This window comes from Mastigoproctus giganteus, chromosome 11 (genome assembly GCF_048544385.1).
Source record: "Mastigoproctus giganteus isolate SK-2022 chromosome 11, ASM4854438v1, whole genome shotgun sequence".
Classification (NCBI taxonomy): Eukaryota; Metazoa; Arthropoda; class Arachnida; order Uropygi; family Thelyphonidae; genus Mastigoproctus; species Mastigoproctus giganteus.
Window position 1 is genome coordinate 35,762,983 of NC_143585.1, and position 121,896 is coordinate 35,884,878.

A 121,896-nucleotide genomic window follows, 5' to 3' on the forward strand; every position below is an offset into this window, starting at 1 on the left:
CGGCCCAGGCCCAGAAAAAGACCCGAATTCCAGTCCCGTGGATGACGGGAGAAATGTTTATGGACATTTTTCACAACGTGGCTGAGTTAGTCGGTCTCAGGAGAAATTAGCATGATTTTTATCTCCCAGAAACTCGGATTTTTCATCCAGCAAACAGAAAATCGATCTCAGAACACACGCAATTTATAGATACTGCACACGGAGCGATATGGCCTTAGTCGCTGATGCTTCTAAAACCCATCAACAACAACAAGCCTGAGATTGTGCCACAGTTACTACCACAACCAAAAAAGAATCGACTTGAATATTACATTCGCATTGCATTGGCCATAGCAACAGATGAATCTAACTCACAGAAAGAAAATTTTAAGCTTATTCATTCCAACATGAATCTGTTTATAATATGTCCTCAAACGTTGACTAATAAAAATAGGAATCATTCTTTGAAAAATAATGATCATGTTTTTTAAATTATTTACGCTTTATAAATCACCTTGGTTACTATTTCATTTAAGACCAGCGTAAATGCATTTGCTAGCGTATTTGCATTTTATAATAAATAATAATAAATAAATAAACAATATATATTATAAAAATATATATAAATGTATAATATATATTATTTATTTATTTATTATTATTTATGGTAAAATGCAAATACGTCATTATATATATAGTTCTACAAAAATATTTGGAAGATTATTTTTTATTATTATTTATGATTATTTTTTTTTTGGAAAGATTTTATTTAGGGAATATGGACATTCATTAAAAGTGTGGAATCTATTTTAAGCTAATTTTAATCCTTAGTAAAAAAAAAACATGGAGGCGACAGCGGAAACACAGATGTGATCTGAGGTGCCACTAGCCCTTCGCCTCGGTGAGAACGCCCCTAGCTGCAAGATCTTTCGCATTAGGAAGGGTGGAGTAAACGAGGAGTATGCGAGGTGTAGCGAGGAGTGTTTATATTAATGAGAAAGAAAGAAAGAGGCAGGAAAGATCAATATAACTAAGCAGTTATTAAGCAGACTAGTCATCTCACGCTTAGCTAGATGTGGTGTGTAAAACATACACACCTTCCGAACCAACCATCCTTATCTCTTCTTTTTTTCCAGTATCCGCCCTCTCTGCCGTCATCATCGCAAATCTACCCTTTACCTTACCTTCGCCGCCCGAACAATGAGACCAAAGTTGCTTCCCGTGTATATTATCTCCTTGCGGAAGTGGACTAAGAAACCTCTACTGCACTCTCATCAAGGCATCACTTAAGACAGGGAGCAATGTCCTTATTACTAGTAACGTCGTTATACCCTTAACTCAGCATAGCTCAATTGAGAGAGCAATACGTAGTTCAATAATAGTCAAAATAAACAAGAAATCGGTTGTAATTACAGAAGGATCCATACAACTTTCGGAAGGCGCCATTTTGGGCCAAAAATGTGTAAACAGATAAAATACAGTGGCCGACAAAAAAACTGCATCACTTGTGAATTTTGCAAAAATAATGTGTTTTGCGCTGAATTGTGGGTTGCAGAAATGTTCGAAATGCATTTGTTAGATGGGATATATATCTTTGTGAGTGAAATACAATAAAAAGACTCCACCTGATATACCTAATTTCCATAATTATCTTCCCAAAGGGTAAATTAATGGAAATATGAGAAATCATGCAAATGGAAATCGTGTCAACCAAACATACATTTTATTTACGTGTACAAACTGAAATGACAAGTTAACATAATAGTATTATGTACTGTAAATCAGCAAAATCAGTCCTCAATAATTTGTTGTTCCTCCTCGAGCTGCAATTACAGCCTTGCAATGATCTGGCATAGAGTTTAATCAACTTTTGGATATACAGTTGCCCAGTTTCGTGGTACCACACCCTTACAGTGCTCTACTGCAGCTGAATCTTACTTGTTGGCTTCTTCTGAGCAATTTTAGACGACTTTATGTACCAGCAATTTTCAATAGGGTTCAAATAGGGACTGTTTCCGGGCCAGTCCAACACTGTAATGGCAGCATTTTTGAGGTATGACTGCAACATTAGTGTATGTTTTAAGCTTTTGAGACAAGAAGACAAACTCATCATTAAATCTAAATAGCATGCTTACAAGTTAGTGCAAATGCATCAGATCTTCTCGCAGCTAACTACTAAATAGTTATAAGATTGGCATCATTTTGCACTTGTAAGCATATTAACCCACTATGCAACTCGAGGCATTTGCCCTAAAATGCCACGTAATCTAAATAGCATAAAACTTACCAATTTTACTGTGTGGCAAGATGCTGAGTCCTGTTGAAAAATGCAGTTTTAAGACGTCTGTGTGGTGATCCCTAATAACGAGTTTCAAAATTTTGAAATTAAGTTTATTAAAATTGAAAATTTTAATAAACTTCATTCGCCCCACCCCTTTGCTTGTTATGCATCCCCAGATCATCTGACCGGCGGGAGGGGGAACCTTACAGTCGGTGTTATGCAGTCAGGATGGTATGCCTCTGATTTTCGTCTTCTGACATATCGCTTCCCATCCGAGCCATGCAGGTTGAATTTCGATTCGTCAGAAAAGATAACGGTGTCCCATTGCTAGTTTGTCCATGAAACATGCGTTTTAGCCCAAGCAAGTCGCTTCTTCCTCATTTCTTGGGCCTATAGGCATGCAGACTAGATTCCGAAAGCCGTCTTTGGATAGTTCGTGCACTTGTTTCAACACCAGAGGCCATCTCAAAGTCCAGTTTTAGATCAGGAGCACTAGCATGGCGATTACGAAGGCATGGCCTTTTCAAATATCGATCTTGGGAAGGCGTAGACACTCTCTTAAGGATCCAGGTCTCCTCACATCACCGATTTCACGCTTTAATTTGAGCACCCGGAATACTGTTCACTGGTGACAGCCTATTTTATCAGCACGCGTAGAAAGCCCTTCCTGGGACAGAGCAACAGCTACACTTTTTTTTCTTGGTGTCAACTGAACTATGGAGCCATGCTTACGCCTCAGCAAAACAGGATACTAATGAGCGTGTATACCCTTCCAACGACGTATTTATAGAAACGGCTGATGCAATACCTTGCAATTATTGTCTGATGCAATATACGCGTTATCTGGCGCAATACCTTTGCTTTGCGACAAACAAAATGACTGATCAAACAATATCTTATACTTTTCACTACAAATGTTACTGTTTTTTTAAGGCGATGCAGTTTTTTGTCCGCCACTGTATAGTTAATAAGCACACTAAGAAAAGCTAACTGCCTGGTCACTTTATTAGGACCTCGTTCACTAGTCTTTGACCACCCGAGAAGTGTAGCCGCTGTCTTTGCTCTGTATCTGCTAAATAGGACCGACAGTCGTACCTCATCGGAAGTCCGTGAAATGCTATCCGTTCCCTATTACCGGTGAACTTATTTGGTTACTAGTCAGGTCACACAGATTTATTAGCATTTTCCTACAGAATTCACATACCATGTGACCTCTGCGATCTACATATTTTTGCACAAATTATTGCATATAGTCGAAACCCCATGGTTGTAATAAAGAGGCCAGGGAGTGTATTACAATATAAAATAAATAGTTCGATATATAACATTGAGAATGGCTAAAAATTATGCAAGTTTATTAGAAAATCCTTTGATGAAACAGTAGAGGGGTATGAAACGCCTATATGTGAATTGTTAACTAATAAGTATACAACTAGTAAGGATACAACACAATCGTGGTAAGAGACGTTTAAACTCCAGTAAGAAACACAAAGGGCAGAGAAGTGAATGAATCTATTCGGGAATTAATCACGTTGTATAAAAATAGCAGCCCATGCTTCTGTCTTTTTATATCAACTGGATGAGTATCTCTAGCAATGAAAAGGGATACGTTGAAAGCGAATGAATTTGACTTCTATAGACTTCAACCTAAATGAAAGAATCTTTTGATGTGGTTACCAAATGACGCTGCAGTACTCCAGTATGGAGAGTACCAACCGTTTATAAAATTGGACAATGACGACTCTACAAGATTTTAACATGTGGGCAAACTTTTAGCATTAGCATTAGTAGAGGCACATGATGTTGCAATTTTAGTTGTTTCAAGTCTCCTCCGCTCGCAATAGGCTTCTGTGTCTGTGGACAAACTGCACTCCTCTCCTGTTCCAGAGAGCCTTCTACAACTTGCCTGCTCTCCCACACCGTGCTTCGAAGGATGCTGAATTTATTTAGAAAATTTATCCTGAATATTGTCTTAGCCTGCTGTAATAAATTTGTGCTGTATCCTTTATATTAATGTATATATTGTTAATCTGTTATTGTTATGTTTATGCTCCTAGCAAATGTGTGCTATATAGGGGTAGATGTAACTTCTCCTCTTCCTTTACTTGAATAAATAATAATAATGATGATGCAAGATAGCATCATTCAAAAAAAAAAAAAAAAAAACTATTCCCAATTCACTGATCCATTCATTCCAAATGTTTGTTTAGTTCTGCCTTGAATTTATTTAAGATTTAAGCTATCAACTTCCACAACAACAGATGGAAGTTTGTCCCAGCATTCAACTACCCGCTGGCTAAAGGCAAACTTCCGCATATCTATTGTACACCTGTCTTTCCTCAGTTTGATTCTGTTCCCCCTCAGGTTTGTAATATGAGCAAGATGAAGAATCCCATCAGCATAAAGCTGCTCAATCCATTCAAGGCCTTATACACCTCAATCAGATCGCCTGGCAGATCTAGTCTCCAGAAGCTGCAATTTGCAAACTTAAGCCTTTCTTCATAAGAGCACCCCTTTGTTCCCTTCACCAGTCTTGTTGCTCTTCTCTGTACTCGTTCTAGCAACTCCACATCCTTCCTAAAATGAGGCTTCCAGACCTGTACACAGTACTCAAGGCGTGGCCTGACCATTGCCTTATACAAGAGGATAATCACCTCCTTATCCCTGCTCGCAAAATTCCTGTATATCATTGACAATACTCCATAACCTACTCTGGCAGCCTGTCTGCACTGCTCAGAAAACTTCATATCTGAATGCACAATTTCTTTTTCTTTCTCTTTCATTCTCCACTACCCTGAGTATAACACCGCATAATTGGTACATTTCTCTTGGGTTACTGCTACCCACATGCAGTACTTTTCATTTGTCAATGTTAAACTTCAGCTGCCACTTCTCAGCCCATCTACCCAACTTTTCCAGATCCTGTTGCAGCAGCATACTGTCATTACTGTCGTTAACAACCCTGCCAACCTTTGTATCCTTTGCAAACTTTGACATTAAGCTCGATATACCTTCATCAATATCATTGATAAATATACAAAAGAACAATGGACCCAACACCGAACCCTTAGGGACACCACTAATAACATTAGTCCACGTAGAGCAGTACCCATTGACCACCACTCTCTGTCTTCTCCCATTCAATCATCCTTTTATCCATTGTAGCAACTTGCCTTTAATGCCATACCGCCCCAATTTATACAGTAGTCTTCCATGTGCACCAGGTATGAAATCCAAGTATATGATATCAAAATTATTTTTTGCATCCAGTTCCTTTGTGAGCAAATCATTGTATCCAATCAAATTGGTCAGATAAGACTTCCCCTTGACAGACCCATGCTGTGTCTGAATTATTGCTGCAGTGTTGTCTAAATGATCCTGAAATGCTTCTTTAACCAGTAACTCCATTATTTTCCCTGGAACAGAAGTCAAATTAATAGGTATGTAATTACTTGTGTCACCATTCGATCAACCTTTGTGAATTGGGGATACATTTGCATATCTCCAATTCGTGGGGCCTTCCCCCAAGTCCAAGGATACTCTCATAATTATGGCTAAGGGTTTGCTTACTTCCTTTAGTGCCTCTTTAATATAACTGGATAGATCCCATCCATCCCAGGTGCCTTTCGTATGTTTAACTTCAACAGTTTCTCCTCCACTTTGCTCTCAGTTATTACAAAATCATTGAACTGCCTGTTAGAGTTTGATAAACATCTGGCCCCCGCCTCCTTGAATAACTCATCACGTGTGAATGAAATGGAAAATACTCGTTTAGTTCGGCAGCTATCTGAGAATGATCATGTACAGTCAAACCATTGATATCAAGTGGACCAATCTGATTCATTCCCTTCCTTTTAGAGTTTATATAAGTAAAGAAGTCTTTGCTGTTTTTGTTTGCATCCTTTACCAAAGATTTTTCTTAATTTGATTTGGCTTGCCTAACCTCCTTTGTGACAGGATTACAGACTAGCTTATATCTACCATAGGCTTCAGTGTCGCCTGACAATTTATGTGCATCCCATGCATTTTTCTTCTCTGCCACATGTCTCATTAGTTCATCTGACATCTATTTGGGCTTGAACCTAGAGAAGTATTTCTTAGTTGGAACAAAAAGTCTAGTAGCTTATAAGATTACTTCCTTGAATGCTTCCCATTTACAATTTGATGTTGGTAACATCATCAGTTGGTCCCACTGTATAGAATTTAAATACTGTCTCAGACCAACCTAGTCGCCTTTACTAAAGCAAAAACCCTTTCCTTTATCCCTGATGGTAGCTACACCTTTAAGTAAATCCCACATCAGTACACTGTGATGTTTAACTTTTGACGAGTCCTGTAAATTTCATTACACAATGTGAGATATCGTTGACGTTATTGAGAAAGGTGAGGTCACAAGCAAAGAGTACGTCGATTACTTGCAGTCCAGTACAGATATTCACTACTATCGAACATTTTTTGGGCCACCACAACTAGGGTGTCGAGGAAGGGCAAAAGAAAAATTCAAATTATTATTGTAACGGCATAAGAGTTTGTAACTCATGTTCGTTTTTATATGTTTTCCTATACAAGTCTATCTGTGTTGTTTTTTTCTCACCTATAGTTTGAGGTTTTTATTTTTATTTTATTTATTGTTATTATTATTTATATTATTTTATTTATTTATTTATTATTTTTTTTTGCTGGTACTCAAGTTTGGGCACCCTGAGTACGGGATTGCTGGCATCCACTGGCATAGCACACTCGCCGATGGATGCGGGACTTTGTGCTATAGCACAGACTACTGAAACTTCTACTCCAATTGCGGCCAGATGGGCACCAGGAATCGGCTGTCCAGGAGACAGTTGCTCCCTGATGGCAAAGTGGCCTGGCATGAACAACACACACTAATACTTACACAAACATACATTAATACTATGTCAGGCCCATTTTACAGAAGTTCTGTATTCCTTCACAAAGATATTAGGTGGAGACAGGCATCTGCCTAGGGGCCACCATAGATAAGGAACTCATACACATATACAACTGTTCACAGGCCAATTTTAAGTTGTGAGGGATGAAAAACGGATTTATCCACAGGGAACCCTAATCTTTCACCCAAATCGTTTAACTGCAGTCTCGATTGAAGAGGACTAAAAATTAGCATTAGTATTAGAAGGGGCAAATGATACAAGGGAGAAAGCTTATACAGCATCGGCAAAAAAAATCACTTATCCGTTCCCTCCAATAGTCTGTCTAGTTCTTCCTTGAATTTAATCAAGCTATCAACTTTTGCAACAGATGGAAGTTTGTCACGGCAATTTCCCCCCCCCCCCATTCATGTGAGTAGTCTGAGCAAGAGGAAGAATCCCATCAGCATTGAGCTTGCTCAATCCATCCAAAGACTTAAACACCACAATCGGATCACCTCGCAGGTGCCTAATCTCCAGACACTGCAATTTGTAGAACTGAATAGTACCCCATTTGTTCCACTCATTCCTCTCGTTGCCCTTCTCTGCACTCGTTCCAGCAGCTCGACATCCTTCCTAAAATGAGGCCTCCAGACCTGTATGCAGTACTGAAGATGTGTCCTGACCATTGCCTTATACAAAAACTGTTACATTAGGGTCACCCCGGAAAGTCAATTCATATACCCAATGTGAATTGTGTCTGTAAATTGCGTGTGTTCTCTGGTCGATTTGCCTGTTTTGCTGGACGAAACCAGCGTAGATAGGAAACCTTGCTATTTACGCCTGAGACCGACTAACTCAGCCACAGAGTGAAAAAAACAAGCAAACATTAAAGTTCCTCGCGTCATCGACGTTTTTCGAACCCGGGCCTTTTCCACCCGGTGTAGGGAGGTCGGTGGCGATACTACTGTATTATCCGCGCAGACATCGTGGAGTAGGCGCATACTTTTTGACAGCTTACCTCTTCTTTTTTCTTTTATAGCAGCACGTAGATTTATGAGCAGGTTGTAATAACGCTTCGCAGTCACAGTACAGCTCTTTTGAAGGGTAATCTGTTAGTATTACACCATGCTGATCCCAAAAAAATCGACAGCATCACCTTGCCAGAACTTGGTTTTTTTTTTTTTTTTGCAGTGGTGGGGAGGGGAGGTATACTTCTTCCATTTGCATCCTGGAGAGTAAAAATAGCAAGATCAGTAGCTGATCAGGTATTTCCTAGAGCAGTGGTTCTCAGACCTTTTCATCAACAGGTCAATTGATGAAAATACGACAACAGAAATTGTGAGTGGACCGTTTATCTAGTTAATGCTGTAGAATCATTACCATCCTTACATAAAAGAATGGGTGGAAAGAGAAGGGCTTGCAAGTGCATCTTGTTATCGCTACTGTGATACACTGCTCGACAAAATTAACAGAACACGTAGGAAACGTGGTGTAACTCGTGTAGCTTGAGATGAAGTGGGACAAAATTTGGTGTGGTGATGTAGCTAAGAATAACAATGAAATGAGGAGACAGCGAGAAACTTCGGACAGGTATAAGGACATTTATAGGGACTGTACTGTAGCGTAGATTGCAAAAACTGTTTTAAAGCCGTACTCTCGAAATACAGTATAAGGAATACTGGAATGTGCCGCGATGCCTACCATACCTCAAAATACTACTGACTCATACTGTATGATAAATGTTTAATTGATCCGACTGTGTACCACTGTCCCCGTTCAACACCACTGAAAAACAGATACATCTGTTCCGCATAGACTGTTTTGCATTATCTGTTTGGCTCAAAGATAATTAATGCAATGAGGGGTCAGTGCATTTTTTTTGTGGATTGTACTTATTCTGTGGTTGGTTTGCATGTGTACTGGACGAAAAACCCCAGTTTTCGAGAGATAAATACCATGAAACCGTCCCCTGAGGCCAGTTACTTCAAGCATGGTGTGGAAGAAAGCAAGTAAAAGCTCCTATCGTCTCGTCTGCTCAAACTTGAACCGCCTTCTGGGTTTTTATTTAAATCAGATTTAGGGGTACACCCTACCCCAGAAGAGCCAGGGGGTTTCTTTCTAACTCACAAGGAGAGTTACATTTACGAAATTATCTAAGGTCAACTGACAAAGAAATTAACAACATTACATACGTGAATATTAGGAACACATAAACAGTCAAACATCCACATGATTATTTAGGAACAACCTTTCGTTTCCCTGTGTCAACCTGGTAGTTGTTTGGCAGGAGGGTGTATATACGATGGAAGATCTTGGTCCGGTAGGGCTTTTCTTCATAGTTTATGTCCAGGGTGAGGAACATTCTTATAGTGTTAGATGGGAACATCCAGTCTAAAGATTTTATGCTGTTCCTGGGGGGCTGGATTGTAGTGTGGCTATGGCGACAGGATCTGTTGGAAGTTGGTGGGATCTGCTGGAAGCCGGAATACTTGGGACTTCTTTTTGTTTGGTGATGAGTTTTGAGAGAGTGGAGATGTTCATTTTGATTAATATGAGTTGATTAATATGAACTGTTGTAGGTTAAAGTGAAGCAAATGTAATACAAAAGAGGAACCCAGTCCAGGTTTTTCTGAAAGATACTTCTAGAGGTGGTAAACGGCTTTCCCAGGTAACCGTTTAGTCACCTCAAAATCCAGTATTCCACAATCAGGAACCTCCGGAGATAATCAGCAGGCGCGGAAGCACATACAGGGCAGGCATATAGGGCAATGGGGGAACACATCGCTCCATATAGCGTGTACGAGGTTAGAACTTCGTATCCCTGTTAGTTCCTGTTTAACACGCCGCAGTGCTCCAAGGGTTTTCTTTCTTGCCTTTGCGAGGTGAGGAACAAAGGTGAGCTTATCATCCCATATCATTCCTAGGTCTTTGTGTTGTTGCACTCTCTGGACAGGATGCCCATTTTGTATTGATATGGGTCCCTCCTATCCAGCATTGAAAGTGTCCACGATTTAAAGCAGCATTATCTTAGAATTTTTGCTGTCATTTTGGAGAAAGACACTCCCGGTCTTGAAACTGTGTAATTTCTCTGGGTTTGTAGCTGGATGCTTGTCTAGTTAATAACAATTGATTATGGATCATTGATACAGTCATCACCGATAACAATTAATTATAGATTCTTGTTAAAGTCATCACCGAAAACAATTGATTATAGATTCTTGTTACAGTTATCACCGAGACACGTATCACCTGCACTATTGATGTTAGTGATGTTTCCATTAAACAGGCACTGACAATCATGCCTTTCAAGAACTTGTTATTGTCATTGGCTTTTCATAGATCAAAAACAAATTTGTATATTCTTCTTATAGATAAGTTAATTTTAATACAATATGCGCTCGCAAACGAAACTATCAGAGTAATAGCAAATTGAGAACCCTGGTTATTGACTATTTTGGTAGGCAGTGTATATATATCAATAAGCGATTCTTTAATTTACCTAAATGCACTCCCATTTCTTGGAAAGAGAAAAAAACTGGCTTTAACAGTGTTAATTTTTATTTTTATTTTGAGAATATTTCAGATTATTCGGAATCTCCAAAATTCAAATTAATAATTTGCATATCCAGTGTGCTCATTGCACTTATACTGTAGAAAAAGTAAAAAAAAAAAAAGTAATTGATAGTAGAAGTCCGTAATTCCAGTCAACTATGCGGACCTTAATCTTATCTTCATTTTGCTTTTGTTATTGCATCTTTCACGTTCACAATGTCCTTGTGTTGTTACTGAATTATAAAAGCATTCATTGAGTTAAAAAAAAAAAAAAAAACAATAACAACAAAAAAAATTGCTTTTAAAGTCCAAGGTTCCAGGATTAACTTTGTATAATTTCCAGCCAACTTCCGTAAAGTTTTATAGGAATTTCCAAATGGATAGTGGGTGTGGTCATGAGGGTTGAGATAAGGTCACAGATCCGCCTGTTTATAGCGGCCTCATCACACCTAGTAACAACCTTTAGTAGAGCGAGGACGTACGTGGCATGCTTGCAGTTCATACACCCCAAAGGTGCCAATGAGCGGTGGAATATGGAAATAACCTTTCTCCCTCATTTACCGAAGGCATAATTAGCATACATTAATGAGTACTTTGTTAATTATTCGTTAATGAACATCTGCTAAATGACTTTGCAATAAGAGCCAAAAATTGATGAAAAATATTTTGTGTGTAAGTAGTTGGTCCATACAATCGCGGAGATAAGTCCATGAAGATAAATCTGAGACAGACAAGATATTTAAATACAGTGCGATATATAAAATATATAAAAAATATATATAAAATACGATACAGTGCGATATATATATACGCAATGTAATGGCTCGCCATTTTGTCATTTGTACACCGAGTAGAAATATAGAGCTCACATGATTCCAGAATTCGTTCGGATATTCGTAAGAGCCATACTTAAAAATTTCTGTGATATTATATATGTCAGATTACCTTTTTAATGTTTATTTTTATTTATTTTTAATAATAATTATTTGTATATTAATAGAGCTTCTCTCATCATGTTCATTAAGAATTATATTAAACATCCGTCTGTTACACTTGACTTCGTCTGTCAGTCTTAATAACGACGCCCTCTTTCATTTATAACATTGATATTAAATATTGCAAATTTTTCAAGAAAATGGATTTAAAGCTTTCTTCTAATTTATGGATATGAAATATTCATATATCTACCGAAATGAAATAAAATATAAAATATAATTGATTTCGCTTATTGAGAGACGTTACCCTTTTATTTATATCTGGTAGTCGATGATGGAGCCCTCTTACAGAAGATACAGATTACTGTACACTGAACAGAAATGTCTACACAAAAATTAGAAAATTTAATGTCATAAAAAAGAATTAAGGGATTAAAGAAATAACACGTAGGTATTATTATTATTATTGTTCTTCTTCTTATATTATTTCTTCCTGATTGGGGGATTCCACTCCGTAACGGGTACTGCTACCAAGTAGACAGGGTGGTTGTAACGTGTGGTATTACTGTTGGTCGAGGAACTCTCTGACTATCCTACAGGTGTTCAGGATTGCGACTTTCTGGAGTTCCTTGTAGGTGTTCTCTGGGAGACCTTTGCTGCTAGGCTGCTATGTAGTCTTTGGCACCATACCAGTGGTTGACACAATGATCGGGATGGTAATTGCTTCTTGCATATGCCACGTCCCCTTGACCTCATGTCTCAGGTTCGTGTACTTCCTAATTTTTTCCTCATGGGTTTTTTGGACATTGCTAGTGTTGGGCACCGCTATTTCAATCAGGCAGGTAGCCTTTTCCATCTGTTCCAAAAGGGTTATGTCCGGTCTGTTGTGCGGGATGGTCTTATCCGTTATTATGACGCTGTCCCAGTACAGTTTATGGGTTGGGGTCTTTAGTGCTGGGGTTCGTACTTGTAGTATGGTTATTATTATTATTGATCTTATATTATTTCTCCCTGATTGGGGGTTCCACCGTGTGACGGGTATTGCTACCAAGTACACAGGCTAGTCGTGTTACTGTTGGTTGAGGAACTCTCTGACTATCCTACAGGTGTTGAGTATTGCGACTTTCTGGAGTTCCTTGTAGGTGTTCGCTGGGAGATCTATTGCTGGTAGGCTGTTATGTAGGGTATTTGGCACCATACCTGTGGTTGACACGATGATCGGGATGGTCGTTACTTGTTGCATATACTATATCCCTTTGATCTCCTGTCTTAGGTTCGTGTACTACCTGATTTTTTCACCATGGGTTTTCTGCAGGTTGCCAGTGTTGGGTACAGCTATGTCAATCAGGTAGGTAACCTTTTCCATCTTGTCCACAAGGGTTATGTCCGATCTGGTCTTAGCCGTTATTATGGCGCGGTCCCAGTGCAGTTTGTGGTTTGGGTCTCTAGTACTGTCTGGGGTTCGTACTTGTAGTACGGTACACTTTCTTCGATCAACTGGTATTTCCTTGCTAGCTTCTGATGTATTATCCTGGCTACCTGGTCGTGTCTATGAGTGTACTCAGTCTGGGTGATCGCGGGATCACCTTGCATCCCGCGGTGATGTGTTGGACCGTTTCTGAGGCTAGGTGGCATCGTCGACGTGTGTCATCGGACACTCCGAGCTCCTTGGCAATGTATTTGCTATAGTTTCTGGTGTCTGCCTGGAGAGCACAATGTTATCGTCACCGTCCTCCCCACACGGGTGAAAAAGGCCGGATTCGAATCCCGTCGATGACGCAAGGAACTTTAATGGGCTTTTTTCACTCCGTGGCTGAGTTAGTCGATCTCAGGCGTAGATAGCAAGGTTTCCCACCCCCCAGAAACTGGGTTTTTTCCTCCAGCAAACCATGCAAATCGGCCAGAGAACACACGCAATTTACAGACATACTATATAAATGGTTATATGGGTGGCCCTAATATAATAATTTGTATTTGTATTTTTTGTATAGTTTCTGATGTTCATTACCTGGTGGTCTTGGATGGCGAGCATGACTCCTTCAGTCTCAGGGAAGAGCGTTTCTCGTGAGCCATGCATTGGAAACAATTTTATCTATGTGATCTTGATGGAGATCATTGAGTAGAGTGTCTTCTCTGCCCATCTTTCTAGCTTCGTTTGTGCCTCCTGGTTGGAAGGGACGCCTCGCTTAGGTTGAGTGGGGTATACCGCTTGTTTATCTTCCTTATGGCCTGCTAGAGTGCTGCTCTGTATTTCTGGATGTAATCCTTCAGATTAACTATCGCTGTCTTCTGTTGCTCAATGAGGTCTATCAAACCCCTTCCTCCTTTTTTCTGAGCAATTGTCAGTCTCTCCACGGCTGACTTCGAGTGGTGTTGGTGACTCTTAGTCATCATTGTCCTTGTCTTTCTCATGATATCCTCCAGCTCGGTGTTAGCCCAATCTATGACCCAGAAGGAGTACGTTAGCACTGGGACTGCATAGGCGTTTATGGCTTTAACTGTGTTCCCTCCTTTCAGCTTTGCTTTCAGCAAACTTCTGAGTCTCTAATGGCATTTTTCGGTCAGGCAGTCCTTAATTTCCTTGTGCTGTAACTGCTGAGCCTGCATCATCCCCAAGTATTTATAGGCCTCTCTCTCTGCCATCGCTTCGATCTCTTTACCATTCTGCAGCTGGTAGTTTCGGTTGAATAATTTTTCCTGATGCAATCCGTGGGTATTGCATTTGTTTTGACCAAATTCCATTCTAATATCATTGCTGAATTCTTAGGTGATCCGGAGTAGTTTCTGGAGTTGCTTCTCGGTTCCCGCGTAGAGCTTGACCCATGGGTTATTACACTGATGTGCGAAATTTAAGGACCAGTTAGGTTTTCACCTGTAGCTTTTCATAGGAGTGGCCTGAATATGGGAAAAACATACCAAAGAACCCTCGTGAGGTACAGAAATATGAAGGAAACGATACCTACACAACAACGGAAACAAAACGATACAAAGGGACTTTATTCAAAAATGGCAACATAGCACTGGCTGCCATGATACAGATGCACCACTGCCAAAGATGGAACAAAGGGAAGAGGTGGTCCTCAATAGAGATATGGCCACCCCTAATGTCGATGCATGCTTTGCACTGCCTGTCCATACTTAGAACAATGTTGTTGCTAAGTTCTTGTGGTAACATCGTCCATTCCTCTGTCAGCGCCATCTTCAGCTGGTGAACATTTTCTGGTGGGTCTGCACATGCCGCTAGGCGTCTCCTCAGAGCGTCCCATACGTGTTCGATGGGATTTAGATCTGCATGGGCAGGCCAATCCATACGAACAATGTCCTCACTTTTCAAAAGCATATCAACAGCTACAGTGCGATGGGGTGTGGCGTTATCATCCATTAACACGACCTCGGGGCCAATGGCATCACAGAATAGACGCACATGGGGAAGGATTACTTCAGTACAGTAGCGTGTACCGCCTTCAATTATCTGGAGTTGTGTACGTCCATCCAAGATAACGCCTCCCCAGACGAGAACACCTCGACCGCCATATCGATCCCTTTCAGGGGTTACTGCTTCCCATATGTAGTACTTTAGATTTGTCAATGTTAAACTTCAGTTGCCACCTCTCAGCCCATCTGTTCAACATTTCTAGATCCTGTTGCAGCAGCGTACTGTCATTAGTGTCATTAACAACCCTGCCGACCATCGTATCGTCTGCAAACTTGGACATTAAGCCTGATATACCATCATCAATATCATTCTTGAATACAGAAACCAACAATGGACTCAACACTGAACCTGGAGTACTCCGCTAATAACATTAGTCCACGACGAGCAGTGTCCATTGATTACCACTCTGTCTTCTCCCCCTCAGCCACCCCTTTACCCACAGCAGCAATTTGCCTCCAGTGCCACACTGCTCCAATTTGTGCAGCAGTCTTCCATGTGCAACAGTATCGAAAGCCTTTCAAAGATCCAAATATATAATATCAAAGTTATTCCCTGCATCCAGTTCCTTTGTGATTACATCTTAGTATCCAATCAAATTAGTCAGACAAAACTTCTCCTTAACAAGCCCATGCTGTGTCCGAGCTATAACTGAAGTCTTGTCTAGATGATCCTGCAGTGCTTCTTTTACCAATGCCTCCATTAATTTCCTTGGAACAGAAGTTAAACTAACAAGTCTGTAATTACCTCGTCTCCTTTTCATCGTCCTTTGTGGATTGGGGTCACATTTGTACATCTGCAGTCCGTGCGGACCTCCCCTGAGTCCAAGGAAGCTCTCATAATTATGGCTTCCTTTGTTGTCTTCTTTAATATAACTGGATAGATTCCATCCACCCCAGATACCTTTCTTATGTTTATCTTCAACAATTTCTCCTCCACTTTACTCTCGGTTATTACAAGATTATCTAGCTTACTGCCACAGTTGAATACACCTCAGGCATTTCCCTCCCTCAATAAATCCTCATGTGTGAATGTCGATGCAAAATATTAATTTAGTCTGTCAGCTACCTAAGCAGGATCATCAACAGTTGTTGTTGTTGTTGTGTTTTTCGATTTTTCTGGTGCAAAGGCTACTTAGGCCATATTGCACCTATCATAGTAGTTAGTACTAATACATAAACAGTTGAACCATCGATATCAAGTGGACCAACCTGATTCATCCCCTTCCTTCTAGAGTTTACATAAGTAAAGAACTCTTTGCTGTTTTTCTTTGCATCCCTTGCCAAACATTTCTCGTAATCTGCCTTCGCCTGCCTAACCTCCTTTGTAACTTGGTTACAGACCAGCTTATAGCTATCATAGACTTCCATGTCACCCGCTAATTTATATGTATCCCATGCATTTTTCTTCTCTGCCATGTCTCCTTAATTCATCTGACATCCATTTAGGCCAAAATCTTGAACAGTATTTCTTAGTTGGTATAAAAGCTTAAATTTCCCACCTCTCCTTGTGAGAAATTTAGTGACATCAGGTGGCATCACTTACGCAACGGGAGTAAACTTGGAAAACTCAAAATGCGAATTATTTTACGTTCTTTTAAGACCAGTAGTTTTTGAAAGAAATCACAGTTGAAGTTGCTTCTGTTTTATTGTAATTTATTTTTGCCGTCTTTGTTTATGTTCAGAATTCTGTTTGTGCGAAACTTGGTTTACAATGATGCACGTAACGTAGTAAAGATTAATATAATTATATTATCGTTTTGCATTTTGTTTAGAACTCTAAACACACTTTTAATTGAAATGACGTTAAAAGAAGCGACGTTATACGGAGCCTAATACTGTTTGGTACCCAAACACGTAGTGAAATTAGCAATTTTGGGTTGAAAAACAAGTGTAATTTAAAAAATTATCTTCTCGTACTTATCGATACAAATCAATAATCTGATCGAGTTAATTGGTAAATCCCCAGTTCTTTTCGTTAATCGAAGTTCCACTGTATATAATTTATTAAAAAACAACAACAAAAAAACATTGTGGATCTCTTTGTTTTTTAATATTCATTCTTATTTGCCAGCAGTCGTTTTCCATCTACAGTTATTTGCATAGGAAGTTGGCGAAGGCCATCCTACTACCAATTTACCTTTTTTTTTATTTTTTTGTATAGGTCGTTACCTGTTTGGATAGTCTTGGTGAACTTTCCAGGTGTAGCCCTAAGAGTCAAATAATGGACCTATTGAACAGGATCGGAACTGGATGCTTGGCCCTTCCACTTGGCACCTGGCGTAGCGCGTGGCCTACGTGTGCATTCATTGTTCCATGAAGACTACGAACAGCTGCAGCTCAGGGACTAAGGATGTGGGGGGGATGTGAGAGGGGAAGAGCAGGAAGAATATGTTAAGAAAGGGAAGCGTGTTTTCCAGGTGAACACGACACTCACCATCCCTCAGACACTTTATTGGACGTTGAAATGGCGGTCGATTTCTTCTTGAATATCGAGCGGGGGAAAATAAATAATAAAAAAAAAAAGAGGGCCGGACGGAAATAGATAGAAAGCAGAAGGGGCCCGTAACTTCGCGGGATGCGTTAAGTTGACAAGCGAATCGGAAACTCCAGCTGACAAATCACCTTTAACAGATGTAAACTCTCGCCGTGCCATGGAACGCTACGGGCACGTGGGTGCCACGGTAGACGCACGCGTCTAATCTTGGCATTTCTTTTTATAAAAGAGCGCGCGTGCTGAAAACATTCAACGTCTTTTGGGTAAAGATGACGTTCTCCTTGGAATTTTTCGCTCAGACGATGATGGAACAGAAGGCAGTTGTATAGCTGGCCCGTAATGAAATCGACAATAGTCTAGACACGTGCCAGGTTTGCCAAGGTCATGGAAAGCAGAAGACAAAAAAAAAAAAAAAAAAGAAAAGATCAATAAATTGTCATTCACATCTGTTTTTAGAAAAAAAGACGAATACTTGGATCGCAACAGACAGGCAAACATTTATAGACAGACAGATAACAAGTAGATAGGATTCAAACATAGCTTTGAGTTCTCGTAAATAAATCACTGATGAACAAGCACGATCACATTCTCTTTGGAATTCCATTAACTTCCCAAATTGGTTTTCTGTCTTCTTGTTACAACCCACTAACCTACCCACACAAGTGTAATTCCTTTCATCCATAATTTTTTTCCAGTTGTTACAATGTCGCTTTGCGCATAATTATTAGAAAAGCTTATCAATTCGAAGCATGTTGAAAACGAATAAATCTGCCATCGTATTTCTCAATTAAATCTTTTCTTGAAGTTGAGGGAATCGCTTTTATTTCGCTGATTTAAAAACAACGAAAAAAAAATTAATATACAATTAATTAAAAACGTAAAAAAAGAAGCAAATGACGAATAGCAAAACAAAGAACAGGTAATAGCAACAAAAAAAAAAAAAAACAGCATATAAACTACGAATAACAAAGAAAAAAGCAAAAAAAAAAAAAAATCGAAGAGCAAATCAAAAAAGCAAACAAACAACCAATAAAATAAGCAAACAAATGACGAATAAAAGCAAAAAAGCAAAAAATAAATATATCGACGAATAGAAAATCAAAAAAAGCAAACAAACGACGAATAAAAACAAAAAAAGCAAACGACAAATACTAAAAAAAAGCAAACGACAAATACTAAAAAAAAGCAAACGACAAATACTAAAAAAAAGCAAACAACAAATACTAAAAAAAAGCAAACGACAAATACTAAAAAAAAGCAAACAACAAATACTAAAAAAAGCAAACGACGAATAGCAACAAAAAACAAAACAGCAAACAAACAACGAATAACAAAGAAAAGAAGCAAAGGAGAAGAGCAAAGAAAAAAAAAGCAAACAAACGACAAATATTTTACCAAATACGAAGGATGCGGAAAGGTCAGGGAATGACCACCGCATATCCCCGTAGCAATATGGCCTTAGTTGCTAATGCTAGGAGCATTAGCAACAACAACAACAACAACAACAACAAATATTTTTAGAAAAGCAAACAAACGAAATAGCATAGAAAAAAAAATTAAACGACAAATACTAAAAAAGGCAAACGACGAATAGCAAGTTAAAAACAGCAGACGACAAAAGGTAAACGAGAAATGATAACGAAATAAAGCAATTTAAGCAAACGACAAACACTACAAAAAGCAAACAAAGGACAAATATTAAAAAAAAACAAAAAAAACAAATGACGAATAGCAACGAAAAATACTAAAAAAAAAAAAAAAAAAATTTAAAAGCAAACAACGAATAGCAAGTCACAAATAATAACGAAAAAAGCAAATGATTTAAATCTGAAAGTTATTATAAAGTGAATCATGCCCTGATTTTAAAAAAAATGCTAAATTTTTACATATTAACGCTGACTTTAAAATTAGGATAAGATCCAATTGAAAATAATTTTTCGGACATGTGCTGTTCACGTATTTATCACAATCTTTTAAACAATAAGTGGACTCATCCATTTTTTGGATATCTGTTTTATGATCTGCGTTGGCACCACAGTACCGAAAAGCCGTTTTTCTCCCTTTTTGAAGTTGAAGGGGAGGGGGGAGGGAAGAATCACGTGGAACTAAATTTTTTAACTGCACTTTTGGATGGAATCCCGTCAACGTTAGGAACACTCCCGTTACAGGAAGTCCACCTTCCTGTAAGGGTGGATCTCAGACAAATTATAGTACTACTGCTAATTTTTTTGAAAGTGGAGAAATAACAGCCTTTTTAAGATTTAATCCTTTTTTGATTTTAAGTATCTAAAATTTCAATATTTTATGCATTAAATATTTAAAGATAAGTTTTAATCGAAAATGTTACTAAATGTGGTTTGAGAGGGTCCATGGAGATTATGAAGATTTAATTGTTGATTATTGTTAGCTGGCAAAGGTCACACCCAACTCTTGCAGAATACTTCTAAAAAATGATACTAAACTTGAAATAATAATAATAATAATAATAATAATAATAACAATATCCCACGCAATTAGCCCAGAACAAAAACTGTAAAAAAAAAATTAACTAAGCCAGGATTGGTCACGATTTTTAATCATGAGTTTCCATCATAAGTTGAAGGTGTGGGGGTCACCACTGTCATAAAATTCGTTAGAAAATCACTATCATTACGGCTGTAAAGCTGAAACATTTCTGAAATATTTTAGAACTCTATTAGTGATTCTTAAAGAATTTTAGATCGCAAAAGATTCCTTTGGATCAAATGATTCTAAAGCAGTGCGTGTTGGAATGCAGACTCTAATGAGGGTAGCTTGTTTATAGATTAAAAGGTGCTAGCCGAAAGTTAGTTTCCAAGCTACGAATAGATATATCTCTTTCTGAGAATAGATTTACGTCTTTGATAGTTTAGAAACCCAGATGACATTACTCTCCTACAAGTGCAAATCACTGAGACGAGCTGAATTCTGTTTACTTGCCGCATTCCAGTGGGTATTTGAGTAAGTCACATGAATACAGATGCGCATTTTTACGATCTCATAAGGTTCCGTTCTGATTTGCCAGTTCAAAAGTCACATCTTGTAGTTTAACCTTACCGTTTGAAGCTTATACCACACCCTCGGTTTTTTCTCTCCCGGTTTTAGTATTACTACAAACTACTCCGGTATCTTTTTGCAGAGGCATCCTAAGGTCCCATTCCAAGGATGCTAACGGAAGTCGTTACCATGACAAATCCGAACTTTGACTCCACAGTAGGGCGCCACTATTGCACTGTCCGGCCTTTGTCAAAAATCGCTTATTGTGAAGGAGATTATTTTCTGAATCCTATCTTATGACAGGGACACCACTGACAGAGCTACACAATAAAACCAGCTACCGGTAGTCCCAGACGATAACCAACCCCTCTTACCCCTCCCCATGCCCACACCTGGTGATGAATTAAGTGTGTAGAATGCTGGTCACGTGTGCCTTTCCTTTTGGTCATTACTTCACTAACGAGTTGGGGGATGTAGTGTGAAGTCTGATTAAAATACGATATTATATTCAAGGCGCGAAACCAAGGGGATTATTCGGACACATAGCTGCGAGAGCCGTTGCTAAAGGTCAAGTGTTAAAAGGAGTTGATGACTGAAACAGGCTTTGATTATTTATTATTTTTTTTTTTCAGTGCCAAACGAGTCTAGAAAATTAAGTCTGATATTGAACTATGATTTAAAAAGAATTTAATTTTAATTTATTAATTTATACGCATTTTATTTTATTATTCAAGTGGTTTATATTTAATTTCTTCTTAACTCAACTTCTTTCTTAACTTCTTCTGCTTCAAAATTCCTTTATTTCCAATATTTTGTACTGCATACAGTAAACTTTCTTTTACGAATCTCGATTTAACGGATTTCGGATTAAACGGAGGAGAAAATATTGACTGGCACCAGAGTACCACTATACAGATCACAGTAAATTATCTTCTACTAATTATATAGAAGATAAATTTAACTAGTTGGTTAATATAATTCACAATATATGAATAGTTTATGTGATATTTATAAAAAATAAAAAAATAAATACTGTATTAATATCTGGATTTCTATTGGTATTACATGCGGACGGACGGCAAAGAAATAATAATTATCGGATTTCTATGCATTCGATTTTAATGAAATTGGAGAGCTCGAAAAATATGTTTACAAGGCCCAACTATAAAATTTCATGAGAATTCGTTGAGTTGTTACATGCGGACGGACGGACAGGGTGAAGGCAATAGGCACATTATGCATATATGCCAACGCACCTAATAAGATATATGAACATAGCTGACTTTATTGGTTGATACTATGCATCAACCAATAATGTCAATGTAAATAAAAGCTTGTTTTTTTATTGTTTAACTTTATTTCGGTGTTTTTAAAACATATATGTGCAGAGTACTTTAAAATTTCAATTATGTGGGGTACAAATGGTCTCGAAAAAATGGTCGATTAAACGGACTATCATCACCAAATGTCCATAAATTTTAGGAACCAAACGACATCATAAATTAAGTGATGCAATTATCTCTGCTCTTCTTAACAATGTTATAATTAAAATTATTATTTAATTTTAATTATAACATTGTTAAGACCGACCTGCTAGCATCCCACTTTTATTCTACCTGCTGTATTGAGGATTGGCAAATAACCTCCTACCATTCCGCTACACTCCATTCAATGCCTCCCATCAAAAGGATGTCAGAAGAGTTTTGAACAGTCTTGATATCAAGAAAGCGCCATGTCCTGATGATATTTTTCCACTTGTTCTCAAAACATGTGCTCCCGAATTTACGATTGTTCCGTGTCGCCTTTTTACATTTACTTATCCCATGGTGTTTTGCCCTCTGCTTGGAAATTTTCTCAAATCCAGCCGGTTCCTAAAAAAAAAAAAGGGTGACAAATCTCTCCCATCCAATTATCATCCCATTGAACTTACTTCTACTCTTTTCAAAGTAATGGAGAAATTCATTACCAGTCAACTATCTAGAAACCTTCTATCTGATCAACGATCGCCAGTATGGATTCCGTTAGAGCGATCCACTAGTGATATTCTTCTTATGTTATCCATCTATGGACAAATTTAATCGAAAAGTATGCCGAAACTCAAGCAGTTGCTTTTAAAATTTCAAAGGCTTTTGATCGCGTTTGGCATAAAGGTCTCCTAAATAAGCTTCCATCTCGTGGTTTGCCAACTGTTTTTTTGTAATTGGGTATCTAGTTTTCTCTCTGACCTCTCACTGTGGTGATTGTAGATGGCTCGCTGTCTTCTAACTTGTCCACTAATGTAGGTCCCCAAGGGCGCCTCCGTAGCCAGTTGGGAAGGAGCAGCCGTGCGTAGCACACGCTTCTTGATTAGACCGGGGTTCGAGCCCGTCACCACCAAATACGGAAGATGCGTAAAGGTCAGGGAATGACCACCGCATATCCCGGAGCAATATGGCCTTAGTTGCTAATGCTCCTATAACAACAACAACAGCTCCCCAAGGTTAAATTTTTTCTCCCACTCTCTTTCTCGTCTATATTAATGACCTCCCATTAAACAGAAATCCTATCCATAGTTTTGCTGTCATCAGCACATTGCATTCCACATTCCAGTTAGAGAAACTTTACCTTGCACAAACAGCTTCAACTTCTCGAATACCCAGTACCAGTTCCTTAAATACTGATCTCCAGGTAATCCTTCAGTAGGGCAAAGATAACTTAGTTGATTTCAATCCTTCTAAAACTCAGTGCTGTCTTACATATTGAAAAAAGTTATTTTCTGCTCCTATTCTTATCTTCGATGACATTTAGATTTCTAGACACGATCATATATTTCTATTAGGGATTACCCAGACTTCTAATCTCACTTGGCATAAGTAGGTCATAAATATTGCTTCCTCTGCATCTAAAAAACTTGGTTTTCTCTTTCGCTCTCGTTACTTTTCTTCCAAACAGCTGCACATTCTGTACAAATCGCAAATCCCCCTACCCGCAAACCCTCTCTCAGGTTTCTAGATTCCATTCAATGGAGGGCAGTGAGGTTAATTAATGACCCACCTCCTCTCTCTCTCTCTCTCTCTCTCTCTCTCTCTCTCTCTCATAGACGTTCTGTTTCTGCTGCATACCTTTTCTATAGGTACTTCCGCGGACAGTGTTCTTCTGAATGGGCTTCTATAATTCTTGCTCTCTCTTTCGAACCAGTCCAAACACGTGCCGCAATCAGTCAGCATCCTTTTACTGTCCAACTTCAAACTCGCAGAACCAACTTTTCTTCCTCCTCATTTATTCCTTCACCTTCTGGAACAACCTCCATTCATATATATTTCCTGAAAATTACAATCTACAGAAATTCAAATCTAATGTCAACAAGTATCTTCTTTTAAATTAGAATTGTTTTTTTAATATTTTAATAATAATTTTTAAAGAATAATTTTAATATTTCAATTGTTTTTTTATTTTAAGTTTAGCTATTTTTTTGTACTCAATTACTTTGGTAAATTAAAGGTATAGATTTGGAGAAAGACTTTATTACTTACCAAAAATATAAAACAGTTCCTTTTAAAGCGGATATCAGATACTGGAAAAAGAGTAATAAAAAGTTCAGCAAAATTCAGTTCACTTTTCTTTTTAACAAATGTCAAGCTCAGAGGTATATCGCTATGAAAGTAGGAAATTTTTCCCAGTGGAATCCTAACAATTTCATGTGTTAAAATATGCCAAAATATTATTATAGAGTTATTTCACTCTTCTGAGGTAATTTTCCACTAGGAGGTCGTTGTAATAATACTTAAACTGTATATTAAATTTGTCATGTGGTCATCATAGTTACAGTCAAAAATAATCCCCGCTGGATATTTTTGATACGCTGTTGAAATCAAATATCCGATGATACTTGGTCAGTTTGCAGGTTGGATACTTTCGTCTTATAACATTTTGAGAGCGCTTTCATGAATTCCTTATTTCTCCATGTAAAAACTACGGGATTGATAACTGAACTGAACTGTGACAAAAAGGATGCCACCACCCTAAGAGTTTGTAGTTGAACATCAACTCCCCGGACAGCTCCCAAGAAGATGATCAGAACAACTGGAAACCAGCAAACTAGAATAACACCCATAACCATGATCATAGTTCTTACGTATTTCCGCTTCCGCAGTACGTTATATAAAGGCAACATTCGAATAGGCAGGTTTGAGTCTGTCATTCGATGATGACGATGGGCCACTATGCAAATTCTGGTATAACAAAAAATTACAACTACTCCAACAAAAATAAAATTTATCACACAGTACAGTAAATATTTATGAGATATGCTTATCATAAGGTCACAGACTTTAGCAGAAGTATTGCCTCGAAACAGGAACACTCCAGCACCGATTAGAATGCTATAAATCCACAAGACAATCACAACTATGAATATTCTATTCCTTGTAACAATCGTGGGATAAGCTAATGGTCGAATTATGGCTAAATAGCGGTCATAAGAAATCGCAAGCACACTATAAATGGATGACATCCACCACGCAAGGACCACAGCATGCTGAAAATCACACGCCAATATTTTGATGATCGATCGCGGACGAAGAATAACTGCTATTACCAAAGGAACACCAAGTCCAGATAAAACGTCCGAAGCGGTCAGACTCATCACAAACAAATTAGGAAAAGTCTGGAGAGCAGGTGATCGAAATACAACTGTTGCTACTAATAAATTGGCAACCAAAATAGCTATCATTAATGTCCCTTCTATGGCCAAAGTCACCCACATTTTCTCCAATAAAAGGCTCGAATAAGGAGGTTGTAAAGGAACAAACGTATTATTAAAACGTTCATAATCGCATCTTGAAGGAAAGTGTGGAAACATTTTTCAGAGTGCCAAAATTCTTTCACAATGAACTTTAAAAAAAGCAGCTAAATGTTGATGCGCTCTTCTTCTCTTTAAAAATCCACAGAACTACTACGTAATAATCGAAATTCACAGTAATATTGGCAAATCCATGTCCTATAACAAACTGTAAGTTGGGCACACTAATGTTGATAATAGTGCTCAAATGATTAACTTGTAGGAACGCTGTGAATTAAATACGATGTCCCCAGATACTAGTCGTATTGAGATTGTCACATTTGAAACATTGCCTTCCATTAAAACTGCGATTAATAGTTTTTGATAATCCATAAATCATTTTAACAGAAAGATCGACCCGCCGACAAAAGTTACTGTGGGATCGACGCCACATGTTTGCTATTGACAGAACAGGAAGTGCGTAAACACGTTCCATCTAGTTGATATTTAGGAAATACGACAGCTCTAACATTGTCAGCTACCTTTCTAGAAATGAGATAATAACATCACTTAATTTACGATGCCAATATCTTGTTTCTAGAAAAGTTTTATATCTAAAATGACATTCATTTCACGTTATTTTTTTTTGGTTGTTTTTATCGCTTGTGGATGTCATTTTTGATATACGATTTAATATAACTTTTATGGATTCCAAGAACATTTCAGATGTTTGTCGCTTCCTTGCTCTATATGGTAATACTAATACCATTAAATATTGAAGAAACATGTGGAAATATCGTGGAGTTCGACAACCTGTTTCACACGCCAGCAATAGTCTAAAATTCAAAATGTTTTATGTACTATATTGCCAAAAGTATTCAGATTTGTTTTTAGGAGCATCAGTGATTTAAATATATTTTGGTATTGTATATTACAGCTGTTCGGGAGCCGATTTGCATGTTGTGTGGGCTGAAAAATCCAGAATAGTTCAAGGGCTAAACCCTGTTCCCTCTGCCTGAGGCTGGCTAACCTCATCCTCGATTGAAAAGGACTTTAGAAAATCCTCCAGCCATCGAGCCCAGACCTCTTAAACGAGACCATATTGTCATGGAGGACAAAAGAATTCAGACATGGATGGAATTTATAAAAAATAAACCATACCCAGATCGGGGTCTCAGGATTTTCTAAAGGAGGAGGCTAAAACAATGTTACAGGGAAACATTAGACTTTAATCATCATGTAGAAGTAAAAAAACAAAAAACAAAATTAATTTGATCATAATGGGGATATAGCCCCTTTAGCCCTTATCTGGGACCACCCCTAACATCCGTCATCCATTTGTTAGGAACAAGTATAAAAGCAATTGCATTCACGCTAGATTTAAGCAGATCAGCAGATCAATATATGGTAGGCAGGTCAAAGTGTTGAGCTTAGAACCTTCCAGTGGGGAGCCACATAAAATGTCATATTAGCAAATCAATCTGTGCCATTGCAGCTAACTGCAACAAACATAGATCAATGGTGACTGATTTAATAGAATTGTCATTGTGCTACAAGGGACAGAAAACGTTCAGATGGAGAGACAGGGTACTCAAAAGTGGTATGTAGACCTGGCCAGTCCTCATAGAACTTGTCTACCATGTTCCCAGAAGAGCTGCAGCACACAAGCTGAACATTGCAGCATGTGATGCACAACATTGAATTGCCGGGTATACTCTACATTGGTTCTTGGAATGATGAAAAGCCGTGTTATAGAGTGAAATCATGGTACATTGTCTGATACCATTTGAGTCTAGTAAATGTGAGAACATTATCGCAGCGTGTGTTGTCCCAACTATTAAATTTTGCAGAGGTGCTGTCAGGGCCATGCAAAAGGGGGGGGAGATGTGATGCACCTGGCCCAAACACAGAAAGGGACCAAAAGTATTTAAATGGCATAACATAGCTATAAAAAAAAGAAAACGGCTCCAAACCAAACACACATGGGCCTCCCAGATACCATTACAAGCTCCTGGGTTCTGTCGTTATCTGGTCTCACTTCTCATGGTTTGGCCCATTGATTTTCATTCTTGAAACAAACGTCAAGTGGTACATTGACATCATGGACAGTTCCAAACTTTGTACTCTGTGGAAACAATATGGGGGGGGGGCCTTTTCTATTTCAGCATGACAGTGTACCATGTCAAACTGCACAGCCCATGACTGGATTTCAAGATGGGCATGCAAAAGTTTCATTGGCCTGCTCAGAATGCTGACCTTAAACTACATTGATTGCCTTTGGGATGAACTGGAATTTCGGCTTTGGGCCAAGACAACATGAGTGCAATCAGTAGTTGAATTGACTACTATGTTGAAGGATTGGATCAATGGACTAATATTATTAATGGAGTCCCTCCCATGGTTGTGTTGGGCCCATTATTGTTTTCAATATTTATTAATGATATTGAATTGATGAAAGCATACCAGGCTTAAAGTCCAAGTTTGCAGATGATACAAAGTTTGTTAGGACAATTAATGACAGTAATTAGGTATGTTACTGCAACAAGATCTAAAAAAAATTAGGCAGATAGGCTAAGTGGCAATTGAATTTTAATATTGACAAATGAAAGGTATTACATATGGATAGCAGGATTCCCAGAATAACATACTAATGGCTTTCCACTACTACATTCATGGTAGCAGAGAACAAAAAAAGACCTGGGCAGGAAATGTGTAGTCAGGCATGAGGTTCTCTAAACAGTGTAGATTCTGCTAGGACAGCTCATGGGATTTTGCCAATGTATATAGTAATTTTGCAATGTCAATGTATGTCAAGTATACAGGAATTTTGCCAGCAGGAATAAGGAGGTGATTATCCCACTGTATAAGGCAATGATCAGGCTTGAGTACTACGGTGAAACCCATGTTTAGTCTCTAGAGCAAAGTTTCCGGCATCCCCCTTCCCCTCATACTTCCCTTCAACCCATGCACGGTACTAAGTACTATAGGTTTTGATACCTTTCGTGTTTGGGGTTTTCATAAAAAAAAACATACAGGTTTGGAAGAGTCATTTCAGGAAGAGGAGTAGAGAAGGGCAACAAGATTAGTGAGGGGAATAAAACAGTACTCTTACCAAGTCTTCTGCAAATTGCAGCACCTGGAAACTGCACCTGCAAGATCTGATTGAGGTGTTTAAGGCCTCAAATGGATTGAGTAAGATAAATTCTGATGGCTTCCTTCCTCTTGCTCAAACTACACCTGAGGGTGGCATAAATTTAAACTGGGGAAGGATGGTTGCAGGGTAGATGTGTGAAAATTTGCTTTCAACCAGTAGACAGTTAATTGAAATTGAATTGATTGTTGGAAGAACCTTTTTTCATGTGATGCTGGAAGTGGGTAATTTGAATAAATTTAAGGAAGAATTAGAAAAATTGCTAGTGGGTCAAACAGGTAACAAGGAAAGTTATGTTTTTGGCTGATACTGTATAATCTTGATTTTTTGCATCATTTGATTGTTATTATTATTACTACTACTAATAATAATAATCCTATTATACACTGGTGTGCAAAACTTAAGGACACTATTTCTAAAGGTTATTTATTTATTTTTTTATTTTTGTGTTTTTGTATGGGCAGCTCCTAGACCAGAAGTTCATCTCTGGCTCGTTGCTCTGTTCAGTTTTTACAGACTCTGTCATGGTAAAACCAGTGTATATGGTGTAAAAAAAAAAAAAAAGAAAAAAAAAAGTTTTTCATCCCGCATGGGAGAAAGTGATAGGAAAGAAAAACCGTGTTTTTTAGCTTATGTGTGTGTTCTGTAGCGTGATGTGCTTTGGCTACCTGGAAGCAGTGATCACCTGGACGACTTTCTAAAGGTTACAACCACAAAATCTTTACTTAAGGTACTCTTTACTGATGAGAGTAGATTCAGTCTCAGCAGCAATTCTGGATGTCAGCTAATCTGGCGAGAGGTTGGCACACGGTATCACCCACAAACATCATTGAGAGGGATCGATATGGCGGTCGAGGTGTTCTCGTCTGGGGGAGGTGTTATCTTGGATGGATGTACACAACTCCAGATATTGGAAGGTGGTACTACTGTACTGAGGCAATCCTTCCCCATGTGCATCTCTTCTGTGGTGCCATTGGCCCCGAGTTCATGTTTATGGATGATAACAACACATCCCATCACTGCAACTCTGGATATGCTTTTGGAAAGTGTGGACATTGTTTGTATGGATTGACCTGCCTGTTCTGCAGATCTAAACCCCATTGAATACATATAGGATGCACTGGGGAGACACCAGCGGCACGTCCACACCCACCAGAAAATGTTCTCCAGCTGAAGATGGCGTTGACAGAGGAACGGATGATGTTACCGCAAGGACTTATCAACATTGTTCTAAGTATGGACATGCAGTGCAAAGCATGCATCTTCCCTTTGTTCCATCTTTGACAGTGATGCATCTGTATCATGGCAGCCAGTACTATGTTGCCATTTTTGAATAAAGTCCCTCTGTACCATTTTGTTTCCGTTGTTGTGTCAGTGTTGTTTCCTTCGTCATTTCTGTACCTCACGAGGTTCCTTTGGTATGCTTTTCCCATATCCAGGGCACTCTTATGAGAAGCTACAGGTGAAAAACCTGTCTGGTCCTTAAATTTTGCACACCAGTGTAGTATATACAGGGTGGCCATAATTAAACTGTCCCTATTCAGAGCTCTCTGTAGCTCTAAGTAATAAGTGGAATGCCACCAAAATTAGTAAGTAAAATATTCAAGGCATGGGGAGAAGGATCCTGTGAAAAAAAACATTAGTTCAAAAATCCACCAATAGGGGATAATATGGCGCTGTACAAGAGGGAAGACATGACAAAGTACCAACAAATAAATAACTAAGACAAACCTTAATGAAATTACAAATATTTATTTGTGCTCTGGAACTAAACTGCCAGAGGAAATGATTTCACAGATACAAACTCACTGACAGTTTACTCCTGATGGTCAATGATGTTGCTGATGGTGGAATTGGTTTTCGAAGTGATTACCATTGTTCTGGACCAGAAATTGCATTCGATGCACAGTGTGCTTGATTGTTGAATGCAACATGTCTGAAATGATGTTCCCACATGCTGCATTACATTGTCTTTTAATACAGCCAGATTGGGGACATTTCCTCGATAGACATTGGCCTTGAGGTGATCCCACAGCCAAAAATTACATGGTGTAAGGTCAGGCGAACGTGGTGGCCATGCAATGGGAAACAAACAACTAATGACTCTTTATGCAGTAAAGTGATACTGAAGAAGCTGCTGTACTGGTTGTGCAATATGAGGAGGAGCCCCATCTTGCACAAAATTTGTCTCATTCAGGCATCCTCTTTGCTGCAGTTGAGGAATAATGAAACCGCTCAGCATGTGATGATATCTTTGTGCTGTAAAGGAACAGGTGGCTGCTCCTGCTGGGTGCAATTCCTCAAAAAAGTATGGCCCTAGGATGAAATTTGAAGTCATACCACACCAGATGGCAATTTTCGGCGAGTGCAATTGGATTTGCTGAATAGCATGCAGTGCTTCTGAAGCCCATATTCGGCAGTTTTGAATGTTGACAGTCCCATCGAGCAAAAAATGGGCCTCATCTCCCCAAAGAATGTTCCATGGCCAGGCATCGTCCACTTTGATTCTGGCCAAAAATGTTAGAGCAAATGCCATTCAATTTTCAGGATCATCTCTTTGCAGCTGCTGCTGGTGACTGATCTTGTATGAATAATAGTGGATTAGTTTCCGAATAATTTTCCATACAGTGAAATATGGGACATCCACTTGTCTCGCTACTCCCCATGCACTGCAACTACTTCAACCTGAGGTGCCTCTGTAGCCAGGTGGGAAGGAGCAGCAGTGCGTAGCACACGCTTCTTGATTAGACCAGGGTTCGAGCCCGTCACCACCAAATACAGAGGATGCGGAAAGGTCAGGGAATGACCACTGCATATCCCGGAGCAATATGGCCTTAGTTGCTAATGCTCCTAAAAAAAAAAAAAAAAAAACCAAACTAGTTCAACCAGCTGTATCTTTAGATCAGTCAATGATAGTTGTTGCAACTTCCTCTGCTACCTGAGGTGAAACAGGCTTCCTTCCTCTTCCAGGCTTAACAATAAAGGACCCAGTTTCCTCAAATTTGTTAATCATCCTTCTGCCGTAGCTGATAAAAGACTGAGAGCAGCTGCTGCATTGCATCCATTAATGTAGAACTTTGCAATTAAAGCACGATCAGGCAGAGTGAGACACATTGTTAACAGTAAACGTACAGAATACACTTGCAATGTTCACGTTGTGCCTTTATAGCTCTGCTGCTGGGAAAATTAAATTAACTCAGATTTATGCAAATTTTCTGCTCTCTTAGGTGTCTTATTTTTTTTAGTATGGATTTAAAACTTTAGTGCAATTCGGTTTCTTTTTTTTTTTTTTTTTGCAAAGAGCACAAATAAAAATTTGTAATTAAATTAAGGTTTGTCTTAGTTATTTATTTGTCATGTCTTTCCTCTTGTACAGCACCATATTATCCCCTATCAGCAGATTTTGGAATGAATCTATTTTTCATAGGATCCTTCTCCCCATGTTTAGAATTGTTAAATTGGTTTTTTTTTTTTAATCATGCGAGATTGTCTTTTTTTCACAGCAAGGTCTCTCATCCTGTTTAATAGCAGTATCTCCATAGATGATACTGCTATTAAATAAATTATATAAATTTGATTGCTACTAAAAACTTCTATTGGCAACACATTGTGGTTTCTTTTGCCTGTAGACACCATCATTAACGCAAAGGGTAGTTAGTATTAGCAGCTGTATTAAAATTAAAAAGTAAAATGACACAGTATTTTACTTTGAAATATCCACAAACAAAAACTCAAACACTGAGTGATTAGAAACAAAATGCCTGCAATAACCTCAATACTGCAGTGGCTCGAAGCAGACTGAGTGAAAGCTAACTGCACCCCCAACTATACTATACTCCCATGCTCACGAAGGACAATGGTACAACAGAAAATGATGCATCAAGGTCATAGGAGACTGTCTTGGGTCCACACAGTAGCTAAAGCCAACATTTGAATTTTAACCCCTGTAATGACAAATTAAGACTATTTCTATGCTATACTGCATATATCTTCGAATAAATAATCAGAAGCGAAAGCATTAAGTGTCAGGAGTAATATCTCAGCACAAATACCAGTGCACTAAAAGTAATTGTTTTAGTAATACTGTAATTGTTTTTTTTGGAGGGGGAGGGAGTGGTTTGGATAATCGATATTCTACTGTATAACCTTAATTGTAATATTAATTCCTTACACAGTATTTACAAATAAATAAGCTTCTAAATAAGTAAATAAAAATTAGTATTAGTATTAATAGTGGCAAATGATGCAAGAAAGCAAGTTTTATACATTACCCAAAAAAAAAAAATTCCCATTTCACCTCACCTATCCATCCCCTCTAATAGTTTATTTATTTCTTTTGAATTTATCAAACTATCCACTTCCACAACAACAGATGGTATCTTGTTCCAGCAATCAACCACCCATTGGCTGAAGGCAAACTTCTGCACATCTATTCTGCAGCCATCTTTCCTCAATTTGAATTTGTCTCCTCGTGTGCATAGTCTGAGGAAGAAGTATCCCATCAGCATCAAGTTTGCTCAATCCTTCAAAGCCTTAAATACCTCAATCAAATCACCTTGCCTAGTCTCCAGATGCTGCAACTTAGAGAACTGAAACCTTTCTTAGTAAATATGCCCTTTTGTTTCACTTACAAATCTTGTTGCCCTTCTCTGTTTACCCATTCCTGCAGCTGTACATCCTTCCTAAAACTAGGCCTCTAGACCTGAATGCAGTACTCAAGATTAAAGATGTGATCTGACAAGTAATGCAGGTGTAGGGTCTAATTTAGTTTATCTTTGTGGCTGGCATGAGTTTTAGCAACTATCAATTCATCAACCTAGTATACTGGATACAATCATAAATTTTCTATACTTTGAGCACAATTTTGCTCCATTCATCTTCAAGGCGGTGACTAGTTCTCAGAGAAACTGGCCCAGAAATTAACTAAAGGTTAATTATTGCTGTTCTACAGGATGTAAATTTGAATTACTAGAGTTTGGTGAAATTTTAAAAGAAAGGGTTCTCAAAAAATTGAGAACCAATGCACTAAACAATTATTACTGTAGGCTAATTATGATAGTCTTCATTTCACACACAGAAAAAAAAAATTACTGTCTCATGCAGCGCTGGACCAAGGTAATTTTTTTTGGATATATATAATTTTTCCCTCGTTATTCTTCTGTTTCATGGCACCCCTTAGAGAATGGTGCCCCAGGCAAGAGCCTTTATCTTAATCTCTCACTGGTCTCGTGGCAAAGTTTTGCTCTAAATCAGAACTTCCATATATGAGGACTGATGCATATGATAGGCCAGAATAGCATTCCAGCATTTATTCTGAGCTATTCAAAATGAGATACTCCTAAAAAATAACAAAAACTACTTAAATATTAGTGTTAGCACAGTAAACTTTAAAATCTGGCACCCTTAGGGTATGGAGAGATGCCAGATTTTAGTGAGGTATAACTAGTGGTTGAGCAGTTTTAGAGGAGCACATTCCAATAAATACTAAGCACAAACAACTAAAACTAAATTGCTCAACCATTAGATATAACTCTCTGAAATCCAGAAATGAAAATTACTATTTAATCCTTGCATCTGGTTTTATGGCTGACAGGATTTGAACTGCATGTATAATGCGATGGTCTTAATTCTCACAACACAACACAACAGAGACTTGCTTTTTTAACAAGTATTGCACTAATTTCAACAGATAGCTTTGGCCATATTGGATAGGCCATCTAGTTGAAATAGTGCAATACCAGGACAACTTATTTCAAATAGAAGTTTGTTGTGCTATGAAAATGAAGACAATTGCATTATTTATGCAGTTTATTAAATCCTGGCTGCAAATACAGATTAAAGGCAAGAGAGTCTGAAAGCATCTTATAAAGAAAAATATCTCTTATTTTTTGCAAGGAACATTAAAAATGAATGCAGTTGTTAGCATGAGTGTTGGACTGCTTTCTGAATATTTTTGGATTATAAAATGTACTGGATTTTACTGAGTTTACTATATTAGCAGTAGAAAATGATGCAAGGAAGCAAGCTTAAAGCAACATCAGCAAAACAAAAAAAAAAAAAAAAAACCCTACCCACATCACCTACCCATCTCCTCTAATAATTTACATGCACCCCCAAGTGTTGTAGAAGTACCGTATAACACGGTCCTTCTACATGGTTTCATCTCTAACACGATTGATAAATTGTGGCAATCCTTGCACAATGCAGTACTTATATAACACAGTTAGAGAATTTCGGTAAACCTCGCATAACAGGGTATTTTTGAGCTTTTGTGCATGGGAAACCCTGCTATTATGTTGGATGTAATTTTTCAATGTTTTCACTCTTTTTGAATCCCCGCTGTTGACTAGCTAGTCAAAAAAAAAAAAAAAAAATTATTGAGAAATAATTTTCTGTATAATAATTTTCCCTGTATTTTATTTTGTTGGAAAATTCCTGTGTTACATTCTGTGCTATTGAACTTGTGGAAAAATCTAGATTTCAAAGTTTTATTACTATTGGATAGCACACCAAGCTATCCAAAATATTTAAGTCATCTAAACATCGAAGTTATGTTCCTACCGCCACAGTTGTACTGGATTAATACAACTTCATTCAGCCGTTAGATCAAGGCATTGTATCCACCTTTAAAACTCATTCCAGCAGAAAATCGTTACAATGGATTTTGAAAAAAATTGATTCTGAATCTATTGAAGTAATGGAGGCATGGAAACATTTCTCAATTGTGGACTGTATCAGAATCATAGCTTTATCGCTGAAAGAAGTAAAACCGTCAACGTTAAATGCATGTGGAAAAACGTATGGTCAGAGTCAGTTCATTCAGGAAATATGATTGAACGGGCAGAAAAGGAATCGGTGCAATAGTAGAACTTGCTATGTCGATAGGAGGGGAAGGATGATATGACTGCTGAAGCCCTCGTGGGTAGCACAGTTGATAGAATCACCCACTTCCCCACACCGGCTAGAAAATACCAGAATTTGAATCCCGTCAATGAAGCAAGGAATTTTTATGGGTCTTTTTCACAATGTGGCTGAGTTAGTCGGGCTCGGTTAGCATGGTTTTTGTGCTGGAAACTTGGGTTTTTTTGTCCAGCAAAACAGAAAATCGACCTCAGGACACATGCAATTTATAGACAATATACACAGAGTAACATGGCCTTCTAAAAAAATAAAAAAGATATGATTACTGAAGACGTTCAAGAATTACTGATAGAAAAAGAAGCCAGCATAGCGGATTTGATGCAAATGGCATCGGAGATAAAATCAAATCAATTCAGATGATGATGATATCGCAGATGAAAATTCTATACTTTCAAATTTTACACTAAAAAGCATAGGGGAAGGCATACAATTAGCCAAACAATTAGAATCTTATTTTTTGAATGCAAATTCTTGAATTAAAGGAGCCCAAAGTTCAAAAGGGAGCTTCAAAAATGCTTACTTCCATACGATGAAATTTTCCAAGATTTATCAAGCAAAAGCAGCAAACAAAACCAGATTACTGATTTTTTAAAGAGATCAGAAGATACACGAAATCTAGAATGGTGTATTTTTTTTTTTGTTAACATTTTTTAACGAAATAGTGTATTTTTGTTAGCTTTTGGAATGTAACCTCCCCTTTTGTACTTTTTATTAGTCCCGTATAACACAGTTTCGCACAACATGACATTTTACAGCAACCTAATAATCGTATTATACGAGGGTTACCTGTATTTAATTATTTCCTTAAATTTATTTAAACTATCCACTTCCACAACTTTGCTTTGATGAAAGTTTGTTTCAACAATCAATCTCTGCTTGAAAGCAAATTTTTGTGTATCAATCAATTCGTCCTTTTTTTCAATTTATGTCCTCTTCCTTGTTGTCTGAGAAAGATTAAGGATAAAATGTTCTCTTTATACTCCAGGATGTGCCAGAGGAATTCACAAGACAGAGAGAGAGAGAGAGAATACAAGAAACCACCAAATTTAATAGTCATTTGGGCTGCTATCAGCAATTAGATTACTCAATCCATTTAAAGCCTTAAAAAAAATTCAAATCAAGTCCTTCACAACAGTACAGTGGTTTCACTATGTGTCACTCATTTAGAAAGGTCTGAGTTTGATTCCCATCTATGACTGGAAGAATTTCTAGTCTTCTTCAATCAAGGCAGTAATTAGCCAATCTGAGGCAGGAGTAGTTCCCCTCCACTCACGAGTTGTTCCAGGTTTTTCAGCCCACACAACACGCAAATCAGCCCATGAACAGACAAACAATATACAATTGCATAATATAGTCTGTCACTGATACACTTAAAACCCCACAATAACTTCAACGAGGTTTTCTCACAAGTGCCTACTTTCCAAGCACTTCAATTTCAGAACTGAAGCATTTCCTGATAAGTGTACCCTTCTGTTCCCCTTTGATTAATCTTGTTGCTCTACAACCTTCCTAAAATTAGGCTTTCAGACCTATATGCAGCCTAAATATTGCTTTGTACAATGGGATAATCACTTCCTTGTCCTTGCTAGAAATCCCTGTATTTCACTGACAGAACCACATGAGCTGTCCAAGCAGTCTGTCTGCACTGCTCGGAAAACTTTGTCAGACCCTAGGTCACTTTCATTCTCCACCACATTGGTTGTGGTACCACCCAATTGGTATTAATTCTGGGATTAGTACCACTACTTATATACAGTATCTTCCATATGTAAGAAGGTGCAAATATGCATATTCACGCAATTCTTGTTGGACAGAATTCTGGTTAAAATAAAAATGTCAACTACCATTTGGAGTATGACAACATTATTAAGAGAACTTTAAGAAAATGTTTTTTGTTTCCAGCCAAAGCAGATAAAATGAAATGTGTGTATAAAGTTAGGAGAGTAATTTGAAGAAGTGAGTAGTCTGAATGAATTTAAGGAAGAAGTAAGAATGAGACAAATTATTAGATTACATGACCAGAATTAGACTATTTTCTTTTGGCTGATGCTGTATAAGCTTGCTTTCTTGCATCATTTGCCACTACTAATACTAATAAGTCAAGGGCACCAAAATCAATATCAATAAATAAGTTTCAGAAAAACTTCCAATCATGGGAGAAGAGAATGGCTTCATTTGTTATTATTATTTTTTGGAGCATCTAAGGCTATGTATTATGTTTATACAAGTGTGTGTGCATGTTCATGGCTGATTTGCATGTTGTGCAAGCTAATAAACCCAGAATAACTCATCAGCGGGGCTCTACTTCTATTAGCCAAGTACATCCCTGATCGAAGAGTCCTTTATGAATTCTTCTAGTCTTTAACAGGATTCAAACCCAGACTTCTCTAAATGAGTGACAAGTGGAGAAACTATTAAACTGTCACAGAGGACAGTGGCTTCATGTAAAGCTGTCCCCTTGGGCGGAACTACATGGAGGAGACAAAAACAAATGAAGAGCTGAAGTTCCAAATGTTCTAAGTGACAAATTTTGCTAAAATCACTTTTTGTCTTAGAACAGTTCTTTGTGCCAGTGTCAATACCCTCTATACATCCTAAGTGCCACCCGTCAATAATTAAATTATTGGCAGGAGGCACTTGGAAGGTAATAATAATAATTAAATTATATATTAAATAATTAAATTATTGGTAGCAGGCACTTAGAATGTAATAATATTTAAATTAAAACAAATAATAATAATTAAATAATTAGACTCTAATATAATAATTAAATTATTGGCAGGGGGCACTCAGACCATATCAGCACTGGTATACAGAACTATTCTAAGACAAAAACTGATTTCAGCAAAATTAGGCACTTAGAACGTTTGGAACTTCAGCTCTTCAAATAATTGGCCAAGGCCTCAGAAATTACGTCAAAGTCATTCTTGGAACTTCCTAGTCGCATCTCATACATCTTCTAGATATCAAAAGGAAATATTGGTTTTTAAAGTTGCCAAACCTATTCAGTTTGGTTGATGTGTAGATCTGATATATAAAGTCAATTTATAAGAGGTGTCAGAAATGCTAACAGGGTTAATCATGCTTGAACCTGACAATATATGTTTAGCAATGCATTGAAGCAAGCTTTGATGATGTTGACAGTTAACCAAAAGTGTCCTTTAGTTCTTGAAATGAGCATGGATTATTTACAAACATCCATGCTTCGAGATATCCTCACAGAAAAAAAAAAAAAAAAAATAAATAAATAAACAAATTACAGAATTACTTACAGTATGCAATGAGCTTCTTTTTTTGTCTGTTTTTTTCCAGTTTGTGAAAAACGCAAATATTGCATTTGTTCACAATGGATGAAACACTGACTTCTCAGCAGGTTTTTAGCAGGAACTACAGAATATGCCCATTTCCCTTGATAATCTTCCAAATGATTTATTCAGACTCTAGCATAGTCATTTTCAGACATATCAAATTGTGGCATCTGATCTTTTAAGCTTATGTGGTTTATCAGTTACACAAGCAGTCTCATGAAATTCTTTAATCAACTTTCATGTGGTGGACTTACTTAGTAACTTGTGATTCTTGAAATATTGTATAGAGATCATCCTGCTATAACATGCAACATGTTCTGAGAAAATAGCACATAGTAGAAATGCGCGATAGAGCACATTTCTATTGCGTATTATGTGAACATTCTACGAAAATACATATAATATTATATGCATGTTTCATATAACAGCCAAGGATAGGTTCCATAAAAGCTATAAACTGTCAATGCTTACCCCATTTTCAAATTATTTTTATCAATATACATATTATGCTATGATTGGTAAATAATATATTAAAACTCAAAAGTTATTAAATAAATATTTAATGCTTTCTCCTTTTTGGAACTATATATGTATAACAAATCAAAATACGTGACCTGCACACACACACACACACCAACAACTATAAACAGAAATGATGCTATTAAGAAAGTGTAATATGGTGGTGGTGGTGTGTGGGTTTCGCACTTGTAAGGTAGATGAGGTGTCAAATAAATAGGTGTATAACTTGAAACATGCATTATAAGATGGCACATCACAGCAGGATAAGCCGTATTCCTGTCAAACTGAGGGTGAAATATTATTCCAATAAAGCATTTCTGTCACCATGGCTTAGGAAGTGAAAAGAGCTACTGTGTGAGTGACTTCGCATGTATTTAGTGCATGCTGTCATCAGGTTTTAAACTGATCTACAAGCCAACCAAATTATATATTGTTTCTGTATAATAATAACCAGAGGTATATATGCAACTGTATAGGTTATGTAAATTTAAAAACACCTTATACTATGTGCATAAATTATGAACTAAAAATCAAGATAAACTTAAAAAAAAAAAAAAGCCAATAAAACACAATTTGTGTATGTGATTATAAACATGTGAAGAATAAAACTGATTGCTATGGTTTTATATGCTAAACTAGACTTTTAGCTTAGATCAGCATTGAAATTAAATAAAAAAATATAAATAAAATAAATAAAAAAAATTCTGGTTACTAAAAAAAAAAAAAGATTAAGATGTTGAGGTAATGACTCCAACCAAAACGTTTTACAGCACATTAAAATAATAATTTAGCTAAAAAATATCAGTCCAAAACTTTGACAAGAATATTTTTATTGAAAAGCCAACACAGTTAAAAAAATCATTTTATACTTTGATAATTTCCTTTTGCAACTCATTAAATAGTCACACGCACACACAGTTTTTTGTATATATATATTTGCCAGCTTTATAGAAAAGTTAATTTAATAAAAAAATATATATATACATACATATATACATAATACAGAAATAATCTTAAATTCTATAATAAAAACTCGTATTCAACCTTTGAGTATATGTAAAATATACTGTATGCAAGGAAGCAACTGTAAAATGATATATACAATTAATGATATAATACTTTTAGTACTACATATGTATTCAAGTTTTATACTTTACAATCAGCAACAGATTAACTTAATTTTAGGTCAGAGAGCATATATAACTTTCCTTAAAGAAAGTTTCTTTCATTTTAAATTTAAATAATGGAAACTTTTCAGAATTTTTTTTTTCTTCATAAAGACATTTGAGAAAAGTTTGGGGTATTGTTAGCTATCTACTACCATAAAAAAAGAAACAGGAACAATACCCCAATGTACAAGAGTTCTTGCAACATGAGATGAAATAATGTTTATCTTGTATATTTATAAGCTAAGATTTAATGCATAATACAGTGACCACTAAGTTTACTAGAGCTAACTTTAAATACATTAGTTGTATAAAATGTAGATTTTAATATTTATGGTCAAAATAAAATCACAAACAAAATGCCCAGAGGCAGTTGGCCTTGGCAGCCACCAACCATTTTGGCCTCATCTTTTTATTATTTTTATTTTTAGCAGTAACATGCTACAAACACTATTAACCTCAGCAGTGCTTGCTGCCTAGTCACCCAGGCCAGTCTGCTCCTGGAAGTGCATTCTGAGTACTCTTTCCAACACTCTCCAATCATTTTGCATAAGTTGGTCACATTGAATGATCAAATGTGCGGCAAGGATGACTGCTTATGAAATAAGAAAATTTAATATGAGAAATACTGTGCTACACTTTCATATATGAAACTAAATCAATGCAATTCTTATAGAGATCATCGAAATTTTGGAAGATATGAATTTTAATATTAAGAAAAATTCATAATTTAGACCCTTTATGGTCAACATAAGAGTGTAAGAACATTTTTTCACAAAACATAAGCAGCAAATAACTTTTTCCATGTATTAAAAAAAAAATTGTCCCATCACTGAGTTTGTACTTATTTTTTGAAAATTTTCCCCCCACCTCAATGAATATAATGTTACACAATGCAGCCTGGGGCCCTCTGCTACCCATGGCATCTTATTGTTATGACTGTGTTGTGGGTCCATTTTAAACAGGAAGATTGTGTTGTTCATATCTTTTTTAAAGTATCCTTATTAATGAAATATTTTTTAAATACTTTAAAGCATAACATAAAATTAGAAAATGCCATGATCGATGAAGGAACTAATTATGAAGCAGCCTATTTTATTAGTCTAATAAGTTTAATTAGTCTAAGAATCACATGTGGTCCTTTAGCCATGGGTTGAAGACCTCTGTGCTAACCCAGAGCAGGGCACGTGGGAGTATTTGAGACCCTACACAAATTTTAGTTGTTCTCTTCATTTACTCAGTCCATACAGCTGAAACTCCCAATATCTTATTGAAGCACATACTCTTAATCCTATATGGCAACGTATTCAGTTATGTTCTGTGGCTTTGTGACATAGATTTGGCCTGAGTAAGAGAAATGGACACTGAAAAACTGGGCTTATCCTTAGGCACATTAGTAATCTTTTTAATAGGGTAAGCTTACAAAGCCAGTGTAGGATTAGAAGAACAGCCTGCTTAAGGCTTCTGAAATACATTAACAATCAGCAAAACTAACTGAATTAGAATATCACTAAAATCACTTTTACATTCCTCAATCCATCTTGAATACCAGCACTGGTCTTTTAATCTGGAATTTCCAATTCTGCCACTTTTCTCTAAACCAGTTAAGCCAAGTGCACGACCAACAGCAGTCAGCATTGATTCACAATTCAATTCTAAACTCACTGAATTAACTGTTCTTATTCATTCCTTCTATTTTTAATTCACTAAAGCTACCATATGTATTTCATATAAATTAAAACTTACAGAAATTTAAGATCAGCTTAACAACCAAGTTTCTTCTGGCTTCTAACTCTCAACCATCCACAGTATTAAAGTAATACAGGTTTCAACAACCTTTTGTACTTGAGAAATCCATTAAAAAAATATTTTCACACATTTTATGGTAATCTAGACTATCGCACAAATTTAATAAAAATTTATAATTTTTTTATGGTCTATCCAAGATCTGACCTGTTATCAGAAGTTAACCTCTGTAAGGTAAGAAAACAAGACTGTTTTGTTTATGAAAAATATGCACACATAAGAAATAAAAAGTTAAACATTTTTCTCTCAGGATTATTGTTATTAATTAACAGAAACAATTGTGGACTATTTTTTTCCTGATAATGCTGCCTGTCAGCAGTCAGACAGAATTATCAGGAAAATTCCATCTTCTGGTCAACCAATAGACGAACAAAAACTTTGTTTTCCAGAAAATAACTGAAAAAAGACAATTAAATCTGATACATTTGTGAATATACAAAACATGATAAACTTTAAACCAGTTTCTACTTCTTGCTATAATTCTCCTCACCGTGTGGATTATTCACAATGACTACATAATATGCAACTTTACATATCCAAAAATAATTTGGCATTATCATAGTCTCAAATATCTGAACTACCAACAACACATTTTTAAAAAAAAAGTGTATTTTTATATCACTATTTTTTTTTTCTCTTAACTCTTTCAGGCAATATTTATTCTAAATATATGAAAATACTAGCATGCATATTGGTTTGTTTTGAGTGCCACTTAACAATCAGGTTTTTCTTAGAAAACAGTAAAAAAACTGCCACCCGTTTTTAGTCTACTTTCCAAATAGTGGATAGCTAATAATATTTCTTTTTTACAGCTAAAAACCAAATTTTATCCATCATTTTGAAACAACCATTTGATTTAAGCTTCACCTATTTATAATTCATTTGTTTATAGTCTGATCCAAACCAAATTTAAAATACTTTGGGGAAGAAATAAGAGCACCCTGATGGGAAGTACCCTTACCTCCACCAAAATATTTTGATCTGCCATCTTGCAACAAAATGCTCATCACTCAAAATACACTGAATCTGTTCAAAATCTGATTACAGTCTGACTGAAACAAAATTTACAATAGAAAACTGTCTAATTGCACTAAAATCATGTTCATTATCATCTTCTGAATTAGCATTATATGAAAAATTGAAAATATTTGTTGATTCGAACCTGATTCATTAAGAGAAATGTTTTCTGCTTTGTGTATGTGTGTTGATATTACTGAATTGATGAAAGTAGGGCCATAGTCATAATGGCAATTAAATGACTAGAAAAAAAATGTCATTTCATAGGAAAATCACACATGCTACAGCACCATTCAAAACAAAAATCAAAAATTTTGCATCCAAGAATTTATGAGAAATCCATCAAAATAAGCAGTGCATGTACCACATATAGGAAATTTAGGCAAAAGATTAAAGAATATCTCTTCGAAACATATTTAAAAGACAGATTTTGTATCTTTAAATATGACTGACATTTGTAGGGCAGGCATGTCGTATAAAACACAGGCAGTCCATTCAATACTTTTTGATAGTTTGGATCTTGTTCTCTTATTTGTTTCTATGTCTTTTGGATTAGGCATCGCTGTAGTTTTTAAAGTGCATTTTTCTGCAGTAGATGTGACAGGGCACACTGTGCTGCTGTCAAACTCGGTCTAACACAGAAGGCAGCAATGTCAAAACATTATTTCATCAAGTCATGCAAGTGTTTCATAGTTATTTATGATTAATTTAAATAGCACTTCTAAAAATGGCTTTCTCAAAAATATATTCAAGAAGAAAGTACAAAGTAAATGTGAGAGACATTTCCAGACTGGCAGGAGTAATACTTTATTATTCAAAGTAACTGTTTGCCTCATTTGCCTTCAAACTTGAAGCATTTCTATAATGTGTATTAGTATTAGATGAGTATTAACATTATTTATAGCATTACATGCAATTCTGAACTCAAAAGGGAAGATATGACAAATTTTCTGGGAAATGTATAGGTTAGGTTAATCTGTATTTTCTATAATTATGTTATGTTGGTAAAGAGACTGCATCATATTTGAACAAAATATATTTAAAAACTTAACTGTTTTTTTCATTGTTATTCATGTGGAAAAAAGTGTTATTCAAAGTGGCATTAAAAATAAATTGAACAAAAAAATTATGTATGGGAGAATTTTTTTTAAAATTTAAATTCATGTGCCTGAAAGAGTTAATAAAATTTTGGCCATCCTGAACAGCATAACTACTCTATAAGCACCATGTTATATACAATAATATATAAAATAAATCATAATGCCATAAAAGAAAATCACTGAGTCTTTCAGCAAGACCCAGTGGTTTACATTTCATGCATTTTATCTGAGACTTTGACAGTTATTTATAAAGAAGCTAAAAATATTCTTTATTTTCTAAAATAAAATAGATGTCTCTTCTGATCATTATAATATACAATTGTAATGAAGTTTACAATATTATTATATTGTAAAAGCAAATGAAAAAAAGCTTGGAACAGCTTTCAAATGATTGTGATGATGAGAAATGCATTTCTACTATGTTCGGATTTGAAGAACATCTTTAATACCAGGTCTTTGTAAAAGAGCCTGAAAAAAAAAGTAAATTAAAAACAGAGATGAATATACATATATCAATATCAACAAAGCTGTCAAATATAAGAATGTAAGTAAGTTATTAGGAATACAGTTAGTAGTAACGGCACCTCTGTAGCCAGGTGAGCAGGAGCAGCAGTGCATAGCACACGCTTCTTGATTAGACCGGGGTTCAAGCCCATGACCATCAAATACGGAGGGTGCGGAAAGGTCAGGGAATGACCACCGCATATCCCTGGAGCAATATGGCCTTAGTTGCTAATGCTCCTAAAAACCAAATAACAAACAAACAAAAAAACAAGTAGTAATGGCAAATGATGCAAGAAAGAAACCTTCAGCTTTCTGAAGCATCAGTCAAAAAAGAAAACCACACACACACTTCACCCATCTTTCCCTCCAAGAATTTGTCTAGTTTTTCTTGAATTTATTCAAACCTTCCACTACAGATGGAAGCCTATTCCAACAATCACCCACTTGCTGGCTGAAGGCAAACGTCTACACATCTATTCTGCAACAATCTTTCCTCAACTTAAATTTATGCCCCATCATGTATAGTCTCAGCAAGAGGAAGAATGCCATTCACATTCAGCTTACTCAATTCATTCAAGGTTTTAAACACCTCATCAGATAACCCTACAGGTGTCTAGTCTCCAGATATTGCAATTTGAAGAATTGAAGTCTTTCTAGGTAAGAGCACCCTTTTGTTCCTTTCACCAATCTGGTTGTCCTTCTCTGCACCTGTTCCAGCAGATCTACATCCATCCTTAAATGAAGCGTCCAGACCTGTACACAATACTCTAGATGCAGCTTAACGACGGCCTTATACAAAGGAATAATCACCTCCTTATCCCTACTAGCAAAGTTTCTATATATCATTGACAAAACCCCATGAGCTGTCCTGGCAACACATCTGCACTGCTCAGAGAATTTCATGTCTGATTGATGAAGTTCAATTAACTCATTTAATTCAACTTCATCAATTTCTAGTTCTGAACTACAGAAAATATTAGCTTTTTTGACTAAAATTAAATAAAAACAAATTAAGCAAATCAAATTAAACTTGACAATGGCTGACAGGTGCAATCTACTTCTCCGCCTTTGATTTTCAAAGCAATTTTCACACTGCCACCTGTTAAAACTGCTTACTATTACTGGAAATGCAATAAGAAATGGTATCATGTACTGGTATGATGGTATCAGAACAATGTGTATGTCAACAGTGCATTATCTGAATCGTATACAAGTGATCGCGTAAATTTACTTATGTATTTGCCAGAGTCCACACACAAAAAATGTAAATTTATGTGACACATTATGTTGGTCAAATCATATTGTGTGCATACATTAATGTATGCACACAATATGACAGGTATTTGAACAACATAATACTGATGGGAAAAAAATTTGTAAAAGAAACAGTAAGCCTATCATAAAAGATTTTTCTAAACTTTATAGGTAAACTGTGAGAGTTGGCAGGTATACTCTTCCTATTCATAATGCCACTTCATTTGCTTTCTCCTCTGTGATAGAGTAGGGTTCCAACTTTTCAAAATTTTGTTTATGAACATTATCTCAATTCTGTAAAAAATTCTTCAGTTTGATTTAGCACCAATAAAAAGGTTGTCACAAATAATTTTATTATAATAGTTTGTTTATTTTATATGCAGCAATGAGAAAAATGAGTTTGTCAGTAAATGCATTGATCTCATATAGTGGAGAATTCTCAGCACTGTTCCAAGGCAAAGTACCGGGTGGTTATAAAATAAGTTTCCCTATTCAGGAGATCCTAGTGTTCAAATGGTTAGAGATAGCGCTGTGAAAATCGGTGGATATATTATTTAGGGTATGGGGAAGCGATTTGTAGAAGGAAAAAAAAATTGTTCAAATTTCTGCCACCAGGGGAGAAAGTGTAAACATGAGATGGAATACTTAACTTAGGATTAGATTTTAATTTCAGAACTTAGAAATCTACAGATATTGTTCTATGTGCTTTCCTTCACTTGAGATGACATTCTGAAAATGGAGGACTGCGTGCGACAGTTTCACGTAGCATTTCATTAGGGATGTTGGCTACATGTGCATGAAAGACCACTATAAAGTCCATACATTACAGTATGGTGTGGATTCACAGCAGAGTTTATAATCGGATCATTTTTATTTGAAGAGTCTACACCTCATGGCCCCATAAAGTATACAGTAACTAGTGCATGGTACTGTGCTCTTCTAAGAGATCACATTATTCCTGCTCTGCAAGAAAGGCAATGCTTGGAGACCATAGTGTTCATGCATGATGGTGCCCCTCCCCACGTTAGTTAACAAGTGAAAAAAATGCTCCTTTCAACATTCAGAAATCATTTCTAGAAACTTTTTTGCAGTTCTGGCCAATCGGATTCACAGATCTCAATCCCTGTGATTTCTAACTATGAGGATACCTGAAAGACAGAGTTTACCATGGCGGCATACAGATGCTTGTCGATTTGAAAGCAGGCATTAAACAGCATGTAGCCAACATCCCTAATGAAATGCTACGTGAAACTGTCGCACGCAGTCCTCCATTTTCAGAATGTCATCTCAAGTGAAGGAAAGCACATAGAACAATATCTGTAGATTTCTAAGTTCTGAAATTAAAATCTAATCCTAAGTTAAGTATTCCATCTCATGTTTACACTTTCTCCCCTGGTGGCAGAAATTTGAACAATTTTTTTTTCCTTCTACAAATCACTTCCCCATACCCTAAATATGGGGAACTTCTCGTCCACAAAAGATGGATGAGAAGTTCCCCATATTTGGCAGTTTTGTGCATTTACAGCCTCACGAAGAGTGAAATTTGCCTCATCAGACCACAAGATCATTCAAGCTCATGTATCGTTAAGTTCCATACGAGCCAGAAATCGTAGAGCAAAGTCTATTCATTGTTGTTGATCACAAGACTTTAGTTCTTGCACTACGTGAATCTTGTACGGGAACCAGCGTAAAATTATTCAAAGCACTTTATGTACAGTAGACCAAGGAAGGTTCAAGTCTCTTGGCACACTTCTGGCACTACTGACTGGCAGTGTTTCACATTGTGACCTGGAGGCCATTGCAACCGCCACTTCATCCACTACCTCCATTCCAATATGTGGTCGTCCCCTGCCTGGAATTACACCTGACTTCCTGGTCACTTCAAATTACTTTATTAGTTTTCGGAGCCCCACTGACATCAAAGGTCCTTTACGCAAACCTTTAAGTTTCCGATATTCATGTAGTGCTGCATTAGCATTACTATAACATTTGGTAGAACAGATTTTGGTAGAACAGTTTTACTAAAAGGGCACATTTCTTTTTTGTAAGAGCCATAATGGTTATTGATGGTGACGTTGGCCTTTCAGCTTTTATCTAACAAGATGCCATTTGTAAGCAGCGTGTCTTGAAGTAAATGACAACTTTTACATATATGCTGTTACGTTTTCCCACTGGTGGCGGAAATTTGAACTAATTTTTTTTTCTTTTACAGATCACTTCCCCATACCCTAAATGACATACCCACCAATTTTCACAGTGCTAACTCTAACCGTTTTGACACAAGGGTCTCCTGAATAGAGAAACTTATTTTATAACCATCTGGTATATTGCAATTTATTTAAAGCATATCTCCGTAGCCGAGTGGTTAAGAGCTGGAGTGCAGTAGCACACGCTCTTTGAGTAGACCGGGGTTCAAGCCCCTGACTGCTAAATACGGTCGATCTGCCAACTCACACTGGACCAGCATGGCAGATTATGGTCCATTTCCCTCAGCATGAATTGTTGAGGAGGCTTCCATCCTACAGTGGGTTGATAATGGCTGCAGTTAACTTTTATGCCATTACCATAATGTTTTCAACATAATTTGCATAAATAATCAGGGGGTAAATAGGTAGTTTTATTTAGAGTAGTGCAATACTGAGGAAATTCATAATGAAGGGCCTTCACAATATAAGATTGATGCATTTAGCAGGCAAACTCAGTTTGTTCAGTGATATTTACAAAATGAGTCTTTGCCCTAAATTTGCTTATTAAATTAGCTGCCATATCATCTTGCATCCCATAATACTAATTTCTGGGACTAAATTATGTGTTTTGATTATCAAAGTATCAAAACAGTGCAAAGAAATAGAAATTATGTAAAAGAAATTATCTCCCTGTTCATATTTTATCTATTTCTTCCAGCAGAAAGTCCAAACTCAGAATATTAATATTTATTTTAATGTATTTATTTACTTATATTTATAATAACAGATTTAGTTATCTGTTTATTTATTTAATCTTTCTTTAACTTGTTCCAACAGCCAAAGTTGGCTAAATGCCAATTTTGTTATGCCCAGTCTACAATTATCTTTCCTTAATTTGAATCTAATGTCCTCTCATTTACATCCCGGAAAGAAAACATATGCTCCAACATTAGCCCCTTCAGTGTAACTTAAACTTTACTTCATATGTCATATGTGAAGAATTTTGTTATTAAGAAACACATTTTCATAATTTTCTCATTTTAGTGCATATGTAATAATGAGAAAATAATAATGAAAACGACTATTACAATGATTTTATTCTCTGTGCTGCCATATTCCAACAATAATAAGAATCACTTTTAAATGCTTTAACACAGCCCAGAAATATCTCAAGATATAATATGTTGGGCACTACACTGAACATGGAACTTTCTTGAGCATACCACCAAAGGGGTTTTAAGTTTACTCACAATTCTATTAATGCCTTAAACATCTTAATCCCATTATCACACATCTGGTTTCCACATTTTTTAGGAATACAGAGGAGGGCAACTAGTCTTGTTGGCCTCCTCTGTAACATTTCAAGCAAGTCCATATCATTCTTGAAATGAAGTTGTCACATGTGTGGTCAAACCTAGTGCTGAAAGTAAGCTGGTATAGTCTAGTACATGGCACTGGGAAAGTATTTTATACTAGTATGACAATGGTAAAACTATTTCAACAAAATACACATAATCATGATAAATGTTCAGCTTGAGTCACAACTTTTTAAAGAATATTTTAAAACTGTATTTTAGCAGTGGCATATGATGCAAGAAAGCAAGCTTATACAGCATCAGCCAAAAAAAAAAAAAAAAAAAAAAAAAAAACACCAAAGGGGGGGGAAGCACTTTCTATTTCACCTAGCCATTCCCTCCAAACATTTGTCTAGTTCTTCCTGGAATTTACTTAAGCTATCAACTTCCACAATGACAGATGGAAGTTTGTTCCAGCAATCAACCACTCGCTGGCTAAAGGCAAATTTTCACACACCTATTCTGCAACCGTCTTTCCTCGATTTGAATTTATGCCCCTTCAAGTGTGTAATCTGAGCAAGAGGAAGAATCCCATCAGCATGTATTATTATTATTACAGAACCTTAAGTTGTTTTCTTTTATTTATAATGCCATCAAAAAATTAATAATGTCTCTGAAATGGTGACATTATTGTGAGGCTATATCAGAAAATGTAGAAGTGTGTTGATAAGAATAAAACTTACATTTGGCACTAGTCAGACCATTTGAACAATGAGATAATTAACTCATTATCTCTATTGGCAAAATTACTCTATATAACATCAATAGCAGCTCTACTACACTACCATCACATTTGACAGTATTAGTACTACTAGATCATTTACATCTTCAATTCACTTTTGCCCAGATGCAAGTATTGATATTCTAAGAGTTAATTTTCCACTGATTTTAGTTATTAGATACTTATAGTTACCTGATGTCAAGTTAACCCAGTGCTGGTGGTGTCCCTAATTGTAATAAACACAGCGGCAGGTCATCTGACAGATTACCAAGTTATTTTTAAATTTATGAAAAAAGTTTTGATTTCAAATGCACATCGTTTCCAAGAGTAATAGATATCTTGAGTAAATATTGCATTTAATGTTCACTTCTTTATTTATGCATAAACAATTAATAAATCTTTCAAAAAAAACTCATGTGAGACTGTAAATGTTTATATAACTACTAAGAGAAAAAATCAAGTAATTTTGAACTATAAACAAACTTTATAGTTCAAAGTGACTTGATTACAAGGTTATATGCTATGCAAACATATCGCTATTGAATGTTACTGTAGTCATATTGGCACCCACCCCACCCTCTAGGGATCCTATCATCATTTCAAATTCAAAATTGGTAAGTCACATGGCTTGCTCATTTTATTAGTGAATGTAAAATTGACATATTTTCAAATTGCCTTATTATATATTATATTTTATATTGGATTATACTGGATTATATATCAAAAAAGTCTAATTTTAATTAAAAAGGAACTTCAGAGCAAATGATTTGAAAATATTGTAAAAACTCAAAAAGTTTCCTTTACAATGTTGAAAAGATATTTCACTTCAGAGATATACACCTGAGAAAAATTTTGATCTATGAAACAATCATGACTGACTTTTAGTTTTACAACAGCTATAATTTTACTTAAAATTTAATGCAAATAAAACAGGTTTATATACTTTTATTACCTTCAACTTCCGTATTTTAAGTTGATATTCTTCCAAATTAGGAGAATAATCAGTATGTATAAAATAATCTGATGGGGCAAGTATCAGTCCTATCACTGTTAAGTTGGGACAAGAAGCTAAAAATAAATTTGAATGTAAATTTAAATTGCATTGTCAAATATAAATTTTAATTCAAAATATCAATTCAATTATATTACTATGGATATTAAATTTTTTTTTTCAAAATTAATAAAAATCCCTGTAATTAAAGGTGTTAGTTTAAAGGAATAGTTCACACAGGAACTAAGTGGACATGCTTAGAGGAACATAAGATATTAAGAATCTTAAATCATTTATTTTCAAATGTTTGGGAAAGGATATCATGAACCAACCTCACTCCATTTTTTCCCGGGGAGAAAGCAAATAAAACGTAACCACTGTTCTAAAAATATAGTGTAGAGAACTGCTATTTTTAATTATAATTTTTCACATCAATAGATAGTCTGCAACCATATTAATAATATTAGTATTGGCAACATGATTCAAGGAAGCAAAGCTCATATAACACCAGCTAAATAAAAAATATATATATATATCCATTTCTGCCAAAAATTTGTCCAAACTTTTTTTGAATTTATTCAAACTACCCAATTCCACAACAATCAACTACTCTTTGGTTGAATGTAAATTTCCATACATCTATTCTGCAATCATCCTTTTTTTAATTTAAATTTATGTTCCATAATGTGTATGTGTCATCTGAGAATAGTAAAGACATCACCAGCTTTTAGTTTACTTAACCCTTATAAAGCAGTATACACTTCAATTGGGTCACCATTTTGATTCTTTATATATATTGCAACATACAGAACCATTCCTTTCTTGGTAAGAATGTCCTTTTGTATCCCCAACTAATCTTGTTGCTCTTCTCTACACCCTTTCCAACAGACCCATGTCCTTCTTAAAATGAAGTTTCCAAATGTTAATACAATATTCCAGATCAGGCCTAAGGTGTTAGTTTAAAGGAATAGTTCACACAGGAACTAAGTGGACATGCTTAGAGGAACATAAGATATTAAGAATCTTAAATCATTTATTTTCAAATGTTTGGGAAAGGATATCATGAACCAACCTCACTCCATTTTTTCCCAACTAATCTTGTTGCTCTTCTCTACACCCTTTCCAACAGACCCATGTCCTTCTTAAAATGCCTTATACAATGGGTTAATCATCATTTTGTTGCTGCTGGAAAAGTTCTTGCATATCATTTTCATTGACAGAATTCTGTGCTTGTTCAAGCAGCCTGTTTGCACCAGAGAATTTCATGCCACATTGAACAATTATTCATAGGTCTCTTTCCTTATAAACTACCTTACGCTTGGTGTTACCCAAATGGCATGTTATCTTGAGATTACTGCTACCCAAATGTAGTACCTTGTATTTACTAATGTTAAACCTCAGTTGCCACTTTTCAGCCCATCCACTTAAATCATTTATTTTCTATGCAGACCTTTTTAAGTTAATATACCATGAATACTGTCATTAACCACTGTGTCCACCTTTGTATCATTAGCAAACAGTTATCAAATTTGAAATACCTGCATTAATAAATACAGTGGATTCCGGTTATTTGGGACATTGATTAATCGGGGCAGCCAGTTATTTGGGACAAATCTTAAAGAACAGAACCAAATCAAGAAAATGGCCAGAGTTTTCTTTGCTTAATTGGGACAACATGCCATTTAATCGGGGCAGGAAACCACAGCACTCGAGATTACCCTACGATTGTCTCCAACCTTACCACGTGGTCTGGTCGGATTTCTGAAAGTCACAACCATAAAACAATTAGCAGTTTCTGGTTTGTTGGGCTTTTCTGTTAGTGCAATCTATTATAAAAAGATAGTAAACTAAATCTTATTGAATTTGCAATAATACCAACAGCTGGAATTCTGTGGGTTTTTACGTTATCATGGTGAAATGTGTTTCCTCTTCCATGAAATCTTCAATCATATAAAAAACATAAATTTTCAGAATCTTCTCTCCATTCCTATTTTTGCATGTATTATATTAGTTACAATTTGTGTGTGCCGTGTTCTTTGTTCTTGATTGCTTATCTTTTTTACTGTTTTAAATTTTAACCCCCCCAAATGTCAGTGAACAGAAATATCAACTAGATAGTATGTATTAATTAAGCTATGCACAAAAAGAGTAAATTTATTCTTATTTTGCTAACCTGTGGAAAATATTCTTCCAATTTTCACGCATCATTTAATCTTTTAATTGGTAAGGTAATAAAGTGTAAATTTGTGCTTAATATATCTTTACTTTTATAGCATGTGGATAATATTCTTTCTATTATTGTTTATTAAAATCATTGTTTAGTAGAATTAAAATGCAATTCACAAACGTAATCACAATGACCGGCACTTACTGCTCATCGTGTAGTGAACGGTACTTTACTATGGTGAGTCCATCGTAATGTGAGAATCAATCGTTACATTGATACTGTATTTTTAACTATTTACATGAGAAACTTTGCATAATTGGGGCAGCCGCTTAATCAGGCCAAAATGCACTAGCCCGGATGTGTCCCAAATAACCAGAATCCACTGTATTAAAAACAGTAAGGGGCTCAACACTAACACCTTTGGTACTTCCACTCATAACATTATTCCATGAAGAGCAGAGGCCATTTATAACTACTCTGGCTCCTATCTCTTAGCCATCTGTTTATTCATAGTAGTAACTTTGCCTCTAATGCCACATTACTCCAATTTATACAACAATCAGGCACCTTAGAGAGAGGAGGGGGGGGATCTGAATGAAATCTATAAGACCTGAGAAGGGATAGTAAAATGAATGAAGACAAAATTCAGTTATAAATGATTGTAGAACTAGGGATCATACATTCAAATTATGCTATTTAGGTTGGATTGTAGGAATTTTCCTTTAGTCAGTGACTTGTTAATTACTAGTTTAAGTTACCTAAGTAGGCAGTTGAAGCTGACAGTTTGAGGAAATTCAAAGGTCAGCTAGATATTTATCTCTGTGAAGAGGTAAACACACAGGTAGTTTATTTTATTTTTTATTCTTTTTTAATTTTCGATATATTTATATATTTTATTTTTATTTTGTAAACTGGCTCAAAAGAAACTAAAAATAACAGGGTGGCATAAACAGAACTGAATGTATATTTTATATACCCAGTTTCACTTATATTAAATCTTTACTTAACCTATACTATACTTCAATCCAATTTGAACCAATCCTATACTTCAATTTCATAGAACATAAAAACAAAACAAAACAAAGAGGGTATCAACTGTCTAGATGACAGGATTAATATAACAACATATAAATAGAAAGATATTTTCACATTTGCAGGGATTAAATTGACTTTTCAAATAAGAAAACTGAAATAAAATATAATAAATCTTGAATAATGTAAATAAAATTTTCACATTTTAATATAGAGAAAATTACTGTTTGGTTAATACAGGATATACATTAAAAACATAAAACTATGACTCAGAAAACTACCAATTAGAACAACGTTAATTTCATTAATAAACTGTTGGTCACTCTACCAAGCAAAATAAAACAAATTCCATATGGATAAAATTAGTAATGCACGACTGATCTTTAATGTGAATAAATAATAATAAAATAGAATATAAAAACTCTAAATACAGCACAATTATTGTATAGGAGGTTAAAACAACAAAATATACAAATTAAATGTGCTAAAAGTAAACTGATTAAAATCAATCAGTTGTAGTAGCTTTCAGAAAAGTGTGTTTCCCTTCTAACAAAATTACAGGTATAAAGTTTTTATTTTTATTAGAAAATACTTTTTGAAGACTAAATGTGCAAGGCATAATATGTTATGGGTTGAAATTATCTATATAATATTGGTGTAAATACACCATAGTTTACCCATAAGTTTAACTACATAAGTAGTGTAAAGGCATCGTTTGATTTTATCTTATATTGTGGCTACCTTCAACAACGAGATACCAGGTATTGCACTACTTCGAATAAACAATGCTTCTCTACTAGAGGAGACTACTGTTATTGTGATGGCATGTTTGCATTACTAGGGTACCTGCCCACCCGCCGATGAGTGAGCCAACAAGCTCCGAAATGGTGCCGTCTGGGTGGTGGTGTCCACTGAGAATAAATAACAGTAGTCTCCTCTATTAGAAAAGTGTTGTTTATTCGAAGTAGTGCAATACCTGGTATCTCGTTGTGAAGGTAGCCACAATATGAGATAAAATCAAATGATGCCTTTACACTACTTATGTAGTTAAACTTATGGGCAAACTATGGTGTATTTACACCAATATTATATAATTACAAAATACAAAACCATAAATCTACTACCACCTCCCCTCAAAATCAGAGAACATTAGAAGCTGTCATACCTGTCTGTGAGCTAGAAGTGGCCTGGAGTTGGCAAGGTACCAGCATCCAGTTCTTCTAAGTACAATAGATTCAAAGGTGGGATGACTGCAGAAACCCCAATTCTGATTAATGTTGTATTGTACAGTTCACCAACACCTCCAGCATCAAAATGGATGGGCTCTCTCAATGATAATGCTTCATACGGAGAGAATTTTTGTCACTGCTCCCAATAATGTTCAGCTAAAAAGGCTGAACATTATTGGGAACTGGCATGTTCCTCCCAAACAATCCTATTCTTCTTCCCCACTATCTTACCTGTGTAACAAATCCCCACAATCCAGGCACTTCCCACTATACACTATCCCTGCTCCTATAATCCTCTATGATAAAGGACTATTGCATTATTCATATACATTTCTGATTGCAGATGAGCAGGGTAGTGTCTGGTGGACAATTCCTGGATAGCAGGGATTGTTATGTAATTGAAACAGTACACATAATAGAGGATCATTTGAGAGAACATGCCAATACAATTAAGGAGACTAATAATGAGCAATATGCTATAGCCAAACATTACTAAGAATAATGATGAACGATAGTATGAAAATCCTCTCTATGATGCACTCATCATTGACAAAACCTACTGATTTTGGCAATAGGCTGGCTGGAGAGTTTGACATATAAACAATGCAATGTAAATGAACTGTAGTGCCCCATTACTAAGGATAGGGATCACTACATTTATCCCATCTTTGAGTCTATTGTATTTAGAAGGAATGGATGCTAACACTTCACGGACACTTTCAGCTTACAAACAGATATGGCAGAAGCAGTGTAAACTTTTTCTGTAAACCACTATTTGAATTATATAAAGACTATAAATGATGATTTCTTAGGATTCCTTTAAATTATTTATAGCCTCACTCACTCTTAAGTTAAGAAACTTAGCAAACTGACTCCTAGTTAGTTTGCTAAGTTCAGATACATTACTTCACTAATCAGAATATTATTACAGTGATGTTTTTTGATAACTATTTCTTTTTATAAATATTTCTTCTAGTGTTAATCAAAACTACATAAAAAAGGAATATTTATATTCTGTTACTGTTTTTCTGAATTATTTGTACGTACAAAAGATATGAAGGATAGCTGCAGTTGTTATGGGAGTGTGAGTGCAATAAAACTTTTGTAAACCTCTAAGACCAACTCTGCAAATAGCTACGGCTGCTGCTTCTTGGATTTCTCCCATATGATCCAGTTCCAGTACCTCGAGCTTTTTGCAATGTTGAACTGCAAGAAACAATTGACAATTGTTATGTGCCATACAAGCAATCACACACACACACACACACACACACACACACACACACACACACACACACACACACACACACACACACACACACACACACACACACACACACACACACAGGTGCTATTCAAATGAAGCATAAACACAAAGATAAGAGAAACTAGTTTGAGTTAAGAAAATGCACTGTACACACATACCAGTGCAGCATGCAAAGCAGAGTATATGAAATGTAAATGAACTCGAAGTGTACAATGTGTCATTCAAATTAATGCAGAATGCTGTAATGCAGTTTTTGACAGGACTACTCCAGAAGAGATTTTCTGTCACATTTAATTTGTTTATGGAGAATACTATTTGAGCATGTAACAGTTAACAAGCAATGGCAGCAATACAAGTATGGTTTCAATTCCATTTGAACCTGCAATGTCCTGATGCAAATCACTGTGTAACAAATACTTCATGTGATAATGAAAGGATGACTGTTACTGCATACATCATAATGAGAAACAAAGTGGCATTACAAAAAAGAAACTGAATGCAAAAAGTAATTTTGATATCATATACTTGCACATACTGTTGTACAAATTAGAGCAGACTAGCATTAAGGGCAAGCTGCTGCTATGGATAAAGGGATGGTTGAGTGGGAGAAGACAAAGAATGGTAATCAATGGATACTGCTCTTCGTGGAGTAATGTTATTAGTAGAGTTCCACAGGGTTCAGTGTTGGGCACATTGTCGTTTTCTATATTTATAAATGATCTTCATGAAGGTATATCCGGCTGGCTTAATGTCCAAGTTTGCAGATGATACAAAGGTTGAAAGGGCGGTTAATGACAGGAATGAGCATGCTACTGTAATAGGATCTAAAAAAAAGTTAGGCCGATGGGCTGAGAAATGGTAATTGAAGTTTAACATTGACAAATGCAAAGTACTGCATATGGATAGCAGTAATCCCAGAGTAACATCAACTGTGTGGTACTACACTCAGGATAGCGGAAAATGAAAAAGACCTGGGGGTAATTGCGCAATCAGTGTAGACAGGCTGCCAGGATAGTTCATAGGGTTTTGTCAATGGTATACAGGAATTTTTCTAGTAGGTATAAGGAGGTGATTATCCTATTGTATAAGGCAATGGTCAGGCTGCGCCTTGACTACTGCATACAGGTCTGGAGGCCTCATTTTAGGAAGAATGTAGAGCTGCTGGAAAGAGTACAGAGAAGGGAAATGAGATTTGTGTGGGGAACAAAGGGGTGCTCTTACCAAAGGTTTCAATTCTGCAAATTGCATCATCTGGAGACTAGGCACCTGCAAGATGATCTGATTGAGGTGTTTGAATAGATTGAGCAAGCTCAATGCTGATGAAATTCTTCCTCTTGCTCAGACTACACACACACACAACGGAGCACAAATTCAAACTGAGGAAGGACAGTTGTAGAATCAAGTACAGAAGTTTGCTTTTAGCCAGTGGATGGTTGATTGCTGGAAGAAACTTCCAGCTGTTGTTGTGGAAGTTGACAGCTTCAATGAATTCAAGGAAGAACTAGACAAAGTTGGACTGGAGAAAGTCAAGTTGCAAAGAGAGGAAGTCAAAGAGTTCCAAGTGCTTAGTGGAGTTGGGAGAACGATAAAGACAACAGATGAATTTTACAGAATGAGGTAGAGAGATTTTAAGCCAGAGAAGATTGAAAAGAGGAGATTCCAAATTCTGACAGGGAATATCGGAACGGACATATGCACAAGTACCACCTTTGAGGCAAAAGGAATCACAAAGCAAATAATTTGGGCAACTTAGATGAGTAGTGGTTGAATCAACTGATAACTGACAACTCACTTCGCTTCACTTAACATTTTAATTCATTCAATCAATTTGAATATAATTCTGGGAGAATTTCTTTAGTATTACTGTAAGGTCAAATAATACTGTCACTTACCTAATGTTACTAGCCCACTGACTTCTACTGCTGTACCTCCAATGCATATCACTCGAAGATGAGGCCAACACTTAGCAATAATCACTAAACAGCGAGAGGAGAAGCGTTCAGGATATTGGCTGCAAGACAATAAATACTGTTTTATAACAAAAAATAACCTAATAAAATTCCTTACTTAAACTCATTTTAAAATAAATTTAAACTTACTATTATCAAAAAAGAATGTTTTGTTTTTAATATTCTGCATGTTGTATGTTCACACAACATGAAGAAAACTGTCCATCAATTTCTGTACAACACTGTGGCATTTGTTCAATATCGATGCGGAATTCTATAAAAGATGGCAGAATACACCATGAATTGTCAAACTAACAGAGTAAGCTTATCTGCAAAAAGATATAAACCTCCCAAACACTTCCTAGTTCATTTCACAAATATACGTGGTCTCAATTCAAATCTCAACGATGTCCATTTCCACTTGCAGTCTGCCAAACCCCATGTATTTTTTCTGACAGAATCTCAGTTATCGGTTGATTCAACTACTGCTCATCTCAGTTGCCCAAACTATTCGCTGTATGATTCCTTTCACCTCAAAGGTGGTACTTGTGCATATGTCCATTCCGATATTCCCTATCAGAGACTTGGTAATTTGGAATCTCCTCTTTTTGATCTTCTCTGGCTTAAAATCTCTCTACCTCATTGTGTCAAAGTCATCTGTTGTCTCTACCGTTCTCCCAACTGCACTAATCATTTGGAGCTCTTTGACTTCCTCTGTTTGCAACTTGACTTTCTCCAGTCCAACTTTCCTAATCAAATTTCTCCAATGGAGTCTTTATTTCATGGCTATTCCCAACCTCATATTGTTTGGCATTATAAGAATTCAAAATGGGATGACATCCGAGATTTCTTTTCTTCTTTTCCTTGGTCGGATTACTGTTTCAAAACTTCTGATGTCAACGTTTGCTTAGATTGTGTCAATGAAATTATTCTTGTAAATCCCGTCCTTTATCTAAACCTTGGTTTTCCAATAAATGTGCTAAGGCTGTTCAAAAGAAGAATGTTGCATATCGTAATTGGTTTGTTTCTAATTCTTCAGTTTCATTTTCTGCCTACACCAAAGCTCACAACAATTGTAAAGCAATTATTAATCAGTTCAAACTAGAGTTTGAACAGGCTAAGAGTAGAAAACTTGCTTCTTGACCTGATGGTACCCAAGCATTCTGGTCTCTTGCCAAAGCTATTGGCCACAACTTTTGCCCATCTGTGCTCCCACCTCTGTCCAAACCATATGGTTCTGTTGTCCCTTCAGCCAAAGATAAAGCTGACCTGCTAGAATCCCATTTTTCTTCCATCTCATGTATTAATGATCTTGGTAAAACACCTCCCATCATTCCCAACACGCTCCATTCAATGCCTCCTGTGGTCTTCTGTCAAAAGGATGTCAGAAGGATTTTGATGAATCCTGATGCTAAGAAAGCTCCAGGTCCTGATAGTATTTCTCCACTTGTTCTCAAAACCTGTGCTCCTAAACTTACTCCTGTTCTTTGCCACCTTTTCTCACTTTCTTATTCCAAAGATGTTTTTCCTTCTGCTTGGAAATTTGCTCGTATCCAGCCAGTTCCTAAAAAGGGTGACAAATCCCTCCCATTCAATTATCATTCCATTGCAATTACTTCTACTCTTTCTGAAGTAATGGAGAGGAATCTATTAACCGCTAACTCTTAAACTACCTAGAAACGTTCTGTCTGATCAACAATCGCCAGTATGGATTCCGTAAGTGTCGATCCACTGGTGATATTCTGGCTTATGTTATCCATTTATGGACAAATTCAATGGAAAAGTTCAGTGAAACACAAGCAGTTGCTCTTGACATCTCAAAGGCTTTTGATCTTGTTTGGCATAAAGGTTTTCTAAACAAACTTCCATCTTATGGTTTGCCAACTGTTTTACTCACTAGATGTGAGCCCGTTGGGTCAATGACCTTCTTCCACTGACTGGAAATCCTATCCATAGTTTTGCCGACGATAGCACATTGCATTCTACTTTCCATTTTGAGAAATCTTGCCCTGCTCAATCAGGTTCAAATTCTCGAATATCTGCTACCATTTCCTTAGATGCCGATCTCCAGGTAATTCTCGAGTGGGGCAAAGACAACTTAGTTGATTTCAATCCTTCTAAAACCCAGTCTTGTCTTATATCTCGCAAAAAGGATTCTTCTGCTTCTGTGCTTATCTTTGGTCCCACTCCAATTTCTAGCCAAAATGATATATGTCTTTTGGGGATTACCCTGACTTCTAATCTCTCTTGACACAAGCACATTCCAAATATTGCTTCCTGTGCATCTAAAAAACTTGGTTTTCTCTTTCGCTCTCAGCGTTACTTTTCTTCCAAACTGCTGTTCACTCTGTAAAAATCGCAAATCCACCCTACAATGGAATATTGTTCCCACATCTGAGGCGGTGCCCCCAAAACCTCTCTCAGGCTTCTAGATTCCATTCAGAAGAGCAGTTAGGTTAATTAATGATTCATGTCTAATAGAGTCTCTCCACTCGCTGTCTCATAGACATACTGTTTCTGCTGCATGCCTTTTTCTACAGATACTTCCATGGGTGCTGTTCTTCTTAACTGGCTTCTATAATTCTCGCTCTCTCTTTCAAAACAGTCCGAACATGTGCCACCACCAGCCAACATCCATTTATTGTCCAACTTCAAACTCACAGAACTAACTTTTCATCTTCCTCGTTTATTTATTCAACTGCTGTTTTCTGGAACAACCTTTCTTCACACATATTTCCGGAAAATTACAGTCTACAGAAGTTCAAGTCTAATGTCAACAAATACCTTCTTTTGTCTTCTCAACCTCCAACCCAAGCATGGTACTAAGTACTATAGGTTCTAATATCTCTCGTGTTTGGGGTTTTCATAAAAAAAAAAAAAAAAAAAAAAAGCTATTTAATGGATGGAAAGATGTATTGTTTCCATGTTATCCACTGTCTGCAGAACTGACAATGAACATCTACAGAATGATTATAGTTGGCCATTGTAGTAAGTAGGGAAATAGTCACATTATTGAAAATCAAATACTCATTTTGGAATAGACAATCATACAAGTGCTGTTGAAAATGGAACACAACAGATAGTAGTAGAGGCATATGATGCAAGTAAGCAAGCTTATGTAGCATCGGTGCCTCTATAGCCAGGTGGGCAGGAGCAGCAGTGCGTAGCACACGCTTCTTGATTAGACTGGGGTTCGAGCCCGTGACCACCAAATACGGATGCGGAAAGGTCAGGGAATGACCACTGCATATCCCCGGAGCAATATGGTCTTAGTTGCTAATGCTAATCGAGGCAGTGTTAGGTGGGTCGGAAAACTGCTAGCTTGGGACTAGCAGTTTTAGCATTATACAAGGACTAATGGATTAACAGTAGCCACTGGCAGAGGTGAAAGAGATTCTTGCACTGCTTCTATTGGAATGAGCAGCAGCCTGGAAAACAAATGCAGGATATTTCAGAGACTGCTGGGAGTCATTGCGGTACAAGTAAACACATGGGTTGTGTTAGAGTAGCTAAGAATAGGAATAGGTGCATGTATACTTGCGTGTACATCAATGCTGAGTTTGGTAAATAAATTTGATGAATTTGAGATATTGCTCAAAACATCAAAGGCAGATATTATTGGGATATCAGAGATGGTGTCACACAGATATAAGGAATGCAGAACTGGAATTTGGAGAGTACAATGTGTGCAGAAAGGATAGACAGGATAGGAAGGGAGGAGGGGTTATGCTATTAGTTAAGAAACACATAAAATCCAAGGAAGTGAAGCCAGTCGACATCGCTGGACAGTGCAATGTCGAGTCAGTTTGGTGTGACATAAGCATTGGGAGATCAAAATTGAGAGTAGGAATGTGCTAAACGCCTAATGACTCTGATGAGTATAATAAGAAACTGTACAGGGAAATAGAGTGGGCCAGTAAATCAGAGAGTCTTATAATGGGAGATTTTAATTTCCCAGATATTGACTAGAATTTGTGGGTTGGTCACTCACACACTAGCAAGGCTTTTGTGGATTTATTGGATGATAGTTTTCTACATCAGCATGTCCGGGAGGCAAATAGAGGGAGTACTACTCTTGATCTGATCATCAGTAGTGATTCTTCATGCATTAAGAATCTGCAGATAAAGGAACCACTAGGTGACAGTGATCACAGTGTGCTGAAGTGGGATTTACTCAAAGCGGTAACTACCATCAGGAGTAAAGGGAAGGGATTTTGCTTTAGTAAAGGTGACTATGATGGTCTGAGACAGTATTTAAATTCTATAAATAATGGGACAAACTGATGTTACCAACAGCAAATTCAAAATGGGAAGCATTCAAAGAACTTATCTTGGAAGCTACTAGGTTTTACATACCAACTAAGAAAAATTGTTCAAGGTTTAGGCCTAAATGGATGTCAGATGAATTAATGAGACATACGGCAGAGAAGAAAAATCCATGGGATACATATAAATTAACACGTGACACAGAAGGCTATGATAGATATAAGCTAATCTGTAACCAAGTCACAAAGGAGGTTAGGCAGGCAAAGGTAGATTATGAGAAATCTTTGGCAAAAGGATGCAAAGAAAAACAGCAAAGAGTCCTTTACTTATGTAAACTCTAGAAGGAAGGGGATGAATCAGATTGGTCCACTTAATAACGATGGTTCAACTGTTGATGATCCTGCTCAGGTAGCTAACAAACTATATGAATATTTTGCATCGACATTCACACATGAGGAGTTATTCAGTGAGGGGAATGCCAGAGGTGTATTCAACTCTAGCAGTAAGCTACAGAATCTTGAAATAACTGGGAGTAAAGTGGAGGAGAAACTGTTGAAGATAAACACAAGAAAGGCACCCGGGGTGGATGGGATCTATCCAGTTATATTAAAGGAGGCAGCAAAGGAAGTAAACAAACCCTTAGACATAATTATGAGAGCTTCCTTGGACCCAGGGGAGGCACCCATAGACTGGAGATGTGCAAATGTGACCCCAATTCATAACGGAGGATCAAAGGCTGACACAAGTAATTATAGACCTGTGAGTTTAACTTCTGTTCCAGGGAAATTAATGGAGGCACTAGTTAAAGAAGCACTGCAGGATCACCTAGACAAGACTTCAGTTATAGCTCGGACACAGCATAGTTTGTTAAGAGAAAGTCTTGCCTGACCAATATGATTGGATACTATGATGCAGTCACAAAAGAACTGGATGCAGGGAATAACTTTGATATTATATATTTGGATCTTAGAAAGGCTTTTGATACTGTTGCACATGGAAGATTGCTACATAGATTGGAGCAGTGTGGCTTTGGAGGCAAATTGTTGCTATGGATAAAGGGATGGTTGAGGGGGAGAAGATAGAGAGTGGTAATCAATGGACACTGCTCATCAGTGTTGGGTCCATTATTCTTTTTTGTATTTATAAATGATATTGATGATGGTGTATCAAGCTTAATGTCCAAGTTTGCAGATGATACAAAGGTTGGCAGGGTTGTTAAGGACACTACTAAAGCTATGCTGCTGTAACAGGATCTGGAAAGGTTGAGCAGACGGGCTGAGAGGTGGCAAATGAAGTTTAACATTGACAAATGTAAAGTACTACATATGGGAAACAGCAACCCCTGAGCAACGTAACAGTTTTGTAGTACTACTGGTAGAGAATGAAAAGGACCTGGGGTAATTGTGCAGGCAGATATGAAGTTCTCTGAACAGTGCAGACTGGTTGCAAGATTAGCTCATGGTGCCTTGTCAATGAAATACAGGAATTTTTCTAGCACGGATAAGGAGGTGATTTTTCCCTTGTATAAGGCAATGGTCAGGCCACACCTTGAGTACTGTATACAGGTCTGGAGGCCTCATTTCAAGAAGGATGTAGAGCTGTTGGAATGAATACAGAGAAGGGCAACAAGATTAGTGAATGGAACAAAGGGTTGCTCTTACGAAGAAAGACTTAAATTTTGCAAATTACAATGTCTGGAGACTAGGCACCTGCAAGGTGATCTGATAGAGGTGTATAAAGCCTTGAATGGTTTAAGCATGCTCAATGCTGATGGGATTCTTCCTCTTGCTCAGAATAATCACCTGAGAGGGCATAAATTCAGATTGAGGAAAGACAGATGTATTTGCCTTTGCCTTTAGAAATTTGCCTTTAGCCAGCGGGTAGTTGGTTGGTGGAACAGACTTTTATCCCTTGTTGTGGACGTTGATAGACTAAATAAATTTAAGGTTCAGCTGGACAGGTATTTCGAACGAACGGAGGGGTGAAATGAAGTTTTTTTTTTTTTTTTTTTTGGCTGATGCTACATAAGCTTGCTTTCTTGCATCAAATGCCTCTACTAATGCTCCTAAAAAAAACGAAATAACAATAAATTATGTATCATCGGCGGAAAAAAAAAAAAAAACATTTCACACATCCATTCCCTCTAAATGTTTTTCCAGTTCCTCCTTGAATTTATTTAAGCTATCGACTTCCACAATTACAGATGGAAGTTTGTTCCAGTAATCAACTACCCGCTGGCTAAAGGCAAACTTTTGCCCGTCTGTTCCACATAGATGGGCGTTTCCTCAATTCGAATTTATGCCCCTGAGGTTCGTAATCTGAGCAAGAGGAAGAATCCCATCAGAACTGAGCCTGCTCAATCCATTCAAGGCTTTATACATCTCAATCGTATCACCTCACAGGTGCCTAGTCTCCAGATGTTGCAATTTGCAGAACTTAAGCCTTTCTTGGTAAGAGAATCCCTTCATTCCCCTCATATATGTAATAATATCATTTACATTGTATATTAGGGTACTATCCCCTGAAGAATCCATGTAAGATGTAATGCAGGATCATAATGCTGCTTATACTGCTAGGATACTATGTACAAGGTGTGGCTAAAATGAAATGATAATCTTTGCTTACCAAAGCCTTACTAATACACATGTCAACAACATTCATTGTGCTGTAGCTTGTTTTTCCTGTACAGATCAATTTTGGTTTTGTTGCAATTAAGTTTTGACCGAATTGTGCCTCTTTAAGTGAATCAGTGTTTTGATCCTTCGGCAGAAAAATGAGTGATTGTAATTTAGAGAAAAGAATTCTTGTTAAAGTTTTAGCGAAACTCTGTAAAAAAGGTGCAGAAACATTGGAGATATTATGGAAAGTGTACGGTGATGAAACCGCGAGTCGGCCACGTTTATAAGAATGGCACAAATGATTCAGATAGGGATGGGAAGATGTCCACGATGACAAAAAGCCAGGAAGACTGCCAACTTCAACAACGGATGAGAACATTGAAAAAAATCAAGAGATCGTATGCCAAGACCATTGGATGAGCATTCAACTAATCGTAAAACAGTTAATGTTGACAAAGAAACAGGAAGAATAATTTTGACAGAATAGTTGGGCATGAGGGGTCTGGCCCAAAATCTCGACAGTCAAAATCCCGACGGCCAGAATCCCGACAGCATCTACTATATTGTAAAAATATATGAATATAATTCTATATATTTATTAGTTTTTTAGTAAGTAAAATTTTACCTTATTAGATAAATTTGGTAGAAAGAATATAAATAAAAAATAAAAATTTTAACGACAAATACCTCTCTCAATTTGAAGACCATGTTTTCTGTTAGAGAAACAGTTTTAAAATACGATCAAAAAAATAAAAACAACTTAATTAATTTTACTTTATTGTATTGCATTTAATTGGTAATTTTTCAAGTCGAATTTTGGTATTTGTATAGGGCATTTGAGCAATAATTATACGTATAGTATTGAAATGCTAAAGAATACTTTCAGAATATGAAAATTTAGAGTAATGTATTTTAGCAATTGCGTCATAAATATTATTAGTATAACTAAAACTGTAATTATACAGGTATTTATTAGCTGTACTTTCACGAATTTCTTTGACAAGTACATTAGCCATAGTACATAGGTGCCTGCAGGATATTTTTAAAGGGGTAGCAGGTAAAAATATCCCATTTTCTTCTTCTTATTATTATTTTTATTATAATAATAATAAGAAAATGGGATTTTTTGTTAAAGATTCTGCAGTGGGAGAGGAAAGAGTTCTTCTATTTACAACAAAAGTAAATATTTAACGCCTATCATGTGCTCAATATTGGATTATGGATGGTACATTTAAAACTGTGTCTACAATTTTTTATCAATTATATAAAATACATGCATTCATCAGTAATGAAAACTATCGAATTCTTCCCTTAGTTTACGTGTTGATGATGAATAAGGGTGAAGAAAATTATAAATGTTTGTTTCTAGATATGATTGACTTTGCCAAAGAAAATGAAATTGAATTGAGATCACAGGCAATATTAACTGACCTGGAATTAGTTGCAATAAATGCCTCCAAAGATGAGTTCCCTAATGTGTCTAATAAGGTCTGTTTTTTCCACCTGGGGCAATGTGTTTGGAGAAAAATTCCAGCAAATGGACTGGCATCTCAGTATGACACCAATGAAGAATTTAGTCTGCTGCTTCGATATTTGTGTGCCTTGACATTTATTCCTTCTGGTGGTGAGATACCACAAGCATTTAGTTCTGAAGTCATATTTACCGAGGGATGATAATGATGTGATAGAGTGGTTTGAAGACAATTATATATATGGAAGAATTAGACGGTATATGCGTAATGGTACGGTAATTCGTGCTCCACCATTATTTCCACCAACATTATGGTCCATATACGATTCCATTCAACTCGGAATTCCACACACCCAAAACAGTGTTGAGGCTTGGCATAGAAGATGGGAGTACATAGATGGACGAGCGGACGAGCACATATTGGCATATATAGGGTCATCGAGGAATTTCAGAAAGAACAGCAACAGGTCAATAACCAGGCTGAATGCATACACCGTGGTGAATCCTGTCCAAAATGCAAGAAGGCGACAGTCGAGAGAGAAACAAGAATGGGATGTGAACGATCATGAAAATAGACCTGTGATGGATTCGCAGTGCGCAATACCTTTGTGGTATTGCGCACAATGTATCTTTATAAATATTATTTTATTTTATATAAAATATTAGCATTATCATATACTGTTTGCATAACTGCAATGTACATGATCCATGTGTTTAAATAAAATTTTTATGTTTTTAGCGGCCGTTTTTATTACACGAAAAACACTTTTTATCGCAAACAGTTTCTGAGATATGGACTGACTCTAATTTTGTTTTTTAAAATACAATTAATATGTCGGGATTTTGGGCAGCACCAGGGCATGAGAAAGGGGTGCGTGCAAATGGTTCTGCAGTGAGAAAGTTTTTAACAAAAAATAAGGTTACAAGAGCACCCACCTCGTTTTTCCAGATTGGGCACTGTGCAACTTTTTTCTGTTCCTGAAAATTAAAATCCACCTCAAAGGAAACCGATTTGAGGACTTAGCAGACATTCAGAAGAATAACAGAGCAATTAAAGGCAGTATCTTCCAATGATTTCTGCTGCTGTTTCAGATCTTGTTAATCACGAATGGAGTATTGCATAGGTGTGGCTGGAGAGTACTGTTTGTTATGTTTGTTATTTGGTTTTCAGGAGCATTAGCAACTAAGGCCATATTGCTCCGGGGATATGCGGTGGTCATTCCCTGACCTTTCTGCATCCTCCGTATTTGGTGGTCACAGGCTCGAACCTCGGTCTAATCAAGAAGTGTGTGCTATGCACTGCTGCTCCTGCCCACCTGGCTACGGAGATGCCTTGGAGAGTACTTTGAAGAAGATAAATATTGAAATTGTTGTATTTAAAATAAAAATATTTTGTTTCTTTTTAGCTGCATCTTGTGCGTGCGTGTGTTATTTTATTTATTTATTTTTTTAAACTAATATCTGCTAGAGGAAGCTGTAAAAATGAATTCATCCAGGGAGTATCAAAATTTCCTAAAAACAGAATTATGATAGAATTATAATATGATATTTAATACAAATAATTTTTATATTAAAATATAAAAATAGGAGGGATTGCACAGGAGGGATTGCTTCTACAGGGATGGGATACACTTAAATAGAAAGGGTGCAAGAATATTTGCTGATGCTATCGAGGCAGTGTTAGGTGGGTCGGAAAACTGCTAGCTTGGGGGGATACAAAGACAAATAGATTAACAGTAGCCACTGGCAGAGGTGAAAGAGATTCTTGCACTGCTTCTATTGGAATGAGCAGAAGCCTGAAAAACAAGATTCAGGATATTTTAGAGACTGCTGGGAGTCATTGCGGTACAAGTAAACACATGGGTTGTGTTAGGGTAGCTAAGAATAGAAATAGGTGCATGTATACTTGCGTGTACACCAATGCTAGGAGTTTAGTAAATAAATTTGATGAATTTGAGGTATTGCTCAAAACATCAAAGGCATATATTGTTGGGATATCAGAGACTTGGTGTCACACAGATATAAGGAATGCAGAACTGGAATTTGGGGAGTACAACGTCTACAGAAACGATAGACTGGATAGGAAGGGAGGAGGGGTTATGCTATTAGTTAAAAAATACATAAAATCCAAGGAAGTGAAGCCAGTGGACATCTCTGGACAGTGCAGTGTCGAGTCAGTTTGGTGTGACATAAGCATTGGGAGATCAAAATTGAGAGTAGGAGTGTGCTATAGGCCTAATGACTCTGATGAGTATAATAAGAAACTGTACAGGGAAATAGAGTGGGCCAGTAAATCAGAGTCTTATAATGGGAGATTTTAATTTCCCAGATACTGACTGGAATTTGTGGGCTGGTCACTCACACACTAGCAAGGCTTTTGTGGATTTATTGGATGATTGTTTTCTACATCAGCATGTTCGGGAGGCAACCAGAGGGAGGAATACTCTTGATTTGATTATCAGCAGTGATTCTTCATGCATTAAGAATCTGCAGATAAATGAACCACTAGGTGGCAGTGATCACAGTGTGCTGAAGTGGGATTTACTCAAAGAGGTAACTACCATTAGGGGTAAAGGGAAGGGTTATTGCTTTCGTAAAGGCGACTACGATGGACTGAGACAGTATTTAAATTCTATACAGTGGGACCAACTGATGATGTTACCAACAGTAAATGCAAAATGGGAAGCATTCAAAGAACTTATCTTGGAAGCTACTAGACTTTACATACCAACTAAGAAATATTGTTCAAGGTTTAGGCCTAAATGGATGTCAGATGAACTGATGAGGCATATGGCAGAGAAGAAACATGCATGGGATACATACAAATTAACACACGACACAGAAGCCTATGATAGATACAAGTTGATCTGTAACCAAGTTACAAAGCAGGTTAGGCAGGCGAAGGCAGATTACGAGAAATCTTTGGCAAGGGATGCAAAGAAAAACAGCAAAGAGTTCTTTACTTATGTAAACTCTAGAAGGAAGGGGATGAATCAGATTGGTCCACTTGATATCGATGGGTCAACTGTTGATGATCCTGCTCAGGTAGCTAACAAACTAAATGAATATTTTGCATCGACATTCACACATGAGGAGTTATTTAGCGAGGGGAAAGCCAGAGGTGTATTCAACTCTAGCAGTAAGCTAGAGAATCTTGTAATAACTGAGAGTAAAGTGGAGGAGAAATTGTTGAAGATAAACACAAGAAAGGCACCTGGGGTGGATGGGATCTATCCAGTTATATTAAAGGAGGCAGCAAAGGAAGTAAGCAAACCCTTAGCCATAATTATGAGAGCTTCCTTGGACTCAGGGGAGATACCCATAGACTGGAGATGTGCAAATGTGACCCCAATACACAAAGGAGGATCAAAAGCTGACACAAGCAATTATAGACCTGTGAGTTTAACTTCTGTTCCAGGAAAATTAATGGAGGCACTAGTTAAAGAAGCACTGCAGGATCATTTAGACAAGACTTCAGTTATAGCTCGGACACAGCATGGTTTTGTTAAGGGGAAGTCTTGCCTGACCAATTTGATTGGATACTATGATGCAGTCACAAAGGAACTGGATGCAGGGAATAACTTTGATATTATATACTTGGACCTTAGAAAGGCTTTTGATACTGTTGCACATGGAAGACTGCTGCACAAATTGGAGCAGTGTAACATTGGAGGCAAATTGCTGCTGTGGGTAAAGGGGTGGCTGAGGGGGAGAAGACAGAGTGGTAATCAATGGACACTGCTCATCGTGGACTAATGTTATTAGTGGAGTCCCTCAGGGCTCAGTGTTGGGTCCATTATTGTTTTCTGTATTCATAAATGATATTGATGATGGTATATCAAGCTTAATATCGAAGTTTGCAGACGATACAAAGGTAGGCAGGGTTGTCAAGGACACTACTGACACTATGCTGCTGCAACAGGATCTGGAAAGGTTGAGCAGATGGGCTGAGAGGTGGCAAATGAAGTTTAACATTGACAAATGTAAAGTACTACACATGGGAAACAGCAACCCCAGAGCAACGTATCAACTCTGTGGTATTACACTTACAGTGGTAGAGAATGAAAGGGACCTGGGGGGTGGTTGTGCAGGCAGATATGAAGTTCTCTGAGCAGTGCAGACGGGCTGCCAGAGTAGCTCATGGTGTATTGTCAATGATATATAGGAATTTTTCTAGCAGGGATAAGGAGGTTATTATTCCCTTGTATAAGGCAATGGTCAGGCCACACCTGGAGTACTGTATACAGGCCTGGAGGCCTCATTTCAAGAAGGATGTAGAGCTGCTGGAACGAGTACAGAGAAGGGCAACAAGATTAGTGAATGGAACAAAGGGGTGCTCTTTACGAAGAAAGGCTTAAGATTTGCAAATTACAGTGTCTGGAGACTTGGCACCAGCGAGGTGATCTGATAGAGGTGTATAAAGCATTGAATGGTTTGAGCATGCTCAATGCTGATGGGATTCTTCCTCTCGCTCAGAATAATCACCTGAGAGGGCATAAATTCAAATTGAGGAAAGACAGATGTAGGATAGACGTGCGGAAATTTGCCTTTAGCTAGCGAGTGGTTGGTTGGTGGAACAGACTTCCATCCCTTGTCGTGGAAGTTGATAGCCTAAATAAGTTTAAGGCTCAGCTGGACAGGTATTTTGAACGAACAGAGGGGTGAAGTGGGAGTGGTTTTTTTTTTTTTTTTTTTTTGGCTGATGCTGCATAAGCTTGCTTTCTTGCATCAAATGCCTCTACTAATGCTAATGCTAATGCTAATATGTACATATGACAAAAAGACAATTAAGAACAATAAAATTTCAAAAAAGTCTTACTTAGGATGGAGAGGAGGAACAATTAAAGTATGTAATTTGCGACAACCGGATCCCAAAGACCATAAAGATTCTGGTGTTGCAGGAAAATACTGACTAAAATAAGCTAATCTTGTCAAATGATGGCAATGGCAACTTGCTAACCAAAGGCTCCTAAGAATAACAGAAAAATTACAATAAAATGAGAATTATAGAATAAGTTAAAATTAAACTGAAAGTATGTATTAAATTGTAAATTTCTTACTATTCAATAAAAAAGCAAACAGTACACATTATTTTAAATTATTTATTATGCAAGCCGATAGAACATTTTGGTCAACAAACTGGCTTTGGCTGATTTGCAATGACAACTAATTTAAAGTGACGAAATTCTGTAAAAACTAAAAGCAGGGGAGGGATAAGTTTTGGTAAACTGCAGCATCAATCAGCAGAAAAATAAAAAGAATTTAGTCAGTTGCACCTAATATAATGGCCCATAATGCAAGAAACTGTATGCAGAATATTTCTGATGTATCTCTACCTTATAAAACTCCGTTAATTCCACAGTGTAGAATAATAGCTACTACTATCTCCTCCTCTTCATCAGCAGAATTTATCTCTTCACTGCCATTTATTTTCTGTAATTCAACCACTTCCCTAAGCTGCAGGAACAACAATCAATTAATGTTGTTTCTTTGTGACTGTTGTTTACTATTTTGAGGGGGGGCAGAGTTGAAATTTGTCACATTGACTTTGTTATAATGAACCAGTTCCTATGGTACATTACAAGGGTTACTCAAAAAATGTCTGTAATAAAGAAGCATAGCCTACTTTTTTTCCTCAATACTGTTATATATTCTCTTGAGTTCAATACATATCCTTCATTTCAAGGAAAAGAGGAAATGCCTAAAAAATAAGCCTGAAGTCTTTGTTCTAGTCATTGAAAAAGCCACCTACAGCTTCCTTGAGCTTTCTTTTTATCACTTGGAAATCATGCCTATACAGGAGTTTCTTCAGATTTTTGAAGAAATAATCACTGGGAGGCCAGGTCTGGTCTATAAGGTGAATAGTTCAATTCCCGAAATCTGCAATTTTTCAGATTTGCTTTATTAGACCTCTGTACAGGAGCACTGTTGTAAAGAAGCAAGTCACCTTGTGTCAATTTCCCTCTTCTCTGTTCTTTTATAGCCCCTATTAACTGTTTGAGAACAGCATATTCAACTCCAGTGATTGTTTTATTATGTGGAATGTAGTCAATCAAAAGAATTCTTTCCATATTCCAAAAAATGGTGGCCATGATCTTCCTTGTAGAAGGCTGAGTTCTGAATTTTTTGGATAGTGGTGACTCATGGTGTTTCCATTGCATGGACTCCTTTTCTGTTTTCAGATCCCAGTGATGAATCCACATTTCAAATCAATTACAATTCTTGAAAGAAATGCTTGTGAATCTGCATCATGCATATTCCCTAAGCTGCAGGAACAACAATCAATTAATGTAGTTTCTTTGTGACTGTTGTTTACTATTTGGGGTGGTGCAAGGTTGAAATTGGCACATTGACTTTGTCATAATGAACCAGTACCATAGGAATTGATTCATTATGAAAAATGGCACCATTTCAAGGGTTATTGGCCTGTCATCAATGGGCAGTGATTAGTTTATTATTATGTACACCACCAGGCATCTCTCATATTGTGGAGTTATACTTCATAACTGGGTTGGCATGATTACAACAACAGGGCACACCTGCCCACTGATGATAGGCCAATAAGCCTTGAAACAGTACTGTCTGGGTGGTGGTGGTATCTGTTGAGAATAAGTAACAATAGTCGTCTCTATTAGTGAAGCGTTAGTTATTTGAGGTACTGCAATATCATGGTAACTCGTTGTGAAGGTAATCATAACATGAGGTACAATTAAATTGATGCCATCCAATAAAACTACTTTGTAGTTCAGTACAAACAAAACATTGTGAATTATCACTGCCAGTTCTATAGAAAAACAGAAAGTACACCTTAGAAAGAAAGCAAAGTTTATTCTGCTGTGGATATTAAGATGGTTGAATTTTTAATACCACACATACTTTATTAGTTTATTACATAAGTAAATATTTTTACATGAGTAAATACAAAATTTCATAAAACTTTTATAAAAAAATTCATATTTTATATAAAAAATACATATTAACCATTTATATTTGTCGCATTGTTGATATGAAAAAAAAAAACAAAACACATTCATTAGAGTAATAGGTTTCAATTTTTTCTAATTACCATAAAAAAATAAAATTATTTTATTTACATTAAATAATTATATTTAATTATTTATTTAAATAATTATATAAATTTGTATATAAGATAAAATGTGCTAGAGATTTTTCTATACAAATATAATTTGAGATTAGTTTACACACCTTTCTGTAAAAAGGTTACCACACGACACAATACTCAGTGTAGTCAAGGTATGTTGGGCTGAAATTAATATAGCTTCTAGTCCAGGTTCAAGTTTTCCCCTGAATAAGAAAAATCATTTTAAATTACGTAAAATAAAAATAAGAGACTGAAATTACTCTATTTAATAAACATGATTCAAAGCAGATGCACTTTTTAAAAAAATGAATAAACAATTTAAAATGATACAAAACCACAAGTTTTTGGTAATACTTATTAAGAAAAATATATATATTTCTTTATAATCAAATAACTTAAAATCTATCCAAACAACTAAAAATAATTCCAGTCAAAATAAAAAAAATAATTAATTAATTAATTGAGCTGAACTGAATGTTTAAAATACCTTGTAGCTTTAAGGTATTGTTCGGTTGATTCTTTTGTTTGCTTCTTCTTTGCTTTTACTTTCAAGGCTGTAACAATGTTCATAAAGTAAAACTAATACTCACAGAACAAAAAAAAAAAAAAAGTCAAAAAGTCACAAATTTTTATCTATAAATTATAATCTACTAAAACTAAAAGAGAAACTCACACAAAAAAAAGATGTGCACAAAATAAAATAAAAGAAAGAGAACCTAACCTATAATAGAGTTAATTATAGGTTTTGATGTTGCAAGATATTCTGAACTAACTCCCTTTCATGCCACATTTTACTGTAGATCTGAAGAGTTTAATTCCGTGGTGCTTTTCACCTTCTGTTAGCCCCTCGCAACAACAAACCACAAGACTGCTGTTAGCTGAATACGTTCTGGTTGTTGGACCATTCTTGGAACAATCCATGTGTGTGGATGCTCTACAGGCAGCAGTGCCCGCGATACTTGCACCATCATGTCTGGCTCCGACTATCATGTTGTGCTCAAAATCACTTAGGCTGAGCTGCTCGCCCATTCTCTTGCTGAATTGAAGCCAGACAGACATATAATTTTATGTAGCTTGATACAGATATGTGATGCTATCCCTGATGGGGCAGTGGATTCTTTGGATGATGGGGGTGTACCTAATACATTAGCTATACAATATATTCAAACATATGTATGCTAATTCATATATAGTTAAATATCTATACAGCGTAACTATTTTATGGAGTAAATTCTGGTGGTATCTATAAAAAATATTATTATTAAACAAGCAGTAAGGTCCAAGCTATAAATAGAGGCCTGTATGGATGGATGGAGATATCAGTTAATATAAGGGTGTTCAAATATAAACAGGAATTCATTTATATCTATATCATTGTATAGATACTATATAATGATATAGTATCTAACTTATGCTATTTTTCTACATAATCTTTTCCCTTGGAATCAATACACTTACACCAATGATTTGGTCGGTGCATGTGTACTCAATACTATACTCAGATAGAGTACCATCACTCAAAAAAGACAGTGATATCTTTATTGAGCTTTGCATATATTCAATGGCCTAATCACTGTTCTTGAATCTTCTCTCCCTTCCAAAAGCTCCTTCAGGGCTAAAAACAGTGTAATTCTGATAATGCTAAATCAGAACCATATGGATCATAGGTCCTACTTAAATTTTCAAATCATGTCCATTGTTGAGGCAGCAATATGTGCATGAGCATCATCCTGTGACTTTCTGCACTTGGGCCTGAGGGCTCACCACTTTTTTCGGTTAGAAAGATTCATTAATAGCTGCATTAATGGTGTTTCATTCTGTTAATTCTGTGTTTCATTCTGTTCATTCTGTTAAAAAATCTACATAGAAAGTTCTCTTCCAATCCTAAAAAACATAGCCATTAGCTTGCCCTGGGAATAAATTGTTCTTACTTCTTTTTGTAGTAGAGATGTGTTTTTTGGAACTAGTGCATTCTTGTTTGTTTAAATTCAGGAATGAAATAGTACACCCAAGTTTCATTATTTGTTATAATATTCTGCAAAAATCTGATTTCTTCCCCATATCAACTCAGCAGCTGATGAATGATTTGCAAATGATTATGTCTTTGTTTTTTTAATAGAAGGCAAGGAACCAGTCCTGTACCCACTTTACAGAACTTCTTAAAATAATTTATAAAAAATTTTTTAACACTTCCAACACTGATTTGTAATGTTTCAGCAATTTCATTAATATTTTTTTGTCTATCTTCCCAAAATCATTAATAACCTGTTCTTTGTTTTCAAGGTCTATGGAGGTTCAAGGCCTGCACAGATACTTCATTCTTGATGTGGTCTCATCCTTCCTTAAGCAACTTACACCAATCAGATGACTTACTTTTTGAAAGAAAATTTTCACCACAACTGGTTTTAAATTTCAAAAATATTTCACTGTTTCATGTTTTTGTTTATGATAAATCTGATAACATACTGTGCAATGCTAACAATACCACTTCAATTGTGTTTACAAATGCATTATGAAGATTACATTAATCACATCTATGGCAATATGCCAGAGGGAGTAAGGATTAATGACCATTTGTATTAATATGACACAATTCCTGTTTAGGATTAATGGATTAATGAGTAAGGATTAATGACCATTTGTATTAATATGACACAATTCCTGTTTAGGATTAATGGATTAATGAGTAAGGATTAATGACCATTTGTATTAATGACCATTTGTATTAATATGACACAATTCCTGTTTACATATACAAACACTCCTTGGATCTGTTAAAGTACCCAATGCAGTTCATTTTTGCCAGTCTATTTGAAAGACTGGCAAAAATAGACAGAAGTTAATAGCATTATACTGAGAAAGGACTTATCTAAAAGTACATTAGAAGTTCCAAGTTTCAGCTACTTTACTCTTTTTATGGGACATATAGTTTATTCAGAACAGACTGGCTGAAAAAACTCTCGAGGTATTCTGGGTTAGTGGAAAATTCATTTAGAATTTAGATGTGAAAATCCATTTGTAAAGAAGTGCTAACAAATCCATTAAAATAAACTTTGGTACATGTTATATATTATTAATACAGCATTTGTCAGAGAATATTTAAAAAAATTAAGTTTTACCTAGATAAAATGAAGGTGCACAAGTTTAATCAGAAGTCAACAAAAGAAAGCAAGTGGTCTATTGCAACTGGTTTTTGCAACACCTTGTGCATGGGATGGATATTCTGGACAAGATATTTTTCACAGATGCACCTTGATTTCATCTAAGTGGATTTCAAAGGCCAAAATACATATACATAGGCTACTGAAAATCCATAAATATTGCATGAGGAGCCATTGCAATTACAAAAAATAGCAATGGCTCCTCATGCAATGTCAGGAGCATCACCAGGCCTATCTCTTTTTAAGGAGGTAGTATCATGTCAGGAACACTGCTACCCTCAAACAGACAAATGAAGAATGTAGAAAGATCACTTCCAACAAGAAGCTTGCTACCTCCTATATGTCTCCATGCCAGTGGTGGAATCTGTTTTCACAGGTTGTGTAAAGTTGAAAGGACTCTGGCTGCTATAATCACCAGGCTTGAACTTTAACTGACACCTTCCTACAGAAATACTTAATGGTGAATATTTATATAAACAACCCACACACCCAGCAGGAATAACAGGACAACATTACCAGACCCATTAATTACATTAGCCAAGATATGCAGTAGTGTGCTGCCATGATGCACACTGATTTTATAAAATTCCTATAAATCAATTTTCATGTAATTATGTCTATTTAGTCTGGGTGACCCAGCTAAAGAATCAACCCATGTACTATAAAGCAATTTAATTTGACTACACATTTCAGAACTAATACCTTATAACTGAGATTGTGACCTCCCTATTTCTACAAGTAATTGTTCAATAAATCACTGACAGAATGCCATGGGCCTTCCTTGCTGCCTGTCTACACTGCTTGGAGGACTTTTGTCTAACCATATTGTAATATATTATAATTCCCAAATCTCTTCCTTCCTATACTACTTTTAATTCAACCCCATCAAGGGTGTAAGTTATTTTTGAGTTGCTATTCTCCCAAGTGCAAGGTCTTGCATTTTGCTGCATTAAAACAGCTGCCACTTTTCTGACCATTTCTGAAATTTATCTAAGTCATTCTTGGTGCTGATTATAACCAACTCTAACAATCTTGACATCATCTGCAATTCTGATATCACATCCTCTATCCCTTCATTAATGTCATTTAAGAAAAATCAAAAACAACAGTGGTCCAAATACTAATCCTTGGAAACCCCACTTCTTATATTAGCCCAATTTGAAGAATAACCATCAATCACAACCCTCTTCCTCCTACACTGCAGTCATCCTGTGATTCATCTAAGATTTTCCATGTGATTCCAACGTGTTCCAGCTTATACTGTAACCTCCTCATGTGGGACTAAGTCAAATGCTTTGCTGAAATCCAAGTAAACACTGCCAAAGTTATATTCTATATCCAGCCCACGAGTGACTCTGTCAAAATAGTTAACTAGGGTTGATAAACATGATTTTCCCTTTATAAAACCATGCTGTGTTTCCTTCAGAATTCCATTTCTATTAAATGATCCTGTACTGTACTCTTGATCATTCCCTCCATGCTTTTCCTTACCAATGAAGTCTGAATGACTAATTGGTAATTACCCATTTTACTCTTAGACCCACCTTTATGTATTGGCAATACACTGGCACTTCTACAATTCAAGTGAATCTCTCCCAAGTCCAGTGATGCCACCATAATAAACCTTTATGGTTCAATGCATTCTCTTGCCACCTTCCTTAAAATTACTGGGTATATGCTACCAATTCCAGGGTCTTACTTGCTTTAGGATAGAAAGTTTTTCTGATAAATAATCTTCTGAAATTTCAATATCACTAATTTATTGCTCTCCAGCTTCACTTCCAAGCAGGCTCTTTCTTCTGTAAGTAATTTAAAAAAACTTGAGTTCATTTCTTACTTGAACAATAAAATAAAAAATGAGCCATACCATTATTTTATTTCATATAACTGAAATAAAACAGCACTAAATTATTTATCCTAAAATCACAAATATTTTAGAAGTTCATTCATTCAAAAAAAACATAATACTGTAAGTAAATGTCAATTTCAAGTAACTACTTTCATAATTTTGATATTTTAGTACCTTGTAAATTTAATGACTGGGTATGAGTACACCATGGAGCGATCATGTGCAGAAGCTATAATCAAAAACAAGTACAAAATCAGCATAAAAAATATTACCTAATAATTTGGTGTAGTATATTAATATGGTTAATAACAGTAACTACCAGCACCATTTCTAAGCATTCAAGTAGCTTAGAAATGGTGCTGGGAGTTACTGGTTGATCAAAAACAGGAAATGGACAGTCAGATGACTGCCCATTTCCTGTTTTTGATCAACTTCTGCTTCCATTACAAAAGTGATGTTGGGATTATTGAAGAATTTGTTGAGTTCTTCCATGCCTTTATCCTATACAGCCAAGCTTTACTTCATATTCCAGGACTTTTTACTACATCCAGAAATTTGGCTTAAGCATGGGAAACCATTATCTCAATGCTTGCAGAAATAATTATAGAAGAGTTTGAAAACTTCCTTAGGACAAACAATGCCTGCCTCAAAATTCAGGTACAGATATATCAATTTTTGTCCAAGCTGTATGGGACCAAGTAATGGAAGAACTAAACAAATTCTTCAATAACCTTAACAGGCATTGCCCCAACATTGCATTTACAAAAAAAAAAAAAAAAATAAAATAAATAATAAATAAATAAAAAAACTGAGGTTACTCATGCACTAGAAAAAAGTAACCCATTTTATAATCTTAAAAAATCAGCAAGAAATAATTCAACGTTGTTCACTTTTTGATGATACCTTTTATTTTCTTTCTTATTATGACTACAATATGAAAGAAAAACCCATTTTTTATATTAAAATGTATATTTTTTAATTTTTTATAACAAAAACCCTTCTAATTCACTTTAAACCACTCTGTCATTGTTGTTTATCACTGCCTATATTTGAGAGTTATTTTTGTTGTTACCACGTGGTGATAAACACCCGCAATGTTTAGCATCACTGGAAACAAACCATGGATTGAAAAGCCAGTGGGCTTTAAAATTAATTGAATGATTAATTGAAAAACAATTGAATGATTGTTTTTCAATTAATTATTTTAATTCCAGCATCAGTGAAAAAAAAACCAAAAAAACAACTTCATCTAGCCATCCCCCCTCAACTAGTTTGTTTATTCAAACTATCCACTTCTATAACAATGGATGGTAGCTTGTTTCAACAATGAACCACCTGTTGGCTGAAGGCAAACTTCTGCACATTCTGCAACCATCCTTTCTCAATTTGAATTTATGCCCCCTCATGTGCATAGTCTGAGCAACAGGAAGAATCCATCAGCAATGACTTTGCTCAAGCCATTCAAAGCCTTAAACACCTCACCAGATCATCTTGCAGGTACCTAGTCTCCAGATGCTGCAATCTACAGAACTGAAGCCTTTCTTGGTAACGGCCCCTCTTTGTTCTCCCCACCAATCTCATTGCCCTTCTCTGTACCTATTCCAGCAGCTCGACATCCTTCCTAAATTGAGGACTCCAGACCTGTACACAGTACTCAAGAAGGACCTGACCATTTCCGCATTAGCATAGGCATATGATGCAAGAAAGCAAGCTTATTCAGCATCAGCCAAAAAAAAAAAAACACAACCACTACTCCCATTTCACCACTCCGTTCGTTCGAAATACCTGTCCAGCTGAGCCTTAAATTTGTTTAGGCTATCAACTTCAACAACAAGTGATGGAAGTCTATTCCACAAACAAACTGCCCGCTGGCTAAAGGCAAATTTCCACACATCTATCCGACATCCATCCTTCCTCAATTTGAATTTATGCCTTCTCAGGTGATTATTCTGAGCAAGAGGAAGAATCCCATCGGCATTGAGCATGCTCAAGCCATTCAAAGCCTTATACACCTCTATCAGATCACCTTGCCGATGCCTAGTCTCCAGACTCTGTAATTTGTGAAACTTAAGCCTTTCTTCGTAAGAGCAACCCTTTGTTCCATTTACTAATCTTGTTGCCCTTCTCTGTACTCGTTCCAGCAGCTCTACATCCTTCTTGAAATGAGGCCTCCAGACCTGTATACAGTACTCAAGGTGTGGCCTGACCAATGCCTTATACAATGGAATAATCACATCCCTATCCCTGCTAGAAAAATTCCTGTATATCATTGACAAGACACCATGAGCTACTCTTGCAGCTCGTCGGCACTGCTCAGAGAACTTCATATCTGCCTGCACAATTACCCCCAGGTCCTTTTCATTCTCTACCACTGTCAGCGTAGTACCACAGAGTTGATACGTTGATCTGAGGTTACTGTTTCCCATATGTAGTACTTTACATTTGTCAATGTTAAACTTCATTTGCCACCTCTCAGCCCTTCTGCTCAACCTTTCCAGATCCTGTTGCAGCAGCATAGCATCAGTAGTGTCCTTAACAACAATGCCAACCTTTGTATAGTCCACAAACTTGGATATTAAACAGAGTTGATACGTCGATCTGAGGTTACTGTTTCCCATATGTAGTACTTTACATTTGTCAATGTTAAACTTCATTTGCCACCTCTCAGCCCTTCTGCTCAACCTTTCCAGATCCTGTTGCAGCAGCATAGCATCAGTAGTGTCCTTAACAACAATGCCAACCTTTGTATAGTCTACAAACTTGGATATTAAGCTTGATATACCATCATCAATATCATTTATAAATACAGAAAACAACAATGGACCCAACACTGAACCCTGAGGAACTCCACTAATAACATTAGTCCACGTTGAGCAGTGTCCATTGATTACCACTCTTTGTCTTCTGTCACTCAACCATCCCTTTATCCATAGCAGCAATTTGCCTCCAATGTCACACTGCTCCAATTTGTGCAGCAGTCTTCCATGCGCAACAGTACCAAAAGCCTTTCTAAGATCCAAATATATAATATCAAAGTTATTCCCTGCATCCAGTTCTTTTGTGACTACATCATAGTATCCAATCAAATTGGTCAGACAAGACCTGCCCTTAACAAAACCATGCTGTGTCTGAGCTATAACTGAATTCTTGTCCAGATGATCCTGCAGTGCTTCTTTAATCAGTGCCTCCATCAATTTTCCTGGAACCGAAGTTAAACTAACAGGTCTATAATTACTTGTGTTGCCCTTTGATCCTCCTTTGTGAATTGGGGTCACATTTGCACTTCTCCAGTCCATGGGAACTTCCACTGAGTCCAAGGAAGCTCTCATAATTATGGCTAAGGGTTTGCTTACTTCCTTTGCTGCCTCCTTTAATATAACTGGATAGATCCCATCCACCCCGGGTGCCTTTTTTATGTTTATCCTCAACAATTTCTCCTCCACTTTCCTCTCAGTTATTAGAAAATCATCTAGCTCACTGCCAATGTTTACTTCACCTACGACATTCCCCTTCCTGAATAACTCCTCATGTGTGATTGTAGATGCAAAATACTTGTTTAGATTGTTAGCCACCTGAGCAGGATCCTCAACTGTTGAACCATCAACATCCAGTGGACAAATCTGATTCATCCCTTTCCTTCTTGAGTTTAAATAGGTAAAGAACTCTTTTCTGTTTTTCTTTGCATCCTTTGCCAAGGATTTCTCATAATCTGCCTTTGCCTGCCTAATCTCCTTTGTGACTTGGTTACAGACCAACTTATATCTATCACAGGCTTCCATGTCACCCATTAATTTGTATGTATTCCATGAATTTTTCTTCTCTGCCATATGTCTCATTAGTTCATCTGACAACCATTTAGGCCTGAACCTTGAACAATATTTCTTGGTTGGTATGTAAAGCCTGGTAGCTTCCAAGATTAGTTCCTTGAATGCTTCCCATTTTGAATTTGCTGTTGGTAACATCATCAGTTGGTCCCACTGTATAGAATTTAAATACTGTCTCAGACCATCATAGTCGCCTTTACGAAAGCAAAAACCCTTCCCTTTACCTCTGATGGTAGTTACCTCCTTGAGTAAATCCCACTTCAGCACACTGTGATCACTGCCACCTAGTGGTTCCTTTATCTGCAGATTCTTAATGCATGAAGAATCACTACTGATAATCAGATCAAGAGTATTACTCCCTCTAGTTGCCTCCCGAACATGTTGGTGTAGAAAACAATCATCCAATAAATCCACAAAAGCCTTGCTACTGTGTGAGTGACCAGCCCCCAAATTCCAGTCAATATCTGGGAAATTAAAATCCCCCATTATAAGGCTCTCTGATTTACTGGCCCTCTCTATTTCCCTGTACAGTTTCTTATTATACTCATCAGAGTCATTAGGCCTATAGCACACTCCTACTCTCAATTTTGATCTCCCAATGCTTATGTCACACCAAACTGACTCGACACTGCACTGTCCAGCGATGTCGACTGGCTTCACTTCCTTGGATTTTATGTGTTTTTTAACTAATAGCATAACCCCTCCTCCCTTCCTATCCTGTCTATCCTTTCTGTAGACATTGTACTCCCCAAATTCCAGTTCTGCATTTCTTATATCTGTGTGACACCATGTCTCTGATATCCCAACAATATCTGCCTTTGATGTATTGAGCAATACCTCAAATTCATTATACAATGGGATAATCACTACCTTATTCCTGCTAGCAAAATTACTATATATCATTGACAAAAACCCCATGAGCTGTCCTGGCAGCATGTATGAATTGTTCAGAGAACTTCAAATCAGACTGCACAATGCTCCCCACGTCCTTTTCATTTTCCACTACCCTGAGTGAACCCTTTTCATTATCCACTACACAGTTGATATGTTACTCTGGGATAACTGCTACCCATATGCAGTATCTTGCATTTGTCAATGTTAAACTTAATTTCTCAGCTGCTTAATTTTTCTAGATCTTGTTGCAGCAGTAGCATGCCTTCATTACTGCCATTAACCACCCTGCCAACCTTTGTACCATCTGCAAACTTAGATATTAAGCCTGATATACCCTCATCATTATCAATAAATACAGAAAACAACAATGGGCCCAGCACCAAACCTGCGGGACTCCACTAGTAACATTAGTCCAGGAAAAGCAATGTCCATTGATAACCGCTCTCTGTCTTCTCCCACTCAAAAATTACTTATTAAACAATACAATAAACATTACTTACTAAACAATATTCTTAACATGTTGTTGATTATTTAAAATGTGAAGTCATTACTGACCAGTAGTCCACAGGATTCATAGCCACTTTTCTAGTGGAAAAAGTTGAAAGCGTGTTTCAAATTGTATTTTAAACTCTCTGTATTTCTACAGATCAAATTTTAAGCTCTTAAAAAAAGTAAATTACTTTCACTGTGTATTTCACTGACAACAATTACAACTTTAGATTCTGAAGATTTTTCTTAAAAGGAGAATACAGAGATACTCAGTGGTTCAAACCCAATAAATCACTAAATTCATGAATAGAAATTGAGAAACACTGGTTTCGAAACTTGTGTTTTTTCTAAATTAGATAAAAAATTAATAATAATCCATTGTCAAAAATTCTTTTATCCATTTTTTAAACCTGTCAGATCACTGCTGTGTGTGTGTGTGTGTGTGTGTGTGTGTGTGTGTGTGTGTGTGTGTGTGTGTGTGTGTGTGTGTGTGTGTGTGTGTGTGTGTGTGTGTGTGTGTGCGCGTGTGTGTGTGTGTGTGCGCGCGCGTGCGTGCGTGCGTGCGTGTGTGTGTGTGTGCGCGCGCGTGCGTGCGTGCGTGTGTGCGTGTGTGGTTTCTGGGATTTCTTTCAGTAGAACAACCCTCCACCATCCTTGAGGTCTGACCCTACACTAATCCTTAAATACAACCATCTGAAATAAACTTTTTTTCTACCTGTCCAGGCACTGCTGCGTCTTGGAATTAACCTACAGAAAATAGCTACCAATTAGAAATACTGTTGAATCCTCCTACAGTGGATTGCATCTGTTCAATTGGAATAACTCATACCAAATCTTGTGGCATAAACTGTGCCACAATATTTGGTAAATCTTGTGGCACAGTTTAACTAAACATTGACACCAGCCATCCACCTCTCCAATTCCACCGCACTGTGGAATTGGAGAGGCAACAACAATTGTTTCTCATCTGCGTTTGATCAAAATCCATGGTTTGATTCTGATTCAACTTCCCTACCATTGTTGTTAAATGTTTTTGATTTGTGCTATGATGTTTTTATATTTTTTCTCCTTATATTTTCCTATTTATTATAATTTCATTTTTATATGCTTTTTAATTTTTGTGTAACTTATAATTTCCTATGTAACTTTTCCTTTTCCCAATTTTTAATCACATGTATAATTTTCTGCCTTAATTTAAAACTCCTGGCCATGTTGCCATAATGAGTATTATTGTTCCTAGTACTTGTACCATACTTAGCAGCAATAAAGATAATTTAATTTACTGTTTCTAGAATAGTAAAGATCAAAATTTCTTTTACCTGTGGTGAAATAATGCACTGGGAGAGCAAAACAGCAACCCAATACTGAGGCTGTTCAGCGAGAGACTTTACTGACTTGCTCACAGCTCGGCAGGTAAGTATTGATTTTGTGTCCAAATAATATAAAACTAATTTAAGGGCCTGTTGTTGATATTCAGCTATAGCAGTTTCTGAAATAAAAAAATACAAATGATGAAAATCATAAGTGTATAATAAAATTTACAAACATATACAGTGAATATCAATTATCCAAACTAATTATGGACTGGCCAGTTTTAATAATCAATTCTATTTGCCTAATATTTCACTTCATTACTTTAATTTCCAAAATTGTTGAGTTCCCTATTTCATATTTGGTTGCCAAATTGGTATCATTAACATCTTTTTTTGAAAATTTTATCAAAATTATACCAATTTTGCCATTGACAGATAGGAAATGCTTGGGGGAAAAAAAAAAAATTACAACTGAATAAGATTTGGAAGAGGAAACTATCTATAAAACTGAAAAAGACACATGAATACCAAAAACCTTCCAGCAAAGCCAGAAAAGTCTCTGACAACTTTTTTTGGTAAACTTTTCTGGTTTAATAAAAAAAAAAAAAAAAAAAACATGTCCTCTAAATTAAACAATTGTCACTCCCCCCCACCTCCCCCACACACACACTTCCACATAAAATTATAACATTTCAAGTTATTATTACTTTGTCAAATAATTTTTTCTTAAATTTCTGTTGTTTTTTATTATGGGCTATATCTGTACCCATATACTATAAGCACAACGATTCGCTATCAGCTAATAAATGGAAACTTTTTACTGAGTTTTAACATTTAGTTTATATTAATTAAATTGAACAAAATTTGAAAAAATAAAAATAAACCTCTTTTCGTTGCCACATCACTTGTTCCATGCTTAACTTTTCTTCCTGGACTCTTTGGTGGCAGAGATGCAAGGTTGGGATTATCTACACTTAATAAATTAATATTGCCTAAAAAAGAGACAGAAAAAATTAATGTAATCGAAATTGCATCACTTTACCAATTTTATCAAAGAAGGAAAAAAAACAAAACAAAAAAAGAACTGCTTATTTAACAAAACAATTTTCTCCAAATGACACCACACCACCCATATACAATACATCATCACTGAACAAGAATTCCAATTTTTTTTTGAAGTGTAATTTCAATTTTTATTTAATGCTTATGAATTAATTAACATATTCTGAATTTTATTTGATAAAACATGGTCATTATAGTTAACCGTATGTTCAATTGCAAAATAATTAATTAAATTAACTTTATACTATTTAATACAAAGAGGTGAAATTGTAGGTGCTAATTAAGAATAAAAAGGAATTAGAATGTATAGTAAAATCCCATTACAATGAAATTTACGGATGTGAGTGAATCAATTTATTGAACTGAAATTTCATTCTACAGAATACTGTTGAAAACTATTTTAAAAGAATGATTATTTGTTTAAAAGCATTCTGCCTTGCCTTTCTAATATATAAAAATGGTAATTTCTACTTTATTTTACTTAAATACTGATTTAAAATATGAATAGTATATAAAAGAAATTTCAAAATTCATATTACTAAAGTAAAAATATTTGTACATGGATAATTTGTTTATAAAACATTTTATTTATAGGAAATTTAATATATATAAAATTTTAATAAATCACACATTAAAAAATATGGTACAACAGACATAATTAATTGTCAATTTTCATGTATTAATTTTTGTTTTTAATGGTTATCTTTTTTTTTAAACTTTAATACGAAAATTCAACTTTAGTACAATCGAAAATGTATAGGGTCAGACTGTATTAAGTTTAATCAGAATTACAAATTCTAATGCTTCTTGTGAAGAACAAGCAAGCTATTTATGGAACTTTTTTCTAGAGTGAAAGGCTAGAAATCATGAAAACAAAAACTTTCAGAAATTGAAAATTATAGTAATAGTAGTAGAGGGAAATGATGCAAAAAAGCAAGCATATATAACATCACACACACACGCACGCACACGCACGCGCACACACACACACACACACACACACACACACACACTTCAACTTCATCCTCCAGGAATTTGTCTAGTTCTTCATTGAATTTATTCGAACCATCCACTTCCACAACCACAGACGGAAACCTATTCCAACATTCAAACACACACTGGCTGAAGGCAAACTTTTTTACTCAATCTATTCAAGGCCTTATACAGCTCAATCAGATCACCCTGCAGGTGCCTAGTCTCCAGATACTACAATTTGCAGAACTGAAGCCTTTCAGGGTAAGAGCACCCTTTTGTTCCCTCCACCAATCTGGTTGCCCTTCTCTGCACTCATTCTAGCAGACCTACATCTTTCCTAAAATGAGGCCTACAGCTATGTATACAGTATTCAAGATGTAGCCTAACTATGGCCTTGTAAAAAGGGATAATCGCTTCCTTATCCCTGCTAGCAAAGTTTCTGTATATCACTGACAAAATCCCATGAGCTGTTCTGGCAGCATGTCTGCAATGCTCAGAGAATTTCATGTCTGATTACACAATTACCGCCGACCGGGCTAGCCGAGTGGGTAAAGTACCTGCCCGGCAAACCAAAGGTCGCGGGTTCGATTCCCCCCTCGGGCTTGGATCAAAGTACTGCAAAAACCTTGGGAGGTGCAATATGGCCACAGAAGCCGATGCGCCAACAACTACCAAATCAAAAAAAAAAAAAAAAAAACACAATTACCCCCAGGTCTTTTTCATTTTCCACTACCCCTGAATATAAACTGGAGCAATGTGGCATTAAGGGCACGTTACTGCTATCAATAAAGGGATGGCTAAGTGGAAGAAGACTGAGAGTGATTATCACTGGGCACTGCTCTTTATGGACTAATGTTATCAGTGGAGTTCCCCAAGGTTCAGTGCATTGTTGTTTTCAGTATTTATTAATGATATTGATGAAAGCATATCAGGCTTAATGTTAAAGTTTTCAGGTGATAGAAAGATTGGCAGGGTGGTGCTGATGACAGTAATGAGAGGTGAGCTACTTCAACAAGGTGTTGGAAAATTGGATCAATGGAGTTGAGATTTAACATTGACAAAAGCAAGGTATGCACATAGATAGCAGTAATCCCAGAGTAACTTATCAACTATGTGTTACTACACTCAGGGTAGTGTAGTACACATTTGCTCACCTCCTTTAATATCATTGAATAGATCCCTTCCATCCCAGGTGCCTTTTTATGTTCAGCTCAGCAGTATGCTACTGTAACAGGATCTAGAAAAGTTGGGCAGATGGGCTAAGAAGTGGCAACTGGAGTTACTGCTATCCATATGCAAAGTATTGCATATGGGTAGCAATAACCCCAGAGAAATGTATCAACTGTGTAGTATTACACACTCAGGGTAGTGGAGAATGAAAGAGACCTGGGGGGTAATTGTGCAATCAGATATGAAGTTTTCTGAGCAGTGCAGACAGGCTACAAAAGCAGGTCATGGTCTTGTCAGTGATATAAAGGAATTTTGCTAGTAGGGATAAGGAGGTGATTATCCCTTTGTATAACGCAATGGTCAGGACACACCTTGAGTACTGTGTACAGATCTGGAAGCCTCATTTTAGGAAAGATGTAGAGTTGCCAGAACAAGCACAGAGAAAGGCAACAAGATTGGCGAGGAGAACAAAGGGGTCTCCTTACCAAGAAAGGCTTAAGTTCTGTAAATTGCAGCATTTGGAGACTAGGTGAGGTGATCTGATTGAGGTGCATAAGGCCTTGAATGGGTTGAGTAGGCTCAATGCTGATAGGATTCTTCCTCTTGCTCAGATTACGAACCCGAGGGGGCATAAATTCAAATTGAGGAAATACAGTTGTAGATGTGTGGAAATTTCAGTCAGTGGGCAGTTAATTGCTGGAACAAACTTCCAGCTGCGTTGTGGAAGCTGATAGCTTAAATAAATTCAAGGAAGAATTGGACAAACTTTTAGAGCGAATGAATGTGTGAAATGGGATTTTTTTTTTTTTTGCTAATGCAATATAAGCTTTCTTTCTTGCATCATATGCCTCTACTAATGCTACTTTCTCTTCCACTTTCCTATCAGTTATCATTAAGTCATTTAGCTTCCTGTTGGAGTTTAATAAAACTTCTGACATTCCCTCCCATAAAGAATTCCTCATGTAATTATCTCCAGAAAAGTGTACTGGCACTGTCTAAATGGCATTCTCAAATTTTTTTTTTTTCAGATTAATGATAACTAATCAATGCATCTCATACTCTGCAGCAGGTAAATTGCACATGTCACCAATTAAATGCAAAAAAACTGTATTTTAGGGTTCTTACAAAATGAAAGTGAACAGAGACAAATGTCAGTTTTTCTGTTCCTATCATTAAATCTTGCAGGTTAAAAAAAAAAAACAAGTAACTTGCATATTTGAGAAACAACAAAAACTTCATCAAAAGGAAGAAACCTAACCTTATTGAGAAACTAGAAGGTACACTCAATTATCAGAAAACATCTGATTAAATCAGAAGAACTGGCGGGTATAATATCTTCTTTTCATATTGCTCCGGGAATATGCGGTGGTCATTCCCTGACCTTTCCGCATCCTCCGTATTTGGTGGTGATGGGCTTGAACCCCGGTCTAATCAAGAACCTGTGCTACGCACTGCTGCTCCTTCCCACCTGGCTACGGAGGCGCAGAGAGAGAGAGAGAGAGAGAGATGATTTGTGCATAATTATTTAAAAATATGGAAAATGTAGTAAAGGGTATGACAATGAATTCTTTTGTCACATCTTTTATATTAACTTCCATCTTTTTTCTTTCAAGAAAATCTACCTATAGTCATATTTACAAAATAGATAGTGTCATTACAATTTTCAAATAATTTTCCTTGTACACAATACATTTTAAGGTAGGCAGTATACAAACAAGCCACCTTACTAGCTATTAAACAGCATCTTCCACATTGAGTGAATGCAGTATAGCTCAAAAAGTTGCAAAGGTTCACACTTTACCCTGAATGATATTACCTTGTGTCTGACACTGGAGTTTTGTTTCTTCTCAACATTAGTAATGTAAAAGTGAGCAATAGATAATCAAACGAGAAGCTAATCTGATCATTCACATTAAAACCTGTGCAGCTGTAAATAAGCAATCTAGATTTTATTCAACTTGTGCTGAGGGAGAAAGAATTAGCAAGTTTAGTTGTTGTTGTTGTTTGGATTTTAGGAGCATTAGCAACTAAGGCCATATTGTTCCAGGGATATGCAGTGGTCATTCCCTGATCTTTCCACATCCTCCGTATTTTGTGGATCACGGGCTCGAACCCCGGTCTAATCAAGAAGCGTGTGCTATGCACTGCTGCTCCTGCCCACCTGGCTACGGAGGCATCCAAGTTTAGTTGTTGCAAGCTCTGTATTAACTCCTTTCATGATTGATTGAAGCAAGTAATGGCATGTTAAAGTCTCCACATAATACATACTATCCACAAGCAGTAAACCTGTTGAGAAATTTTGTCTATTCCATTTTTTAGTGGTAGGAGGGAGAAAGCATATTCCCAAATAAATTAATGATATCAAGTATTTTAAACAAATTTAACTTCTATTTGTTAAACTTGTTTAACAAATATAACTTCAAATTTTGGTCATGCCAATTGGCTAGTGTTTTGGTTATACTGAGATTCTATTTTACTAGCTTTTATGAAAAGATTAGTAAAATAGATCTGCTTCTCCTTGAGTATAAGTATATTATAATCAGTATATTTAAATCTGCTTGGGAAGAAGAAATTTCAAAGCCACATTTTAGTAAAACAAGTGCTAGTCTAAGGATCTGCCATTTCAGTGTTACCACAAACAATACAAGTTATATTCTATTGATATAAATTTTTAAATTTTGAATTTGTGAATAGCTAAAATTTTATAATTTTAGCTATTCATGACTTACAATTGTTTGTTGTATTTGAAAATCTATCTGATAGAGTTGAATCAAGTCAGTTATCCAGAGTCAAGCAACACCCAGGCAAGTTCACAAAATGCATTTGCCTTTTCAAGCAATGCAACATTATGTGGAATTCAGTGATTGAGAAGTGATGAACAAAATAGCAGTTAAGAGAATGGATAATTCAAAATAACAAGATAGCATCAGATATGAACATAAGCCAAGGATATTATTAATGGATTAGTCAATTTAAATTCAATCAAATGCAACAAACTTCACTTAAAACAATAATAGTTAAAATTTTTAGTGCCACAGTCATTACTGAACTCATAAAAAAACTTCATATGAGGCTTGCATTTTATTTTATGAGCCTATTTTTTCACAAATTGGTATAGAAAAAAACAAAATCATTAAATAACTATGATATTGTAATGACTATTTTCTACTAAGATACAAGCAATATCAAAAATAACCTAAACACTTTTATAACTCTATTTAGGACCATTACAAATGAGAATCAAAACTAACTTGTTAATAAATCAGAATAACAAATTTATTATTCTGATTTATTAAAAAGTTCTGATCTATATAACTTACTTTTAAAAGCCAAGCCACTTTTAGGATCAGTGCTTTCTCCTTTACCAGAATCAGTCTGACTTGCCTGAGATACAGTTTTTGGTTTATTCAATGGCTTAGCTAAAGAAAAATTTTGCCAGTGATTGATACCTGAGATATCAGTGAAATATTTCAAAATATTTTCATGAACACTCTTATTTTCGGATGGCTGATGATCTGGCACAGAGGATGGCAAATCTGAAGGATATATCTTGTGTAAATTGGCTTCATTTTCTAGTATAAAATTTGAAGCACCACAATGTATACATGCAGCTGGGATACGTTTCACTGGATTCTGAAGTTGTTCTGTGTAACTGACACCATCCACTGCATCAATATGTGAATCTGAGTGACTCCTTGTTATTTGAAATTTTTTACCAACTGGAGTACTAGTATAATACAAGCGTGATTGTTCTAGATCAGCATTTGGGCTAATGTACAACTGTTTAACACAAGTGTTTTCTGCATTTTTTTGTTTCAGAGCTTCACTACACGGTGACCTAATAAGGAAATATTAATATTCCATTAACTCTTGATACTGTCTCTTACAAAATCAATTCTTACTATAGATACAGAAGCAACTAAATTAAATTTCATACAAATTATGACAATCATTAATCTTTTTTTTTTTTTTTTTTTAACCAGTTCACTTTGGTAAAAGCTCAAAATTCAGACTTTTACCAAAACAAATTGGTAAAAGTCTGAAATATCAAAAATTGTTCCATATCAATGGTTCATTGACTTTGCTGATTTTTAAATAAGGGCATGAGGTGGGGTGATATATCTCCTGTCTCTGTAAGATTGTTAGGGTAACATATTCACTATATTTGGATTATAGTGAATATGTAAGATCAACCTTGCAGATGATAGGTGATATATATATATATATAGCAGGAAATTATCATTTTCTTCCCTTTTTGCATGTCACCAATGTAAACACTCAGATATATCTTCCCTATGCCCTTGTTTAAAAATCAGAAAAGTGATAATTGGACAGTCCAAAGGAAGCAATGATAATTTCCTGATTCATTTCATTCACTTTTTTGATTTTTAAACTAGGGCATAGGAAAGATATTATTGCCTCTTCTTGCAAAGTTGCATGGGGAATAAATTCACTATATTCAGAGAGCTTAACATACAGTATTTCAGTTAGACAATGGAAATTTCTGACTTTTATGGTAACATATACATGTTTTTCATATGTGAGTGGACCCTGAGGAGTATGTACATATATAACCACGGTGAGTGCACATGGGTCATACTTTTAGGATTGATTCAGAACCTGAAAACAATGGAAAAGTTTATATAAACATTTACCCAATTCTGAATTGTCATGGAGCTATGGCTGTTTGAATTTTTTTTTTTTAAATGGCTATAAAGTTTTTGAATGGTTAAAAACTAATAAAAATGACAAAAAAAAAAAAAAAAAAGAAATGAAAATAAGAATACATATATCTAGTAAAATGTTTATTCATACTAGATACATGTTAGCTTATTCTTATTTATTTTATTATTTATTAACTGAAAAATCCATTGCCATTTTTAAATTTTAAACAGCCACAGCAATGTAACTGTTCAGAATTGGACACATGTCTACATGAACTTTTTTCCTTGTTTTCAGGTACTGAATCAATCCTGAAAGTACAACACACATGTTATGAAACACCCTGTATATATTTTTCAAGGCTGTTTCAAGTATGTTTTAAATCACATGTCCATTTATGTATCAATTATCTTGAAATCTTCCAGTAAATTTTTCCATCTCTTATCCATATTTCCAAGTAAATGTAGATAAAGTTTAAAAAGATAGCAGCATGAATATAGCTTCTAAAATTAGAATAGATCACATGACAGTCAGTTGCCTGATTTTGGCCTAAAAAGGCTAAAATACTATCGAATTCAGATCCAGAAGTTGATAAAATTGAATAAAATTGGATAAAATTGAATACATAAATAGATATATAGAAGATAATATAAATAGATATATTATTGCATCAAAAAATCAATGTTTTATGATTTTTTTTTACAATTTTATAAAAATTCAAATTTCATTCTAATTTTGGGTAACTAAATAAGAACCAAAATAAGAACAAATTAATATTTAAAGAATTTATGTACAAGATTTTCATTTTTACAAAATTTCAAAACTTCATGAAGAAACTTGCTCCACAGAGCCAACTTCTAGCAGAAAACTCACAGCCCAAGGCCTAGACGTTTACCAAATTCACTCCAGAAAGGGTTAAGGGATATTAATTTCTTCACGGTTATTTAAACCCTTTTGAATCCACAGGCTGAATCAAAGAGGTAGTGTTTTGAGGCAAGAACAGAACTTGACAAAGTCAAGGTTAAAATCAGAATCATGGGCAGGTGCATTATCCAAAAAGAGAGCCTTTAATGGAAGCTTGTTCTCAACCAGATGGACTCTGATTAAGAGACAAAAAAAGGATCAATAGCACATTTTGAAAACAATCAGTCTTGAAACCCAGGCCTGTTTGACTTCCACAAGATGCTTGTATGAACACTGATAACCTGCTGTTGTTTAACATCCCATATGTTCAAATGACAGACCAAAATATGGGCTTCAATTTGAAGTCACTTGAAGCTTTGGCCCCTAACAACAGTTAACTTGTCTTAGGTGCATGAGATTCCAGACCGAGGAGAGGTTGGTGATTTTGTGTTTAATACCAAACTTAACGTCGTAAACACAAAATTATCCACCAACCTCTCCTCAGTCTGGAATCTCATGCACCTAAGATTCCCACATGTTACAAAGTGCATCACGGGAACATAGAAGTCTTTAAAAACTCGCGATTCCTTTCCTTTTAGTATTGCCAATTGATGACGTTAATACAAACGTCGGTCATCCATGACTTTTGTTTTCACCGGTCTCATATTTTAAAGTTTAAATTAATTCTTCAATGACAACCAGAGACGAAGTTGTGCACCTCTACTTCCTTGAGCATATTTCAATTCCATGTTCACAATCTTAACTTATTTTAAATCATTTTAAATTACCTTAAGCCTCAAATTATTCTTCCATCCTAACTTCATGTAACTTAGCAGATTTATCTAAGGTGAGTATTGCTCATTAAGCTTTATGCTATTCAAACTTTGACACAATTTTCTCTTAAAAAAACCATGTTTTGTGTTATTCAAGATGCCAGATCTATTTAAGTGTCCCTGAATTGTACTCTTAATCATTGCTTCTAAGATTTTCCCTACCAATGAAGTAAGACTAACCAGTCTGTAGTTATTAACTTCGCTCTTATAACCACCTATATGTATTGTATTAAGTGGATGTATGCTGCACATATTCTGAGATCTGGAAACAGACTAGTTACGGCACTAAGAGGATGGATGGATGAGGGAAGCCAAGAAGGGAATGGCTAAATGACTTAAAAGAATGGTCCAACAGGAATCAATACTTTGATCTGAAGAAACTTGCCCAAGGAGGCTTTGGCACATCATGACTGCAAACCTTGAACACAGAGACTGCACCTGATGATGATGATTATAATCTGAACAGTTTGAAGTAGCTATCCTCTATAGTTTATTAAGTATACAAATTCCACTACCAAGATGATTTTCAGTATATGGTAACATCTCAGTTTACGAACATTTGATCTTGCAAAAAGAATTTTTGACATCTGAAATTTGATTTATAAAATCAAAAGTTGGATCTTATGAATGTTTGCTTCAGCAACTCCACTTTATATTACCTGCTGAAAATAAAATATATGAGCATGAAAAAAATTTCAATATTCATGTATTTAACCTATATTTTATAGTCCTATACATTTTACAGCACACCACACTACAGCACAGTACAGTACAAGAGAGTTTTATCTGTAAAGTGAGTTAAAATTCTTATTGATTTAGCATCATCAAGACCAGCATGAACATCTGTGAGATAAGGGAACGAAAATTTCAGAGGTGCCAAATAATAAGAATAATTTAAGTATTTATTTGGTATTATTTAACAATGTACATATAATCATTTTAAAAGCCAGGAGAAGAGCTCTATTTGTCATGTTGTTCTGCCAGCTCTATTTAGCTTAGAAAATGCTTTTCATGATATTTATCATGCAGTACAGTACATCATTACCAAAACTGAGAACTTTCAGAAAATAAATAAATTTAAAATAAATAAATAAATACAGTACAAATTCTCAAATTTGTACTGTATTTATTTATTACTAAATTTTGACATGAAACCTTATTGACACTTATACTTTATCTATCATAGTTATTTTGATAGATAACAAGTATACTAACATTTTTTACTATGTTATAATACTATAGTGTGTGTAGAAAAAGAAAATAAAGTTTAATGTATGCAATAATTAAAAATTGCATTAACCAGTGGCTTCTTTGCATCATTTTGTCACTCTAATACTAAAGATGCAAAAGAGAGAAAAAAAAAAAAACAAAACAAAACTGCCACACTTCCTAATTTACAAACTCCAGGTTTACACTCTACTTCTCAGGAACAGTGTTCATAAATATGAAAATAAGCAGTAAACTCACATGCTTTGTTTAAGTAATACTTTATCCTTTTCTTTCAGTTCAATATGCAATTTATGCAAATCATCACGAAGAATGTCAAACTGATGTCTCAGCTGTTGAATTTCTATCTGAAGATTATACTTTTCTTTTAATTCTTTATGGAGTTCAGCTTTAGCCTGTAACAGAAATTAGATATATGTTATCGAAGGAACAAAATTTTATCCTATAACTGTTTGCTTAATTCTTAACTAATAATACTTCCTGACCTTTATAAAATAATATTTATTCTATTTATTCATTTGCCTATAATTATACAGAAATGGTCTACTAAGAAATTATAGATAGACAATTTTTTAGCAGGTAAGAGCAGCAGCCGAAATCAGAACAGGATCACAAAAAGGAAAGGGCAATGTAAGAATCAGCAGGCACAAAATTAAAGAGTAAGTGCTCGTAAAATGTAAAAATTGTCGTTTTTAAATGTAGGACTAGTAAGTTACCATGCAGGTATAATACTGTTTTTCAAGTAATTATATGCTCTCTCTCTCCCCCCTCTGTTGTTTGACAAAGGCCAAGTCACCTGCTGTTGAGCCTGTACAACATGCTGCACCCTTTACTTACCACAAATATCCATCTTGCATAATACTTTATAGTTCTGTCAGCAGGAGGTGGTGGTGGTTTAACACCATTCTTTGTACACCATAACCACAGCAGGATAGGAGCAACCAACAAGACAATATGGAAGCACCCAATGCAAGAGCTCCCAAAATCATGCCCTTTCGTAACTCCATTGTATCTTTACTACATCCCATAACTGCTACTTTATCACTTTGACTTGCACAATCAGATGCAAATTGCCACCGCTCTAGTATAGGAAGCTGTTCAGCTTTCCTGTGAAGCTGTTCAACATAGTCAATTATGGATGGGATAGTCATAATTCAGTGATCACTAAATGTAATTATTAATAAAAAAAAAAAGAACACATTTTACAACAATATGCACAAATTTTTAATTATGATTACATTTTAAAATAGCATCATACAACAAAAAATTAAACAGTAAGAGATCTCACTATTAATAACACTATCTTTTTTAAAACTTAAAGACCTACAAAATAAAGATAATGAAGTAGATATTCATTTCAGTTGTTTGCTAAGAAATTATACAAGAACATACCTCATATAACTGTTTTTCTTTTTCATTTAATTGCTGTAATATGTTTGAGGGTTCATTCCACTTGTTAGATGAAAGAAATGGTGGTTCCTGAAATGTAAGTACTAATTATAATTGACTTATTTATATACTGTCAGCAAAAAATTATATCCCTTTCATTCAGTAAATTTACTCTTTAAATAGAAGTAAAGAATAGATAGTATTATATTCTTAAATACAGTCGGCAAAAATGTATAATGGATAACAATATATGTAAACTCAATTTTATAATTTATATATTATTCAGTCTATCATCATTCAGTCAATATAGTTGAAATAACTTGACAACAACATTAAAAAAACTTTCCTTCTTTCTTTTTACAATTTCTATATTCTCTCTCTCTGTCTGTCTGTTCTATTCTATTCTCTCTGTTATACGTAAGTATAATAGAGAGAATTGAAAGACATATGCTAAAAAGAAGTTAAAATGCATGGAGTAGTTCTCTAGGAAGGAATAAACTTAATTTAGAAGTTAAACTGTTTATAAACTTAAGAAAGTGTGAAACAGCATGGTGGGGGAGAACTCAAAAGAAGGCAGTCTCCCTATCACACAAAACCACTACAAGAAAATGCCTCAATATAAAAAAAAAAAAAAAAAAATCAAAGCAGCAGAGTAGCTGGACAGGCAACTTATGTGATCAAGACCTGCTAATATTCATAAAATTGGACAAATGCTATACTATTGGATTTTCTCTTGTAGAGAATCTGAGTCCTCATTTTGAATTTAAATGAATGTTTTGTTTTGAAATTTAACCAAATCAAAAATAAAAATATAATACTAAATACAATAACTGGGATCTTAAAACTATAATTCAAGTCAGGAAATCTCTTACCTGAGATATTTTTCAGGAATAACTGCACCTACTCTATTCTGATTACATCTTACGTGGATGCATTTATTTCTGAAAAATATCTCGGGTAAGAGATTTCCTGACTTCAATATAATCTTAAGATCCCATTTATTATATTTAGTATTCTATTTTTATTTTTGATTTGGTTAAGTTTCAAAACATTGATTTAAACTCAAAATGAGGACTCAGATTCTCTACAAGAGAAAATCACAATAGTATAGCATCTGTCCGATTTTAAGAATATTAGTGGGTCTCGATCACATAAGTTGTCTAGTAAACATGCCTAGTAAAGTTTCAAGACAACAGGATTGCCATAATGTTTTTATACAGAAGCTGAGTAGATGAAAGTATGCTGTCTAAATAGATTAACTCTAAATAGGTATAAGAACTTCTTGTCGCAACAAGTTCTTATGATCTAGGTCAGTGCTACTCCAAGTGTCATCTGCGGACTGGCACCGGTCTGTGAACTGTTTATTACCAGTTATTGGTAACAAACAGTTCACGGTTTGTTACTGGACCACAGTGAATTGGAAATTGATCACAGATGATACCGGTCTGTTACCAGTCCACGAGATTTGTATTTTACAAAAGTACCAGTCCATAATGAATTGGAAATAAAAGAAACTGGTCCTTCACTGCAGATAGTTTGAGAAGCACTGATATCTAGGTGACCTTTTTTTTTTTTTTTAGTTGTTGGTGTGTCGGCTTCTGTGGCCATAATGCACCTCCCAAGGTTTTTGCACTACTCTGATCCAAGTCCGAGGTGGGATTCGAACCCACGATCTTTGGGTTGCCAGGCAGGCACCATACCCGCCCGGCTAGACTGGTCGGCGTGACCTTTTGTGACAGTGATATTACAAAGAAGTGACAAGCCACAAAACATTTGGCTCCATTATGTACATATTTCCAATTCAGAAATAAACACACAGAGCAACCTCAATAATGCAGGTGTCAGGTGACAACTTTAATACCTGCATCATAAATGAAGCACATTACAGCCAAAAATTTTAACATTTTTTCGCCCTGATTTTCTAAGTTAAATACACTTTACTTAGTACAGTATATAAATATTTTATTTACTAATGTTTTATGGGCATACAGACTAAAAGACAAAGTATTAATAGTTATATCATTCCCTTTACATTCTACTAATACATACATAATGCTGTTATGGACTTACATTTTATTTTATGCAAGCATTCTGAAATAGTAATGTAATTTAGTTTTCCAGAACTGATGAGAACACTTTTTCAGTACATAATTCTTAAAAGCGGTCAGATTCAATAAATGAGGATGTTCACAATCACTCTGACATTCAAACTATAACATCACCTCATGTTTTAAAGCACTATGTTAATTTCTGGTGCTTTTTCCTTATACAAGTCATCCACATTACCTTCTGAGTCACTCCCTACATCACTAGCCTTCTGTTTGTTGATTTCTTCCTTGCTCAGGTAATGCACAACTGGAGCTTCCACGTCTATCTCAATCCAAGCAGTCAGGTCATTTGCTCAAAGACTCCCATCAAGTATGTTACAAGAAACCTTTACTTCTTGTTCTGAAAATGCTGCTAATTCATGGTAATTTTTAATGATCTCATCTTTTCCAATACATTTTTTCCAGAAGTTTTCAATTTCTCTTGAGCTTACTTTCTCCCACACTAATCCAATATTGTAAGCAACATCTTTCAGTGTTAATGTTTTCAGAAATTCTAGAACTTGAATTTCTGAGTTCACAACATTATCAAGAAGCTCACCATGGCAGTAGGCTTTTAATATTTGAATAATGTCCTGTTCCATGGGCTGAACTAATGCAGTTGTGTTCCTTGGCAGAAACATGACTTTAACCTTGCCATCTTTCGATTTCAGGACATCAACCAAAGGATGGGCTGGACAGTGATCCAACAGTAATACAGACTTTTCTTCGAGTTTTATGGAAAGCAAGTAGTGTCTCACCAATGGTAAAAAAAAACTCACTTTCAAACCACGAAGCAAAATTATCACTCCATTATCTGAGCATTGGAGCTATTTTTATAAATCATTAAGGTAGAGATTTCACATTGATTTGCTTAAAACACCAGGGACTTTGACTTTTATCGATGCACAATGGCTTTAGCTTTTGATTTTTAGTCTTGTTTATGCATAGTAACACAATAATTCTCTCTCTCTCTCTCTCTTTATTAGTTTTCATGCCCACTTTGTCGGGTGCCTTTTTAATATCCAGTGAGTTATCAGAGAGAGAGAGAGAGAAGTTTATAGCACAGTGCTGTATTATCATAGTTGTACAGTAGTTCATCTGTGAATTCACCATTTTGAATCACATTATGCAGAAATTCCGGAAACGTTTCAACTGCTGTAATGTCAACAAATCAGATTCACATTCAAAACTAACCGGGGATATCCCACAACAAGCCTTCCATCTCCAAAGTCACCCTTCAGAAGTTTTAAATATGTCATCATTTCCACCAAGTAGCTTATGAAATTTAAATGTCTGTACTTTCAAAATTACCCCATTTACTGGTACTCCTTCACTACACTTCGGTAGAAACCACTTGTATAAATATTGGTCCATATTACTATTTTCCAAAGTTTAGTTTTCTTTCTTTTGAGGCCTACTTCATCTTCTACAGAGTCTATGAATCAACACAATTTTTCTTCCTATTTCATCTAACTGCAGATCATTCCTGCTGGAATTCTACACTCACGAAATATACTGCATTTTGTTTTGCCACTCTCAACTCTTTTGATAATTTTTAACTTTTCTTCAACTTCAGATTTTCCTTTTGGTGGCCATTACTTCAGTCCTACTGATTTACTAATTTTGCCATGTATTTATTTCTGGTGTCCTAGAATTTACCATGTTTTGAGAAAACTGAATGAAAATTAAACCTTCTGGCCTATCATAGTGCCAAAGTGAAGTCATGTGATTTCTCCATAAATTACTTGTCAGTTCATATACATTTCTGTATATACATTTAGCCCAGTGGTTTTGAACCTTTTTTTAATAAATGCAATCCTAAGTAATTTAATTTATTTTGCATCACCCCTACTCAATTTTCTGCCTGTTAGATCCGATATATGATATTTATTACAATAATATAATTATAAAAATTACATTTCATAATACAAATTATATATATATACAGTATATAATTTTATTCTTTATAGAGAGGTACTAAGTAAACATCAATTATAGATCACCACAAAATTAAAAAGATACTGTAGACCTTTTTATAATGAAATAAACATATAAATTAAAAAAATAATAATAAGTTTAAGTAACTTAAGCCCAAATTACGTGGCATCCCTGGAATGTTGTTGCGGCACCCCAGTTGAAAACCACTGGTTTAGCCCTTAGCATTTTTGCAATCCTAAGTGTAACTTTTAGTCGAAGAAAGGATATCATGTGCTGTTGTTTATTTTGCACTGACTACTAATGTAATGTACTTGATAAACAGTAGCCATATTCCCCTCCGGAGGTAACTGTTTGCAATTAGTGATATACTTTTATTGCATATCTAGTCGAGGAGAGAAACTGGGTGTCTCCAGTAATTATTCTCTGATGAGTCCTGTTGTTTACAAAAATTACTTTGCAACTGAATACTGACTATACTGAAGTGAATATACAGCCAATTTTTAACTAATTTCCCCTCTTGGAAATATGGTAGTAGGATATATAGTAGATACAAGTATATAGAGTATTCACTTTTTCTAGTTTCCAATATAAAATTGTTAGTTTTTTTGAACACTACTTTTTTTTTCATAATTTATTTTGGGGGACATGATAATATCTATGGTATGTCTGAAACTGTGGTATGAAGAGGCGCATTTTATCACGGTTGCACTGTAATTATACCAACATAGGTTTGAATGCTTTATTACCTTCAAACAAAAATCATAAGAATTTTTCCAATTTTGTCATTTGAGTGGTTAAAGACCTGATCTGTGTAGATTAGGTTTTTTATTACACTATAATAACAAAACAGTATTGGTGGCCCCAAGTATCAATTTTTTTTATTTCTTTAACATTACAGCTGTTGACATATTGGGAGCCACTACCAGATATATGTTAGCAAGCCTTTGTCAGATAAAAGTATGTATGTGCAGAGTTATGCACATCATGTTCAAACCCATGTGATGCCATTGCATATTCCTGTGGTCTCCAGCTTGAAACTCCCTTGACCCTATGTGATTATCCAAGAGTATAAAAAGAAAATTTTCACATTTAGATAAATTATGAATAATGTTACAGAATATAATAAGGAAATATAATTACATTTTGTAGATGTGGAAAAAACAAAAAGTGATTTGGAAGATACCAAGACACATAAAAATGAACAGCAATCAAATCCAAGCTATTCAGAGATTATATTAATCACGTAGGATTATATTACAATGTGCAAATGGAATAATTTTATAATTTACCTTGCCTTACAACAAATTTTTTGGTATTCATAATCAAAATGGATGAATCTGGTGTAGCATTATGTGCGATTTAACTAAGCTTTTATAATTCAGGACACTTAACTACATTTATAAGCAAAAATTGTAATGTACTGCAAATTAAGTAAGTTGCACTGTAAAAGGTTTCTCCAATTAACTAGACAGTCCTACCCAAACAAATTACATTCTGAATTTGCATTGGAATTCATTTTCAATGTAGAAACAAAAGAATAGAAATAGAAAAGAAATAAAACTAAAATGATTCCAAATTAAGGTAACCAATAAGTAACATGAATGAAAAATAGTGTAAGGTAAATGTGCTAACTACAACACTGAGATAGTATAACATGTAAATATTGTTATGTAACTATATGTCAATATCTGTTGAAATGTAACTTAAAACGCTCGCTGCCTTTTATATTTGTGAGAGTCCTCCCTATGTGCCTTGTGGCATTGGCAAGTAGGCAGTGCATTTTAGTAAGTGGATTTCATCTATGAAAAGACATCACTCTAAGTAATGCCAGCATTACTTAGAGTAAAGTTTTGCTCTGTTGTCTGTAGCATTCTAACATCAACAGATGCATTTGAACAAGATTCAGAATCTGCATCGCTTGAATAGAATTCTATTTCAGTATCAGATGACATATTATAAAGAGCTTATTCAATTTCATCAGCTTCAACATACTGTTCATCCCCATTCCTTTTCAGTCCTGATGTCCCAGAATAGCTGTGGATCCATTATAACAACCCTTTAGGGTGTAACATTTTATGAGAAAATGCTTTGTACACAAAATCAAAATTTTATTAGTAAACACAATAAAGATTATGTTTTGTTTTTCACAAAATAAAGAATTAAAATTTTGCAAACAATCTTCAAAAAAATTTTACTTTTTCTTCTTGTGGAAAATACTAAACTAGATAAAATAATTTCAACATAAGCAAAGAACACACGAAACTGTGTACCAAGGGTGCAGCTTTTATAGTGCTCTCTAGACAGTGTGATCGATGCTAAGCAAAATCCCAACTGTAATGAAATAGCCCATGGTTAAATCAGTGTGCCAATATCATTCAGTTGTTCATTTCATGTGCCTTTCCTTTTACAGCACTCATTTACTGACTGAAATTGATTGGACGCATATCTGCATTGAGGCACAAAAATTGCAGTTTGTTTGAATGCAAGTTTGTGTTCGGGCATCAAACATGTTAATGACTAATTCACTTTTTTCGTAACCCAAAAGAAAAGCTAACTACAACAAAACCCAAAGATTTAAAAAGGTGATACATTATAAGAGACATCATAATATACAAGATGAAATTACATTTGGGAACTGAACTAATATTTGTGAAATGATGAAGCTAACTGGTTATTTGAATGGATCTTCTTCAAAGTAGTTTCCTCGACACTGCACCCAATAATTCCAATGCTTCTGCAACTTCTGGAAGCATTCCTGACAGGCTTTTTTGGAATTGCTAATGAATCAAGTTCTGAATAATTTCCTCAGTCAATACAAATCTGTGACCTTTCAAAGGGAGGCATTAAGTTTGGGGGAGGACAAAAATAAATAAAACAGGGAGCTAAATTTAGTGAATGTGGTAGACAAAAGCCACAATGAGTGTTTTCACAAGAAATTCTTCAATGGAAAGTGTTAAGTGCATCATGATGATGTAAACCCCAATTCCCTGAAGCCCACTTTTCTAGTCATTTTCTGTGGACAGCATCATACAATCACGACAGAACTGTTTTTTAGTATTCCAGGTTCACTGTTTCACCCTATTCAACAAATCCATAATGAACTCACAGAGAATTCATAATTCCCTGTGAATCAAAAAATATGATAAATATGATCTTCACATTTAATCAAGATTGTCTTGCAGATTTTTTGGGCTTGGGAGAAGATGGAGGCTTTGTTTGAGAGTCACGGCCATATGCCCACATTTCATCACCTGTAATGATGGAAGAAATAAAGTGTGGTCAGCAGCAGCAAGTTGCAAGGCATGACGGAACTTTCCATTCTTCGTGATCATCAATGAGGATGCAAGGTACACACTTGATTGAAATGCCTTGCATTTTGAAGTCTTGCATTAAAATTGATTGATATAAAGCATTTTAAGAGCTTAAGCCTCAGGCTGTAAATAAGTTTGTGCCTTTGCACAAACTTGTACATAAATTGATCGATACGTATGTAAGAAATGCCAATTTCACTAGCAACTTCACTTTAAATGTCAATTATTTTTGATCATATCACAAACATGAGCGATTGCATCACTTGGCCAGCTGCCATCCAGTGGTTAGCGGAGCGGCCACACAAGTAGAGGTTACAGGTTTGAGCCATATGCTGCTTCAAAAAAATGCACGGCCCATTGTAACTGTGGCACTGGACCGACATTAATAATTCATTATGTATGCAAAAATAATGAATTTGTAAAATCGTCTGACCTCAGCTATATAAAGAATAAATGCAAATTTATATTGTTTTTGAAATTGATGGATAGCCAGAGCAAGGCTCATCTTCAGCACACAAGGTGGGGGCCCTTAAAATCTTGCAGACTCCTGAAAAGTCTTCAAACAATGCACAGCATCTTCTGTGAAAGCTGTTTTTAAAGCTTTGTGGATTTCTGTTGCACTTTTCCCTAACTGGAAACAAAATTTGATGCAAATTCACTGCTTGGTAAAATCACTCATTTTAAAATGCAACAAAACACATAAAACACTTTCTATTCCACACACAATAAGACTGACTGCAGATAAATGGATGGTTCATGCATTCTATGTATAGATGAATCACCAAACATGGTATGACAACTTGCTACAACATTGCAATTTTAAAAGGTGAAGTCCCCAAACATTTTGATCACACCTCATAATAGAAAATTTTCAAATTGTTTATATACTTATTTTAATTAACTTCATACTTACATTACTGTTTTTAATATATTCTTTATGAGTACTAAATGGTAGTTCAGTTGCTAGCTCAGTAACAAGTGGATCAACCCTTTGTTGGTAAACAGGATAATGATATGGCTGGGGATGTTCTGATAAGGAGTGAGCTTTCTTTAAATACCAAAGTCCATGGTCATTCTGGACGTGATAGCACAAGCTTGCAAATGACGAACACGGCTGATGACATTTAGGACATCTGTACTCACTAATCATTGTGCTCATTTCCACACACACTATTACAAAGATGAATTCTGTCCATTTATGAATGAAACAAATATTTTTCTGAAGAGCCTACACAAATCAAAATTTTTATATTTTAGCTAAAAGTTTAATAATAAAGTACAGAAAAAACAAAATATTTATAAATAAAACCATATAAATATATTACTGATACATATTTAACAAAATGAAAATAATGATTTAACCAACCTTAAAATTTTTATAACATTTTTAAAATCTCTATATAACTCAAACTATCAAGCTTTCCCCATTTTTCTATATAAATAGAGAAAATATCAATGATATCTGCAACTGATATGTGTAACTGTTGTGAACAGGTGTCATTTACTATTCTTTTCTTTGTGAAATTTAATTGCAACTATTGGTGGAGCCACATGTATATGTGGCCCCACCTTGTCTGTTGAAGATGAGTCTTGCTCTGGCTATCCTTCAGTTTCAAAAACAAAATAAATTTTCATTTATTCTTTCCCTGTAACTTGTTATGTGATACAAAGATGGGAGGAACAATCATGTCCTTCGCTTCGATTGTTCGTCGGACACTACGGTGGTACCCTAATCCAAATTTTAGCCAAACAGACTTTCATTAATTAAATATAGCAGAATTTTCTGTTTTTGATTCAATGTACAAACAGTAAGCCTCTTGTAACTAAAGTTATGAGAGGCTTACTGTTTGGTGACAGTTTCTGACATAGCCAATCAGACACAGAGACACAGTTTCTGATAAACACCATGTGAGTGATTACCTTTTTTTGGAATTAGGGGGAAGTACCCTGAAGGGTAGATGTAGGGGAGGAATTATGGTTGCTAGATAAGGAGTAATTCTTCTGTAATCCTTGGGAAGAATTACAGGTAATATACTTGCACCAACATTTATAATTTTTCTCTTTGTATATATAATTATTTATATTTTTTTAAAAATTGCTTTTTAAAGCAGTTCTTCAAAATATATAAATAATACATGTGGTCATTTCCCATAATTGTGGAAAGATGAGAAAAAAAAAGTAAAAGTAAAGTGCAGCCATTATCAACCCACTGCAGGATGGAAGCCTCCTCAACAATTCATGCTGAGGGAAATGGACCATAATCTGCCACGCTGGTCCAGTGCGGGTTGGCAGATCGACCGTATTCAGCAGTCAGGGGCTTGAAACCTGGTCTACTCAAAGAGCGTGTGCTACTGCACTCCTGGTCCTGACCACTCGGCTACGGAGGCATGTGGTCATTTCTCATCTCTTCTCTCAATTTTATGATAAACATAAAATCGAGAGAAGGGTTTATAAGAGGAGGTGAGTAAAAAACTATAGAACCAGGGCTTTCAATGGGCAGTAATGCTGTTCTGGTTCATCATATTAGTACTGTCATGCATATGCCTTTGTAATAGAACACGAGCATGTATGTGACAAGCATGCCATTTTGTCATATTTTCCATGTTGCTCCATATTTTCCATACAGCACAAGAAATTTCAAAAGAGAAATTAGGTAAATTATGTATATAATAATTAATAAGAGATCATTATCAAAAAAGTTAAAAATAATTTTTATAATAAAAATGAAAAGCAGATTTTAACACCATATCAGCACTTGTACTCTACTTAAGTGTGCAACTGACCTAGGATTAAATTAGTAGTAGTAGTAGTGGAAATGATGCAAATAAATCCCAAAAGTCTTGCTAGCATGTGAGTGACCAAACCATCAATTCAAATCAATATCTGGAAAGTTAAAATCTCCCATTGTAAGACATTCTGATTTATTGGCTCACTCTATTTCTCTGTACAGCTGTTTGTTATACTCATCACTGTCATTAGGCCTACTCTCATTTATAATTAATAAGAGACCATATGAAAAGAAGTTAAAAATTATTTTTTATATAAAAACAAAAAGCAGCCTTTTCACCGTGTAAGCACGTGTACTCATCTTGGGAGAAAAACTGATCTAGAATTAAATTAATATATGAATACAAATGTATTCTGTTTATATCACCCCAGGGGCTCACATCTAGTGAGTATGGGCTTGGCACATCTAGGGTCGTGAGCTGGATATCATCATTCTCTTTCTTGGTGATTCCTTCCTACTTCTCTCTCTCAGGGTAACTCGGGAATTTTTTTTTTTGGCTGGTGCAGAATAAGCCTCAGGCTTCCTTGCACCATATGGCTAATAATAATAATAATGTGTCTACATAAAAATATAATCATTTCCTTTTTTTTGCCTATGTTTTGTTGCTAGTTTCTCTCAGAAGTTTGCACTTGGTCTACCAGCATTGTACTGGTTAATAAATAAAATCATATTATAATCATGGAAGGCTATTATAACATCCAGGGCCAACATTTTGGCTGACACTGACCTTACAGTGCCCCACACAGACACCTAATTATGTGGTTTACAAAAAGTTTTGTGATTCCGATTTTTATGTAAAACGATACAACAAAAATTCAACCTAAACAAACAGAACATTCTTCATAGTAATACCACTAACACAAGTTTAAGCTCATATAGTAGTAGAGGCATGTTATGCAAGAAAGCAAGAGTATAAGCTTATGTAGCATCAACCAAAAAAAAACCAATTTCACACACCCATTCCCTCTAAAAGTTTGTCCAGTTCCTCCTTGAATTTATTTAAGCTATCAACTTCCACAACGACAGATGGAAGTTGGTTCCAGCAATAAACTACCCGGTGGCTAAAGGCAAATTTCCACACATCTATTCTTCAACTGTTTCCTCAATTTGAATTTATGTCCCCTCACGTTTGTAATCTGAGCAAGCGGAAGAATCCGTTTATAATTCAGCCTATTCAACTCATTCAAGGCCTTATACCACAATCGGATCAGCTCGCAGGTCTCCATATGCTGCAATTTATGTGATTACGCATGTTTTTAAATGAACAGTATTTTCTTTGTATTTATTTTTCCGATCGTATCTGAGCATTTGAGTTTTCATAAAGTTTTTGATATATCTGACATCAGAAGTGGTTATGCATAATTTCCTTATTTATACTGTACTGAGAGTGGAATAACATTGTTTTGGGCAATTTTATTCCGCTGTCGTTTAAAAACAATAATTCATCCCTCATGTTTCAGTATACTGAATTGTAATGTAGTTACTAAAAAGCTAATATTAACCTCAACAAACATTCAGATAAAACTGCATAAAATAAAAACACAAACTCACATTTTCAGAGGCTATAAACAAAATAATGTAGCGACACCTTACGGTTATAATCAGCCAAAAAAAAAAAAAAACAGTTACACATTTAGCATAAGGAAGAAGCCCAAAATTATTAATCGCACTACCGCGAAACAGTTAATGCAACTACACTTAAAAAGTTTGCGATAGCAGCACATTGTGTTGATATATTTAAAAATCAACCATGCTCAGAAAGAGCAATTGCAATGGTCAGCATTGTGGTTGAAAAAAATCATGAGTATACCCTAAGTATGCTGAGATTCGTCTGGCTCGCACAATAACGTCGTGCTCAAAGTCGCATAAATCGTTGTTTAGGCATCACAAAGTATAGTTCCTGGAGTAAATAACTTTTCTAACAAAAAAAATTATTATATTAGGGGTCCCCCGTAATTCATTACATAAACTTTTTTTGTGTCTGTAAATTGCCTGTGTTCTCTGGTCGACTTTCCAGGTTTGCTGAATGACAAACCGAGTTTCTGGGGAAAAACCCTGGCGATCTACGCTTGAGACCACTAACTAAGCCACGGAATCAAAAAAGCCCATTAAGGTTCCTCGTGTCATCGACGAGATTCGAACCGGGGCTTTTTCCACCCGATGTGGGGAGAACAGTGACGATACCACTGTGTTACAAGCGCGGACAATTTTTCTAACAGTAAAAGATTTTTATTTTCGTGGTACAACCTGAAGGTAACACCAAACTTGGCTCTGTTCCAATCATAATTCCATCGCCACCTTGAATCGAAAAAAAAAGGCCATGATGGCAGGCACAGGATCGTTTGCTGATACATCTGTCGTCGAAAGAAAGAGCTAGTAATTTATGAAAGTCATTCCATTACCATGATTGCGTTTCAATTTAAATTTCTGTTTATATTCTCGGATGGCCACACAGGGTCAAAGGAATTTACAAGATAGAGAATATAAGAACATCACCATACGAACTAGTCACGAGGGCTAAATCTATGGTCATATGAAATACGTGTACAACTCTCCTCCATGTCTGACCATTCCATTACTAATTTAAAAATTCTACGGAAAATAATTAACTGAAATAGCCACTTTCAGATTAATATTAGCACTAGCATTAGTAGAGGTATATGACGCAAGAAAGCAAGCTTAAATAACATCAGCCAAAAAAAAAACCTACCTTTCACATATTCATTCACTCCAAATGCTTGTCTAGTTCTGCCTTGAACTTATTTAAGTTTTCGACCTCCACTAAGACAGATGGAAGTTTATTCCAACTATCAACCATCCGTTGGCTAAAGGCAAATTCCGCACATCTGTTCTACAATTGTTCTTCCTCAATTTGAATTTATGTTCCCTCAGGTGAGCAATCTGAGCTTGCTCAAACCATTCAAGGCCTTATACACCTCAATTAGATCACCTCACAGGTGCCTAGTCTCCAGACATAAGACATAAGACCAAACTTAAGTCTTTTTGGTAACTGCAACCCTTTGTTCCACTCACCAATATCTTTGCCCTTCTCTGTACTCATTCGAGCAGCTCTACATCCTTCCAAAAATGAGGCTTTCAGACCTGTATGCAGTACTCAATGTGTGGTCTTATTTATACAAGGCCATTGGCTTATACAAGGAGACAATCACTTCCTTATCCCTTCTAGCAGAATTTCTGTATATCATTTACAAGACACTACTCTTGACACTACAAGGCACTACATGACACTACTATTGCAGCCTGTCTGCACTGCTCAAAAAACTTCATATCTGACTGCACAATTACCCCTAGGTCCTTTTCCTTCTCTACTACCATGAGTGTAGTACCACACAGTTGATATGTTACTCTGAGGTTACTGCTACCCATATGCAGAACTTTTCATTTGTCAATGTTAAACTTCAGCTGCAACCTCTCCGCCCATCTGCTCAACTTTTCTAGATCCTGTTGCAGTAGTATACTATCATTACTGACAACCCTGACAACCTTCGTATCGTCTGCAAACGCAGACATTAACCCTGATATATCTTCACCATTTTCTGATTTCTGATAAATACAGAAATCAAAACTAAGCCCAACACCGAACCCTGGGGACTCCACTAATAACATTAGTTCAAGAAGTCCATTGATTACCACTCTCTGTCTTCTCCCACCCAACCATCATTTTATCCATTGTATCAACTTGCCCTTAATGCCATATCGAAATGCAGATGAAAACAATTAACTGAGATAACCACAAGTAACTGAGAGAAGGTAGTGCATATTCAGCATAGGCCTATACACATAGTACTGGCACTTCTCAAAGACATAACAGCTACTATGCCTTTGTTAGTCCGATAAATTCGTTTATTTCTTAAAGCTGGATTAAAAATCAGGACAAAATGTCATCAATTTTACATTAGCTATATTATTCCTTCAATTCAATTCTGGAACAAAATGGTCTCCATTTAAAGAATATAGAAATAAAGATGTTCTGTATTTCTGGAGACAGAACTGAATAATAATTATTAATATATAAATTAAATTAGTAATTTATTAATGATTAAACAAATTATATTGTAGTTATACAGTAGACTCGATTTTTCGGGATCGATGGTAAAAAAAAAAAAAAAAAATCCCAAATAATCGATTTTCCGGTTAATCCAAAAATACAGAAGTCCCCGACATACATAAGAGATACGTTCCAGGACGTCTTACGTAAGTCGAGTTTTGCGTAACTCGGGAATGACTAATAACATATTGCTACTATATTATTATTAACAATCTGAATTCGGCGCGATACTTGTTAATGTTTGACCATTTTTTTCCATTGTATCATCCATTGTATCATTTTATCCTGTCAATCAATTCGGCCCTGGAAAGATTGTGCAGGGCTCAAGGGGTAGAATTTTTTTCAGCCTGGTCTGTACTTGTTAACAGGAGAGACTGCTTCTACAGGGATGGGATACACTTAAATAGAAAGGGTGCAAGAAGGTTTGCTGATGCTATCGAGGCAATGTTAGGTGGGTCGGAAAACTGCTAGATTGGGAGGATACAAGGACTAATAGATTAACAGTAGCCACTGGCAGAGGTGAAAGTGATTCTTGCACTGCTTCTATTGGAATGAGCCGCAGCCTGGAAAATAAGATGCAGGATATTTCAGAGACTGCTGGGAATCATTGGGGTACAAGTAAACACATGGGTTGTGTTAGGGTAGCTAAGAAAAAGAACAGGTGCATGTATACTTGTGTGTACACCAATGCTAGGAGTTTAGTAAATAAATTTGATGAATTTGAGGTGTTGCTCAAAACATCAAAGGCAGATATTGTGGGGATTTCAGAGACGTGGTGTCACACAGATATAAGAAATGCAGAACTGGAATTTGGGGAGTACAATGTCTACAGAAAGGATAGACAGGATAGGAAGGGAGGAGGGGTTATGCTATTAGTTAAAAAACACATAAAATCCAAGGAAGTGAAGCCAGTCGACATCGCTGGACAGTGCAGTGTCGAGTCAGTTTGGTGTGACATAAGCATTGGGAGATCAAAATTGAGAGTAGGAGTGTGCTATAGGCCTAATGACTCTGATGAGTATAATAAGAAACTGTACAGGGAAATAGAGAGGGCCAGTAAATCAGAGAGCCTTATAATGGGGGATTTTAATTTCCCAGATATTGACTGGAATTTGGGGGCTGGTCACTCACACAGTAGCAAGGCTTTTGTGGATTTATTGGATGATTGTTTTCTACATCAGCATGTTCGGGAGGCAACTAGAGGGAGTAATACTCTTGATTTGATTATCAGTAGTGATTCTTCCTGCATTAAGAATCTGCAGATAAATGAACCACTTGGTGGCAGTGATCACAGTGTGCTGAAGTGGGACTTACTCAAAGAGGTAACTACCATTAGGGGTAAAGGGAAGGGGTATTGCTTTCGTAAAGGCGACTACAATGGACTGAGACAGTATTTAAATTCTATACAGTGGGATCAACTGATGATATTGTGTTCCACAGGCTTTTCCGTCATATTATGCTCTTGCCTATCAATATACTCGTGAATCCTCGCTATAGCAAGTCAGCACAATATCATGTGAATTCCAGAAAAGCCTGGGTTTCGAATGATCTATCTAGTGGTTCAAATTAGGACAAAATCCTGCGCCCTCAAGTCTCACTCAACATGTCACAGTGAGCGTACTCGCAGCGACAGAATTGCGTTGTGTTTTTCATCCCGAAACAACTCTTAGCTAAGGGCTGGTTCGAAATGCCGCCATAAATGATTCTTAAAAATAATTATTGTTCAGTGAATTGTATGTAATTTAGAAAGAATGATCAGAACGCAAAATAATAACAAACAAAATAAGTTTATTTAACATATATGTATACAAATGAGTACAATATAACTGGTAAATAAGTTAGATTAATTGGTATTTAATTGTTAGACAAATTAATTGAATGCAAGCATTATCTTGCTGTTAGCTATATTACAATGTTGTAATATTCTTCATATGGTTTTTCCACTAATTCCTTAGCAAGTACAAAATAATTAGTGTTTGTCAGAGCATACCACTGTTCAAAATATGAAACAGGTAATTATATTATCTTAATAGTGTAATTAGTAATTGACAATTAAATTAATAAGTCGCATTATCATTAAAGTTGAATACTAAGAAAATAATACAGTTGTCGGGGTATATTTATGTGAGGAAAGGTGTCTTATAAATGCATTAAAACGTATGCAGGTAATAGGTTGGCTTTTGGGTGATTTAATACAGTTTGTTATTAAACAATAAGGGTTGTCTTACCCGAAAATATTCTGCAACGCCTCGGGGGGGGGGGGGAGAATCTGTTCCAGACATCAATATAGTTCTTTTCTCATCTTTTCCCTCGTAATTATTAATTTACATCTTCTTTACACAACGACAAAAATCGGCCAAAGACTTTCACTGCTCTTCTTGTCATGTTTTACTCATGAACTTAACTGTGTGTGTCCGTCTCCCCTTTTCCAATATATACCTCCGCATCCCCTCAACTGTGCTCCCTAAGAATTGTCTTATTCTCACGAGTCAACTATGTGGGGGGGAAGAATTAAATGGATACTGTACCATGCACGGAGTCGTAGTGACAATTAATATCTTTATAAAGGTCTTGTTATGCAAGACCTGCTGTGTCTTGTTCTGGTAATTTCTACTCATATAACAATTCACCGTTCTTCGGACCTTTGCGTTCGATCAACGCTCTTGTCCGCTCAGGAGAACGGGTGACATCACTGTGGTGTCCCCTTATGGCGACCGCATCCCTGGGGTGATTTGAAAGCGAAAGTAAAAGCTTAGCTGAAGTGATGCTATCGTTATATAATTTAGTTGTATAGGCCGTGAAAAATATATCAGGCATTATTAGGCCAAATACCTCTTGAAAATAAGTGAAAGGGCTGAAAATGAAAATATTTTTCACACACCTTCCCCCTACGGATAAGAAATTCTGAGCGCCGAGAATTTCACAAGCTCAAAATTTCTCAAGTTTCTCTTTTTTTTTTTTTTTTTTAAAAAAAAAGTGTAACATGAATTCTACCGGTGTAAAAAAAAAATGAAGTGACAGACATCTTTCCTCTTACAGAATTCGGATTGTTCTCCAATATGATAAATGGTACCCCAAAAAAGAAATAATGTGTCTAACAACAATTTTTTTTTAAAATCTTCTGAGTCTGCTAATAACAAATAATGCTAATTTTATGTAAATTTTCACATCCAACAATCCTATCTTGGTTGATCTAAAAACTTGGTCTCCACAGACCTTATACAAACATCACATACTAGAAAGTCTATTTTCACAAGAGTTAAGAGATGTTTATCATATGTGCAATGTCTATATTGTAGCAATGTTTATTTTTGTATTAACACAAATTGTTGTAGTATGTTGCACTGAATGTTCTCTACACAAACGTCTGAACTGGACATTTGAAGCACTGGAATACTGATAGGATTGTTCATTGTTGGTCAGGGAAAAATACTGGAACTTCTTCTCAAAGAATTCTTTGGTAACATTTCCTTTATATCACCATTGCTCCACACAATAGTATTACATGCAACAAAAAAAAAAAATCAAAGAATCTGTATCTATTCTTTTTAACAAAATTAGTATAATATGACAGTAGATATACTATTCATTATGACAATTAACAACTGAGACAACACAACTATTCAATACATATGACATCCTTTTATAATGAATGTATTTAAAAATATATCAAGTAAACAGCAAAAAAAAATATTCTTCTAACAGGTGAACATTTTTTTCTTATGCTATCTTATTTATTTATTTTTTTATTTTTTTTTTTTTTACAAGAAAAACATAGCAAACATCAAACACTAAATGATTATATAATATAAATCCTCAAATATAATTGCACATTCTATATATTATTTGCAAGAAGAACAAAAAAATCAAAGAATACATTGAATAAATATGGCTGCAAGTACTAACTTATTCTTGCAAAGTTATAAGACTACAAACTGAACTGTAAAAAATTTAGGCAGTTATATCAACTGACCAATTGTATAGTTTTAACTGTTCAGCACCCTCTGATGGTGCAACCATCATCTGTGGAGAATATCTCACTAACTCTCCAGACATAGAGAGAGTTCTTGGGTCCACAAATCCTTAAAGTTTAAGGCCACTGAGTACACTTGTCAGCTGTGAAGACTGCATCATATTCCTTGAGTGATTTCATGGAGATAGTCCTTCACTATTAACTGGAACACCATGTCAGAGCATGAGAAAGACTAAATGTTCACTACAGTTCTGAATGGGAGAACTTTTTGCATGCCTTCAGAGGAAGGACAACCATCATGCACATAAAACTGAGACTTCCTAAAAAAATATCCTCTAAGCAACTGAGCAAGAAGATAGTAAAATGTTAAGTGGATCTCATTTTCTCTTTTTGTCTTTCTTTTTTTTCTTTCTGGACAATTTGTTCAACTGATAGGTTCACAACCTTTATTCATCTTTTCAGATTTGTTTTGACTTGTAGGAGAGGGGGTGAGGTCTCATGCCATTTACCCTTCATCTATACACTTTCCACTCACTTTTCTTGTACTTGATCACATTCCAAAACTGTCACCTCCTTATTTCCTTTCATTTCTTTTCAATAAATGGATTTTTTCTCTCTATTTTCAAAACAGAAGCACAGAAGTTACTCATGACAGATAAACAAGATTCCCATAAAAGGAATTGGTAACCAATCTCTAAACTTGAAAAAATGAGCTCTGATCTGCTCAATCAGTGCACTATTTTAATCATCAGCTATTTGGATTATCAAAGGCAAGAGCACAAGATTGATACTTCAACAGTTTGCTTTCAGTTCCCTTTTCATTGTAGTTGATATTGACCAAGTATGAGTACTATTCAAACTCTCTTTACATTAATACAATATCATTAACCTTTCTAATGTCATGCATGATAAAGTTCCAATTGGTGGATAAATTTCTTTCCAAAAAAAAAATATTTGTGGAACTAGAACTCTGATTTATATGGTATCAAAACTTTAACTCAGGATGAGGCTGAGTATTCTTTTTCAAAATGGTACAAGGAAAGATTCTCTTATCTTCATCTAGAAACACAGGTGTTACTATTTATTACACTCTACTCTTCTCTTCGGAGGAACGACAAAACAAGCAGTAACTGGGCGGAACCAGCCGTCCTCAGTCCACTTATTTCATCCGATCTTCAAAAGAAAAGCCTAAATATACATCTAGACATATTTATATTTTTTCCAGAATCTTTTCTCTTGTAGTGAAATTTTAGTCAGGCAATGAGAGAGAGAGAAAACAAAAGGAAACCAGGGGTGCACCCAAAAGGCCCAAGTATCCACTGTAACCTTCCTCTCTACATAGCCTATGATTGCAACATGTTTTGTGGAAGAGGACTATAATATAGATTCCATAAGAAAATATTTTCCTCAATGGTCAAATTTGAATAAGAGTTCTAGTATTTATCTTCTTTTACCTTCTCTCTTTTTTTTTTTTTTTAAACAACTCCTGAAAATAACTCTTGTTTTTATTTGAAATCCAGATTCTCTTTCCTTTAATTCTCTGTGCTCACTACATCATCCCTAACATAACTGCTGATAAACACAATGATAGAGTTTGATGAGAACTAACCTTTCTGTTCCCTTTATAAGTAAAGACTTCATGGGTCTGATACTCTAATTAATCAGAAACTTCATTTAATGTATCTCTTAGCTTATAATCAAATCATCTTCAACCGAATGCAATATTCATCTCATGCCACTATGCATCAATTTAGCATGATACTGGAATCATTATTCTTATATAACTTTCCCTCTCCAAGAACTGACTTCTTTTCTTTAAAGATGGAGGAAACACAATAACAAACTTTTCCTCATACTGTTTTCTCTTTCTCACAAATTTCAATTTTGCTTCTTTATAGTTTTAATCTCTCCACGCATCTCTTATAAGACCTGCCAAATCAAGGCCTCTGTCATCATTTGGTGTATTTAACCTCGCGGTAAGTGGACTTCCCAACATCCACTGAATAGTCCTATCTAATCCACTGGGTTGATCAGCGTGATCTGCACTTCCATGTTCTTCTGTATTTTGATCAGAAGATTCGCCTCTCTGCATCTCTGTTTCATGAGAGGAGCTTCCATGTTCTGTTCCTACTCTACTGTCAGAAGCTGATTCGTGAATTCTCACTTCATTTTGTGACGGTGGAGTGAGGGTTACCACATATGGTGTGTGAGTTACACGACTACGACTGCGCAAATTATAGTCATGTGTCTGTGCTGGCTTATGGGTAGATTCAACTGTCTCTTCAGACTGTTTTATCACTGACGGCCTATTTTGGTTCTCATTTGAAGATGTCGTCAAAGGTTCTGGAATAGGTGCAGTTCTGGTTGGCTGCAAATACACAGGTTGGGGGTCTATGGGTGGGATTAAATCACATTCTTCTATTATGGGGTCATCAAAGATCCATGTTTCTTTTGGCACTTTTGGCACTGTCTCTGTACCAGATTGATCTTGTATTTCACCATCTTCTGATTCTTCTGACTCTTCTACTCTAAGTTCAGGAAACACTTTTCTATTTACTACCTTTGTCAATCTATCAACATGTACAATCTGCTTGTCCTTTGGCTTATTTATATTCTGTATTTCATAGTTAACCAATGAAGGTTGACTGATTACTCTGTAAGGTCCTGTACTCAATCGAGCCAGTTTCTTCGTGGTACCGGCTTTCACCTTAGGAGTGAAAAGGTAAACAAGACTTCCTACTCGAATATTCTTATCCACAGCCACTGCTGTTCTACTGTTCTTGTTTCTGCACTGCTTCTTCTAAATGTTCAGAGACCATTTCATAAGCTCTACGGAGTCGTGCACACATTTCTTCTGAATAGTTCTCTAAGGATGCGTAACTTGGCCTTAATTTTGCATGCCATAAATCTGAAGGTAACACTAAATCTCTGCCATAGATTAAAAAGTTGGGTGTTTCTTGAGTAGAACTGTGAGTTGCAGCATGATATACAGCCACAGCCAATGGAATCATTTCGTCCCAGTCAGTCTGAGTCTGATTTATGACATGGGATAATATGTTCGCTAAGGTACGATTTATACGTTCGACTTTTCCGTTTGCTTGTGCATGGAAGCTAGATGTATGTAGTTGATGAATGCTCAACTTCTCACACACTTGTCGCAATAATGAGGACATGAAATTTGTACCTTGATCTGTGAGTATGTATTTAGGAATTCCATGTCTCGCTATCACATTCTTTATAAATGCGGTGGCTACTTCATCTGCCTTCTGAGTTTTGAGTGGAACTGCTTCAACATAACGCGTGAAATTATCCACTGCTAACAATAAATATTTGTGTCCTCTCAAGGACATAGGAAGTGGTCCTAGGATATCTAATGATACTCGCACCCAAGGTGAATTTTCACTGGGAACTCTCATCAGAGCTGCTTTAGCTTTCGGATTGTACCCTTTTCGTTCCAAACACGATGGACATGACTCAATATAATTCTTAATGTCGCTGTAAATCCCAATCCAGAAAAAATTCCTTTTTACCTTCTCTAATGTCTTCTGTAGAGACCAATGGCCTCCGTTGTCGTGGCATGCTTTCAATACCTCTGTCTTTAGGCCAACGGGGACCACTAATTGTTCTGTTGGCTCTTCTCTTGTCGCTCCAGGGTCAGATAAAGTGTAGTGATATAGTATCCCCTCTTTCGATAAATAGAAGGAATCTGGGATTTTTGCTGATGCCTGGGGTATTCCTTCCAATTGTTCAATTAACTTTTGCAAAATTGGATCTTCTCTTTGCAGGGTTTTAATTAAAGTTCTGGTTTGTTGCTGGGGCATCACCAATGACTCCATGGTTAAATCAGCTGATATGGGAGCTACTAACTCAGTTGTTTTAGCCTTTCTTAGCCTTTTTTTCTTTTCATCCTCTTCTAACACTAGCCTTGAAAGAAAGTCTGCATTTGAATGTACTTTACCAGGACGGTACTGAATTTGGAAGTCGTATTCTTGTAAAAGCATACTCCATCTCGCTAAGCGGGGGGAAGGACTCTTCAGATTGAGCAAATAACTCAAGGGTTGGTGATCTGTTATCAGGGTGAAATGATTGGACACTAAAAAAGGTCTGAACTTTGTTACTGCGAAAACAATAGCCAAAGCTTCTTTCTCTGTTGTACTATAATTCAATTCTGACTCCTTTAATAGCCTAGAAGCATAGGCAACTGGCTGTCTTGTATCTTCATCCATCTGAAGCTCGAGACAGGCCCCTACACAGTACGCTGAGGCATCAGTAGATAAGAGAAATGGTTTTGTAAAGTCAGGAAAAACCAACAGAGGTTCAGTTGTCAAGGCAGTTTTCAGTTGATCGAAAGCGTGCTGCGTGGAACAGTCCCAAACAAAAGGTTTTTCTTTTTTTGTTAGCGAAGTGAGAGGTCTTGCTATCTCTGCATAATTGGGAATAAATTTCCTATAGAAACCTGCCATTCCAAGAAATGATCGGACTTGTTTTACGGACCGGGGGGGGCCATGCGTCTCGAACGGCGACTAAGTTTTCTCGATCCGGACGGATGCCTTCAGAACTAACTAAATGCCCAACATATTTAAACTGTTCTTTCAGGAACTCACATTTCTTAGGTTTTAGCTTAAGGTCGTATTCTCTCAGACGCTGGAAAACCTTTCGCAACCTCAAGAGATGCTCATTCAGGTTGGGCGATGCAATAATTATATGATCAAGGTAAGCGAAAATCGATCCTTCACCGAGTCCATGAAGCACTAATGATAAGGCTTTCAAGAATGACGAAAATCCATTTTTTAATCCATGTGGCATTCGAGAAAACTCAAATAAGGCTTCTCCAGTAGTGAAGGCGGTTTTGTGTCGATCAGCTGGGTGCTCCTCAATTTGATGGAATCCACTTCGCAAATCAAGTGAAGAGAAGTAGCGCGCTTTCCCTAAAAGTTGGAGAATTTCATTTAAATCTGGGACAGGATATGCATCTGAAACCGTTTTCGCATTCAATCTCCGAAAATCAATACACAGCCTATATGATTGGTCCCTTTTGCGCACCAAAACAATTGGCGCTGAATATGGGGAGTTGCTGGGTTGAATGATGTTTGCCTCCAAAAGTTCATTCACCTGCCTTCGAACTTCATCTTTCAACAAGAAAGGAACTCTATAAGCTGTCTGCTTAACCGGTATGCTGTCCGTCAATTTAATTCTATGTTTATATACCTTTGAATTTCCTAGCTGAGCTGGACACTTGGCAAAAATGTCTCTATATTCATACAACAAGTCTGATAGTTTACGTTTCTGATCACCAGTCAAATGATCAAGATTAAAATCATTTAAAGTCACAGGAGATGTCTTATTGTCTTCTACTTCCTTACCTGCAAAAGTAACTGGATTAATTTCAACCCTTTCCAAACTAGCAATACCCATCCCCTTTGGAAGATATAAAGGCTCAGTTGACAAATTTGCCACCAAGACTGATATCAATCCATCGGACTGTACTTTGTCCATTGAACAACGGACAGCTAAGTCCTCATGACCAAGGTTATAATTAG

General features: G+C 36.0%; 2 protein-coding genes across 2 annotated transcripts; both read right to left on the bottom strand.

Annotated features, from left to right (window-relative positions):
* Positions 1–24,430: 24,430 nt before the first annotated feature.
* LOC150077901 (octopamine receptor beta-1R-like) lies at positions 24,431–25,420 on the bottom strand. The gene has a single exon (XM_090384399.1). It carries the CDS (start codon positions 25,418–25,420, stop codon positions 24,431–24,433), a length of 990 nt encoding a protein of 329 aa, XP_090240525.1.
* Positions 25,421–44,698: 19,278 nt separating this feature from the next.
* On the bottom strand, positions 44,699–120,357 carry LOC150077902 (uncharacterized). The gene is made up of 16 exons (XM_090384400.1): positions 120,181–120,357; positions 118,290–118,724; positions 106,440–106,754; positions 98,194–98,280; positions 97,042–97,196; positions 92,497–93,014; positions 86,854–86,961; positions 85,976–86,145; positions 79,624–79,678; positions 74,927–74,993; positions 74,544–74,642; positions 72,157–72,306; positions 58,926–59,044; positions 56,814–56,972; positions 51,300–51,415; positions 44,699–44,795 (listed from the first exon to the last, which is right to left on the bottom strand). Exons 1-16 carry the CDS (start codon positions 120,355–120,357, stop codon positions 44,745–44,747), a joined length of 2,781 nt encoding a protein of 926 aa, XP_090240526.1. The 3' UTR covers positions 44,699–44,744.
* Between the last annotated feature and the right edge of the window lie 1,539 nt (positions 120,358–121,896).

Bases quoted from the DNA above. Each gene is read 5' to 3' on its own strand.
- LOC150077902 (XM_090384400.1), bottom strand. From the start codon at position 120,357: ATGCTTTTACAAGAATACGACTTCCAAATTCAGTACCGTCCTGGTAAA. The intron at 72,307-74,543 runs GTGTGTAAACTA...TGTTATTCTTAG, and splicing joins GGTAACCTTTTTACAGAAAG to GAGCCTTTGGTTAGCAAGTT. The intron at 44,796-51,299 runs GTAATAAAAGTA...TTTTTTTTTCAG, and splicing joins TTAAAATACGGAAGTTGAAG to GCTCTTTTACAAAGACCTGG.
- LOC150077901 (XM_090384399.1), bottom strand. From the start codon at position 25,420: ATGTTTCCACACTTTCCTTCAAGATGCGATTATGAACGTTTTAATAAT.